Here is a 103,993-nt window from a genome sequence, read left to right as displayed (position 1 = left end):
ATAATTAAATAAGATACAATGCAAATTTAATTAACTACATTAAAATCAAGGTAAGATACATTTCATTACATTAAATAAATATGTGTGCATTTTATAATTTGTGTCCGATTTTATGCATAAAAACATTGAAGTACACATGAAATGACAGAAATGAGTAGTAACTGGTATCAGACTGAATATTCATAATGTGATTTTATTTATTTATTTTTTGTAACAGTTGACCAAACAAATCTTCATCCTGTGATGAGGTAATTCTACATATAACACCAATTTCAAGAAATAAAAAAAAATGGATGACATTAATATTTTGTACTTTTAATAAACTGTCACAGATGTGATGCATGTAAAGTACAGTAGTATATATAGTATATATATAGTATATAGTCATAGTATCTGGCATCAAATACCCATCTGGGTCTTTCAATCCAGAAATGGTTTGAAATCAGCTTTATCTGTTGCAGTTGGTGATTCTACACTTACATTTCAAACAGGTTGAGGTCTGAAGAGTCCACTTTTGGTTTGAGAAATAATGCTGACAAACGGCCTCAGTAGTGAAGAGTTGTACAAGCCGTTATCTCCAGTGTTACTGGATAGTTTGGATTTGCTGGTGAGCTGACTGGTTCTTTATTAACTCAACCATCTAAATAAACTGTTAAAAAGCTCTTAGTGGTTTAGGATCATCACCTTAAAAGATAGGATTGTTTGTTGTTGCTTTAATAAGGATTATTCAGGCCTAAAACTCCCTCTTTAAACTTCACACCTACACTGTTAACAAAAGATGGTTCTCTAGCTCTCTAATAGATTTATACCTCAATCATTCTCGTTGATCCACATCTAATGATCTCAGTGTGACCTTGGGGAGTAATCGATCAGATCTGAACCGAGACAATACTTTAAGTCAAGGGTAAATGGATTCTCTGAAATTAATCACCTATACAAATGAATCACATGTTTGAAAAGAACAAAGGTAGACACATGGCATTTACCAGTAGTATTTATTCCATAACCATAGTGTGACATTTCTCTGACAGGAAGCAGCTTCCATGATTAAAGACATTTTCAACATTCTGTGTGTTGAATCGATATTAAATGTCAGGGAAATTAAGTTACACAGACGGATTATTGGACATGTGCATGACCATTTTATACAATTAATTATTTATTTACTAAAATTAAACCTGCTGACTTATTACAGATAATGGCTTTTTATTTGAAAACGCAAGACTATGATACAGCTACAATGTCAGTCCAACCAATCACAGGAGCAAACTCAGGGCGTTTTTTTCCCCTCACACAGATGGGACGGTGCCACTGCTCAGATCAAAAAGGGTTCAGGTTCAGGTAACATAAAGAACATACTGAATCATGTAAGAGCTGGGATGATTTCTGACTTTTCCTCTAAAATCTCTCATCAGTCCGAATTAAGCCCTGAACAAGCGGAGAGGAGAGAGTGATCTAGTGGTTGTTTCTAAATGAGCCGGGACACAGCGACATGAAACAAACTCAGAGTTTGAAGTGCAAACCACTTTTTTTTTTTTTGCTTCATCTGAGCTCTTGTACGAGGCAAAATCTATCAAAAGTACATCATCCCTTTTCTCTCCTCTGTAGACAAGCATGCAATAATGAATGAATTCCTCAAATCAACTGCCCTGGCTGTGATGTCCTCTTTCAGTTAACTGCATGAGAGAATCTTCTCATATATATATATATATTTATATATATTTATATTCAAGTAGGTTTAACTTCCACAGAGATGCATTTTACTGGAGTAAGTCAGAAAAAAAACCTACTTGCAATAAAAATGAGTGGCTCATTTACTGCTGGCTGACTGTCAGTGGTCGTCTGTCAACATGGCGGGAGTGAGAAACTCAGGAGTTTTGTTTGATTTCTAATGTTTTCTGACCCAAAGGGAGAAGAAAAGAGGAGATGAAATGAGGGGGGATGAAAGAGGATGATTTCAAACTCTCCTGAAATTTGAGGCACCTGAGTTAAAGCTCAGGACTCCTCAACCGTCTCCTGCTCTCCATCTTTCATCCCTGTCATATCTACTTTAATCCCTCTTTCACGTTTCCAACCTCATCGCCACCTCCTCTTTCCACCTCCCGCACTGACTACTTTTTTCCTTCTCTCAATTCTCTCCCAGTTTGAGTCGTGCGAACTCGTTAGCCATCTGTAGCGCGTCCTGCAGGCACTGAGTGTTCCTGCCCGTGGCCTGGGCTGACATGTCCTTGCCGCCTCCTTTTCCGTCCAGCAGGGGGCACAGCTTCTGAACCCACTCGCTGGCCTTCAGTCCGCGTTTAGCCACATCCTGGAGAGGAGGAGGAGGAGGAGGAGGAGGAGTGGGTTAAGCTTAGATCTGTTGCAGACACTGAGGACGCTGGATTTATGAATGATCTGGTTACGTTACCTGCGGGACTTGACACAGGCAGGTGATCTTTCCAGCGTCGGGGTCTACGGTGAAGAGCATCGCAGCGGTCTGAGGAGAGTTGGACTTCAGCAGCTTCAGTGACTCGTTCAGAGCCTGGGAGAGACGGAGGGAGAGGAGATGATGATGAAAGAAGAGAAGAGAGAGAGAGAGGATGAGTAGAAACAAGGAGGGAAGAAAGAAAGAAAGAAAGAAAGAAAGAAAATCCTCCTAATCAGCACTATTGATGTCTCAAGGTCAGAACTAAACGGGCCACAGAGCTGAGTTGGTCCCGTGGCAATAACACAACGAGATAAGCTGTGAGACTGCCGGAGAAAATGAGCAATACTGCAGTGATAAACTGAATTTTAAAATACTGTTTGCACTTTTCATTTAGATTTCTGCAGGATGCTGATCAAGTCTCAGGGTTTGGATTATAGATTGACTCCTGTATATCTATGCTGGGTCTTCTTTTATAAGGGTATGGATTTCTTTTGGGCTAACAGTTCATCAATATATTCAATACATTTAAGGTGGGAGATTGAAGTGTCTCTCACCTTTGCTGAGGCTCCCGTCTCCATCTCCATTACTAACAGCGGTTGGTTCCGGTTGCTTTCAATCACCTCCTTGGTCTTCTCCAGGACTCTCTTTTGGATGTCAGCTTTATAGTTGCGGTCCAGGTCGTCCATGGTCTTCTTCAGACCCTTCAGGGTTTCCCTCATCTCATCCTTCTGCCACTGGGAGATCACTGCTGTGCCTATCGACTGCATAGAAGACAGATATGTTGATAACACAGCACAGAGTTTAGAGGTTTGTCTCGCACAGAAACACACACACACACACCTACCTCCGTCATGTCAGCGATCTCTTTCTGTACATCCTTGTTCGGGGCCGTCTGCTGCTTCACCTTGTCTCCCAGGGAGGACAGAGACTGGTGCAGTGCGTCGGCTTTCCTCTGGGCCTGATGAACGCAAGACACACAGAAGCATGAGTGAGACAAGTGTAGAGAAAAGAGAAAAACAGGAGGAGGAGATGTGAAGGAATGAAAAAGGAGCAGAGTGGTGGATGGCAGAAGGCAAAAAAGATGAAGAAGAGGATCAAACTGCAACTGTAGTTTAAAAATAGTAAAGATTAATTTGTCCTCGGGCCTGAAGAGAGAGGGGGGAAAAATGCTAAATGCTCCTTTCCAGCTCTGAGTTCATCACAAGTCAAAAACAAGCTTCATTAAACTTTCATCAGCGGGGAACTTTTTCTCTCCAGGGACTCAAATAAGACATGCAGTCCTCTAGTCTGAGACTCATTTTAATTAGTCCGCTTCTTCTGTTATGAGTGGCAAGAAAAATAATTGTGACCATCAACAACCAACCAAGTAATCATTTAATTTTGGGGCCGAGACAAATGAGTGTGGGTGGATGTGAGTATATGAGAATAAGCTGGAAGAGAGTGCTTCAGTGTGTGTGTGTTGGTGGGTGTGTGTGTGTGTCCTGACCTTCTGGGCCTCTGTTCCTGTCACAGCAACAATGCGGCGGATGCCCTTAGCGATGGCCTCCTCTGAGACGATGACAAACGGAGCGGCGTGACCGGAGTTCCGCAGATGGCTGCGGATAAGAGAAAGCGACAGCAGCGTTACACGACTGCGGGAGGCAGACGAGGAGGAGAAGGAGGAACAGGAGCGGAGCAGAGAAAACATTACAAAACGGCAGCAGCGGGGAACAAGGGGTTCTTTGAAGTGGCTGCAGATTAAACAACATCAAAAGACAACATCAGAATGCACAACAGTTTACTAAAGTGGAATATTTTTAAAAACCTGAAGCGGTACGAGCTTCATGCAAATGGATCTCCTAGTGGTTGAATCAAAACCAGCTCTGAGCATGCAGGGTTGTTTTCAGGCACACACACACACACACACATCAAATATAACTTGGGAATCGTTTTGAGTGCCAACAGTAATCAAATGAAATGAAATGAAAGCCTCGCTATCATTGCAGTAAGAGCGGGGACGTCTTGGTATTCAGGTGAATTTTACTGCCAGGAGCAGACACTGTAAAAGTCAGCGGAGCAAGTCTAATCGCTGGATTGAGCTCTACAAAAATGTTCCAGGCCCTCTTCTGCACAGCGGCTCACCGTAAAAGAACCGCAAATCCAATTAATCGTTTCCACTTTACACAGCACCACTGGGCAGGTCTGCCGCTGCCGGCTTCATGCAGATGCAGACTTTTCTTCAGAGACGACTCTTAATACTCGGAGTTCACGCGTTATGTTTCTCACTTGATCCCGGCGGGAAAAACATACACAGTAATTAACGGCAACACTCCGGATGGAACGGTGAAACTGGCCGTTAAAGTGCTAACAGGTTCTCCAGCCTGACAAACAGTATCTACTTATAAAATCATCTCCTCCATTCTGGGAAAACAAATAAATAAATGTCTGTCATTCATATTTTTATTGAAATTAATATAATAAATGATTTTTTAATTAAGCAGGAGTTGATTTCTCCATTATGAGTACGCCCTCATTTATTAATGTGGTATAACTAACTGAATTAACAAGATATCGGTTAATCTTTCTTTTCCATCTATCTCACTAGCTAACTATCACTTGATATAGTTAGCTCTCTCCTTTAGCTTTTTTATGGAAACATTTTTTTATGCTAAAAAAACCCTTCAGTCTTCACTCAGTTTTGAGCCAATATGTAGTTAGTGCATTTAGTCTTGTAGCTGTGCAGCAGAAACCACTTGGACAGAATGACATAATTTCCCCTTTAATGATATCATGTTCTATATGTTCCGCATGTGTAGCAGCCACACTGCAAAGAATGTAGCGCAAGTCAATTTAAACCTTTTCCAATAACAAGCCCAGTCACACATATCAAGTCCTCTACTTATTTTATACAATTATTATTTTAATAGCCAATATTCTCTTGTTTATCACTTAGCTTGACAGCCTCATGATGACGGTTGGTGGAGTAATAGTCAGTATAGCAGGGTGATGAAGCTCAGCTCACTGTCAGCATTATTAGAAAGCCTCAACTTCAAATATCACAGAGATCTGAGACACAAAGCTACATTTTCATGCGGCGCAATTACATATAAAAAGTCAATGCAAATAGACATGAATTCATATCCGGGTGATGCAAATGATGTGATATGAATATGGTGTAAGTTGTGCAGAGTGTTGTGTGTGCAGGACCGGAGGGACAGAACGGTTGGTCTGAGCGTCAGAGAGCTGGGAGCAGAGTCAGCGTGACATCCAGAGTCACACTGGATTCTGCTCTGATCCAGAGCCCTTTATCAGAAGGGGGGGAGGAGAGCTCAGCATTTATTTTTTAAAACTTTTGGGATTTAAAAAGTGGATTTATCTTCACTCTGGCTTCTCTACCTGTCTGTAGCAGCAAGCCACAGAGGTGCCAACCTCCACTGTTGGGTGTTATAGTGGAATTAGTCTCTTTTTGTCCATGTTGACTGCTGACTGGAGGAGAATTGTACAGAGAGGAGAGGAGAAGGGAAAAAGTAGAAAGACTGGAGGAAAGTAACAGAGTCCCTGGTGAGTTTCAGTCAGAGGCTCAACTGAACATAAACACACACACACACACACACACACACACACACACACACACACACACACACACACAGTCGGTGCCTGCTGCTGCTCACTAGCTTACGGCTAATGTACAGTAATGTATTCTGGCTGTTTGAGGCAAATAAACACAAATGATCCCACGGTCGAGTAACACAAGGTGAAAATATGCTCGGTGTTTGGTGTGAACAGACCATTAGCTTTGTTGTCAGCATTTTATTTTTCAGCACAAACATAATGAAGTAAAGTGAACTAAGGTTGTGACTATATGTGCACTGTGACACGCTGGTTCCTAGCTCCTTTCAAAAAGTAAAACACAAATACTCACGTTCCACCGCAAAACTCGATGGAGGTGAGAGAACCGGCGGCGCTGTTGGGGTCGTCCAGCAGGTCCTGAACAGGGATACCGATAGACACCACTCGGACAGGGTCGGGGTAGGTCTCGTCGAACACGGCACGCAGACCCTGAATGGCCTTGGCTTCTGCGAGGGGGGCTTCCATAGCGTACACTGGCTGGAGAGAGCAAAGTACAAGAGGGAAAGTGTTATCAACTGCTGGTTTATATGGAGTTGATATTCATATTAAAAAAAAAAAATCACACGTTATGGCAAAGAAAAGCTCATTCCATATGAAACATGGAAGATTTGTACAAACTCTTCTCTCTCTCTTTAGCAGGAGACACTAAACATTTACTTTTAGAGTTAACAGTTGAGCTACAATCTGCAGCTACATCAGAATCATTCAGAGTAAGTATCCAAACACAACTATTTCTGCAACGTCAGACATCTATTCCCCCCCCTCACCTTGGCGTCTCTTATCATGGCACAAGCGATCTCCTCAGTGCGCCGGACCTCCCCCGTGCTCAGGGCGCCTTTAGCGGTGAAGTCAAAGCGCAGACGGTCGGGAGCAACCAGGGAGCCCCTCTGGTCCGCCTCTCCCAGAACCCCCCGCAGGGCGAAGTTGAGGATGTGCGTTGCCGTGTGGTTGCTCATGATGGGCCTACGACGAGCCTGAGGAGAGGAGCACGGGCGCTTTGAATTATCCAATGTCATCTTTTTCACCCATGTTCCTGAGGCTGGATATATTCTTTACTTTGATTTCAAACCCTGTGTATGTTCTCACCTCATCTACATGCAAGGTGACACGGTCTCCGACCTTCAGCGTCCCGTAGACAGTCCCCACGTGGAGGACGTAACCTCCTCTCACCTGAGTGTTCTTCACCGTGAACTCCATCCGCTGTAAAGAAAGAAAGGGAGAAAGACAAAGAGAGAGATACATTGTGGTTAGACATGTTTTTGTTCTGCTGGAAAAAAAAAAAAAAAAGGAAACAGACGAAAAACTTTCAATCCCATGAGTTTCGTTAGAAAGTTGGTTGGTGCTTTGTGTGTGTATTTTTTTGTTTGAGCATTTGGAGAATAAATATATGCTTCTAAAACTCAGGCTTTCAAGTGTTTGAAGTGTTTTAAGAACAGATACGGAGGAGAACATATAGACTCATTAGGTCAGACAGGTTTTCTTTGCATCTCTGCATCAAAAATATACATATCAAAGACAACGGAGAGTACTGACTTTGAATGGATCTTTTGAGGCAGATGGTCTGAAAATCACTTGTGTTTTTATGATTTTTCTGGTCCTCGCTCATGAGACAGAGACGAGAACAGTTTATTATCTTTCATCTGTTCTCCTGTCAGAATGGTGATATTTCATTTGGCAGCCTTTGTGGCCTAGCAGAAGTCTTTTTGCTTGCAGGCATGTTTTCTAGCAGACAGACCCACCTGTCCTATTTAGACAAAATGTTGAAGAGTGACTGAGATTCAGCTTTTAAGATACATCTCTCCAAGTAGAGAGGTGATTTCATTTTAGCTTTTTCTTTTTAAAACTGTAGCTCTGACCTGATGATATTAAGGGGTTTTTACCTGAATGCTGCACGTGAACCTCAGACCAAGATGTTTTTACAAAAACACTCTGAAACTACATAAGCGGAGCTCATTTGGTGTATTTTTGGCGCACTTACATCCTCTGCGCTGTCATCCTCTCGAAGGATGTAACCCTCGTCGAACGTCTGTCCTCCCTGCTCAGCGTAGAAAGACGTCTGGTCCAGCAGCATGCCGCACTCCTGACCCGTAGTCACTTCGTCGCAGAAGGCGCGGTCGCGGCGCAGAGCCAGCACCGTGGCTGAGGCCTGCTGAAACTCTGGACGCACAAAACAGGATGAGAGAGAGAGTCAGCGCGTGGATGTCCTGAAAATACAGCCCCGTCCCCACTGAACCGTGTTTGTATTTAGAGAGTTTGTACCGTAGCTGCCGTTGTCGTCTGAGCTGTATTTGTATTTGGGGGAGTCATCTGTGGCGGGTATCTGCTTGTTTCTCAGCTCCTCGATGGCGTAGATGTCTAACATGATGTGGTCCTCGTCTCCTGCACCCTTACCCTGGGACTTTAACTACATGCACAAACACACACACAAAGGTGTTATCATGTTATAGCACAAACTATTACTTATAACCAAAGAACATCATGGTTTTGTTGACCTATTTTATAAATTGGGTAATTAAAGCCTTCATATCTCTGTCATTGTAAGTCTAAACCTGTCTGTATCTAATAAACAACACTAGAAATGAGCTGCTTCCTCCAGACTGAATGACTGGTCTGCAGCTAAAATGTGCATTTTTTTTCCCCTCCTTTCATCGGTTTTGTTTCCTGAAATGCAAACAAGGCGACGATACTGCAGCCAACATGCACTTTTAATAAAACTGTGTGTATTTTCACAGAAGCTTGATCTCTCTCACTCGTGTAATGACACTTGTGAGAACACATGTACTGTTGAGTTTGTTTGTTTTTTTGTTTCATCCCATCTTTCTTGTTGAATTCCAAACAGTATAAACCTCATAAAAGATTTACTGCAAGGCTACTGAGTTGGATTTCCTTAGATTGTACAGGTGCATCTAATAAACTGGTAACTGAGTACATAAAGAGGCACAGTGTGTCTGCTGTTCCCCGCCATTTAGGAACTCACCCATCAGGCAGGGAGCAGAACTGCAGTGCCAGTATGTACACGTATATTAAGCTCACTGAGACAAGGTGGACTGAAGTTTGAAAGCAGTCTGAAGTTGCAATATACCAGAAAAGAAATCAATTTTTTTTGCAAAATCAAACAAGAAGGGATTAGTAAAAGCCTTAAAAGTAAATTAGGCTTTATTTAAACAGCAGGTGCATGGCTGCTGATTCTGTCTTGCGGTGCAATAATGAAGAACGCTGACACAAGGCAGAATAGTGCAACCACAAGAGAGAACACAAACACTGTTCGCTGAGGTTTCCCCAAACAGAACAGTGAAGGCCAAGTCCATGTTCTCAATTCACGCTCTGTGCCCTCCACCCTTCCTTCCATCTCCTTACCTGTGCTGCCTTCTTCTCCTCTTCGAAGGCGGCCATGTCCACCCCCATGCCTTTCTCCTCTGCGATGAGGGAGGTCAAGTCCAAAGGGAAGCCGTATGTGTCGTATAACAGCCATGCTGTGTCACCTGGACGTACAGAGAGGAGAAAAAAAAAAAAGCTACTTGATATACAGGAGAGACGTCTGTCTACAGCAAGATGCTCAAGTTTCCAGTTTGAGAAACCAAGATGATTTTAACTGTGGGTCAGTTACTGTGGTGACTTAACTCTGAAGCTGCTCGCTGGCAGCTTTTCATCAAGAAAGCCTTAAATTCTCTCTGTCTCCTCCCTGCTGCTGAGCCGGAGGGAACTAGCAGACACACCGTTTCATTTCATTGATTCACTTGATATCAAAGCTCATAAATGTGCAGAAATTTTGCCGAGAGAGGAAGATTAGTTAGTTACCCGAGAACTATGTTTGCAAATGTTACCCTCACATTCAAATATTACACAGAACAGATTCATCCTCAGCTCAGAAGAAAAACATTTTTTTTTTCTTTCTTATGTTTTTAGTGAATGGAGGTTTTTTTTATAACGCTGACGGCTGTCAGATTGTGCCGTGCTGAAATATTTTATTGCACATTACATCAGTAATCTCTGTTGAGACAAAAAGAGACTCCAGGCCCGTCAGACGTTGATCGATGAATAAGCTCATATTTCTCATAACATACAGGAGATGATGTTAATATTTCTCACTGAGCAGGATTGTTGTACAGCTGAAAACATGATGAAAAATGGACTAAATGTAATTTAAAAAGGCTGCATATAATCAGTTTTAACCATATTTCAGTGACTATACTCCCATCTCAGGGTTAGTCAGCTCTGGGTTCAGAGTTTGTTAAAGTGGAACAGCTCCCAGGTCTGTGCTGTTTTTGTTTTTCCAACAATGCAAATGCACTTTGCAAGGACACTGTTAGCCTCTCATTTTACTTGAGTGCACAAGTGATGCTGTATCCCCCCCCCTTGGGATAAAGAATAAGTAATTAAAAAGTCTGAGGTAGACAGTTATCTGTCAAAGGAATCCAATACACTGATGACCCTGGAGGAAGGCTCACAAGGAGAGCTGGATGTGCATCAATTTACACATGATTTTACACGTTTACGCCGTGAACGATTGCTTATTAGGATATTAGCTTTTCTAATTGCAGTCTTAGTGGAGTACTTTTAAATATTGAATGAGAAAGATCTGACACATCATGCGTGAAGGTCAGACAGAATGATGAATGAGACCAATTCATAATGCCAACAAACACATTCTGACTGGATTAGAAGAGGAAACAAAAAAAACAGCAATGAAAGAGGGAGGGAGTGATAAAGAAAACAGAAGAAAGAGAGAAAAGTAACAGAGGTGGTAAGAATGATGAAAGAGAGAGAGAGAAACAATAAAACAGGATGACTGATGTTCTGAAACTGTTCAGGAAGATAAAGAGTAATATCAGCAGATATTTGAAGCAGTTTTTAACCCTTCAAGAGTAGAGGTCATGTAATGCGTACACATACTAGTAGTAATGCAATACTAATGCAGTAATTATTCAGCGTCTCACCTGGGATGGTCTTGCAGTCTCCCAGACTCATGATCTTCCTATCGAGGATACGGCGTCCCCTGCTGAGGGTTTTGAGGAACTGCATCTCCTCCTCGTTAATAATGTCCTTCACCATGTCAGGGTCTTTCTTCAACTCTGGGAATGCATTACCCTGAAGAATGATAGTGACAGATGATGGGATCAAAGAGAGAGAGAAGAGGCAGAAAGATGAGATGAACAGGTGAAAGGTAGCAAAAGAAAGAGATGCAGCAGTCACTATTTAAAGGATTCGTCCTGAACTGGATGTGACAAATTACTTTTGCGTTAAATAGTGATAGAAAGCTATGATATTCATTTTTTTAACACTGAATTAAAGAAAACAAGGCAGGTGAAGAAAAAAAAATCTCACCAGGGATTCGACCACCACGTCCACCAGAGAGGCAAAGAAACCTTTCTGAGCTCCCAGCTTCTCATGGGAATAACGTACAGCACGACGCAGGATCCTCCTCAACACGTAGCTAAACATGATGGAAAACCATATAACCATAAGAACAACAGAAATAAGAAGAGCAGCCACATCGCATCATTTGTCTGTAGTGAAACTCTGTGTAACATAAGTACGTTTGTGGGAATTTCTCACCCTCTTCCTGTGTTGTCGGGCCGACCGCCGTCTGATAGAGCGATGGTGATGGTGCGGGCGTGGTCGGCCAGCACACGGTAGGCCATGTCGATACCGTCAGCATCCTCAGCGCCTACTTTACCGGTGTAAGGCCGAGCACCAGTACCCTGAAACAAACACAAGTTACGTCTTCAGTGTGTATCAGGTAACCATGTTTCTTTAATCACCTCAGGAGGGGATCAGAGGCATGCTGTCGTCACATTAAAGTCGTCACTATTATGCTAACTGAGATCTCCATTTCTGTTTTGATTATAAAGCAGGTCTAGGTGCTTTATAAATACTGTGACAGTATCAAACAACTCAGTCCACATATTCAGAAACAGTGCCGTTAAACAAGCTGTTTGGACTTCTGTAAGGTTGTGATGTCACAACTATACGTTCAGCACTTCCTCTACCATTGCCTTGGAGGGCCTCCTACAGGACCCCCCCACCCCTCCTGAAACTAACAAAATATCTTTATTTACCTCATTTATGTGCACTCATTTCATCTCAGCTCAGTGTGAGAGTCTCTACAGCGTTTTGCTGTCATTTACAGTCTCGCTAGTTTCTCTTCTCTCCTCTGATCTGTGTTTCACTGAGGGCGGGGCTCTTTCACACACACACACACACACACACACAGTCGCAGGGGAAAGACTGCGCAGTTGTTGGATGTCAGGAAGCAAATTAGTCATTGCACAGCCTTCCAGAGGTTTGATAACATTATCCTCAGCGGTGGCCATCACAATTTACTGGTGAGTTTTACCCAGAGCCCTGAGGGGTGCACTATGAAGCAAGTTCAACATACGCAGGCTTTCTTTGTGTGAGCTGGCTCGACAAACCCTAAACTCGCCATCAGAGACAAGTGGTATCACGACGGTGGATATGAACTTTCTTTGTTAACTCAGGCTTTCTGCTTCAGGCTATGTGTGTGTCCCCATAAAAGGGGCGTTTGGTGCGTCATTTGACTCTTTTCCGCACAAAATGGACCGATCGCGTGTCGCCTCCTTCAGTCAGGAGGAACAGATCATTATAACGGAGAGCTATGAGGAATATAAATACATTATCACAGCAAAAAGCAACACTGTCCCTGCAAATAAGAGAGGAATGCTGGCAGAAAATTGCTTATGTAAATTTGTTAATTAAAAAACGAATTCATAAATGTATTAAGATCATAAAATATATGCATTATATATGCATTGAGTGGAAATATCATATTTTACCACTCAATGCAATCTCTGTGCCTCCCACATCCAAAGCTCTTAAACTTTAAACATGATGCAGCAGATTGAAACATTATACTCAAGAAGTGCATTCAGGTCTGACTCTGTCCCATAATGAAGGATAAGTGGAAATCACTTTAGATTCTGGCCACATCAAAGTGAAACTAATATTATAGATTGAATATTATCTGTGATAAATACCGATAGATTCATCTTTTTTTGTTCAAAGTCTTTTTTCATTAGTTTTTTGGTTTTTTTTACAATTTGAAATACAGTTTGATATATTGTAACAAAATCCCATCCCACAAGTAACCCTAAGCTCTTGCACCATTACAAATTTACAATATGACATATCAAATCAATGGCAAGTATGGTAAAAGACTAATCAGTGTTCTAATAGCTGCAGTAGCAGCAGTGTTAAACGGACTTTGCAGGAAATCAGGTGGTTAGTGAAAGGACGGCGCTTTTTATTGCTGATTTAAGCCGAAACTCGGAACATAACCTGCTCCGGACCAGGTTAAGTTCACAGTATAAGTTACCATGGTGATATAGCCAGGTTAAAAGAGAACCCTGGCTTTAGGCTCAACATACTTCACTAATCCACTAATCTCGCTTTGTAGTACACCCCTCAGGTCTTACCTACAGCAGCTACAGTGGGCTAACACCAGTTACCTGTGGTTGGCCTGGGTGTGCGCCACTCAGAAAATAGTCAGCCAATCAGAGGAGAACAGCCCATTTCAGGCAGAGTGACACAGAGGGGCTGCACCCGTGGCTTGTACAGCTGTAACTAAGTGCTTTGTAACCATAAAAACATGCAAATGTTTGTAAATAGACCATGAAAATGAAAATACTGGGAAAAACTGTGAAAAGGGCATAATATGACCTCTTTAAAGTCAACTATGAATACAGCATTTTTCAATATACTAGATTTTAATTTCAGTTCTTCAATCACAATGCTAACTTCCAGTAATGAGGAAACACTGCATTGCTTTAAACAAGTATACAGATGTGTAACATTATTAGACCTGCAAAGTTCTGCATTGTGGGTCTTTCTGTACCTTCTGAATGGCTTCAAAGTATGGGACGAAGAGGTCGGTGTCATAGTTGGACATCTTGTTCTGTAGTACAGACACCAAGCGCTCCAGACCCATCCCTGTGTCAATGCTCTTCTTAGGCAGCGGCTTCAGCTCCGTCTCTGACTCTCTAAGGAGGGTGGAAAAGGAAAATAATAGTAAAAAACAATGATTCCACTTGTAGATAAGAGAAATGATTCCTCCTTTTCATCCTGCTACATTTGTGTCCTGGATCCTCTGTCATGTAAATCCACAAATTAAAGGAACCTTTTAAGAAACCAGATGAAGACTACGGCTACATACATTAACACATCTACATTTTAAGACAGCGTTTTGTGTGCATACAATTTGGGTCCACATTTGAGTTTCAAGTCGTTTTAGTAGAGACCTCTGCCCCACAGTAAAACACCTAAACAGCATTAAACCGGCTAAATCTCTTTGTCCTCTTTTCAGTCTGTGAACAACAAATCTACATCACAGCAAACATCTGGTTAGGAGCGGGACAGCCTGACAAAATCAGTATAAAACAAGGTTAATGACAACGTTGTCTTCTTAACTTTCTTCCCACACAGCCCCGACCCTCACTGAACAGCTTACAGCATTGTTTCACAAACGCTCAGTTTACCACATACACACTGAAACACCAAACCGGCATTTTAAGATGTACACACTCTGGAGGCTGTTTTGAAAAAGCAGAGGGCTGAAATGACCTTGTTTACACCTGGCATTAACATGCATCTCAGGTGATCTGATTACAAGTCAACAGCTCTAAATACAGGTGTAAACGCACCAATGAGAGACACAATGAGGATGGATTGAGATCCGATCACTCAGACCACATTCGGAGGTGGTCTGGGCCGCATAAAGAACAAATTTGGTCTTTGCAAAGAGAAATGATGTCCATGTTTATTTGCATATAGAGCGGGGAAGTGAGATCCCATCACAAGTGGTCAGGATGCATGTGGAGAAGCATGTAAATGCCAGGTGTGAACAGATGTACTTAAAGCTGTCCACTAGTGATCGGATCACCCGAGACACACGTTAATGCCAGGTGTAAACAGGGCCAAAAAGATGCTTTTACAAATCTAACTGGCTCAGTGTGGACTCCAGGTTTACTTAACCCTAATGATCACATTTCTTCAGCAGAAATCTACTTGTATTTACCTCAAGTCTTTCCAATTTAAATATTGTTATTGTTAAGATGGATTTTTATTAAATCTGGTCACTTGTAAACAACATGTTTACGAGTCAATTTCTTTTGAGTCCACAATCAATGGAAAGAACTGTAAAGAGCTGTATAGACAGAGTGTGTACATTTGATTCAGTATAAAACAGATGACGATATAGATGTGTCCATATTCAAACCTGATCCAGTGAATGCATTTTAATTTATGGTCAGGTTATGTTTAGTGTGTTGCTGTCACAAAGCTTGTGATTTGTGTATCTGTTGTGAGTTTATTTTGTCGACTTAACTGTCAGAAATAAAAATATCTAAAGAATAATCAAGAAAAAAAAAACAAATTATCTGCAGGGACACTTACATCAACACTTAATGTTTAGTCACAACCACAGCAGCAGTACAATCAGAGAATCCAGAGTAAAAGTTGTTGTTAGGGAGCTCTCTCACCTGACCAATTTGGTTGAGTTTAAATGAACTCTGGTTCAGATTGTTTGGGCTGGTGTGGAAGCTGTGACCTGTTCCACAAAACACGTTTAACAAACTGAAACTGACCCTGAACTCTGAGATGACAAACTGTCAGTTCAATCAACTCTGAGTATGTTCACTCTGAGTGAAGTGTAAAGTCATCATCAGTGGAGCTCTGATACGACAATTCCCCGTGACAACAGCTAAATACAAGGCAGAGCCTCCGTTTTAACCCAGGAGCTAGAAATAATAAGCTCTAAAAGCAAGTCATTCCCCATAGACCTCCATGTTAAAATGTCCAACTTTACAGCAGAAATAAACATGTTTACAGCCTGGTACAAACAACGGTTTTGGTCTTTAAAGCTAATTTCCCCTTTCATGACAACTGTACAGGGGGTGAATTTTTTTATAACTCACTTGTTTAAATTTTATTAAGCCGTAAAGTTCTGCATAACGAGGGACATGGCTGCTTTGAGTGACAGGTCCACCAGCCGCTAGGTGGCTTGTTTCAGCCATTCGGCCCACCTCTTGGTCCATTTTTGATTGGCTGGGAGTTAGGCAGCGTCACGCACTGCCAAGATGGTGACAGCCGGAGTGGCTCACTTTGAGCTTCAAAACCGCTCTTCAGAAACCAACGGGTGACGTCACGGTAACTACGTCCATATTTTTATACAGTCTATGCTTGGTATTAAAGTAAATTAACCAAATTATTTGTGACCTTTGTTCTGCAGGGAACGAGAGATGACAAAGCACCAATCAGGATCAGTGCAGTCAGGAAGTTGAATCTTTTAAAATACTGTAATCAGTTTTGGTGTGTTTGAGCCTGTTACCTGTTGAACTGGATGAACACCAGGTTCCAGATCTCCAGGACGTTGGGGTCGTCCATGTTCACCAGGTGAGCGGCGTCTCTCCCTCCGATACGGTCGTAGTGGATCTCACTGCAGGGACCGCAGGGACCGGTGTCTCCCATCTCCCAGAAGTTATCCTTCATACTGCCTGGCAGGATGCGAGCCTCCTCCATCCTGAGAGAAAAAAAGTGAGATTATCTAATTGAATAAATTCTTCAGTTAATTAGGTTAAAATGAAGTTCTGTGAAAATTAGGACATACGTGCAAAGTGGAAATAAAAGTGTGAAAGCGTCCTTGAACAAAACATGATATTTTTGTTCTGTGCTTCAATAATTAATTTTAGTACATGACCTTCATATTTACCCTCTGATATCTTGTATTTATATTTTGTAGACTTTCACGCTCTTAGTTGCAGCTGCTTTAGCAATTCCCATGAAGAATGATCACACAACATTATACAATTACTTTAAAACACAGACAGATAACAGTAGATGTTTTTCAGCATTCATAAAGATGCAATGAAAGATTAATAAAATTTAAAAATTGTATTAAAAAAAAGCATTAAAAAAATAATTCAAAGTAGCAGTTATTATCAAAAGTTGCAGAAAGATGCCTGACAGCAAATGCCTTCATCTGACGTGTTCACCAATACATGTCATTCCCAGACTCACCCTAGGTCCAGCCAGATTTGTTTGCACTCCAGGTCGGGCTCCAGGCCTGCGTCAGCATGACCTCCGAAGTAAGTGACATACAGGCGGTCAATGGGGATGCCAAACTCCTGGGTCAGCAGCTCCAAGGCCATCTTACAGGCCAGGTGCTGCAGAATGAGCAGACGGAAGAATGAGATGAGACAAAGAGGACAACAAGACAGAAGTTTAGACAGTGGGAAACACACACAGAGTAGAAAATATTATAGTGTGTGAACACTTTCCAGAATTAATACTTTCCTAGGAAAAAGGAACTTGACATGACTACAAATGTGCAGATTTCAGGGCCAGTATTTTCAGGCTCCTACTGCTTGTTGTGTATCCAGGATTATTTTGAGCTGAATTGTGACCCCAGAAATCATATTTTGAATTCACCATCACATGTAAAAGTCTTCATCAAGTTGGCAGAAAAAAACTTTTTGCTACATTAAACCAGGTTTTAACTCACAAAACCACTCATTGTCATGTTTTCTGCATCAATCATATCATTCGGTATAAAGCTGAATCACCCTTAATATCTAAATGCAGCACTCCAGAAGATAAAGCTGTAAGTAGAGCATACCTGCCAGGTGGGTATCAGTTGATATTAACTTACTGCTATATACTGTATTCTATATATTGGTTTCTGTGTATATGTTGGCTGATAATGAGCAAGAAATGGTGCAGAGATGCCAAACTAGTTTTGAGGTAATTTAGAAAACATCCGCATTGGTCGGATTATAATTATAAGATGACAAAAAAATGGACACATCTGAAAGGGATGACAATTTAATACCTTAAAGTAGTCCCCGAACGACCAGGACCCCAGCATCTCGAAGAAGGTGTGGTGGTAGACATCTTTCCCCACATCGTCCAGGTCGTTGTGTTTACCTCCTGCACGGATACATTTTTGGGTGTTGGCAGCACGACGCAGCCTGGCCATGGGGTGGGACGGATCGATGGTGTTGAGGAAGATGGGCTTGAACTAGGAGGGAGAGGTACAAAAAGCACATTTGTGTGCTGAGAGTTTGCAACAAGAGCCTTATCATTTCAGCACTGAGTCAAAACGGTATACATCAGTGTGTATGTATGAAAGAGCCAGCCTGAGGGAGAGAGACACAGATCGTTGGAGAAAGACGTGGAGAAGTGTGGATAGCTACCTGGTTCATGCCAGCGTTGGCGAAAAGCAGCGTGGGGTCATCCAGGGGGATGGTGGATGACGAGTGGACGTACTGGTGCTCATAGCGACGGAAGAAGTCGATGAACTTCTCGCGAATTTGAGCTGCACTCAAAGTGGAGTCCATTCTGATTCAGCTCTCTGAAAAAATATGCAAAAATAATATATTGTAACCATCGATCATGTTTAAATAAGCAGCTCTCAAGCTGACATTTTTAATTTAGCAGCATGTCCAATTAAATTGTTCTGGGTCCCTGATTTTGTTCCACAGGGACAACATGTCACTGTTATAAGGCAACACAGAAACAAATAATATGCTCTGATTCAATTTTTGTGTTTGTGTTGAAATGTTTAAACTCCCTTTACTAAAAGCAACAATTGTGCCTGTTCTGTGTTTAAGTTCCTGAAGTGTTTATGACTGCACCTGCTCAAAGCCAGTTCTTCCCGCTCAGTTAAAAAAACGGAGAAAAGAAAATTGGCCTGCAGGCAGAAGACACCTCAAGACGGGTTCCCACTGCACTTCAGCCCAAATTTGCGTCTGATACTTCTGTCCAGACAGGACTGAGCTAGTGCTGACTGGGCAGTTAGGGTGTGTCTGCAGAAAAGAGACTAGAGAGGTTTAGCACTTGATTGTCATGTCCATATACAGCTGTTATTTTTGTTTTGATCAGACTGTATGTAGACAAATCTGGCTGGATGATGAGTCCAGTGTGACACTGCTAACAACTAATTGGAGTTGAGCTACACTCTCAACAATTACATGAACTGAGACCAGTGTTTGGTGTGAGTTAGCTATAGCTCCATTGATCAAATCAGAGTTCTGTATTTTCATACGCTGCAACATACTGGACTGTGGTGAATATTTTTATAACAATCTGGTGAGGAAGAAAGGCTTGTTTTAATGCAAGGCAGCTCACACTGTTACAGACTGTTTATGGCTATTTAATGAATTGTGTAAACGTTTGTCAGGCTCTTTGATCAATGCTTTGGTGATCAGTTTGACAGGTGTGCAGAGTCTCTATTCATGATATTGGGTGGCTGATCAATCATGCTGATTAGATCCAGTATTGACATGGTTTCTTGTGAGTAAGATTTCCCTGGTTACACTCTAGTGTATCAGTACCTCTCTTAACTTGCGCAGTTGGCAAACAGCAGGAATTTCATACAGTACCTGCTAACATTACTTTTTTTTTTTTTTACACATTACTTGTATGATGAGGCTTCTGTCCTTTTAACTAACCATCTGTTGATGGTTTGGGACAGAGCTAACTGCATGTGTTATCACTGGTACTAGCTGCTGTTTCTCACTGGAATTCTACGGGTCATGTTAGCTTGCCAGAGTCGACAGATGCCTATACAAAAAAAAGTTTTAGAAATGCAACTGCATACGCATCCTCAGTTGTTTGTAAATGTAAAACTTCTTATTAATGCTAAATAGGGGGCGTTTAAAGTAAAGTGCTACCGATTTATCACAATATACTGTACTCACAGCTGCAATTTGCATTTATTTACATTATTCATTTCTGTCGATTATTTTTCCAATTAATCATTCACTCTATAAAACCGTGTCACAAAACAGTGAAAGACAACAGAAACGTTTTCCCACAACTTGTTAGGACATGCACCTTTGTAAGGTGGACATGCACCTTTGTTACGTTTATGTCTTAACAAGCTGTCTTGGCAGAGATCTTCTACTGTGTTATTTCCCTCCAACAAATTGGCCTTTGGCTCTTCACATAAACCAACAGCAGCTCAGGAATCCTGTGAGGCAGGAAAAACCTCTGCTGCAGGGCATTAATATCAAACTGACAACAGTTTTCATTTCACCACTGAATTACTCAGTTTATGATATATTTGGCTTTTGGGTTCTTTGTGCTCATCTTTTTTTTAATTCCAAAATGCATCTGAACAACAGCCTTAAGGCTTGAATGGATTGAAGGCAGCCATCCCTGCCACAGAGGATATAGTTTGGTCCAGTGGGGCTTCAGTAGTGTTTAACACTTACAGCTGCTATGAAGTACCTGCAATTCAGGGATCTAGTCAATGGACAGAAACAGAACTGACAACAATTGTGATAATCAATTAATAATATTAAGTCATTTATCATTTAAAATGCCAAACACAGCTGGTTCTGGTTTCCCTAATGTGAGGATTTTCTGCTTTCCTGCTCATAATATTGTAAATTTAACACCTTTGTCATTTTAAGGCATTTCCTTGAGCTTCAGGACAACTGTGACGCACATTTTAAATTATTGTCTGATATTTTAAAACCCAATAACTAATCAATTAATTAAAAAGATGGCAAAGATAATTGTTAGTTGCAGCTCTAATCTTTTTAATTAGTAACAGATTGTTTTGTGTAACAACAAATGGAAATCACACACTTGAGTTTCTTGAGTTAAATCCCAACATCTAATGACAGAGTCTCTGCACAATTAAACTAGATTATTTAAACCTAATTTGATGACAATTCAAGTTAAACTGAACTCTTGTCCTTAGCTAATTTCAATTCAAGTTTTAGATAGAGACAACCAAATCTTTGCTCACAAGTTAACAAGAACAAGACCACTGTAACTCCAATAACCCTCAATTATAAAAAATAAAATATAGATTAAACTGTAAAAGTAGTGAAGTGACAAACTTTTAAGAGTCACTTGAGATTAATAAAGCCACAATGAAAGTCTTTAAATACTGGTGCAGGCCTTTCAATTCAATTATTTCATATTGAAATATTTTTGCCTTACAAAAAAGCATCGTAACTACAGTATCACAAAGGCTGGTGTGCGGTCTATAATTAAAAGGCAGCAGAGTTTGAATTCCCATCAGAGGACTCGTTCATAAACTAGCTGGCAAAGGAAACCACACAGCTTTTGCCTTCAGCTCTCTGGGGCCAGCAAGCAGACGGTAAACAGCCACCATCCCCATCCTGACTACCAAACCCAGTTGGCAACCATAGATAAGTAGAGACAGTGGGTGATGGGATAGAAATTTCAGTCTTTGAGAAGAATGGACAGTTTGAACAAGTAGTGTGTATTGTGAGGCAGATGAAAGCTCACTAAGAACATCCATGGGAGAAGAAAATGGATCCACTAACTGACAATATGGATTTTGGTACATTATTTGTATGATTACTACACTGTTAAAGAGCTCAGGTGGATGGTGAATGTCCACACAGTTAGGTAGTAGAGCAGCCCTGTGCTTTGTCTGCTTGCAAACATATCAAAACTTAGCTTTGTCACTGGATTTCTACCACTGGGAGGATGAGGTTGCTGCAGGTCCAACAGAGAGTTAAATTTCATTTCTTACTATGACTAAACATCTGTTTTCCCATGCCACCTTTGCACCTCCGCTGGAAACAAGCTCACAGGAATAAGTGCCATAAAATAGTGCCAGTCATGTCAGACAAAAATCCCTCCTCTGGAATGGGTTGTACAGACCGGTATACTGCATTATGAGGTTGTCAGCTGATTGTAAACGGCTACGTTGGGTTGAGGCACTAGCTTGACAAGCTAAATGTTAGCTAAACAGGCTAACCTCAATATGTCCAGCCTGAGAGAGAGAGAGCGATTTCAGCACACAACTCTAACAGAAAAGCTACTTAGCTGAATGGTATTTCATTTCAACATCAGCTGGGAAAATGATAATACTTACAGAAATCGCTATTCTCGTAGAATGAATCAGTTACTGCTCCCAAACACACCGCCGCGAGCCCACGCTACTGCTCAGCCAGAAAGAAAGCTCAGAGTCAGTGGCACTCCCACTGCGGCTTCCCATTGGGTCAGCCGCACCGGTACGTCGGCGAGTCTCAAATTCTATTGGACAACTCCACAATCAATCTTAGCCGAGCCCGCCACATCAGTGCTACACGCGTCCGTGGCTCGGCTGATGCAATGTGAAGACAGTGGTGTCAAATCTGTACATATACAATCTATATGGTGTTAATACACATTTCTGCTTCACGTTTAAAAATCCTAAACAACATACTCTACACTAGTGGGTTGTTGTTTGTTTCAATTTTACCTTTATAGCCACATTTTGGTTTCAGATTGTAGTTATTATTTCTATCATAAACATAATTTTAAAATGTCTGTTAAAGATGTTATGATATATTTTGACTATTAAGACCTTAAAAATGATTTTACTGTTAATTATATATATTTATTTTAGTCCAAAATACAAAATGTGCAATACATTTCACTTACTATTTTATATCTGAACAAGCTACATAACGACCACTTGTATGTAAAGTAACGTCATTTTTCTTTACCATTTAATATATATCTCAGCACCACTCTAGCTGCACTCTTCACTTCTTTGAACCATTTTTATCCTGTTTACAGTCAACAGAAACTGTCTCACCAGTCATTCCTTGTGTATATTTCTGAAAATTGTTGTGTTGTTATTCAGTGTAAGTACATTCAGAGCCACTAAACTAGAGTCAAATTTCTTGTATGTGTGAACATACTTGGCCAATAAAGATGATTCTGATTCTGATGATTGTATAATGAGTAAAGTTTTGTTTGAGTTTTAATTCACAAATTTTATTTTTCAAAAAAAATATTACCAATATTTTCTCTTTTCTTTCACGATTTCACTGTTTTTGAACTCTCTAAAATCTCTATGAAACAAAAAAAGTATATGTAGAATTAATTATTATAATTACATTTCTGGAAGCATATAGAAATGCCTTTATTTTATTTCAATGTATTTTTTCGTCCTTGTCCTGTTTTGTATTTCCTGTCACAAGACTTGATTATAATTTCAATTATCAATAGACTTTGTTAAGTTTGGACAGTCATGAAATGGAGTGTGTTATGATGAATAGATAAAATATATGTTTTAAGTCTTCAAAAAAGATATTTCTGCTCTGCTTTATAAAGAAAGGTTTTTGTGCAGATATGCGTCAGTAAAGTCATTTTTGTCGACACTAATTGGTGTTGTTGTTGTTATTTGTTTCGCTGTTTAGGCTCTGTTATAGTCATCATGACATGTATCACCAATTCGGTAATAATTTTGTGACACTAATATTAAAATGTCATTGCACACAGCAGAGGTTTCTAAGCCTTTACTTCCCTGCACCGGAACCATTTATCTGTCAGCTGTGTTTCTGTGGGGACGGATTTCACGCTGGACTGATTCACACGCCGTTTTCTACTGCTCAGTCAGTTAATTTCGTCTCTCTTCACCATGCCGACTGACACCAAGCGAGTACGCGGCCCGGAGGTGTCTCAAAGCCCGCATCTGTTTGCGTGCAAGCCGGCAGCCGTCCTGCCCTCGCACGGTCCCAGAGCGGACGGTCGGCCGCGGGATCAGGTGGACGTCCGGCCTGTTTTCGTCCGGTGCGGGCTTGTTAGCCAGGCCAAAGGGTCCGCGTACATGGAGGCTGGAAACACCAAGCTGATGAGCTGCGTCTACGGTCCCAGAGAAACTGAGCGGAAAGATGAGACCGATATGAAATGTGGAAGGTACCCTGCTTGCAGATTTATTCATTTATATGGTATTTACTGATGTAAAACTCGACTTGGATTCATAAGCAATACAAACGGAGTCTCACTGTGTCTGTGTAGCTGATAGATATGACGGGTTCAGTATTCAATGGAAGTTACATGAGCTTGCTTTAAAGGCAGAACTGTTTTCCAACATTGTCCAAAGAGTTTAAAAGACAGACTTAAACATTTAATATAAAACAAATTACATCAGTGCACCTAAGTAAAAACAAAAATGGATTGATGGAAGTAAAAACCTCGAATAAACCCTGACCCTACCAAAGTTCCTCTTATTTTTGTCAACTTAACATTTAATGGAAGGCCAAAAAGAACTTTTACAAGAGAAGAAGAACATTATACAAGAGGCACATTACAGGAACTGGTGTTAGCAATATGGAGTATGTACCATTGTTATCTGGGAACACACATATTTATTAGCATATCCAGTTATGATAAACATTCATTTCCTGTGATTAGGTCAAGAGGTGTTGTAACATTAGTATGCTGTGAGGGGTGCTGTAACTGAATGAAACATCTATCAACATCTTTTTTCTTTTAAAAAGTAACCATTACCTGTAACTATTTTTCTATGTAATTTAATATCATTTTGAATCATGTAAGTTTAAAACTAATTTGAGCTTGGTTGGCCATGAAGCATCGATGTTTGTCACTTGTTTGAAGTGGATGTTTGTGTGTCTGTAGTAGCGATTATAGGAACAGTTTAAGAAGTCTGTCTTTCTCTGTGTATCCAGGTTGACTACTGATATGCGTTTCGCTCCATTCTCCTGCCCAGAGAGGGGCTCCTGGATTCAGGGCAGTCTGGACAAGGACCTCTCCCTGATGCTGCATGAGAGTCTGCAGCCAGCTGTGTGCCTCCACAAATACCCCCGCTCTCAGATCGAGGTCAACGTGATGGTTCTTGAAAACAGTGGTTCGGTCCTGGCACATGCCGTCACATGCGCCTCTCTCGCTCTCGCAGATGCAGGGATTGAAATGTACGATCTGGTGCTGGGCTGTGCCATTCGGCAGGACGGCGCTTCTTATGTGGTCGACCCTACTTATGCGGAAGAAAACAGCTGCAGCTCTGTTAGCGGTGAGAACCAAGGCGGTCTGACGGTTGCATTCCTGCCCAGCCTGAACCAGATTTCTGGGCTGCAGTCAGATGGAGAAATGACTGAAGAGACTCTTACAGCTGGGGTTCGGACCTGCATCGAGGGATGCTATAAAATATACCCGGTCGTCCAACAAGCTCTGGCCAAGGCTGTACGCAGGGCTGCTCCCCCACCATCAGAGAGCTGAGAGACTCATTAACCAATAACTGCCAAGCTCATAGCTTTTCTAGTTTCTACTCTCCAGTCTTTACTTTGACAACATCATCTATTTTTCTATGTTTGGTATAATGATCTTTAAATGAAAATTGATAAGACTCATTTAACTGTTAACTGTGTTTTTCTTTTTCAACATTTAGTAATGTGCTTATACGGTATAGTCTGCATTTGGGACTTGAAGCTTCAAACTTCAAGGTTGCGTTCAGACGTAGCTGTCGTTGATTTGAATGCAGGTATTCCGGCAGCACAGGGGGCTCCAGCAGAAAAACACGGGTCACGCGGCCAAAAAGTTGAAGCAGACTCAACTTTTTATGCAACATGCTGCAATCCGGCAAGGACGCTGCATCGGCCAATCAAACGCATGCAAGTTCACGCTCTACTAGAATGGTGCGTTAATGAACTAGAATCTAAACTAGTTTAGATTTTGTTCCTGCTGTCATGTGTACCAAGTGTCTTGAAAAAGATTGGTCATGTGGGCTAATACCTGAATGTGTTGTTATGATGCAGCTCACTGATTTGCAAAATAACTCAATAAAGACCATTTATAAACATCCTAGAAGGATTTGGCCAACCAAAGATCTCTATCACAGAGGGGCTGTTGCTCTGTCATTAGCTTCGCTGTAGGTTATTGTTCCACATGAGTTTAAACAATGTGTCGTCTGGAACAAAATTACATGGCCTCTGAGACTGTTGTTGTGTCCTTAAACTCTGTTTAGCCTAAATTCATTTGCTGTGTCCTGTAGAAATAACCTTAATGCCACTAGAGGTCATCCTATCCAAGGTTTTAGTTAAACCTGCAACACACTTGGCTTAACAGAGTTTGAGAAAACCTGTACTTCTCCATCTTCTTAACATATTTGGTGTTATACAGGCTTCTCCAAGCACTATGAAACAAAAATACCTTAAAATCTAACTGAAATACCCTAAACTGGGGGCTTCAGGGTTCCCCAAGGATTGTTTTAAGTCTGGCTGGGGACCTTTGTTGCATCATTGTGTCATCCCCTCTCTCGCCCTTACTTTCCTGTCAGCTCTCTACTGTAATTAAAAAGAAAATCTGTTTGACCAAAAAAGGAAAAAAAGTTATTTTTTCAAATGTTTCAAATGCAAGTTATCCTCCATTAAAGTTGTCAGGTTTGGTAGAAGTTCCAATATTTGCTGGTCAATCAGACCTTATGCAACTGATAGCACATCTACTTTCATGTGTTTTGACATATCTTTCAAGACCCTATTTTAACCGTGCAAGTGCAACAATAAACACAAGGCTGGTTACCCTGTTGTCTAGACAGCAAGTGTGTCAGCTGCGTTCTTCACACACACGTCACACGCAACAGACAGGCCCGATCGCAATGCACCCCCTAAACCCTGAACCCTCATGGACTGAACTGACATCACCTGGTAAGTTCTTGAGTGCGACAGACTTCAAGGGCTCGAAATGGTTTAAATAAGTATGGGACAGCACTCTGTGACATATCACGTTCTCTTGATGACACCAAAATATATTACATATGACTGTGGGTTTGGGACTTTTTTTCAATACTTTACTGTCATATCAACATGATTAATTGGAATTTGTCTTAGTGAGCTCACTTAAACAAAAATAGAAAAACACAAAAATAGTAAAACCACTTACTCGTAAAGCTCATAATACATTAAACAAAGTATAAAACATATCCAACCCATAAAATCCTTGTTAATGTAATGTTTCTTTGTAAATGTAGGCATACCAGCCAGGCTGAACATCTCAAGCCAGTTTATTTACCAGTCTTTCTTTTTTTTGTTAATGCTTCTGGGCTTCTGTGGTGGAGACAGATGTCCCCAATAAACGGTCCTGCTAGTAACTGTGCAAAAGTAACATTCACATCAATAAGAGACGGTTCTCAGGGAAGTTGGGAAGAAGGATGATGGGTAAAGTAGTTTGGTCCTCTGTGTGTGATGATTGAAGGCCGCTAGGTGTTGAGACAGTATTATTTCTAGACCAGGTGCAATTGATACATTTTAGAGAAGTTTGAGACACCATTGTTTCTAGGATGAATAATACTTGGATTATTACCAAAGTGTCAAGGTCACTGATGAACTCAGCAATGCTGAAAGAATAGTTTTGAATATGGTTACAAACGAGGTCGAGTTTAGAAAATAAGCTCCACATTAGGAGGTTATGAGAGGTATATAATATAATGTTTTATGATTTTGCATTAGGTTCTTTGTCCCAGATCAAAGCCTCGGTTTGCTCTGTATTTCATTTGATGCACAGTAAACCTATTCACATTGAACTCTGTTAGTTTCCAGTGTATTCTTTTGAGTCTTTTTCATAACGAATGGTAAATTAATTCCTAAATTGTGGGTGACCTGAAGATCTCTGGCCCATCTGAAGATTTCCCACAACACTTCCCCTGGTAACCCTGTATTTAACGCTGATTTAAGGTCACAACCCTATGAACTATAGGTAATTCCCTAAGGCAAAGTCTGCAGAAATGCAGAGTTACAGAAAGTGTGCGAAAAAGGCTCGAAATGTCTGCCGATGAGCCCTCATGCACTTCCTAATGCTGTAATCCATTGCAAGCTGGAAATTGATAGTTCTGAGTCGGTATACTCGACGTCGAGTCTAAACACGTCCCCAGTTCTGGAGTCTTTCCAACCAATTAGCTTACAAGATCTGACTGCATTGATTAGGAAAATGACGTTATCCTCTAGCCCCATGGATGTTATGCCATCTTCTCTGTTTCTAAAAAAAAAAATCCAGCCTGCGCAATTTAGGGGTAATATTTGATCAGTCCTCGTCGTTTGACACCAATGTAAAGCAGCTTACCAGGTCTATTTCCACTTGAGAAATATTAGTAAACTGAGATCTATAGTCTCATCAGTTGAACTAGAAATGATTATACATGCTTTCATTTCTTCTCACATTGACTACTGCAACGCACTATTTACCTCACTTAGTATTTCTGCTGTCGATCGTCTGCAGACAATCCAAAATGCTGCTGCAAGACTACTGACCAGGTCAAATAGACGGTCTCACATTACACCCATATTGAAAACTCTTCATTGGCTTCTTGTTGCTTTTAGGATTCAGTTCAAAATTCTCACTCTCACTTACAAAGCTCTGCACGGTCAGACTCCTGCCTATATATCTACTACACCCATATACATCTGCTCGCTCTCTTAGGTCAAACATGCAAAATTTGCTCTCTGTTCCACGCACCTGTTTTAAGACTTGTGGTGATCGAGTTTTTGAGGTTGTGGCACCTAAGCTGTGGAATGCTCTGCCTGCACCCTTAAGGTCTGCTAATTCCATGTTTTATTGTGTATTTTTCTGTTCACTTTTTCAATGTTTCTTTTTTTTAACTATGTATTTTTTATTACAGACTATTTTTTTCTCTGTATTTCTTTGTGCCATCATGCTCATGCAAAGCACTTTGTAACGATTGTTTGTGAAAAGTGCTATATAAATAAAAAAAATTTTTTACAGGGCCATCAGGTGGGCACCCTCCCAGTAACTGGTGTTTTGGTGAGTTGGGCCCAAGACACAGAGAAGGTTCAACAGCGTGTTGCAGTGTCCCAAAGCTGCCCTCTTCTTTAGTCAAAGATATTTTAAGTAAACAGTTGGTTCATACACCGATAATAGTAAGTTATTGCTAACTTTATGTGTTAACTAATCTTTGATACTTAAGGAAAATAAGAGTCAGACTCCCTGGATTCCTAAGTTTGTAAGAGCTGTCCCTCGGCCTGCAGAACTGGCCTTTGTAACCCTCCAAGTGTGGATTGACCAGTGATGATCAACAGACTCAGAAAGACTTCCCAAGAAACCATTTTTTTAGTTGAAACTAAAAGCATGAACTGACCCTGGAGGCCACTTGAACCAGAGAAAAACAACTCCCACTTTAGATGGAAAAAAAACAAACTCAAACCACCAAAGCCATAAAACTAACCCACATTCCTGAGGACTTTATGAAGCCTCCCTGCAAATCTGAGGCCATCCTGAAATTCATGTGCATTAAATGTCTAATCATTATGCAACTTATATCATGTTATTTGTCATGTAAATACAAGAAGAATGACATAACTTTCATAGGGGTATGACTATCTACTAAAGAGAAACAGGACTTAGATTTTACTAACCTTTTATATTACATTTAATCATACTGCCCCCTATTGACAAAAGTTACATTCCCTTATGTGAAGAGTTAATGAATGTTTGATAACCATGTATTTGTATTTTAAAATTACCCAAGTGTTTAACTTCTGATCTATTAACCTCATAGACAATCATATTTTAATAGTTAAATTAGACAAGTAGTTGTGTTGAAGTTTCTGAAGTAATAGGAATTCGAAGTTTTCTTTTATTGTTAAACAGTAGTCACATTGAATGCTTTTATATTATGAAGTAAGGGTTATGTTGAGCTTATATTTAAATATGTTTCTTAAAGCAATCTAATCACATAAGTGTTAACTTTATTTCCTTTCACTATAGTGTAAAACTTTATTTCAGTAGATGGTTTGAGATGGGTAAATAGTTTGAGAAAGTTGAACCAATGAAGGTTGTATGCTTAGACAAGAAGAAGAAGAAAAAGAAGAAGAAGAAGAAGAAGAAGAAGAAGAAGAAGAAGAAGAAGAAGAAGAAGAAGAGTCACGCACTTCGAGCCACTCTTGCTGAATAATTTTCTTTATTATTAATGACAAGAACTTACGATTGTGAGACTGATTCATTGATTAAATTGAACAAGGGTTAGTGCTCCCTCCTGGCATGAATAAATCCTAACCAAAAAGGAGGTGGTGCCCCCAATAATGAGGTAATTCATGAATAAAGTATTAATACTCCTACAGTTTAACAATTATAAAACCATCCACCTTATAAAGTATCCACCTTACACTCAATCAGTACATAATAAAAATAAAAAAGAAACAGAAGAGAATAAACTGAGAAGAAAATAATGGGGAAAATCCCCCCTTGTCACTTTACCCCAAATATATCCTCTGTATATTTTCATTCATTTACATTCCTTCATATTTATGTGCTACTGTGAAGTGTTAAAAAGATGGAAAAATAGAGGTTGTCTTCTAATTTTGATCTGCAAGGTTGAACCACCCTACTTACCTGCACCCACACACTCAACACAAACCTCTGTAGCAGGTTATATTCATCTACAATATCACCAGTGCACATGCTAACTAACTTCAGCCGGCTAACACCTCATCAAACTAGCCAGTATTTTGCTATTACCAGCTTCATGCTGCTCAACCAGCCAAGCACCAGCCAGATAACCACCCTCAACTTCCTCATCCTAGCAAGCAACAAATAATACACACTTGTCTTTATTATTATAGTGCCCCTCTCCTTATTTTACTGTTGCTGTGGCAACACACAGATTCAGGCTAAAAGTATAATTAAATGACTGTGACATCACTAGTATGATGCATTAGGGGGCACTCTAGAATTCTTGTGTGTTATATTTGCCATTATGCACAGCAATTATTAGTTAAGCTAACAGTAAAACACTTAATTCAGCTTTGAGAAATGGGAAGCTTAATTTCACAATTCTCTACCAGGCACATAATTCTGTCTGGCAACTTGTCTGACTACCAAATCCAAAGGTTGATTGGAGAGGGGACCTTTGGGAAAGTTGCCTATTGCACTACAGTAGGCACAAAAGAAAATGTTGCAGTCAAGATCCTGAAGAAAACCCCAACTAATCTCCAGAATGGTACACGAGAGGTGCAAATACTGAGAAAGACCAACAATCTGGATCCAGACGAGTACAATTTAGTTCGTTTTATTGAATTTTTTGTTCATCAGGACAAAGTTTGTCTGGCATTTGAGAAGCTTGATCAGACCCTATGTGACTTGATAAAGGATAATGGAAAACTTAATGTAAAGGAAATCCGGCCAATAGTACAACAGATGCTTGTGGCACTAGATGCACTCAACAAGATTGGCATAATTCACACGGATATAAAGCCTGACAATATTATGCTCGTGGATCACAGGGAGCGTCCTTTTAAAGTCAAACTAATAGATTTTGGTGTGGCTATTCTGGCCTCTGAAAACCATCAAGGCAAGACAATGCAACCTTTGATATACAGATCTCCAGAGGTCATACTGGGGCTTCCAATCACTGCCGCCATAGATATGTGGTCTCTTGGGTGCGTCCTAGCCTATCTGTATATCGGCAGGGACCTGTATGGTAGGGCAGTGTGCGAATACGACATGTTAAGATTAACTGTACATTTGCAAGGTCAGCCGAGAAAGGAGCTGCTGAATGATGGGACCAAAACCCAGAATTTTTTCTTTGCTTCTGAAGCAAAATGGAGGCTGAAGACACCAGCAGAGTCTGATTTTGAAGGAGGACGTGATGTGGCAAAGGGTTTATGCATGCGATCTCTAGATGACCTGTATCACCCAAAGCCAAAACAAGGATGTGAGCATGAAGACACACAGACATTTCTGAGTCTGTTAAAACAGATGCTGCATCCAGATTGGGATAGAAGAATTACTCCCAGTGAAGCTTTGCAACATTCATTTATTACAGAGGGACACCTGCATGTAGAATCAACTTCTGGCCCAATTAGTGAAGTTGCCACAGCTTCCAGAGTTCTTACTATAAGTAGGCCTACACATGCAGATCCACCAGATGGGCATGAAGAAGGATCCTACAACTTGAGAAGAAACTAAAAAAAGAAAATCTGCAATTTTGCCAGAGATGACACGCATGAAAAACTGATTCCCTGTGACAAGATTAAAAATAGTTGGACTTTTCTCTGGTTTCCTGCTCTTTAGACATATGGACCTCACAGTTAATGAAACAGCTACCCAGTTTTAGTGAGGTTTGTGCATAATGAAAACTGTCCAAGTGCAAAAGTCAGTTTGCCTGGTTTTAGTTAGCAGATGTGTGCGCACACAGCTGTCTGAAATCACAAATCAACTTTCTATTGAAATTTCCGTCAAAAACGACAACTGGCCTGTTAATGACATTCAGGCAGCTCTATAGCGAGTTATAGTAGCCTATAATGTAGTTTTATCAATGTCTGAATCCTTACTAATAATCTTGTTCACGTGTCACTGAATGTATCCGGGATTTTGCAGACACATTAGGCCTACTGACGATCACACAGCAGCACAAACCATAAGTGCGCCTCCAAATGAAGGGACACTGTGCGCATTTATGCACACGGCACAGCATCAGTAACTTCAGATTTAACAGTAATTCATGTCTTCTCTAACCATCCAACAGGTCAGCTGTCACACACAGACTTCGAGTTTATACAGTGAAATAAAAATGTATTGTTTAAAATATAGCAGCTGTTTTCAGGATGAATCGTGAACTCCATTACAGCCATTGGGGGATTTTTATTTTAAGTTAAAAGTCCAAACACTGTTTCCTCTGAGTTTCATCTGTCTTGTCAAGTTACAGTTCAAGCGACACAAGATTTATGCTCTACCAAAAGTTTTTTTTCGGTTTTACAGAAGAATAGACTTTAAGGAAGAGAACTAACTGGTTGGCTTGACATATGTACGCCTAGTTTTAAAGTACATATTGATGGCAATTTTCACCTGTGCCCGATCACTGTGTGTCATGACCATAACGCCAATGAAATCTAATCCTCACTTTTCATAAATATGTTTTGGATACAAAAATTCCACTATTCTTCAATATGTGGTGCACAGAAAACTTTTTGAATGTTATTGCACTAACGTATATGATTTTTTTTTTTATCATACTCTACAAAAAGTGACATCAGATGAAATACATGATAGTTATTTTCATTCAAACTACTTAAGTTTCCTTTGAAATCAGGTCAAATTATCAGACAATATTAAATGAGGTGAAAATGAATTTAGCAGCTTGTGGTCTAATAGAAGATTAGTTGTGGCAGTACTATGCTGATATTTACACTGAAACCTATGTAAGGAGAAAAAGATCATGTCTGTGTGAGGTCTTTGCATATACATCTTTCAAACTGTGCTGATGGAAGCATGTTTAGGTAGAAGCACTTCCTGTTCTGGAGGTTCATTCCTCATTCACACGAAAATGGTGATGTGACGTGAATGCTCATTAGGAATTCACAATAGTCAGTGTTGGGTCATATGGGACATGTAAAAAACGTTTAGTTGGCAGAGCCTCGCCCCATTTGCGACATCAACACTGTGCATTACTACATGACTCAATTACATAGCATTTATTGTGCAAACCATAGAGGGAACAGGTTGCTATTTTAACTGTTATCCAGCAGCACAAATGGAACAACACACATCTTGTTTCCCAACACAAGAATCTACACAAGAGACGTTTCAGTGATTTTCAGTTCTGTCTCAAGCAGCTAGGTCAAGGTCAAGGTCAAGGTCAAGGTCAAGGAACCAATGACTTAGAGTTTGTATACAAAAATTACATCTGACTCAATAACTGTTCCAAAAACATTTAACCAATAGCCAAGAAAATATGTATTTTTCAAAATTTAAAAATCTTGGAAATGTATCTACTTTTGTTTTATATATCAACCCAAAAACTTGCTTTCATGGCTTAGGACAAGCAAATGTTTCCTCCCATTTTTATGAGTACTATATGGAGTGCTTCTTAAGCATCTAAACGATAAATAAAAGTTATAAATTATTTTAATTTCTTTTCAACCATAACCATTTTATATTCCCTATGGGCTGGCATCCTAACAAGTTGACCCACTACTATTTTTGTTGCCAATCAATTCCTAAAGCAGAGACCAAATGGTTACTGTGTGTGGTTGAAAAATACTCATCAAACACTGAGACGTTGTTGGACTGTTGGCTGAACATCCCCAAGATATTACCTGCTAATTGGTACATAAGCAGGCAGAGCTTATCTGGGTTGTGGTTCAAAGTCTGTGTGTCAGGTTGGCTACTGGCTGTTTGCCAGTGTTGCCGTCAGACTGTCTGACAAACTAAGAACAAACACTCCATATTCTGTGTGTGTGTGGGGAGGGGGGGGGTGCAATTTAATTCAACTCAGCAGGATTCTCATCATTCACCTTGTACCTGCTGGGCTGGAGTCCCACCTAGAGTAACAATTGTTTTAACACAGGGTCAATATAAGTTTGTCCAACCTGCTTTTGTCTGAATGTGTTAGAAATTGATCTTAGACAGGCCTCCACAACAGTGTATGACATCAAAAAATGTATGTTAGAAACAAAGGGGCACTTTCTCTTGTGTCATATAGTTTACATCTCTGTGCCTGTTTTGTGTGTGTCTGTGTTTGTGTTTGTGTCCGTGTCCGTGTCTGTGTCTGTGTCTGTGTCTGTGTCTGTGTCTGTGTCTGTGTCTGTGTCTGTGTTAGGGGATGATGCAGAAAGAGGGTGAAAGACCAATGAATTGCATTGCACTTTTAGTCCCTCCCCATCAGTGTGTCAGTCTGTTGACACTTTGGTGCGATCGGAAGGCTAAGACCTTGTTTTCCCGAAATATAACCATCCCGGCATTCCACAGTTAGACATCACACTCATACAAACATTGTTTTCCAGTAAGGCTAATTCACATATTTGCTCTGCAGAATGTTTGTCTCTCTGCTTGATGTCACTGTCCAATCAGTCATAGTTTGTAACAGGAAATGTTTCTACTGATATTGCGAGCACAAATGCATAAAGAAGGGCTGGCAAACATAAAAAATAATGTAAAAGACATGCAGTTCATCAATCTTATATTTCTAAGTCAATTTATTTTTCATGGGGCGTACCACACAGAGTGTTAGAATAACAGTTCTCTGAGAAAATTATTCAAGTAACCTCAGCCAGGTATCTCAGGGTGGACTTGGAGAATCTAAGTTTTTGACTCAAAGTCTGAGGTCATGGATATTGAAAGATGTGGGAGGAACACACCGCACTAAGGACATTTTAGTTTCGCTTTTGCATAGCAGTAGGAGGTGCTGAGTCATGGCAAACTGTCAAAATTCACAGCAATGGGTAGTTGTGACCTCTCCAGTGGAAAAAAAATCACCCCCAGGTGGTTCACTGCATATGTGTGGTCATTGGAAATGAAGTGATACAGACCACTTTAAGTGCTTACCCATACAGATATTGCACCAGTCAAATAACAAGTACCAACACTGTCAGTTAGGACCAAAAATTTGCGTTGCTTGGAGAATATTGTGTAGGGGGCGCTGTCATGGCAAAATTTTTTTAAAAAAACCTTTCTTCTGTTTAGTAATCACCATTTTGACCAAATAAGCGCACAAGTCAAAATAATGAAAATGATATATTTGATTTCTCTTATTTGAGGAGGGACTTAAAAAGATAAAAACAATGACAGTCATATAAAGTTGTTATACCAAATGTGTCAAGACACAATTGCACATCTGCACAACCAGTGGAACAACATTTTGGATGTTAGATATTTACTTTATTGAGCTCTGATCTGGTCTTAACCAACACCTGAGGGGTACCTGCGTCTGCGCGACTGCTAAATCCTGTTAGCCAGTAACCGGCTAGTCACTAAATTTGTCTGTATGCTGTTGACATGTTTTGTCTGGAGGAAGGGAATTACTAACATTTATACCCGTCGCTCTGATATAATGACTGTTACTGTTAAAGAACTGATAATACCAAAATGAAAAACCATTGTGCAATGCACTGGTAAGGACCTTGACCAAGGCTAGTTTAAATACTGGTATTTCAGAGAGAACAGGGAGGTGAAGTAAGGTCCAGTGAATGCAGAAATGATGATCATGTGCATATGCCTGGGTCATATAAAACAAGACATGACTATGTCTCAGTTATTCACTGTAGTGCTGTTTTACTGTAAAATATAAGCAAAAACATCTATCTCAAGGATTTAAAAAATATAACCATTAACGGCCAACTGAATTACAGTCATTGAACTAATAGCTATTTAGTCATAAATAGCTAAACGTTTAATCTAGTATTTTATCTTGATATGTGGTTCAGCCTTTGAGACATGATGACTGCAACCATACTTTTGGTCCTAAACAGAGACTTTGACTCTTTGACCGAAAGATCACCTTTCTGCCTGACACATAGATCATCTTCCTCTTACAGCTGTGCGTACATGCAACAATGTGCAACATCCCTTAAAAAGGTCAGTCTACAGTCATGCTAGTTGAGAACACAGCAGCGCTTTCAGCTAAAGGCTATCATCTGTATGTAACATGTACTGTAAACCATCTTATTTTAGCATTTTAGCATGCTTACATTTAGGTAACCCAGTAACAAAGATTGAAGACAAACTGAAATTTTGAAGAAATGCTGTTTCCTAGTGGAGAAATGAACAATTCACCTAAGTCATTGGGATTCAGCATCTGGGAAATGTCTGTACAAACTGTAAAGCTAATTCATCCGATACTTGTTGAGATATTTCAGTCTGGACCAAAGTGGTGGACAGACAGACTGACCATCCCTATAGCAGCACAGCTTTATTTTGCAGCTTCACCTGCAGCTTCATTTTATTATGAGGTTGAGGGTTTCCATATTCATCTCTGTGGAGACTTGTTTAGATGCTGTAGTCGGTGCCTTGTTCAGGATTTAGAAGTAAATATGTGTATTTGTTCAGAAGTATTGTATTTTGTAGTAACTGTATTTTCATGACCATTAGCAAGTATTTGACAATACATGTTTTCCCTTGTGTCTTAGGTCACACTATATTGCAGTTGTAATAAGAGATGTACAGTCTGGAATAAAGATATGTTATGTGTGGCGGAGCAGGTTAACGCAATTGCAGACACAGAGACAAACAGGGTAGGAACAAGGTATTTATTTAAAAAGGTGAATAAAAGGGAATGCAGGCCTGGGGAAGCTTGGACTGGTAGCTGGGAACCTGGGGCTAAGGCTATTTGGGGTAAGGAGAGCAGGTCCGGAGTGGTATTCGTAAAGGAAAAGCAGAGTAGAACAAGGGCCCAGGGCAGACGAGGCAAGCGTCAAGAGACAGAGCAGATGGTACTGCAGGGATGAGACAAGGGACGGGAGCCAGGATGGATGAAGCTGGCTTGGAAGCTTGTCGACGGGTCGACAGGATGACTGGTCGGTAGGAAGAGAGATGAGCAGGAAAACTGGTTAGTTCAGCGAACAAAACAACAAGAGAGGTTAAGCTTTGGATGCACAATTCAAAGTGACCTGAGACTTGATCTACCACAATGGCTGCAACAATGATCTGGTGATGAGAAGATGAAGAACAGGGGTTAATATACCGCTGAGTAGATAAGTTGATGGATTGCAGGCGTATAGGCTGGACAACAATCAGGGAGCTGGGAGAGTGCCAGGGGGAGCACAGCTGTGACCGTGACAAGATAGAAGACCTCAACTCAAAGAAAATGGGTTTTAATTTTGTTTTGAGTGGAGGCCCAGACAAATGTTCATCAGGTTCTGTTCTTCATATCTGACAGAGTGAAACCTTATAAGGTAATTCCCAAGAAATTCATTCAGTTAGTCAGTGTCTTGTGGTCTAATTTTGCCAATGTAGGCTGACTACTGACTGATGAGCCTGTAAATCTGCAATGCAAGTGAAATTTGTGACTATTTTGGTTTACAATTATCAGGAAGAGAGAGTGATGCCACAAAATGATTCATTTGACCTCACTACTTCCACAGAGTGAAAGTTAAGCATCACTGATGTAGAATGCTACGGGAAATTTGCTAGTTGCTTAAGTCACTCTGGTGTAATGCCTGCAGTCCAGTGTTGCAAATTTACTTTAGTAAGAGTCTGATAAGAGAGGACGTGACTGGATGTTACTCTTCTGGCTGGAGCAGTGCTTAGGTTGAACTCCATCATAGGGGTCAACGTGCACATTTCCAAACATATACACAGACGTGCATGCACGAGCACCGGCAACATCCGCCCTTCAACATATACAGCAACAAAGACCCCAGTGTCTAAGAGAGGATGAGAAAGAGACTATAAACTATCACTCACACACTGCAAACACACACACATACACCCACAGAGGACTGCAGGTTTTTGGTAAGTGATGTCAGAGGTCATAAGGGAGGTGAGGTGAGTAAGTGAGTGAGTGTTTTGGGGTGAGTGTGTTCCAGAGAGGTGGGAGGGTCAGTCTTGAGCTGTATAAATACAAGACTGTGATGGACACTGGGCATGAAACGAAGAGTGCGAAGACACTTGAGGACAGTCGGAACAACATTTTATCAAACGAGGAAAAAGATCTGCAATGGCCAACGACAAGAGTAAGTGATTTTTTGTAACTTTCTTTCTACTTTATCTATCTATCTATCTATCTATCTATCTATCTATCTATCTATCTATCTATCTATCTATCTATCGTAACTTGCCTACTTATGGTCTACACATGCTTTGTGTGAAAATGTGCTGATGTATGACTTGCCACTTTTGTGTGACCTGACACATCCTAATTCCTCCGACAAATACAGGGACAAGTTTTGAGTGAGGGGCTAGGTTGACCAAACGGAGATACTTTTTAAAACCAGAGTTTAAACCTGGATACAGTTATGCTACAGTACACTGAGTAAGCTAAATTTATGGGACAAACACATTTGGTTTCATAAATTTATCACATTAGTTACAATTAGTTTAAAGGAACAGTTAATAATTTTGGGAAATATACTTAGATATCACTCTCATGTTTGTACAATATGAAGCAATGTCTCAAAGAAGGTTAGTTTAGCTTAGCATAAAGATTGGAAACAGGGATAACAGCTACTCTGTGACAGAGCTGTTGAAAATACGAACAGAACACATAGGTGTCCTTTTAAAAGTCTTATATGTGGTTGCAGCCCACCCATAGAAACCAAATGCCGGGCCAGTTACTTTCCTGACTCTGTTCAAGGGTAACAAAATCTGCCTACTAACCCCTCTTCAGCTCATTAATCAACAGGAAATCCACAATGTCAGTTTTTGTACAGATTAAATGAGACGAGGCTAACCATCTTCTGGCTGTGGCTTCATATTTACAGCACAAAGTGGTATTGATCTTCTCATCTGACTCTCAGCAAGAAAGTTAATGAGTGCATTTCCCAAAATTAAAGAACACATGTAATGAAGACAACTTGATCATCAAATTCAGCCTGACTTGTGGCCACAATGCAACTCTCTGTAAATTAGTGCGTAAGGTCTCAAGTGAAACTCTTCCATCACTGCAAATATTTTATTTAGCAACAAGACAACAAGACAGTCAACCACACGTAGACTTTATCGCAGACTGATGGCTGAACTTTGTCTCCGTTTGTCCTGTTAGGTTTGATTATTGCTGTGGATCTGAGAAGTCATGAAAACAACTTGGCACACCGCACTAAGGACATCGATCGGGAACGCTTGATCGTCCGCAGGGGTCAACCCTTCTCCATAACCCTGCAGTTGACTGACTCTCTGCCCGCTGATCACCACCTGGAACTGGTCCTGCACCTTGGTGAGTACAGCCACATCTGCATGTGGAGGGTGGGGTCAATAATTGATGAAAAAGAGCCTGATGTGTTCTGATGCAACTTTGCAAAGGCAGCCTCTTGTTCTTGATAGGTGTACAGACTGAAATTGACATTTTAAAACTCTTAAATTACAATCTGTTATAACTCATGTACAAGCCAGTGTATGTATGTACCTTTGATTTGTAAATTGATCAATTAGAAGTCATGTACAAAGCTTTTGACAGTTGAATCCAATATAAAAAATTCTCCATTTATAATTCATTGACCATACAATTATAAACTATTCAATTTGTATATACAGCATATCCATTTAATGAATTATTAAAATCTTTTCTCATATTTCCTCAGGTAAGAAAGACGAGATTGTGATCAAGGTTCAGAAGGAGCGTGGGACCGGAGACAAGTGGTGGTTTAACCAGCAGGGAGCACAGGATGAAATGCTGCTGACTCTGCACAGTCCAGCGGACGCTATCATCGGCCAGTACCAACTGTCTGTGTTGATGATGTCACCTGACGGACGCATTTTGGAGAAAAACGACAAAATTAAGTTCCACCTGCTCTTTAATCCCTGGTGCAAAGGTAAAAGATAAAACAGCACATACTCTCTCTGCTACTTCTTGCTTTCTATAAGAGCTCAGACTAAATGCATTCATTCACTGCAGCTTTTAAACTTTATCATGCAGCTCCTGACATTTCTAATTTGTACTCAGTCTCAGAACAAACCAGATATGTTTTCTCCCTGATTTATTGACTAAACTCCATTAAGAGCGAGAGCTGCAGAGGTTTCTACCCTTGTCACCTCAACCTTTTGGTGATCCCATGACAAAGATATGAATCATGTGACAGTTCACTGTCACCACATATCAACTCAACTGAGCATTTATTGGAGATTGAAGTGTTGTCACTCTGAGACAGCATTTTCCACCAGCGTCATCAAAACGCCAAATGATGGAATTTCTCACAGAGTGACAGTGTCATGTTTTTGTAATTGACACCCTCAAACCTTCAAAGAATTTATATTAGCTGATTCATAATTGATGTTGTTGCTCCTGCCTGTTGGCCGCTTCTATTTCCTGCAAATGTGACAGCTGATCTGTAGATTTAATAGTAAACATATAGGACACAAAACATCTGCAATAGTTTTGATCTGTGCTTGTTCGTATTTGGCATACTGTTCTGTGTGTTTTACTTGTGTGTGTGTGTGTGTGTGTGTTTGCGTGTTTGTGTGTCATTGTGTGTGTACCAGATGATGTGGTGTACCTCCCTGATGAGAGTCTGCTCCAGGAGTATGTTATGAATGAAAGTGGACTCATTTTCATGGGGTCCTGGGATGACATCAAAAGCATTCCCTGGAATTATGGACAGGTAAGTGACATACACATATCTGTGTTTGTGTGTGTGTGTGTTGTGTGACGGGTTGAGCCTGTGTCTGTCAGGTCAGTAGGTGACCTGTGTGAACTGTCATAGTAGTGTGACAGTGGACAATCGAGGGCTTCAGCTGGGTCGGGTAATCAGTTTGTTGGACAGAGAAAACTTGTGGACGGGAGGTGTCAGAATGTAACCAAACCACACAAACATGGGCTTGTCCCTTCACAGCTTCTCGAGAGGGCAGAGAGGAAGATGAACAGGCAGGCAGTGTCTGCCAGACAGGCAAACAGATAGACAAACAGGATTTGTTATAAGACACACATTTATACACACAGACCGACCAATGGGAAAGAAATGTAGCTTGAAATGTGTATCTAAAAAAGGTTGAGAAGCCTATCCTGCTCCATAAACAGTCTTTTCTTTGTTCCTCTCTCTTTTTTCTGTTTTCTCCCTGCTACTCTCTCTCTCAGTTTGAGGACCATGTGATGGACATCTGTTTTGAAGTCCTGGACAACTCCAAGGATGCCCTGAAAAACCCAGAGATGGACATGGAGCACAGATTCGACCCTGTCTATGTCACCAGGATTATCACTGCGATGGTGAGGATCTCTTCTACTGACAGTTTAACAACAGTAGAAGGAAAAAAACACATTGACAAGAGGAACCAAGCTAGTTCTCTGTCTAAACTATCTAATGATACAGAAAATCCTCAAAAGAAATCCAGAAATAGTGGAGATATCATATCATATCATGGTGCATACCTGACTGTCTTATTGTTAAGTAATCTCCATAAAACATGTTGTGTTGTTAGAGGGATTTATTTAAAGTTCTCATATTTAAACTTTGGTTCATGCAGTGATTCACAGATGTTGTCTCCACCTCTCCAGGTGAACGACAACGATGACAGGGGTGTGTTGAGGGGTCGCTGGGTGGAGCCATACTCTGATGGAGTTGCACCTTATAGATGGACTGGCAGCGTACAAATCCTCCAAAAGTGGAGCGAAGCCGGGACCGAGGCTGTCAGATATGGCCAGTGCTGGGTGTTTGCTGCTGTCGCCTGTACAGGTGAGGCTTTCACAGATTTTACTGCTGTATGATTCTTGACAAAAAAACCTCATCAGGGGATCTTGAAACATGCATCAGCAAACAAGTTTATTTCATAGAATGTCAAACTATTGCTTTAAACATCTTTCATAAACAAAAAGTAACACAAATGCAAAAAAGACAGACACTGTGTGAGACTAAAGCCAAACTGAGGAGCTAAATTTAAAAAATGGAGAAGGAGGGAATTGTCACAGTCTGATGTGCGTTATCTTTACAGTGCTGCGCTGTCTGGGAATCCCAACACGCCTCATCACCAACTTCAGCTCTGCCCATGACGTTGATGGAAACCTCATAATTGACTTCCTGCTGGATGAAAAACTGGAGAGGTTTAACAGCGGAGGACGCAGCGACAGTAGCTGGTAGGACAAAACACACACACACACACACACACACACACAGATTTCGAAGAAAACAATTTAGTAGTTACATTATACAAATAAAATGATAAAATGTGTTATCTCTTCTCTCGTCTCCTCTCTTCATGATTTTAGGAACTTCCACTGTTGGGTCGAGTCCTGGTTCAGGAGAGATGATCTGCCTGAAGGAAATGATGGCTGGCAGGTTTTGGATCCCACCCCTCAAGAGCGGAGTGATGGTATATTTATAGTTTTTAACATTATCTCTGTTGTTCACCGCTCTTTCCTCCATTTATCTATCTATCCATGTTATGCAAGACATTTCTCACCTTCTCCACCTTTGCAATTAAAATATTTGCCCCCTCTAAACTGTTCTCAGGACTGTCACTGTCAGCTTTCTGTGGTCTCATATTATAATGAAATGTTGGATTCAAAGCTAGTTTGTGCGACTTCTTAACCTGATGATCAGACTGAATTTCCACTGTTTTTTTCCGTCATTATGCCAATTATCTAATGATGCAGAAAATCCCTGACAAAATGAATTTCCTCTCCTCAGGTGAGTATTGTTGTGGTCCGTGTCCAGTGAAAGCCATCAAGGAGGGAAATCTGGCAGTAAAGTATGATGCTCCGTTTGTATTCGCTGAGGTGAACGCTGACATCATCTACTGGATTGTCCAGAAAGATGGCCAACGACAGAAGGTGACCGATTTATGTTTTGACTGATTTACATATTTGCTCAAGTAAAAAAGAGTCTAGAACTTTTAAAAAGACTTAATGACCACAGTGAAGACAACGATTGTCATTATTGTTACAGATCAGAGTGGACCAGAATACCGTGGGGCAGAACATCAGCACCAAAAGTGTTTACGGTGACCACAGAGAAGATGTCACTCTACACTACAAATATCCTGAAGGTTAGTTGGAAAATACAAGTCAGAGCAGCCATATTTATAAACCCTTACTGATTATAATCACATTCCTTTAGTTCAGCATGTAACATTCACAAAGCTATGTAGCCTCCTACTGTTTAATCTTTTGCCTATGTTTCCTTTCTCATTGTAAGATTCTTGTGATTGTTTATTTTTACCATGAAACTTTATTGATAATACATATAACTAACAGATACTTCAACATTCTTCTGAACTTGTGAACCTTTATTCATCTGTTAAAAGTGGTGGTTAGGATTAGTTGTCATGGACCAATGTCCTTTCCTCAGGCTCCGAGAAAGAGAGAGAAGTGTATGAGAAGGCGGGACGGCCAGTCACCGAGCCGTCCAATGTGACTGCAAAACCAGGACAACTACAGCTGACAATCAAGCATGCTAAGCCTGTATTTGGGACAGACTTTGATGTGATTGTTGAGGTAAGGAGTGCTCAGACTGTAGCTGAATGAATGGATGAAATGATAAAATGATGAACTTGAGGCTGCTGTTGTCAGGGTGTATCTCAGACATCTTGTATTTCATTTCCATCCCATCCTAATTCGATTCTGTCTGCAGGTGAAAAACGACGGAGAAAAAGATGCTCATGCTCAGCTGACCATGCTGGCCATGGCTGTAACTTACAACTCTCTCCACCGGGGGGAGTGCCAGAGACAAACAACCAGTGTCACTGTGCCAGCTCACAAAGGTTCGTAGCTCAAATGAATCCGCGTAAACACCTCTGGTGCTGTAAAACAACACAGCTGCTGTTTCTTACCTGCACACATTTACCTGTTCTTACTGTTTGCAGAAGCACATGTGTTTTATGATCCTCTTTAATGTGCGTGTGCATGTGTGTTCAGCCCACAGGGAAGTGTTGCGTCTGCACTATGATGACTATGTCAGATGTGTCTCTGAGCACCATCTGATCAGGGTGAAAGCCTTCTTGGAGGCACCAGGGGAGAATGAACCCATCATGACCATGGCCAACATCCCACTGAGCATGCCTGAAGTACTCATCCAGGTGGGTATACATTGAGCGACACTGAGCGCGCCCAGAGGTCATGGTTGGACAGATGTGATCTTATTTGGGTTGTCTAAAGAAAGACAGAGAAACTATGAACTTTTTGCACGTGCAGTTCATCTCTGGGGTTTTATGGTTTGAGATCAGACACTGTGATTTGTACCCTTGTATACTCCCAGCATAGAGAACTATTTCCTGTCTTTCTCTAGATGACTGGGAAGGCTGTTGTAAAGGAGCAAGCGAGAGCCTACATCTCCTTCACCAACCCTCTACCAGTCCCACTGAAGGATGGTGTGTTCACTGTGGAGGGGGCTGGCCTACTGTCTGCCACTGAGATCCGCGTTAAGTAAGTACTGAGGCAATCACCTTCACCATGAGCCATGTGCAGTTGATTGACAGGCAATGTACAAACTCTTAAACTCTACACGTCACTGCACATACAGTATAACACACAAAATAGGATTACAGTTGTGTTAGCATGTAGGGTGAACTAAAAAAAAGTGTGAAACCTGTGTTTAAAGCCAAAATACAGTGGCTCAGAAGGGGTATTTCCAATTCAAAAACTAGCTTTTGTCACCAAACGGACCGTGTAGGTCTTGGGCAACCAGTTGATCAGTTGGTCTTATGGTTCAACACCTTGATCCAGGGTGAAATTAATCATTAATAACTTGTGGATTGATTGTTATTAAAGTTGGTACAGTCATTCATGGTCAACCGATGATGACTCCTTATCCTCAAACAGGTCAAAACGTCCACTCATTCAATGCTTCTGTTAAGGACGGGACCTCAAAAATGAAATATAACAAATGCAAGCATTCATTGTTCATTTTCTCAATAACTTTAGCTCCATTTATCTCCTTCAGAGGTTCACTACGTAGTTAGTCCTTCCTCCTTATCACCTCCGCTGTCCAAATTCATATAAATATATATATCTTTTCTCTCTCAGTGGTGATATTGCTCCAGGCCAGAAGATATCTGTCAAGCTCTCCTTCTCACCCATGAGGACCGGAGTAAGGAAGCTCCTGGTGGACTTTGACTCTGACAGGCTGAAGGACGTGAAGGGAGTTGCCACTGTGGTTGTCCACAAGAGACGCAGCCCAATAATTGCTGGATTTTAGTGAAAGCTTTTGAGCTCACTGAAATTGACCCATCTTACATTGTGAAATAATGTGACATTTCTTGGATGTGAATGTAAAAGAAAAAATAAGTATCATAATACATGGTAAATGCAGATTAACTTATTTAAATGATACATGATGACCATGTCCATATCCACAAAGAAATACTGGACACAGTGGTAATTTCATTTCCTTAAAGCCACTATGTGTCAGATTTGAAAACTGCTGTCTTTGATATCACACCTGGTAAAAGATGCCCCCTTTGGAAATACACACAAACAATGTGTATTCCTCCTCAGTGGCATCTTACTTAACTGTACTTCTTTGTCCCATCCTGTGTCCTGGTCCAAATCACTACTGATTATTAAATGACTAGAATGAAAACCATCAGTCATGAGGTGCAAGGTTAAAACTTTTTGCTATCAGCTTTGTTATGTGTACATTGTTCAAAAGTATCTTATCACATCAAATCTGTTTTTGTATGTTTTGTTACTTGATTACCTTTTTGCACTGTCTCCACTCCCTTTTTAGTGAATATATGTTTGGAACATACATCATTTCATCTAATCATAACATTTATGCATTTGTATGTTTATGTAATGTAATGTAATGTATTATTTATGTGTGCCAAACTGTGAAAAATATAGAGAGTATGCTTTCAATAAAGAATTTTTTACTTGATTTGGTCTGATATATCAGAATGTTGATTTTGCAATAATGAAAAATGATTTTTGTTCCAGCTTTGTTCCTGAATTCTTTCTCTAGCAGTGATATGGCTGGCATAACTGGAAAGTCAGATGTCTGAATGCTGAAATCAATTTAATTTTTTTTTTTTTTTTTTTTTTTGAGGAAAAACATTCAAATTAAGCATCATGTGTTGGAGGGACCTTTGAGGGAAAAAAAGACAAAATAATACAACACATACAAATATACATACATGTACCATTACCTGACACTAATAAGTGAGATATATTGGAGCTTTCAGTTTTCCACTCGTAATTACTACTTATATGATGATTTGAACTGTATATGTAAGTTGTAAAACTGGTGATGACTAGAGTGACACAAACACTATATTACCCCACATTGTTCAGAGTCTCTGAGTCTGTTTCAACTCTGACAAATACTAACTACTGCAATCCTGTTACACTGTATGTACTCCGCTTTATACATTTGTATAGTAGCCTATGTACTGTATGTATTTGCTTGTGCCTTTGTCACAGCAGACATTTTGACTTGTCATAGTAGGAAAAGCACGGGTGTGTGACAAATAACATTAACCGTGGCTCTTCACACTCTCGAGTCACCAAGAGAGAAAACGTGAGAAAGGAACAAAGACAAGACTGTTTGTGGAGCAGGAGACGCTTCTCAACCTTTTTTACAAGCACATTTCAAGCTACGTTTCTTTCCCATTGCTCAGTCTGTGTGTATATATGTGTGTGTGTCTTACATCAAATCCTGTCTGTCTACCTGTTAGCCTGTCTGGCACACACTGCCTGCCTGTTCTGTTTCCTCTCCGCCCTCTAGGCAGACTGCAAAGGGACAAGCCCATGTTTGTGTGGTTTGGTTACATTCTGACACCTCCTGATCCAGCCGAAGCACCCTGAGTGTCCGCTGTCATACTGCTGTGACAATTCACAGCATACATTTTGAAACAACTAATACTAATTATTAGACAGACTGTTCTGTGTGAGAAATGTCATCACTTGGTGTTTTGATGATGCTGGTGGAAAGCGCTGTCTTGGACGACACTCCAGCTTCTCAGAAACATTCAGTTGAATTTAAATGTGGCGATGGCATCTGTTGTATAGTTTACATCTTGGTCATGGGTGCACCAGATGAGAAATGCTTCATTACAGAGTGAAGATGTTGTTCTTTTGAAGGGTTTCAGTGAATGAAAATCATGCTGGAACAACAATGTGTTTCATATGTATTTTGTGATAGTTACCAGTGTGCTGGTAAAATAAGTCTGATTGTGACATTGAGTGCAAATTAAAAATGTCAAGAGCTGCATGGTAAAGTTTAAAAGCCGCAGTAACCTATGTGAATGCAGTTAGTCTTAGTGACCTCTTATAGCACAATGTATACACTTTGCTTTATCTTTTACCTTTACACCTCAAGAAATAGATTTTGCCACTATGAATGCATTGCATGGTGGGAAAATGTCTCAAGCCATAGATTAGGTTTGTGTTAGCATTAGCATATGTGTTTCTAATCAGTCAGATTGTATTCTGGACAGTTCTGTTTTTCTAAGGGTCTATGGGTCATTCTGAGTTATGTGTGCAGATTTTCATGAGTATTGGAAATTGCTTTCAAAAATCAATAATCAATTTCATCAAGAACCAATTTCCAACAGTGCGAGTGCATTGTACAAATACCTAAAAATAACAGCAGAGGGAGCCAGAGCGCCATGTTTGAAAGTTGAGCCGTGGTCGCTGATGATCTATTACTCTATTAACGTCATAAATAATGTGTGTGTGGTTAATAATCATCTATTCTGCTGCTCTAAACTCATAAATATTAAAAACAAACTATCAAAAACCAAAAATATATCTATACTATCCATGGAAAGCAGAGTTTGTCGTTTACGGAAGCACGTCAGGATGGCCGAGCGGTCTAAGGCGCTGCGTTCAGGTCGCAGTCTCCCCTGGAGGCGTGGGTTCGAATCCCACTTCTGACAGACAGCTTTTGGACTGACACTGAGTACAATGCTAACCTCTCGTCACAAATCATAATGTGCGACTAGATGTATATGGAATAGATGGGGTAGCATACATACTGTACAGTATTAAAAATGCAGTTGATGTCATAATTAGGTCCCTGTCATGGGTTTGTGTCATACTCACACACTTAAAGTCCCCCTCCACTCAAAAATGTGTTTTGTTTCTTCACTTGAATCTCTGAGCTTCACTGTGCAGAATGATGGACGTGCTGAGTTTGTTTCCACATTCATCTGCTGAGGGAGGAAAGTTTCTCTGTGCTCACCTGAAATCTCAGTTTAACATGTGAACCTACAAGCATGATTTGTGACATCACAACTAGTTTAGAAGCCAATGGTGATCCAATATGCAACTTACAGAAATGTGATGTGGAAATTTGAAGCCTCTAAAGCACATACACCAAGAATGGACTTTTTTAATTAACTTTTTTCAAGTAGAATACATCTTGTGTCCAGCAGTTGGTTTTTCAATGAGTTGTTGATGTCACTTTAAGATTTTTTACTAGGTTCGACTTAGTAAAATCAGACACAAATTATTATTCTAACCAGAATATTTTTATGTTTTAAAACATGTCTAGGGGGAACTTTAACTTTTAGAAACCCAATTAAAGAAATATTTCAAATTGATAATTATGAAATTCATCACAAATTTCAAATGAATGAGTAAAGTAAGGGAAAATCATTTGTACATTTGTTAATTAATGCGCATTTAAGGAGTTTTCATTTTTGCTTTTTAAAATTGATAGACAAATTAATTAGGGACCATACCAGGTGTTTAGTACAGGGGGATATAAAGCATTCATTCATGGTATTTTAAAAGGTATAAAAATCATTATTTACACATTTGATTTTGTTGTATTTTGTGTGGTTATAGTATAGATTTGTGCTTCTGTGTTGTTAGAGAATGGTAAATGATTCACTAAATCAACATGAAGCATTATGTAAAAGGAAAATATATTATATATACATTTGTATTTATATATATATGTTGTCAGTGAAAATCATTGTTTTGTCTTATCATAAAGTTTGTCTTTTAAAGGCACAGAAAAGAACACATGCCACACACAGCTGAAACATATTCACAGACAATTTAATTTTGATTGAAATTATTTCACATCATAGTTGTTATTTTTCCTGTTGAAGAACTTTTGTATTTTTATTACAACAGCCACAGAGCAGCAGCAGCAGCAATAATAATAACCCAGCAGGAGAAGCAGATCAATGCGGAGAAAGACTGAAAAAGAGAGAGAAACATGATAGGCGCCCTTTTTCCAGCTGCCAAAAAGATTTTACTACAAAGGAATCATGAGTTGTTGGTTTTTTTTTTTTTCAGTCTGTCAGATTTGCCACATCTGACCCTGCTCCTTCCATAACAACTGTTAAGACCCGAGCACAGCTGTACACAACTTGGACATGGTAGAAACTCTTTACAGTTTGTGAGGAGTAAAAAACATCTGAGAGATAATAGACAAGAGGGAGGAATCAGGATGGGAACCAAAAGCAAAGCACAGTGAGCTCCACAGGATACGGAGACATGACACAACAGAAGAGGCGTTTCTATTCAACCATCACGTTCTACAGTAATACAAAAAACCTTCCATTATAACCTCAACATGCTGGCCCCCTGGCTCACAGTTATAGCCAAAAACTGTGGGATGAGTTCAGTGATGTGATTTCCCCAAGCCTGCCCACTTTTTTTTGGTTAAAGGAATAGTTTAACATTTTGGGAAATGTGCTTGTTTGCTTTCTTGCCAAGAGTTAGACGAGAAGATTGATACCACTCATGTCCGTTAAATATGAAGCTAGAGCCAGCAGTAGGTTAGCTTAGCTTAGCATGAAAACTGGAAGACGGAGGAAACAGCTAGCTGGGCTCTATAAAAAAAAAAAATCGGCCTACCCGCACCTCTAAAGCTAATGAAGCTAAGCTAATAAACATGTGATATCTTGTTTGTTTAAAAATCCAGTGTAAAAATGACACCTTGTGGTTTTACAGGGGTTATGTACCAGATTTTTCTTGGCTAGGTGGTTTGACTCCCTAGAGTCTCATCATCATTGGCAACCAGTGGAGACCTTTTACACTTTGGTTTTTGTATACTTTAAAAACAAATGAGATATAACGTGTTGATTAGTGACCTTTTGCTGATTTTTACATCCTTTGGACAGAGCTAGGATAGCTGTTTACCTGTCCAGTCTTGCTAAGCTAAGCTAACCGATGACTGGCTGTAGCCTTATGTTTAGTGTACAGATGTGAGAGTGGTATCAATCTTCATATCTAACTGTCAGCAAGAAAGCAAAAAAGACAAAATGTCAAACTATTGCTTTTTAACAATCAGACTTAAAGAACATCAGGGTAAAACAAAACTGCAGTAAGTTTAAACTGATGTGTGGAACCAACACCTTTATTTCAAAATGATAATAGTCAGTCTGTGTGGTCCACCTCTGATATGATCGTGTGGCAGGATTACAATACAGTTCTTGGGGAAACAAGAAATATTTTCTTTTTTGATATGAAAGTGGTCAAACTTGTGTTTATGAAATCTCAGCCAAGGGCAGCTTCAGTCTAAAAGTAACAGTATTGGCTTTTCTTTTTTTCAGTCTAACCCTAACTGCCTTGACCAACAGGATCTGTCAGGGCTCATGGGTAGATCCTGGCAACAACCAATCAGAAAAAAGTTAGACCGGATCTCTCCATTTCAGTCCTTAACCTCAGTGAGATAGTGATCACACCCTTTATATTTCAAACCTTTTATAAAACAAACTTATAAAATAAAAATACCAGATGATGCAGCAACATGTATACATGCAAAAAAAAACAAAAACAACTAAACAAGAACACAGGAAACAAATGTTTGATTAAAGTGATCAAATCAATAAAGTTGGAAACTTAAAAGATATTACTCATTGAAAACATTTCTTAGATTACAGTGCACTTTGTGTGAAAAAACAAACAAACAACCACACACATCGTTAAGATGAAGGCAACATCAGCCTGCCAATGGAGGAAGGCCGAGAGAAATACAGAAAAAGGGATGAAGAAGAAGAAAAAGGAGGAAGGGTGGAAAAAAATGGTTCAAAGAAAAGAGGGGAGGAGACGACTATATACACTTGTATATACATCATACAGGATATGAAAGAGAGCACGAGGTCTTAAAGCCAGACCCAAAGATGGCCGTACACAAACTGAGTCTACAGGCCAAACAGAAAACTGTCATGGCACCCAATAAATACGAAACAAAACATCTGGGGGCGGACGGCATCCTGTTCTCTGCTGCAGCTTGTGTCTCAATTCAACAAACATCCGGAGCATTCTGGAGGTGGACACATATAAATAAAAATGGATGGATGCAGTCAGAGCGAGGCTGACTGGAACAAGGGTGGAAATCTGACTTGTGTGTATGTGTGTGTGTGTGTGTGTGTATGTGTGTGTGTGTGTTTGTGTGTGTGTTTGTGTGTGTTTGTGTGTGTTTGGGTTGGGGGAGGAGTACTGACACAAGACAAGACAGAGAGGGAAACTGACAGACTTGCAGTGTGTCAGGGCAGTTACCACATATGAAATGTTGCCACAATAAACAGGCAACACTTTGAGGGAATGTAGACGGGCAAATATGGCCAAAAGGTGCCTTTTTCCAAACTTCTGTCCCTTATAGCCCATTGTGATAGAATATGTACAGTAATTTTGTCCCATCCCTGGATGAGAATTAGCCTGAAACTGCCACCCATGTATTATGGCGTAATATAAATACAGCAGAACAGTTGAAAACAGGTGGTGTGACAGGTAGAAAGATAACAAGAGGCAACTCATCCACAGCTCCACTAGAGGCGCTGAGACCCTCCACTCTGACCCCAGCGGGGAAGGCCAGAGACTTGAGGCCAAAACAGTGTCAGTCTCTCCACAGGTGGGTCGCCACAAGTTCCACTTCATCAGCTTTGATTAGAAACCAAGCTCATGTCGGCCTGATGAAGTTAAGTGCACAAAATAAAACCTACATTTGATGAAAATGTTTGGCAAGTGTCCTTTCTTCTTTTCAAACCATCTCCAACAGAGCCAAGGAAAAAAAAAAGATAGCAGAGGATATGAAAATATACAAACTCTCAGCTGGTGATAGGTCTGGTTTACAGGTCCACTTAAGAACGTCCACTTTACTTTTACAGGTCTACGCTACCACCATTGAATGGTGCAGAGAGATCCATGTATCCGTCTTCGTTGGCTTCTTGTGTTAGGGGTCGCAAAAGAGAAAAAAAAAAAAAATAGACAGGGCTTGTGTACTTCATTACTGCTAGGACAAAATCCAGGAGAGACAGAGTAAAGGAGGCTTTAGAGACAACTTATAAATATCAGGCAGTCCCAGACCACCCAGCTACTGCTACACAACTGTCCTATTAAATAGTAATGGGAGATCATCAGTATGTACACTGAAAATAAATGAAAAAGGAAATGTTGCCATCGCCATTTAACTTTCCTGCAGATCTCCTGAAATGTTTCTGAAATGTCATCACTGGGGGTCATCTTCATATACGTATGTTTTAGATAGAAACACACAATATATGAAAGCACAGATGTCTGGAAAAATATGTTCATTCAAGTTGATAAAAACCTTTTTTTTTGTTGTTGTTTTTTTTTTTTCCTTTTTGTGTGTGAACGTGTCTTATATGAGGAATAGGCACAGTCTTGCAACTCTTCTTTTCTCACGGAGGTAGCACCTCGTTTTTCCCAATGAAAGACTTGAAAAGGCCGGAATCAGAAACATGAAAACTGAAGCTAGAGAGCGTGAAGGTGAGGACTGAAGTGAGGAGCGGTTCGACACAGAGCTACATTGTGGATCCGATCTGAGAAGAGCTGGAATGTGAGCTGCTGTATCCAGTCTTCATCGCACGAGGGCATATGAGAGAGAGAGAGAGAGAGAAAAAAAAAGAGACGAAGGCTCTGAGGGGAGGGACTCCGTTCAGATGTTCCTCATGACACGCACACACAGGTGGAGGGGGGGGGGAGTGGGGGGCAACAGCTGGCTGTATATGCCTGTATATGAAAACTGAGAAACCATATATGAAAGAAAAGGCAAAGGATAAAGACAGAGAGAGAGAAAAAGGGTCCCTTTTGTCACAACATGGCGGGTCCTTGCATGTCCTCTGATCATGTTGGTAAAAACAAGGTCCTTTTACAAGTAAGGGGCGCGACAAGGTCCATAAAGATTTCTCATTTAGAAAAAAAGTGATAGTTCCTTCCTGGCGACTACAGGGGTTGATGATGACATCTGAAGCTGATGAAGGCTCCTCCTTTAACCATGATCTGGTTACTTGAGGTCATCCTCGCGCTGCGATGTCAGAGTTCCAGGTCTAATGATGGCGACGATGGAGATGACATCACCACACAATTGTCATGTATGTATCTGAGTCTGTGTGCAGTGTGTGCATATGTTTATGTGTGTGTCTGGTTATGTATGAGAGCGTGTGTGTGAGCGTGGTCGATCACCAGGCCTCTGTGTACCGGACATCGACGTCTTTCAGGTTGGGCAATTTGGCCTGTAGAGAGACACACAAATAGAAACTGCATCAACACCTTAAAACATACATTTACTATCAGCTTGTAGGCTAACTGTAGGACAGCTCACATTGTTGTAACTTTTTCTTTAATTAGCTGTGTAAGAGTTTGGATAATATACTTGTTGTCCTTCTCACCAGAATCAATTTTGTCTCTTTGCATCCAGCAGAAATAGGTAGATAGATAGAGATAGGCTGATTTATTTAGCTTAGCACAAAGACTGGGGACAGACTAGCTTAGCACAAAGACTGGGGGCAGACTGGGAAACTGCTAGCTTAGTCTGCTAGCAGTTCCATCTAACCCGCACTGAAAATAACCCGCCACCAACTCCCAAACTGTCTTCTTTATATGTTGTATCTTATTAGCTACCAAGTTAGACACCAATTCATCCAAGAGGATTTTTGATATACTATTATTTTCATTTTTGAATCATTTCCATCAAGTTTCCAAGAAAGAAAATCTCAATTTAAAGCAGCATTAATTGATTTTTGGAGGCAGCAGAGCAAGCTGTAAAAGTAATATTGACATAAAGTATTAGCACTTCTAAAGTGTATGGCTGACATGTTCCAGTTCCCTATTTGTGCAGCCAGCAGACATGGAGCAACATTAGCATTGATTCAGAGTTGTTCAGCTGCCTGCTGCTGCTGCTGCTGGAAACGAGGTTGGTGAGAGCTCTGAGACCGAACCCGACAGTAAAATTGCTGGGCATAAAACCAAAACAACGAGCTGAAAACAAGCTAGAACTTTCCGTATGGCTGAGAAGAAGTGCCGATTTGGGTGATAATTCTCTGTAAGGTTGTCATGAAGAGGGATCCCTTTCAAGCACTGTTAATACAAAATACTGATTGGTGCAGCTTCAAGTAATTATTCATTCATAATTAATTTTGCTTGGCTCAGATGTCTGCATGTTCGGTCGGCTTGCTGTGCACTGACTACAGGCTTTCTGGGTTACATTAGCAACTAATTGGAAGTGTAACAATTGAACACTATATTGTCCCCATCATTAGAACCAAATTACACAGGTCTTCCCAGGACCTTCTTGAAAATCATTAGGAAGTGATTAAAATAAAACACGTAAACCTGTAAAATACCTTGGATGACTATTATTTTAAATAGTTTTTGAAAAAAGAAAATGTAATTGGCTAACTACTTCTTTCTACTACATCCACTATTTAATGCTCATGAATACATCTGACAACATAGAGCAGATCAGCTATATAGTGTAATCAGCTTTACTGGCATTTAAAATAAGCAATCACAGAAAGAACTGAGGGCAACAGCAGGAAGGCCAAAGCACAAGAGAAAATGATGTCTTTTCAAATCTATCCCCATTAATGTAGATGTCACACGGCCCAATTAACATGCCTTTACCTTTCATTCTCCTCTACTTTCTTACTGCCACCTTAACACATGTTTCATTTTCAGGGGGGATCAATTAAGAATTTCACTTGTGCTAAATATTAGCTTTTTGTAGCCAGTGGGTATGAGTTTTACCTTGAGGTCCTCATATGTGTCAGCTGTAAGCTTGGTGCTGTTCATGTTCAGACTGCACAGACTCTTCATAGCTGAAACAGGCAGACAGTTACAATTAGCTACAATATACATTAACAAACAACTGACTTCCACTCCACACATTTGACATGTTCATTCTGAGCTTGTCCTTATATTCTGGCTTTTTTTTGTTACTATAGCACATTTTACTATCATGAACTGTATGTGTTTGTGTGTGTGTGTGTGTGTGTGTGTGTGTGTGTGAGTTTTCTTACAGCTGAGAGCCAGCAGACCAGCATCAGTGACGGGAGTCTCACACAGGTTCAAAACCTGAAGACAGGCCAGATGCTCAGATAACAACCTCAACCCTGCATCCCCAAACTGAAGGACAGAAGAGGAGAACACACATTAGACATTAGAGATAGTATACATCTACTGGATCATTATGTGCAGGTGTGTGTTTCTGAGGTTGTGTTTGTGCTGTGTCTCTATGTGTGTGTGTATACCTGTGTGGACCAGAGGTTGAGCTGTTTGAGTGAAGGCAGCTTGATGAGCTGCTCGGCACAGGCACTGGTGACATTGGTGAAGGCCAAGCTCAGGTTCTCCAAGTTCCCAAAAGAGCCTGAACTCAACAGGCGAGCCAGGTCTGCATCCTAAAACATGCCAAGGGAACATGTATTTTTTTTTAATGCACAGTCTTATAATGGATGTTGAGGATAGAAAAGCTTAAAACTCTTCACAGTGAAGGCGTCAGTGTAAACTCACCGTGGACTTGGAGGGCAGAGTCAGGCGGGTGGGGCCTCCTTTCCGTTGCTGAGGAGAAGACAGACAGAAAAAAAGATGGCGTCTGAGCTCAAGGCCTTGCAGGAACATTTTCAGACAGTAGATGGTGTATATGAGCAACCACAAGCATGCTATATTCATGTCACAATGAGGAAATAGGAGACGTGAACTCTTCAAAAAAAAAAAAAAAAAAGACAGAAAACTTTTTGTTTTCATGGACATTTCCAAATGGTTTCCTGTCAATCCGTGTCTTATTTTCTTATATGACATTAATGATGTAGCATGTATGCCAGAGGATATTTGAACTGCACAGGCATGAATTCATCATTTATTTAACCACTCATTACAAACTCGTTAAAGAAATGAGGTCATAAATTATCATTTGTGAGACAGATTTATTACTGCAATTAATGTTATTACTGTAACTGCTTAAAAATACATCCAATAATATGATTACTACCACATTTAGTTTGACCTGTATTTTTTTGTCCCACACACAGATGGACAAAGACACAGTTTTTAATAATGATTTGTGTTTAAAGTCACATTCCCTGATTTTGTAACAGCATCAACTAGTGCCCCATAAATACCAAAATATCCTCCCAGATGAATTTGGGGCAGCTATTGAGTCACTTACATACTGTACTGGACATACTGGTACAATAAATACAATACATCCTGTACATATTTACAGTATGTAAACAGCTGCTGAACATTTAGATTTATTCATGTACTATGCATTAAGTATATGAGTTATCCTTGTTTATGTATGACTGTGCACGGAGTATACGATCAGCGTCTGCCTCCTACAACAGCCTCCACATATAAATGAACAGCTCACTGCTGCAGACAGAGTCAAGTGGCTGTGAGTCAGTGTGTGAAGCATGTAGACTGAGCTGAGAGCAACAGTTACAGTCACCGGTCTGATCTGTGCTGGTCCAGGACTTCACGTGCTACAGTTTTCATACTCAGACATTGTGAGTTTACTGAGAACTGTGTGACTTAGAAGAATGATCCAGTCAGTGATGGCTCTTCTGGATGAGACAAGAGTGGACTACGATGGGTTCAAGCCACCAGACAGTCTGTAAGTGTGCTAATGAGGCCTTTGTGTCACAGTAATATGACGAACATTTGCAGAATCAGATGGACTAACAGCAGTGCATGAAACCAAGGTAGGCTAGGTAAGGCGTCAGCAAGAATGTGAGTAGAAAGAAAAGCACTCTTATCTTGACCTTGTATGATGACAACTATGCTTTCTGTTTGTGTTTCCTGCTGTTTCAACAAGCTCTGTGCAATAGCTGTTCACACATTCTCCTAAATGAACCTCATGTCTTGACAGCTGCTGTCAGCTGTGTGTTGTGGATTGACAACTAGGTATCATAACACATGCGTCACCGAGGACACAAGAATTGTACGTAATGAGAAACTGGTGACTTTACTTTCATAAAGCAGCCTGAGCCCAGCAGACATTTTTACCGAGATGGGACAGGATGTTCTCAGCTCAGAAATGTACAAGATCTACATGGCGCCAACGAGTTCAGCACAGTGTTAACTTCAGGCCTCAGTGTACCTTATAAAGCACCAAATGTGTGTGTGTGTGTGTGTGTGTGTGTGTGTGTGTGTATTTGTGTGTGTTTGCAGTGACTCACCAGCTCTTTGAGCTCTCTCTGTCGATCACAGAGCTGTTCGTACATGCGGAGGCCCACCTGGGTGCTCTCCAGGGTGGAGATGATCTGCAGCTGGGTGTCCTTGTTCTCGATGATGTTGTACTCCAGCATCAGACACAGAATCTGGACACACACACACACGCACATGCACATTTTAAACATTTTTTATACTTCACTGATTTTATTAGTGGGAGTTCAGTTTACTCATTACAAGGAGTGCTGCTCAGCCTGTGAGAACAGCTGTATAATGTCTTTTGTGGATCTTTTGTGGAGCCGGAGGAGCTTCATCAAGCCTGAGAAAATAACCCTGATGTATTTCAGCTTGGGCATAAAGACTAGAAATTTTTAACAAAACATTTATGTAAAAACTGGGGTTGAAGTTTGAAAGATGTGAACATTTACCATTAAAGCTTGACCCATACATGTGACTAAAAGCCAGGATACTGTGGGCTCAATTTTGTTGAAATTTTGAGGGTGAAGGTTCCCCAACTTAATTAAAGTGCAATACTGAATCATTGGAGTGACCATTTAATTTAGTCAATTTAAGCTTTAATTTAATTTCACGTAGAGTTTGGAGGCTAATCATGGTCAGGTATACTTACACATATATGATATGGAAATTGGAAACTTCCGGTACACATTCACTGAGAATGGACTTTTAAGTGAAGGAAGAGACATCTTTTGTCCAACAGTTAAACTTTTGAAACGAACAATATTTGCTTCTTTTGTATGTTTTTTGGGGAAAAACATATTGGACACATATTATTCCAAGCAGAGTATTTTTATATACATTTCTCAACATGTTTGGGGGGGATTTTTAAACTTTAAACACTACTGCTATTGCTAAAACTATTATTATTATACACTTCTACAAATTCATTATAATAAACTTTTACACACAAATGGTTTCACATAAAATAGTAAATAAACCAAACTACCACATGTTAAAGTACCAAGCTACTATGATTTTTTGGGGGGAATAAAGAGAATAATAATTTATGGAAAACAAACACGCAAACATGGACATACCTCCACCATGGTCTGGTTTCCACGTAGAGCCAGCAGCATGCAGGGACCCAGCTTGTTTTCAGCCAGTGAGAGAAGGAACTTCTTGGTCTTATAGCAGGAGCCCATCAAGATATGAACCTTGAGAAGAAGAGGAGGGGAGGGTCAGGTGAGAGTACTACTACATGTAGTAGCATGGAGTACACATGAAAAAAGCTGTATAGAGCGTTTAATGTATGTGTGTTTGTGTGTGTGTGTGTGTGTGTACACTCACCATACTGGCAAACAGCTCTCCATCGTCATCACAGGCCACTCCTCCTGGACTGTAGAGCTGGAACCAGCCGTCTTTACCTGAACGCACACTGAGTAGGCAGGAATGGACCTGGAAAACACACACACATGATTTTCTTGTCTGATCTCAAGAAAATTCTCCCAAAAACACATGTATTTCTTTAAGCTGTGGAGCTGCTCCTACAGTGGTTAACATGCACAAACACACACTCACCTCCTGCCTTGGGTCCTCCGCAAACCTCTGAATAACATATTTCAGTTCCCTATTTAGACAGAGAAACATTGAGACATAAATGTCAAGTTGTTTTTAAACTGGAATGTAACTCAACATGTGAAGAACAGCTCATGACGTCTGAGATACTTACTTTGTGAATTTGGCATGTGCAAGGGCCCTGGAGAGAGGGGAGACAAAGAGAGATGTGATATATTACAATCTAAAACACTCTGAAAAATACGTTAAAACTAACATATGAACTTTTAGAGATTGCTTGTTACATGAGATGACATTTTAATGATCCCTGTGGGGAATCATTACAGTTTGTTTTATCAGCAGCAGTTAGCTGTGAGACAGAAATGGGAAGTTACAATCCAAACTGATCAAAAATGACAAAATGATTAGGAAATCTGTATAGAAATCAGATTTAATTACATTTTTTCTTTCAATTATGTGGTTTTAAAGTCATGATAATATCACTTCTATGCAATTTGTTCCAACACTTATTTGACACTTTATGAGGCTAACATGGAGTGAAGTATTTAAGACGGCATGTTTTTTATGATTATGGAAGTTAGACATGCGTAGTTGATCATTTTATACATGTTCCCCTGTGGCTAAAAGCTGCCATATTTGGTACCTCCGGATCCCCACAAGAATATAAAATTGAATAAAATGAGTTTGAATAAAGTTCAGCTTCATAAAAATGTTTGTATTGATGATCACAAGTTAAAGAAGTAGTTTGACAGTTTGGGAAATGCGCTTGTTCACGTTCTTGACGAGCGTTAGATGAGAATTTATTTGTGTAAGGTAAATATGAAGCACAGCCAGCTAATGATTTAGCTTAGCTTAGCATAATGAGTGGAACCAGGGGGAAACAGCTAGCCTGCTTACGTCCAAAAGTAACAGAATCTGCTTACCAGCGCCTCTGAAGCTAAAAAAACAACTAATTAACATGTTGAATCTTGTATAATCTGTACAAAAACTTGTTTAAAAACTGTATGTGAGGTATACAGGAGGTCATGGCTAGGCACAGTGACTTCCTGAAGTCTTGTCAGTAGTACGATTGCCAGGAGACTTTTTACACATTGGCTGTTGTACAGATTAAACAAACGAGATGTTGTGTGATGATGTGTTAATTAGGAGCTTTGGAGGTGCTGTCTTTGTGCTAAGCTAACCTACCACTCTCCTGGCATTAGCTTCATTTTAAAAGGACAGACATGAGAGCAGTATCCATCTTCTCATCATGTCCAAAGGTAACAAATCTGACTTATTAAAATGCTTCATGTTGTTTGTTGAATCTTTACAAAAACAAAAGTATAAAAACCACTATTCACCGTTTTACAGGGCTTATAAAATGGTCTTGACTGGGACCAATAACTTCCTGGATTCCGTGCTATTTGCTTGCTACCAGCCAAGACACACTTCAGTTTTTGTACGAATGAAACAAACGAGATATAACATGATAATTAGTGAGCTTTAGAGGTGCTGGTGGTGGATTTTGTTACTCTTAGACAGAGCCAGACTAGCCATTTCTCCTTGTTTCTGGACTTTATGCTAAGCTAAACTAACCAACCTCTGGTTCCAGCTATAGAACAATCTCCTCATAAAACTCTTGGTAAGAAATAGAATAAGCATGTGTCCTTGAACACTGTTGTTACAAAAGGGTCCAGGCATGAAGACACGAGGAGAGAACTGTTTACCTTCCTGTTGTATTCAGTGCACTTTACAGATACAGATACAGTACATATGTACAGAATGTGTGTGTAATATACGAGGCAGTTGTCTTCTGTATTTGTGTGCAAGTAGCACAGCTGTGCATGTCACTGTGTGTGTGTGTTCGTATGTGCATTGATATGACTCATTACATCCACAGCTGCAGCGTGCTGGGGAGTATTGTTGCCTTTCCTAATGACGCCTGAACTTATCGACAAGGCAACAGTGGCGCAGGTGAGCAACAGGTGAGTCCCAGTGTTACAGAAACAACAAGTCGTTCACCAGTCATCACTAATGAAGCTCTGGATCAGCCGGCCAATTACAAATATGGCTTGTGGCTGCTTAGAGCCAATTACAGCGGGCTCTCTGGGGAGAGAAGATACGACCCCCGGGAGGCGTGGTGAGGTACCTCACCCACGTCAGCAGCTGGGCCCCTGCAGGCCCCTGCTAAAAACATGTATATGTCCCCAGAGACAGTGAGACTGAAGGAAAATGAGGAAGGAACACAGTTGCAAAGGGTGGCAGGCAGAACTGGGCTGATACTGATGGTTACAGTATATCATTATGGTTATGGCTGTACTGGTGTTTTTGGACTGGAACCAAAAGTGCTGTATTCAGCATTTCTCTCTGAATTTTGTCCTGGAAAAGCCTCTGAAACTGCATTTAGACTGTTATGAGACACTCAAACATTCCCCTGAAACACAGCATACTACTACAACTATTAGGACTACTTCTACAAATTCAACCACTACTATCACAACCTCTGCTAAGAGCAGAGTCAGAGAGATACTGCACATTCCCCCTAACAAATGTCAGAAATCCTCAAATTCTCTTTCTTTTTCTTGTATCTGAACTTCCCATTCATTTAATTCATACTCTATGAAACCATTGCAGGTTCACAGGACAATTAAAAGGCCAGCAGAGGCCTCTACACTGGAGTTCCTGACCAAGGGTGCAGGTTTGGCTTCAGAAGTGAGGGAGAAGGCACAGTTAAGTAAGAGGCTCTTTAAAAAGAAAGAAGAAGAGTGACTTCTATTTCTTTTGAAAGTAACTAAGCACTGTACTGTACTACATTTGTCTGACAGCTGTAGTTGATAGATATTCTGCAGATTAGGATTTTGCATAAAAACACATGATTAACATATGATTAATACTGTGCAATAGTATATGAAGTAGTTACAATTGGCTACAACATTAAAATTCTGTTTATGCATTAAGGCATCAGTAATCTTTGACTGCTAAATTCTTTTTTAGGAGAATATTAACTGCAAAAAGTGGTGTAACACAAGTACTCAATTACTTAAGTACTTCAGTGCAATTTTGAAGTACTTGTACTTCACTTATGTATCTCCATTTCATTTTCTAGTACTTTAAACTTCCACTTCACTTCATTTCAGACTGAAATATCGACCTTTTTTTTTACTCCACTATATTTATTTGACTTGTAGTTACTTTGCAGATTAAGATTTTACCAAAAAAACATGTGATTAGTTTATAAAATATGATGCCTTTTTTAGAATGCTGCTCGCATGTGTACGCATCAATAACAATATGTAATAATATGATATTACATATAATAATAAAATAATAATAACTCTGATACAACTTAGTAAGCAAGATTTTCAATTGTAGTAGAGTATGATTAAATGGTGGTATTACCAATGTAAATATCACCCATCCCCAGATGAAATTAAGCCCTTGTTTCAGACTTGTAATGTTGGGTGAATTAAAGCTTCTTTTGGTGCTGCATTCACTGTAAAAAACTCATGTATAAAACTGAATAGTTGCCTACAAGTGTGAGGTCTATATGTGTGAATACTCACTCTTTAGGGAAGGGGATGGGCTGCAGCAGGCTGGCCAGAGCAGGTCTCCAGTCATCGTAGTCCGACCTGACAGACACAGATAGTCATTAGAAGAAAAGGTAAAGAAAACAGGTAAAAAAGACTCATTGTGACAATGTAAAGAGGAAGGTGTAACCTAGAGAAGTGCTGCTGGAGAACAAAAAGACAGAGGAGTAGTTGAAACACGAGCTGCGCTGAGATGACGCAGACCTACAGCGTTGATTTAACAGGAGCTACAGGAGCATCACATTACTGCGAGTTAAGTAACACCGGCTTTGTCACAAATGCTACAAACGCACACTATCGCTTTTTTAGGCCATCCTGTTTGGTTACCACACCTACAACCCAATAGAAAGACATGCACACGTAACTGCTGCTCCATTTTCACACTGTGTAATCAGCACTGGGGCTCATACATTCATTCATTCAGGGCTCTTTAACCCACTTACACTCCATCATTTCTTACACACACTCGCATAATGTCACCTTCACAAACTAGGACAATTCCTGGGTTGTTGCCATGTCATTTCTTTCATGTGAAATCAAATTAGTTTATGTAAGTTTAAATCAGCCATTTATGTAAGTTCAGATCAGCCATATTAAGACACAGACGTGTGTTAAAAGTTTAGACTCCACATACATCCATTCACATTATGCAATTAAAGGGAGACTGTGTGTGTCTATACGTGTGAATGACTACAGAATATATTTGTTAAAAGACTGTCACTGACTGTGTGGACAGTTGAAATCATAAGAAGGAAGTAGATTTGACAAAGCTAAAGTTGATATGCAAAAATGACTTCTTCTTCGAGTTCTCTTTTGTGAGCAAAAGAGCCCAAAGGACAGAATATACCATCTAGAACATACTGTATGGCTGAGAATTATCTTGTGTGTCAGAACATTTACATTTACTTTAACAAGTTCAACTCTGTAATTTCAGATTTCAAAGAACTTAATGACCTCTCAAAATTAAAAATACTCCCAGGAGAAGGAGACAAGGCATATCTTGTTGCCCATTATGTATGAACATGCCACAACCAGAGGGATAGTGAATGACCTAGACACACACACACACACACACACACACACACACACACACACACACACACACACATATCAGATCATGGTCACTTTTGTGGACATTAGATAAACTTACATTCATTTCCTAGAAATTTACCCTAACCTTCACCATAACCGCTACTTGCCAAACAATAACATTAACCACTGACCAATAAATCAGCTTTTTCGCAATTGAGGACATGGCTTTTGTCCCCAATAGGACAAGCTGTCCCCATTTCACTGGTCATAAGTCTGAAATGTGTCCCCAAAAGCAGTCTATGACAGACGACAGACTACACACACACACACACACACACACACACACACACACACACACAAATACATGCATGGGATACACTGTATATATATATCATTAATACAGTAAATATCAGTCTTAATGTTGTGTTAATGCTCATATTATTGTATTGTATTGTATTGTACAGTATGTATGTATTTTATTATGTATATTATGTAGTGATTTCATTGTGAGATGTGAATGCTGGGAGTAGAAAGCAAATCACAATGATTGAGCTCTTATGGGGAGATCAGCCTAAGTTGTTTTTCTGCCATAAACTACAACGGTCACCGAGGTAATGCGTGGAAAATACTCAATATTCCAATATTCCAGGAAAAAAACCTCAGTTACAGCTTAGAATGCATAATTAACTATTTGCGTCTATTGATCTGGTCAGAGCCTGCACTTTAATAAGGTGGTGTATACAGCGTGCCTGTTTTAAGAGAGCTCACACTGTGTATTTATAGCTGTTTATTTAATATTTCCAGACAGATTTAGTCAGACTGTGTACTGTGTGATCAATGGTTTGGTGACCGGTGTGATGTGCGTTTAGTTTCAGTGTGACTTGGTGATAGCTGATAGAGGTACTGTAGCAGACTGATGGCTTGAATGGAAAATGCGTCACGTTACATGAACAGATGTGTTGACTGCAGTCAGCTAGCTGTCATTCACACAATCCCCTGCAGCTGACTATTAATGCTAAAATTCTGTTTTGATATATATAGCGTAGCACTCATCTAATGAGTTGTAATGTATATAAGTAAGTTGCGTAATTTCTAAATACTGAAAATGTTCATAGGGTATATATATATATAGGCTATCATGACATTGTGGGAATGTGCTTTCCTTGAGCTATACACATTCTTAATCGTTTGTAAATGGGAAACCTATCTATAATGATAAAACCTTCCTTTCTATAGTGTGTAATTGTGATCATTATAAATGATAAATAAAAGTATTAATATCATAAATCAAGTGGGCTGCACAGTTGTGCCAAAGAAACACTGTTGCAGGAAAGATCAATAGAATTTAGAGGTACAGTCTAATATTTTGGCTGTCTTACCCAAGGTGAGATTAAAGGATCAATATCAATTTCAGGTCTGTGCGTATAGTACAGATCTAGGTCCAGAATGTGTTTAGCCTAGCTTAGCATAAAGATAGGAAGCAGTAGGAAAGTGCTAGCCATAAAAAGATGAAAATGATATTGATCTTGTTATCTGACTCTAGGAAAACAAGTGGATCCATAATGTTGGACTGATCCATTAAAAACCCAGTAGCAGTGATAACTTTATGTGTAAACTCACAGCATCTTGAGGATGAGAGCGAAGCAGCCCAGCACGCGGTCGGCCTGCGCTGGCAGCTGGATGGACAGAGTGTTGACGGCCGGGCTGACCAGCAGACAGTCGATGAGGTTGGGTTCGCTGTCGCCCCCAGATGGCCCGGCCTTCCGCTTGGCGTTGGCCGAGTTGTTGTTGCGCTCCAGCTCTACCAGGATCTCGCTGGAGTTGACGACGGAGGGGGGAGGAGAGAGGGGCAGGGAGGGCGTTGGGGAGGAGATGGGGATGGACGGGGCGGGGTTTGATGGGGCCGGGGGAGGCGGCTGAGGAGGACTGGGGTTGGCGGAGAGGGGGAGCAAGGTGGTGGGAGGCGGCGTGGGAGGCTCGGGGCGCAGCAGGCGGAGTGGCATCGGGGGTTTGCGGTCGTTCTGCTGCTGGCAGCCGTTTCTGATCTCCTTCAGGCTGGGGGAGTTGTCCCGACTACAGGGAAATAAAGGGAAAAGTGGACCACATATGAAACCCTGAAGCAATGCAGAGACATTAAGTAATAAGCATAGCAGTCAATGAAATGTTGACGTTAAGGAAAGTAATATGCACACCTATAGACATACAGGTAACAAAGTGTGGTGAAAGAAGGGAAAAAAGAGAGGGATGATGCAGTCAGAGCCAGGAGAGATGGGTACCAGAGTGATGGTTCCTATGTGTGTCCTGGAGTTTTGGAAAAAATTAGCTAAGAAGTGTTCCTCTCTGGGGTGAAGGAAGCTAAGGAGATGACACTAATGAGTTCAGATAGCGTATGTCATACATCCACAGCCAACACCGAGCCCCTATGGAACTCACTAGAAAGACCACTTAAATATAAATCACAGTAATGAAGTCAATTAGAGAGCACACATGCTGCGATGTTATTTTGGTACTGTAAAAACTCTTTGTTTCTCAGAAACTACCACGACATAAAAGAGTTACTAAAAGGAATTCTACTGTTTCACTGTGATCCACTCAGAGTTGCAGCTGTTTTTCATTCCAGTGTACTGAAAATATTTATTTATTTTCTATACTTGAAGGTATGATTGATGGAGACCATTTAGCCCATAAACAATGAACTATATTTAGTAATCAAGCCAAGATTAAGGGTAAAGATTATATGTGTCAAAATTTGGAAATACACTCTGAGCACTAAGGTATGTTTAGTCACCTGTAATGCTGTGTACAGTCCCAATTAAACACATACTGTATGAGCTCTTTTTTTTGAAAATGAATGATGAGGAATGCCAAGAAAAACCGATGACAACATCAGGCCTCATGTGCAGCTTCAGGGTATCCTTCTTAATAAACATCATCATGTTTTGTATTGAATGAATTTTACATGAGTTTTACATAATTGCTCATGTATTATTATTGCACTGTAGAGGTATTGTTTTCTTTTTTAATAAAAGCCCATGTTGGGACATTGCAAATTTGTTTAGGCTATAAATGGCGTAATATGGTCTGATGACAGTACAGTAACTCATCTGCTTTCCCGGTAATATCTGCAAATTACTGTTTGAACTGTTTCTTTCATATTAGTCTTACAAGATGATGGAAATCACCAATCGTGTGTTTGTCTAATCAATGCAACATGGACAGCGGTAAACATAAGAACGACCCTTCTGCCACAGCAGCTGAATAAACAGGTGATTCATATTGTGCAAGATGATTAACCTTTAAAAACAATGACTGCTGTGACAAATCCCAGCAAACGTCTTCATTTATAGGATCATCTACATTCTTAACGTTTGTTCTGGGAGACAATTTAGTAACTGAAGACACAATTAAATGTGCGCCTCTGGCTCTTCATTATTAGCAATTTAAAAGCCGTTACTTACAAATCAGCTGGCTGTTTATTATTATGTACACCTAGGAAAAATGAATGCAGCTTATTACAACAGCCCTTCATGAACATGTAAAGGACGGACTCATCATTTTTCAAGTCTGTCTTAAAACAACAGTCAGATTCCCAAATGAACATTGAAACAGGTTTTTCTTGCCATAATCATTCCTCCTGTTCATACTGACCACTAGAAGATCTCTTCATAATGCACTTACAATGTAAGTGATGGGGTCTTTTTGTTACTATACTTCCACCACAGCTCAACAGGGAAACACTGTCTGAGGAAACACAAAGAGGGAACTTGATGCTAAAAAGAAGTAAATGTCGCAGATATCCACTTGATATGACTAACTCAGACTGCTGAAACCTCATATAAGCTTCACATCAACTTTTAAATGTGGACAGTGGACACACTGTGGATTTCGGTCTCCATCACTTACATTGAAAGCACATTTGAAGGATCTTTTAACAGCCAGTATGAACAGGAGGAATGATTACAGCGAGGAAAACCTCTTTCACTGTTCATATGGACTGTTGTTTCACACTTTAAAAAAAAGTGAACGTGTCCTTTAAACCTTCATGAAGGTAGGACTTATTACAGGGCTGTTGCATTAGATGCGTTCATTTTTAGGTAGCATAAAGATTAAGGGATTATGGCTCAAAGTAAATACACAAATTGTCCACAGACAGATATTTTACAGCTAAACTGATGAGCAATATGATACAACATTTTAACTTAATATGTTTGCCTAAAATATAATAACCACATTAGTCAAATTGGAAGTACATTAAATTCACATCTCAAAAAAGAGCAAGGTGTTAGGTGATCATATCAATACTGTCAATAAAGTAAAAAGGAGTGAGCTTTGTCGAGTGTAAATACAACACAAAAACAGCTTTTCCTCATATTTCACTCAGATTTTGTCAGGAATGTGAACACCGTGTCATCAAGTGCTGGAGATCGCATTCAGGTAGCCATTTTGTACACAAGCAGTACGGCAGTATGAAGCCTCAGGGGAGCTGTAGCTTGTCTAGCTTTCCATGATGCTGACCTTCAAGCTCCACAGATCTGAGCTGCTCAAACTGCAGCGGTCAGATAAACAAGATGTCTGGACATGAGTGGAAAGGTAAGTGGATAAGCTGTGGCAGACGCAAAAACACTGACAAGATCAGATGTGAAGGTTGTGAGGCAAGCCAAGAGTTTACAAACTCCATCCTGTTCGGAAAAAATATGAAACATGGCCTGTTGTGTGTGTGTGTGTGTGTGTGTGTGTGTGTGTGTGTGTGTGTGTGACTGACCTGTTGATGAACTCCTCATAACAGGAGTAAATAGCAGCAAGACACACTGCCACCAGGTTTGGCAGGACACGTGGGTGAGGGCACTGCCCCGTTGGCCCGTGCATGCTGCAACACATACAGGTCGATACTTGTTTACACGTGAGTAACACTAACAAGCCACACCTTAATCAAAGAGGGCTTTAACTATTTCACAAGAGCCGGTGACACGTGCTACTGTGCATGACAGTTTCTCACCTGTGGACGAACTTCTTGACGACTTCCATCCCAGCGTTCAGCTCGTTGAGAGCCAGGATGTACTCCTGAGTGAAGAGACGCAGTCGAGGGCACTTTCCAAAATCCTGCCAAACACACACAAAAACAAAAACAAGCACCCAGTTAAAAACATAAACCAAAGTCCATTAGAGACAAAACAGACCTTGAGGATTACATCCGGAACCATAAAGGTTTTCCAATTGCTACTTGGTTTAGTTAGTGGTTAGAGGTAGTGTATATATAATTACAGCTGATAGAGCCTTCCTTTGGAAAGTACCTTTCTAAAACAGACTGTGGGAGCGCTACGTTATACATCAGGCTTTCATCCAGCTGGTATGTCCACTGTGTATGGTTTAGTTATTCTGTTTATGTCTGTTTATTGCAGTGTATGAAACAGCACAGAGAACGTGTTGAGTGAAACTTTTCAGCTGGCAAAAATGATCCTTGGCATGTCTATTCTTTCAGAGTACCAAGCCAAAAAAGTGACTACTAGGCACTGTTAAATTGAGATGGAGAAAGTTATTTATTTTTTTCTTTTTTTTTTTTCTTTTTACATGATTTCTGCGGACATTTTATGCTTTTTATGATATGGTTTAAATGAGAGAGGTGACTGGAAATGAGAGAGAAGAGGAAAAGCATACAACTAAGTTCCCTGGCCAGATGTGAACTAGGGACGTTGCACTTCATGCTTGGTGCCTTAACCCCAGGACTACCTGGGCACCAGGGAAAAGGCACTTCTGATTTCATTATTGATTTTCAGTTGACATTATGCTGAGACATTTAACCAAATTATAACCAAATTAACTAGGAGAGGAGGGTTGTTTTGGGGCCAACAGCTCAGTTTTGCCCAACACTCGCTCAGATTCTACCAGACTGGATGCATTTCTTCTTCTACTAGATTGAGGGAATGTAGCATTCGCACGTAAGATACCAAAATCACGAAAACTGCGTGCAATAAACTGGCATCAACAGAGGAAGTGGGCAGTGAGGAAGCACTTCTAAACAGAAATCTTATTCCTCAGTCTCATCCCTCCAGCTGAACAGATCCTATCTCACCATGTTATGTTTGAGGATTCTTTGGACCACAGGAGTGAACACTTCAATCACGACCATCGACCGCGGCCGCTCCCGACAGTGCTGCAACACACACACACGAATGACCGTCAGTGAGACATTTTTTTTTTTTTTTTTTTTTAATACTACTTATTTTACTACTTATTTTTCTGAAACGGTAACAGCTGCAGCACTTCATCTCACCTTACAGAAGAACTCGCACAGGTCAGGTGGTGGGTGGTTGTTTTCCAGAAGAGGAGCAATGGCCTGAACAAGCACACACACACACACACACACACACAGACACACACACAGACAGATAAATACAACTATTTTCCATATCCTATCTCTTATTTACCCTGGCTGAGAGCCAACAGTATAGATCTGAGCTGTCAGGTGCAGGAGCCTTGTAAAAACAGCCACAGGTGAGCTACACAAACATCACAAGCTGCCTCAGCATCAAGCTCTCCTGTCAGTGCCCAGATACCACCATACGGGCACAAACACACGCATGAAACACCAACTAATGCACAGACAGAAGCTTTTCTTTAGCAGAACAACCAAAATAAATGACTGACTCTCGGTTGTTACTCATTAACTTGAGCCTGATATCAAATTTCACTTTATAGTGACAGTGAATACTCACCACAATAATGTTCTCATGATCCTGAGTGCTGAGATTAGAGTTCTGTGAGAAGTAGAAGAGAGAAAAACAGAAGAGTTTAGGGAAGGACTAAATGGATTGTGTTTTTGTGTCTACAGTGTGTACCGTCATCAAATGTCCTCACAAAAACAAGACAAAAAAGGATTATTTTACAGTTTGTATCAGAGTGATCAGGTGTAGTCGAGAGGGAGGTTCCTTTTTTTTTTTTTTATATACTACGTGGCTTTGTGTCACTACACAGACCGCAGTGCCACGCCAAGAGTATCCAAACAGCTTCCCTGGAAGACTCTGCCCCCGAGGTAATGACACAAGCAAAAGAGCAAACACGAGGACAAATCCCGACACGAAAATTAGAGTCAGAAAGATTAGTCAGAAAATGCTGTGCAACTACATGAAAGCACGTTTTGTGGTTTTAAACTACAACAACACAGTAATATCTGACCCACTATGTTTTGGCTGGGTACAGCAACTTCCTGAAGACTCCGTTCATTGTCAGTGAGACACATTTTTAAATTTGTGATTATTCACAAATATAGTGCTAGTGTTAGTTACCAGTGAGCTTTAAAGATGCTGGCAGGCAGAGATTGACTAGCTGTTTCTCCCTTTTTGAGTTTTTATGCTAATTAAACTAATCTGCTGCATCAGATATGAGCACGGTATCGATCTTCTCATTTTTAACTTTCAGCAAGGAAACAAGTACTTCTCAAAATGTCAAAATATTCCGTTCATGATTTTGGTGAGTCCCGACCTTTCCTCTAACACCACACTTTACATTTCCAGACTGACTGCTGCTGCTGCTGCTGCTAAAGAATAACAGAGCACTCAGGGTGTTGGTTGCTCCATTCAATCCTTATGTATCATGGGATATAATAGCCATTGCAGCCTTTAGGGCCTTATTGTTATACTGTCTGTGCTGTGTTTTTTGTCGGTCGGTTGACATGGCTCTGAATTATCAGGATCATAGGACACACTGTGTGCAGTATGTGGCACTGGAGATGACATATTGGAAATTGTGTATACATTTGATGAAGTATGCGTCATTCAGTCTTCACTTCCTGTTGCCCCTAGGCAATACTACATAATAGGCTTGCCACGGTAGTTGGTGTTACTGGTGTTACTCCGATTATATTACTTGCCCACCACTCATACGGTCATTTTACTTTGTTTATAGAAATAAAACCCAAAGGACGACACGCTGGCAGCAGCCTGAAGCCTGCCACTGTGGCATCCCTACTACATAAGTGAAATATTAATGCAGCAATACATTTACCAGTGGGCAACTGATATGGATATACATTTTCATGAATATTGGACATTGCTTATAGGAGATAACTCTCGCTTCCTTTGTCCACCATGTGTAGAACACACCATGTAAATTTGGTGTAAATTGGATGATGTTTGCCACATAAGTGTTGTCATTTCCTGTTGTCATTATGTCTATGACTCAATATTGACATGTAGATGTGTTCAGGCCTGGACTCTAATCAAGCAAGAGAAATCTGGAGCAGACTGGACACTCACATTTAACGCCCAAAAGCTTTTTGGGCAAAATTGATCGGCACGCCACGCCAAGGGCACTCCATGAAAACTCAAAAGCTCTGCAATTCAGCATCGCAGACATCTGTAGATGTCACCGACTAAATCTGAAGTTGCTCTGGTTAATTCTCTGAGAGGAGTTTATTAAAGTACAACGCCTGTAAATGGCTTCACTTTGCAAAAAAAATACAAATTTGATTCAAAATGGCTGACTTCCTGTTGGGCTTAGGGTATGGCTCCAAGAGGCCTTTTTTAAGTATGGAGATGTTACCAAATTTCATACATACACGTCAAATTTAAAGTTTGGGCTTTGACTTTGATATTTTTTACTCAATTTGTTCATTTATTTCATAATGTCTTTTCTATTTTCTAATTTTTGAAGACTTTGGGGCTCCGTCTATCACTTATGTGAAATACTCTAAACTCAATTAGGATAATGTTGAGATAAGTAATACTGTAGATGCACAAGTGTGTATGGGTGTGTGTGTTGCTACCTCAGCCAGCAGGGTGGAGATGATGTGCAGTGGAGCCTGGTGGATGGACTCGTCCTGCAGTGGTGAAGTCAGAGCCATGTCCACCAGTGCTCTGATCTCCTTCAGCACCACGTCCCAGCGGCTCGGGTTGTTCAAGACCTTACGGTACTTGTAGATCTTTTTCTGTAGGAGACACAATGCAATGGCACAAGATGAAAACACACACAGGAAATGTTTGTGAAGAATCACAGCTTTGTAAAGTCTATCTATCATGACAGCTTCATATATATGTGATATGGGCAGTGCTTTCAACATGACACCTGTTGATTATTGCTGGAGGAACAGTGTTGGAGTGTGGAGGAAATAAGGAAGAAACCATAGGATGCAAGTGTGAGCTCCACCGCTCTGAACTACTTCAGGCATACTTCCTTGTATAGCTGTATTTAGCTCAATGAGCACAGCCTGGCTCTGGTACTGACAGGTTTAGAGGTCTGATCCTCATAAAGGTCTAAAGAGCTATAAAATGGTGCGTCAGACGGAGAAGATCTCTAATAAAACAAAAAACTATTTTGGTATTTCAACATGATCATTCTGCAATAAACATCAATGCGTGGTAATCTCTATAAAGTCGAAAGGATAAGGAACAATAATACTGAAATACAGTACAAAAACAAGAAGGGATGGGGGGGGGGGGGTAAAAGCATGACGATTTAACTGAGCTGATGAAACAATTCAATTAATAGTTAAAGACAAACAGTAACCTTACCTTCCACTGCAGGGAGTGAAACCACTGGTCCCTTAAGTAGCTGTTAGCAGCCTGCAGCGAAACCCAACACACACACACACACACACACACACACACACACACACACACAGAGACACACAAACAATTTGTTAAATGTGATCTCAGATAACAGAAAGCAGACCAACAAAGAAGGATTTCATGACATTTGCTTGTGGTAACTCAGTCAACTACATCCTGAAAGAGACAGAAAGATTTTTGCATCTGTGCAAAAGGATAAACGTTCAATTTTTGTGACAATATGAGTCAAGATTAAAAATTATCACCAGCAGCCTCATAAATGCAGCCCCCACTCTCTAGCCATGTCCGGTTTCTCACAAACACATTTTTAATTTCACTTTTAAACAGCTTCACGAGTATCTGCTGGGAAGGTTTGACATTAGTCATAAGTGAGAAGAAAAGTGCAGTTATCAGAAGCAAAGCACAAAATGTGTTGTTGAACAGCTTGACACAGGAAAAACAAATTCAACGTGCATGGCTGGACGTCCTCAAGAGAAATTCTAAAGATTAAAGCTGCACTGATGTACATTTTTATATTAACAATGGGTCATTTGACCATGTGTAATGTGGAAGTGGGCGCTCGTAGTGATGAATAGTCACCAAGTCTGCAGTTTCCCGCATCTTTATGGGGTGTTCTTGAGTCTTTCAGCTGTTTGTTTTGGTTTTACAGCTAACAACTTCAGTTGTGTTCACTCTCGCCACTTTTATCAAGCAGCTGCAGGCAGCATTTTCTCTGAAAAAAGCTATGATAAATCAACTCTGCACTTCCTGTCCAGCACCAAATGGCACACAAAGTTAGCACCTAGCTGGTGAACATAGTGAAGTATTTAGCAGCTACGAAGAAAGATATTTTCTCAGGTGTTGGTGGAGACCAAAACAGAAATAAAACGCAATGTTGCTCCCTGTCTGAAGAAGTAAGTCTTTGCTAACATGTTAGCTATAACAACTTTATGAAATGATAATATGTCAGTGTTGTGTTTACAGCTTGTTCAGCTAATGCAGCGAGGAAACAAAACAGTAAGTGTAACTTTTAAAATTAAGTAATAAAGTTTACTCTGAATGCCTCTTGTAGCGCTGTATTAATTTTATACAATTACAGTAAGAAACATCCAACACCTCCTCCATTCATTCCCAGCAAAGCCTAACACATCCATATTACATGAGAGATACCTGGATGTTATGATTTTATTGGCCATTTAATTGGCACATAAAGCTATTACCTGTGCAGAGCAATCAGCAGTAAATGCACATCTGACAGTTATGTAATTGTTCTCTTATAACTTCAAACACTAATATACATCATATTATCAGGTAACCATTGACTGACAGGTTCTTCACTCTTAGGCTCAGACACAGGATCAAAAGTATTTATATCAGATCCCTTCTGGTGGCATGCTTTGCACCAACACTGACAGACTGTTTTTTATTGTGTAGTATAGTGTAAATTTCATTGGAAGCTGGCGAAAACAAATCATTATCATTACGCAATCAGTTGTCCAATCATTAATGTTAATATCATATTTGAACTTGGGACACACAAGAAGAGATTTAGACAGGGGATTAGAGGCAAGATGGAAAAAATGTTTGAAAATATTAATTGATGTTTTTTAAAAATTCACACACAGGCTTCTTTGACACCACAGTTGTAGTATATTGTAAAATAAAATGATAACAACTACAGATGGAATGAACGCTGTCTTCAAAAGAGAAATAATGCTACCATTCTTTCCCTTCTGCTTCCTGCGTGTTTGCACTTTTTACTACCTGCCCTAATGTTTGTGAACAGTAAAAGAATTGATCGCCAGCAAAACAAAGTGTAATGACTTTAAGGTCAGACCAGTTTAGGTGCTGTGTATTTAGAGGATGAAATGGAGCATGTTAGACTTAGAAGGAACAGTGTGTTCAGAACAGTATGTACTGTTTTCAACCAGATAGCAGATACGAGATTTATTTCTATGTGCTACTGTGAAGGAATTTTAACTGTTTTGGGATAAATTTCTTAAAAGAGTCTCCTCATTCTAGTCTGCTCTAAATGTTGCTACAACTCCTGCAAACAACTCAGCAAATTGGATAATCCATATTAAATCTGAATTCCAACATTTGAGGGAAGGACCTGCACAATGATTAACTAACTGAAAATCTACAAAGTCATAAATAGCCAAGAAGAACTGACGTCAATAACCCACCATTTAAACATTAGTAATAAAGCTACTGCTGACTCTGGAGTTGATTCATAAACTGCTACGCTATGAAAACATGTTGCATTTGTTATTACTTGATTAAATGCAAAATGACGTGGAGTTTTACTGAGTACTAAAAACCCACATAATGGTAAGAGACATTTTGAATTGTTACAAGTGATGCAGCAATTCACATGGGAATCCATGATGATGACCCAGCCTACATTCATCAACCTTCATACCCACAGGAAACATACAGTGAGCCAAATGGAACAGAAACCATATTTCCTCAGTGATTTAATCATATTTAATCAGTGACTGTTGTTGTTTTTTTTATGCCACCTCCTTGTACACTGTTGGAATAGCAGCAGTACAGTATGTTGTCAGATTGGGGTTTCGGTTTCCAATTTTTGGGGTGTTCAGGGTGACCTGCTATCTTGATCTCTAAACCTCAACCATCCTCAGTTTTCCATGATATTTAAATAATTTTCTAAATTTCCATGTGCTTTCTGTAGCTGGAAAACACCAGGTTTTCCAATTTTCCACGTCTATTGCAGGAATCTTGACTGATCTTGGCTTGTGGATAGGAACCAGTGGAGCATTTCCTCAAAGCACAAACTGAATCTGCCTGGCAGTGGCCCAAATAGCTGGCAGCAGGCATAAGCAAACACAACTGAGGAGGTGGGTATACACTGTTGACCCCCAACACCCATAATGGGTTGAACTGTGTATCAGAGGTAATTAGGCTAATGGGTAACAGTACCAAATGTGCTGGCTGAATGGCTCTGGTTAATGTGGAGATGAATTTTTCCCAGGAATTCAGAGCAGTCTCTCAGAGTTCAGCAGGTACATGGTGGAAGGTAACTGCTCTGAGTCGCAAACATTACAGCCGTGAAGCTATACAGACTAATCCAAATATTTTTTGATAATGTATTATTATCGTGCAAGATGAGTATCCACCAAATTAACCAGACATCTATTTGTGGAATGATATATTCCAACAGGGAGCAATCAGGACAAAAGTTCCCACAACAATGACAGATTTAAAATCTCAATCTAATCACGTATCACAGGCATTGGCCAAATAGTTACAGTATCTAGTCAGTTATCAGGCAGTACTCCACTTTGTCCCCAGGCATTTTATCTGTTTATACAAGTGTGTTTAGAAGTTTTCGTGGTACATGATACAATGTCTGCCAAAGCTTAGAGTTTAGTGAACTGATGCCCCTGAATTAATGCCAGATTACACTGGCTGATTCAGGCAGGAATCATGTGTTGATGTCCTTTGTACTGCTGCTGGCCCACTGCTGAGCCACAAAACAGTGTGATGAGAAACATATGCCATCAAATAGTAACTTAAACATTCATTAAGTGATATATTTGTCTTTAAAGAGGTACTGCACACTAAAACGTGTTTTTGGAGCTGTAAATTTAATTATATGACTGTACTGTGATGAAACACATCGATGCTGGTGCTAATATTGACATTGACACCAAATTTATAAAAATTGGCAGCTATAATATGTAACTATTCCACATTAAAATGTCTAAAAACAATTAGACCTATGTTATACGTTTTGTTGAGTTATGTACTTACATTATCCCAAATGTTTCCAACAGTTTTAAACCCAGAGAAATCTATTCTTTTAATCAAGGTAACAGTCCATTTCATTTGGTCACCTGTCAATGGCGTCATACCTCTCTACAAAAGAGTATACGCACATAAGACGCATGCTTCAGCATTGTGATTGGCTGCCACAACGGTATCTACCAAAGACTATATGCATACAAGATAATACGTCAGCATTGTGGTTGCCTGCCAGAAACTGTCATAAATTGACTTTATTCAGTTTTAAGCCACATGTTTACAATAAATGCTTTAGATTTTGGTTGTTTTTAACTGGATGAAGGATTTTAGTCATTGAACGTCTGGATCTTAAGTTATCAGAGAAACAAGCTGAGCAAACGTTAGCAGCAGCTCAGCTAGCAGCCCCTCCCAGACATCCTGTGCCCACTGAACAGTGCCAGAGAAACACTGGATTTTCTTACATGAAACTGCTCTATTCAGTGTTTTTACTGGTTTTAATCCCCGTGTACATTTGTTTTGGAGAGGAGGTGACCTCTGTGGACAATTCGGCTCCCGAAACAAACTGAGCAAACATTAACAGCAGCAAGGCTAGCAGCCCCTCCTGGACGTCCTGTGCCCGCTGAACAGCGTAGGAGAAATCAGCTGGTAAAATCTTAGTTTTAAAACGTTAAATCGCAGTGTAACACTGGAGCTCTGCCAAAACTGTCTGAAACTGCAGTTACACTTTAACAATGAATGACTCTGTGTAATGTGAAAGGATCACTCATAGTGCCAAGTTGGTGTTGGAGGTGGTGAAGTTGGTGGAGACAAAAGCAGAGTTACGAGGAGTTTGAATGTTGGACTTATATTAATCAAGGGGACATAAACACAACTCAACTGGGATTGTATGTTGCTCTGTGCCTGCCAGATCTGTACATAGGCAATATTCTTTGCTGGCTTTATAAGCCAGTGTACTTCAGAGCACAAAGGACGATGGAAAAGTGTACATCATGCTGAAGACACAGATGTGCTTAATTAATTCTAGTTTGCTGTGTTTTTTCTCATTTTTTTGTAATGACAAGACAGCATTTACGTAAATAAAGGCTTCTAAAAATGTTCTTAATGTCTGAGTCATGGAATTGTACTGTTCTTTTTGTTGGAATGTCTAAATTGTAAATACATAATCAGTAGGGATGGATATCACTTGAAAAATTCCAATATGTGTGCCAATAAAAACGGAGTTTAGTTTGGATATCAAAACTGATGTATTCCTATTCTGGGTAAATGGTAAACCTTTTTTAAATCAACATATTTTTCTTAGCTATTAAGGAGCTTATGATTAAAATCAGGAAATATCTGATTCAAACAATACAAAGAAATTTTGGTACTTGATAGTTTTTGAATAACCAGTGCTACAAGCATAATTCTACTGATAGTCCAAAAGTAATATGTTACCCTGTTAATAAATCAAACTGCATTACATTCATCCCATTAATGTTGGACCACATTGATTTAACCGATTGGAAAAATGACTTTTCAAAAACTTGTCAAAACCTTGTTTGTAGCAATTACCTGTGGAAACATCTGTCTTAGCTACCTAGCTGGATCACAAAAATATTAAGGTAGTTTACAGTTTTGTTTTATTTGTTTCAAGCATGCTAGTCCAACCTGTATGAACAGCTGTCTGGATGTGTCCTATGATATTTTGAACAGTAAAATGATCTGCTTGTTAGGTATGTAGCCACTGGTTCATTTTTAAGCTGGCTGCAGACATGTGCATTACCTGCAGCAGGACAGTGCCACCAGGGAAGCTGAGCTGGACACAGTACTTTGGAGCATTGTCCCATGAAAGGAGCTGCAGGTCCTCTATGGAGCTGTAAGACAATGACGTCTCCATGTAACCAGTGGGCTGGAGAGGAGAGAGAAAGCAAGAGGATATTAGTCTGTCACTGTCTAACATTTACAGTACATACTGTATATTTAAACAGAGCTGGAGGAGAAAATGGCATTTATTTTTACTGGCAGTCAGCTGGAAAGACAAAAAGAAACATATCCTGAGCTAACCTGCCCTGGGTAAACACACAGTCAAACAAAACCTCCAAATACAGCAGGACGGCAAACGCTGTTATACAGTAGAAAGAGTTGTCTTTATCAGATGTGGTGACATTTGATATAGTTTCAAGTGAATAGTTATTGAATGCTGAAACAAAGTGGAAAATCAATTTAGCAAAAGCCATTAATCACACAAATACACAAACATCACCTAGGAAGACATTGTTCATGTAGCTTTGAGCAAACACACACGCTCACACACACACACACACACACAGAGAAAGCTCAGTTCGGTGTGATGGAAGAGCTCAGATCCCAGCCTCACCATTGTGAGAGCTGGAAGCAGATGCAACTGAGTAACAGGCCACAACCTGTTTGCTAGTCTCAAAATGATTACAGAAACGCTGACAAATTACCACAAGTTTCCGGACTCAGGAACAGAAGAGTCTTTAGAGAGAAGAAGGAGGGGGGGGGGGGGGGGGGGGGGCTGGGTGGGGGGGGTAGGGGGGGAAGGGAGAGAAAAAAAAAGAATCTAAACAGATAAAAATAACGAGGCCAAATGAAAGCCACAAGGAAACTGAGCCTGAGCTTGTATATCTACTAACCCCGGGGAGAAGTTTCAAGAGAAATGTTTAATGCCACAGTGTTGCTATAATAAGACATGTGTCTGTCAGAAATGCAGAAATTGCAGTAAATGAATCACCAGTTGATTTCCCAGACATTAGCGTCACTGCATGACTTAGTACCAATTATTGTTGATGGGAGACTAACTGTATATCCACACAAATGGGCCCTGCAGACGTCATCTGGAGTGGCTTTAGCTGCACCCTAATTAGGCAGCAATGTTTTCTGGCATTTATCAGCATTTTTTTTTTTTTTTACTTTTTATTTTTGCTGAGGCTAATGTTTTCTCTCTGTTAGAGTTTTTATTGAAAAGAAAAGAAATTCTCTCGGCAGCTGAGTGGATATAGGAAGTATCAAATGGATGTGGCCATCAAATTCTGACAGGCCACAGTAACATAATAAACATGATAATAATCAAAGTAGAACAAAGAGTTGAATTCTTTGTATTAAAATAAAGTATTTCAGGCAATCTTTGAATCTGTCTGTCATTCTTGTGTTCCATTCTATGTTATCAACAGATAAACATAAGATTTTCCAGTGTGATTCATAATTCTCAGTAGAGTGTGACACCATGTTTAGACAACAACAACAGATAAAGACGACAGCAAAGATAAAAAAAAGTTTAGTCAATATCCTATCAGTAATCTCCAAGACAGCTCATTTAAAAACAGCCAAAGTACATGATGGAAAAAAGTATTTCAAATATAAAACAAAGTGTTGTTGCTGACGTCATGTGTGTAATGAAACGCTTGATTCAGAGTGAAACTGGAAAGGAATATCAAAGAGGAACCTCAGCAGACTGCGTTAACTTTTTGATTGTCACAGTTTTTAAATGTAATATACATCTTCAATATTAAAAAGAGTGTCCTGTCTTTACTATTAAATCAGTTATTATATCTCTTTGCTGTTTAAAGGCATAGTTTGACATGTTAGGAAATACGCTTATTTGTTTTCTTGCTGAGGGTTAGGGGGGGAAGACCGTTAGCTTAGACGTTAGCTTAGCTTAGCATAAAAACTGGAAGCAGGGGGAAACAGCTAGCTGGTTTTGCTCTGTTTTTTTTGCTCTGTGAGCTCTAAAAAAAGATATATAAAGATTGAAAGTTGTGATTGTGATGTGTTGTGCTGTAACAGTTTCTTGGTTACAAGCGGCCAGGCGCAGACAGTTTATAGATATATGTGATGACATAATGTAAATTTGGCAGCGTCAGAGAGTGAAGGTTATATATAGGAGATGATCTGGTTAATTGGGGTGTTGTTGACCAGAGAACTAGCTTATGTTTGTGTGTGTACGTGCATGGAGCAGGGCGGTACATGCTATATCAGAAGGAGAGGAAAAGTCTTCCATTGTTAAAAATATTTTATCGATTTTGCAGTAGACTTTGTCATTAAAGGCCTCAGTATGTTTCAAACTAAATGCTTGTCAGATCGCTAACAGTATTTGAACCCCTTTTCAGGATAGCCAATCAGAGGGGCTGTGTTCAAAATGTTTTGTAACTTGCTGAAACAGACGATCCGACAATCTCATAACTACCTCTGTCACTTTTCATTCACGGCCCAACACCATGAATGCCTTCAAGGAAAGATTGTCCGAAAGTGTGCACTGTTATCCCCCTTTGTATTTCTTTCTATACTCAACATAATGAATTGCACAAAGAAAAACTCTTCAAGAGAGATCTGGGAGGCAGTGTGATACAGCCAGGAGGAGGCTATGATGGTTTTTTGCCACGCCTTCGAGTGTGGTCATTCACAACAGGTTGGATGACACATCATATAAACACAAAGCCTATCATCTGTAGCTGTTTATTTTACCAAAACATCTGTATGTGAAATGGGAGGAGAGCCAGGTGAAAATAAAATTGGTTTAAAGTGTCTATGACAAAATATATGAAAGATGTTGAAAAAAAAAACCAGAATATCTGAAGAACGCTTCCATTAATGGCACGCACCTTTGAGAAGGTTCATGTAATGTCAAGTATTGGATCATGAGGTAAAAATAACACCTGTGTAACATCAGTCAAGCTGAAACAGTTTAGTAAATGAATACAACACATCCATATGTTGCAAATGCAAATCTATATCATCCATCACATCAGAGGTAGACATCCAAACAATGACTTCCATTATAATATGAATGAACTGAGATTGTCTAGCTATAGTCAGTGTCTGAGAAAAACAGGCCTCTACAGGCTGCTCTGGTATCACTCCACTGCCTCCCTGCTTCTTCTTCTTCTGCTGCTGCTGCTTTCAGACAGATAAACAGTCTGTCTCTGGCCTCCTCCAGCACACACATATATACACAGAGCCCCGGCTCCACTCAACACAAACACATCTCAGTAGTTACATGGAAGCAGCAGCGAACGCCTGCTTTCGCCCTGGCGTCCCTCTGCAGCGGAGTCGAGCAGACAGGTGGTTCTCTTTATTTGCATCCATCTCGCTCTCTATAGAGCAAACAGGCAGCTCTCTCTCTCTCTCTCTCTCTCTCTCTCTCTCTGCTGCTCCTCCCGCCCTGCTGAAGAACAAACATGCTATTCTTTTATTTACACCTCCCTCTTCTGCTGATAGAGCAAGCTGGCTGTTTTGTCTAACCCCCTCCATATACACACACACACACACACACACACACACACACACGCACGCGTACACGCACACACACACACACACACACACACACACACACAAAATCCCTGTTGTGAAACTGCACGCATACAGGATTTTCATTACAGACGACGTCCATGGCAAATATTGGTTCTGGGCGAGATGTCTCATTTCCTTGGAAGAGTAAACGTCTGTCTGTCTGTCCTTCTGTCTGCCAAATAGTGTTTCTGCTCAAACTGAACACACCACACAACACACACACACACACACACACACACACACACACCACGTGTCCACAGAAATAAGACGAAATGCAAAAATAAAGAGCAGAATATGAAATGGTGTGGTGAAGGAGGAGATAAACGGCGTTGTGTTTTTCAATAGGCAGAGCCAGAGCAGAATGAAGACAAACAGAAGGGGCTTCAATTTTCTGATAACCAGCCGGGGTTACCATAGATACTCCATCCTGCACAAGAGCATGCAGTGATTGCCTGCCTCCCTCTACCTTCCTCTCTTTCTTTCTTTCTCTTTCTTTCTTTCTGTTTTCCTGCTCCCAGTCCTCTCTTTTTTTTCCATTCTGTCTCTTTCTGTTCTGCTTTTCATGGCGGAGGAGGGTTGGAGGAGGCTACAGCTCCTCTTGTCTCCTCTCCTCAGTGCTGTGTTGCCATAGAAACAAGGGGATGGAGATGTATGTTATGTTTTGTTTTTTTTTTTCTTTTTTTGTTTCCAGGGAGAAGCAGATAGAGAGTGTTGATCTTAAGATAAACCAAAGAAAGAAAGAACACATGACCTATGCACTGTATTTTTTAAAAAAATGAACATTTACAAATATTAATCATGTAAGGATACACCAGCTAACATCTTTAGTTGCTGCTGGGTGAAAATCTTGACACCAACTTTTACACATCTGAGACTAGTTTCACGGTTTTGTCTAAGTGTCAGAAGATACAAACAATAATAATATATTATAAAGAATAATTACATTGTATATAATAATATACAATAATACAAATAATCCTTAATCCGAACTGAGGACCATTTACTAAAAATTGTGTTGTAACACTGTACTTTGAGTCAACCTATTTAGCATTTATAAGCGGTATATAAACTTCAATAAATGTTTATAATACACTATAATGTAGTTATAAGAAGATATAAGGACATTTTGAAATGCTTATTAATGTTCAGTATACTTCTCCTATGAAGATATATGTTGTATTATTATTAGCTCCTTATTATTGTTGACAATAAGAAAAACATATAATAATAATAATAATAATAATAATAATAATAATAATAATAATAATAATAATAATAATAATAATAATAATAATAAAGTCTCTTATCTCTGGTGTGACATTGGAAAACCAGAAGTCTCTGCACGTGTAAAAACGGAGTCACTGATCAACAACCCTATCAGCTCTCTGATAACGTTATGTTCATGGAGCGCTGCAGGGCAGGGAAAAAAAAAAACAAACTTTCTAATTGTGCCTCTGATGATTCAAAGCAGGAAACACATCAACAGGCCAGAGAGAGAGAGAGAGAGAGAGAGAGAGAGAGAGAGAGAGAGAGAGAGAGAGAGAGAGCGGAAAGACAAAGAAAATAAGAGAAAGAGAGTGAAGCGGAAGTGAGTGAAACAGCTGACTGAGTCAGTCTGAGCTGCGGTGGAGACACCTATCAGGTGTTTAGCTTATGCCGCCTGGGTTAGTGCAGTGAAAAGGTCAAGCAGTCGTTTTACAGGTCAGCGCACTGCAGACACACCTGGAACAATAGACACAGCAGTATTAGCAATAAACACGACTTTATTTTACTGAGAAAAGTTCCAAGAATTCAAAAAGGTCCTTTCTCCCTCATATCCTTCTTCTTTTCCTTCTCCCTCTTTCCTTGTCCTTTACTTTCTCTTTACTCTTCTTTCACTCAACTATTTATATTCTCCTCCTTTCTTTCACCTTTACTTTTAACTCCTTGTTGCCATTCTTGCCTGTTACCTTCTCCCTTCCCTCTCTCCCTCCCTCGTTCACACCTTCCTTTATTCATCTCACACTCCACTTCTCCTTCTTTCCTCCCCTCTTCCTTCATCCTCCACCCTTCTTATTTTACTCCTTCTCTCACTTCCTTCTTTTTCTCCTCTTTTTCCTTTTTTCATTCCATCTCACCTTTCATGTCTTCTCCTTTTTTTTAACTCATCTGTTTCATCTTGTACGTCTCTCATTCCTCCCTTTTTTTCATTCCTCTTTCCTTCCTTTAATCATCTTATTTTACTCCACCACTTCTTTGTTCCTCTCACCTCCTTTTTCTCCTCTTTTCCTTCTTCTCTTCCTTCCTTGTTCCCCTCATCCTGTTTTACCTCTATTCTCTTTTTCTTCCCTTCATTCCCTACCACCTTTCATGTTTCCTTTCTCTTTACTCCAACGCTTCTTTGCTGTTTATTATAACAACAATAACATTACTGAAAACTCCAGCTGTGATATGTGCACGACAAGCCGTGCAGCGAACAAAGTGTGTAGAAAACAAGAGGTCACATATTTAACCATCTACCAAGACACTGCGGACATTGAATGAAGCTTTGTTCACATGAAACCTCTGTGGTCTCCTGCAGACACTGTGTTCACTTGCATCACACACACAGAGAAAGAAACCACAATGCTCCTGTTGAAGACAGACAGTAAGTGGATAAGAGGGCATTCGAGTGCACATTTCTTCCTGTTCCTGTCATCAAGCAAACATTATCATTTCACATCCTGTGTTCCCCCCCCGGTTTCATATTTACCAATAATCACACAACAGTGACTCCAAAACAAAAGGACATTCAAGCGGTGACCCAGATTTTTGAAGGGTGACCAAGGTGATATGATAGCTGCGTTTGTTAAAAAAGGACCCTCGCCGTGACCGACAGATTGATCAAACACTATCATAAACATGTCATACGCTGTGTTTAAGGACTTAGTCACACCGCGGAACTCGTGCAAAGCTGCTGGACTCTGGCGTGACGTCGCCCAGGCATTAAAGAGTCACTTCCCTGAATGATAAGCCGCTGTACTTCTCCATTTGCTAAGGAACAACCACAGTGCTGCTCGTAAACTTGGAGGACGCAAAAACACACTGCTGACCTGTAGAACACTGTCAACAAGTCATGCAGGCGTTCACCGAGGGGAGGATAGAGAGCACTTCTGTTGGGGAAACTGTTTGGTGACGGAGCTCTGTGGTTTGACACGGTTGCTTTCTGTAAAAACACAGTTCTGAGAAACTTTTCAAAACCAAAAATGTAAGTTAATTCTAATTAACACGGCATGACTGCTGGAGGGACAAGATGGTGGATATGAGAGAGTAATTTAAAACATCTGACAGGACAAGAGAAACTATGTAGCAAAAGAGAACAATGAGAAACTAGTTCAGTCATTGGTTAGTTGACAGTTTCACCAATTGTTCAGCAACTTTTTAAATAAAAATGAGCTGGTTTCAGCTTCTCAAATGTGGGGATTTGCTTCTTACTTCCATGATCAGATGCTAGAGGGTCCCTGGGCAAAACGTGAAGCCATTGGTTTTGTTTGAATACAATTTATTTGGCAAAATGTACCATGTAAATTTTGACATGGGGCTTCTGTGCAAGACAAGCAGACAAGACAGATAAATATACAACTTGAAGGTACACTATGGAATTTTAGATCACTAGTAGTGTCATGGAACATGCCAAGAATGTAGGAATGTGCCATCAACTAGCAAAAATGGGTTTGAAACAATGAAGGTTTCAAATTCTTCCAAAACTTGGCTCAACAAATGTTTTATGAGGAAGGAAATGCATTTGACACCCTAAAGGATCACACACCATGCATTTCGGAGAGTAATGTAAACACAAATGTAGGGTTGGGTATCCAATTTTATCGATTCTGATTCTGCTTATTGATTCTAGTTCTTATTGATACCCAGTTTCGAATAAGTAAAGTCTTTTTAACTGAACATTCAACACTTTTGATTTGAATTCTTTCTGTCTCATCTTTCCCTCAATAACATAGCGTGCTGTCACCGCAAAGGCCAATTCATGCACGTGGACCGCGGACATGCACTTGGTTCCGTTCATACTTTTTTCGGAGGTCTACCGACACAGAAACGCTTCACATGTGCACTCTGGTAAACAGGGTTGCAGCGTGATAACTTTCCAGACTTATAAAATCCAGTCTGTGATTATTACAAACGGCTGTGCTGTGTTTTTCTGATCAGCTTTTAAATGCAATAATCTGTTAATCCAACTTGCTGGATCGTATTTCATTGTTTCACCGGCACTTTAAACAACACGCCCGCACCAACACAGCCCCTGAATGCAGCTGAAGAGTTCCTGTATGTAGCTTAATGCCAACATTAATAGAGTACATGCATACCCCGTGTGTCGTGGCTAGGTATCCCTGGCTCAACTGGAGGTGCTAACGAGGTGCTAGCGCTGGCTGATGACACACTCGGGCTTACACAAGACATTAAACACTGAACATTCTTTTAGATTGATGCTGTGCTGCCATAAAAGTTTGGTCAAATTTAATGTGCAACCCGACTAACAGCTAATTAGCTTCCCACATGCAGAAAAACATTAAAAAAAAAATCCTTATTTATCTTAAACTGGCCCGTTATGCAGCCCCTCAGTTCAGCCTCTGTCTCTAACAGGCAGTCATAGCTCCTGTCTCTTTAAGGCCCCCTTCACGATGAGTTCACTCTGTTCTGATTGGTCAGTTGCAGGGGGAGGAATAGCACAAGCAGAAATAGTTGCAGTCACGATGATGTTTAATGAAGAGCTGCAGACGACCAGCACACCTCCAACATGTAAACAACTTATTTTACTTTGCTGCACTGCGTAATGGAAAAATACTCACAGTGTGCCAGCTCGAGTCATGGCTCGGCCTGACTACCCCCAAAACAATGGAAAAATGCAATAATGTTAGTGGAGTAGAGTAGGGAACTCGCACCCTGTGTGTGTGTGGAGCAGATAATAATATAAAGAAATGTGTCACAAGTCGACATCAGCTCGGGCTGAAAGTAGGAAAAAAAACATTGAAGTGGGTGTGCACAGGTATCACTTCTTCATATGTTTACCTCATTATTTGACACTTTGGCCACATTTAATATGAACATCTGACATTGTAACATTTTATATTATATATATATATATGACTGAAAATAAGGAAAAGCATAATAGGATAATAGGTCCCCTTTAATAAAATGAGGCTGCACTTTAGAGCGTTTACTGCGGTCCATCTTTCACTCACTACTTGTGACATTAGTCATGCATGCTAGTATGTAAACAAACATCGATGCATGACGTAGACAGGTCCTGGGAAATAGCCACGTCCTTGCAGATATGTAGTGCATTGAGGAACTGATAAGCAGAATCGAAATTAAAATTTCTTAATGATTCCGTTGGAATCAGTTCTCATTTGGAACTGAGTCTTGACGCCCAGCCCTACACTCCAATGGGTGCCTTTAAAACCATATTATTTCAGCTGATAGTGATCTTTAATGGTGCACATTACCAAATAATCTTCCAATTCATCCAATTACTACACACTATATCAATATATGGGGCCTCTTGGGTCCTTGACTGTCTAGGGCTCTAGCCGCCCATCTTACTAGGTTGCTACTCCAGCCTTGCTCATATCATATTACACAGAATACATGTGTGGCTTAGACTACTGCTCATTCAAAATAAGCAATGTGTAGACATGACTTTGGGCTCTGGCAACTTCTGATGGGCATTTGTCATATTTTGGAAGACCCAATTGTTATTTGTTGATTCAAATCCATTTTTATTTAAAGGAGCAGTGTGTAGGATTTAGTGGCATCTAGCGGTGAGGCAGACGTGAAGGCTTGGTAAGTGAAGTATTACAGGCATTGTTGATTAAAAAGCAGTGTGGACAAAGGAGTGAGTACTCGGTAACTATGCAGAATGACATCAGCGCGTACTAAAGATACAACAACCGTGACAACTCGCCCCAACAACAAAACAGCAACAGCTACCGCAATAAAAAACAGCCCAAAGATGGCAACAGTGAAAAACAAGAGACAACTGCAACAACTAAAAACAACAGCAATAATGCAGTGACTGCTACAACAACAACTGCAACAATAAACAAAAACCACATCAACGACAAGACAGCATAAAGAAATATAAATCCAGTGACGACAAAACCGCCAACACAATAACAACGGGTACAGCAGCAGCAGCAGCAGCAGCAGCAACATCAGCTCCTGGCAGCTCAGTCCACCACTTAGACAGCGAAGGGGAGTGTAACAGCTGGAAAATTGAAAGTAGCTCCACACTTAGATCTAAATATAACGTTAACCCAAACAAAACTATAAATCAGTTTGTGAAGAACCTTGCATGTGCGGATCGGATTATCAGGGAAGGTTACAATGGAAAATAAGCCTATAAATTGTGCTTCTGTGGGCTGCGGCTATTCCCTATAGTAGTAGGTCAACATTCAGTGTTGTGACTCATGGCAGACGTGTACAAATACACAGCTACATCAGAAAATGAATCAGTCAAGTGAATCCAACTATATGTTGTTCTACTATTATTCTATATTAAAAAAAAATGTTTCCACAAACCAGGACGGGGAGCTAACCACGTACTGCAGAGCTCTAAAACTACATATCCTGAGGTATTCCACATTCTAAAACCCCACAGACTGAATGTGCACCTGTGCTGAGAAAAAATACATATCCAAGGAGAGCTCACATTACCTTGTGGAGGAAAAAAAAAAACTTTAAAAAACTAATAACTAACATCAAATCAAGATGTTATGGTGCTAAGACACTGAGAATGGCCTCAAAGACTGTTTTGCATCAGCTAGCTTGCACATATTTCATTCATGCAGACTGACAATGGTTGTTTTGCATTTGAACCATTCAGCATCAGTCCATAGATTCTCTCATATTTGCATTCAGTCTCTGTCTTTTAAAAGAAAAAAAAAACCAAATAAAACGAATATTTTAGTTGTACGAGACACAACTTAATGTCATCTTAGCATGAAGCATGTCTCACAGAAAAAGAATTACTTAAAAGTCTGACTTGGCCCGTCTGACATTTAGAGGGAGGCTGCTCAAAGTTATCCCACAGTTCCACTTCTCATTGTGGTCTGGCAAGGCCACAGATGAATGAGCTCAAGACGTCATTTCAAGTAGGCTGGACAATACATTTGACAGTTCTCTTTTTCAATCAGACATCAATATTAATGCTTTCCAACCCCTTGATTGCTCAAAAATATCACCTGCTGAGCTGGCACTGATCTTTGTTTCGAATTTTACAACTTTAAAAAAAAACATGTCAGCTTTCCAGAAGCTGCAAATGTAAGTCATTTTCTGAACACATTTGAAGCCATAAATATAGGCAATGCAGATAGTGTAACTTTTTAAACAGTGTTGGAGTGTTTAGGCCTTTACATTTCCTCATTTTCCTTATTTTTTAAACCACATCTTAAAAAACAATTTGCTGTTTGCTGTTGATGCAAACTTTGTGTTTACCTGTTGACTTGATGGGTTCAGAAAGATGTATAGTACATAGTACAATAACACAATCATGTCACACTTACCACTGTTGCTTTTATTCACTAACTAATGGCAGTTGGCTCTTCTTAACCATTGTTTTGATCTGTGCTAAGGTACTAAGAATAAAACTCAAAGCCTTCAAACAGTTCAAAAGGGCGTGACCCCTCCCTTTCCTGACAGGCCTTTAATTTGACACATATAAAGGAAGTATGAAGTTTCATAACAGTACCTTAACAATGAACAAAAGAAAGGCAAAGTAGAAATATAAAACCGTTTTATATTGTTGTTAAAGTTGTCGGCTTTAAAGAAATAAAGTGTCACATCATCATCGAAACACCTCCCGTAGCTTGCTGATTGGTTTTATACGTACAGTTGAACCTCTGAGCTATGAAGAGGATCAGCTGAGGTCACTGTTGATGACTAATATCGAAGCCTCCGCCAAAGGTAATGACAAACCGCTTTAAATGGCAGCCAATTAGAGAACACCAGTGTTGACTTAATGTGCTAGTTTGAATGTGTCACATATGATGACCTTTAGTTTCTCATAATCTAGTTCTAGTTCCCACACGACACCACGGGCTGAAGATCTTTTAACCTCTTGCTTCCTGTTGATAATGTAATCTATATAATCAGCAAAAAGCTAAAAACATGCCCTTTGACCTCTGTCTGAATACATATCTCATTATCTTTGTCTCTTTCTGTATGTATACATCTTTGTTCTCATCTTTGAACTTCCTTATTGTTCTGATGACTGTGCTCCAAAACATCAGTAAAATGCTTGTAATCATTTATTTTTCTGGACTTTATAGGCAATGACTTCTTGCATTCCACTTTATCTGATGTTGGCTCTTATGCTGAAAGGTCCACTACAGCTACTGCTGGGGATAGAGAAACTAAACTTTCAATACAACTGCAATGTATTGTTCTACTTTTGTAAGCGTATTCTGTGGTTTGATTAGCTTTATTTCTTATTCTAACTTCCTTCTTTCTACTTCTGTATTTATTTGAGGCCCATAACGTGCGTAAGCTATTACATGAGCAAGGGTAAAGAAATATATAGATTCAGTTCCATGGCAGAGCTAATTCATGATATAAATATCAACTTATCGGTTTATTAAGTAAAGATATAAATTAAACCAATTGCACTTATTCACTATTAGGAGCTATATGAAAAGATTGACACCACTCTCATGTCTGTCCATTAAATATGAAGCCACAGCTAGGAGACAGCTAGCTTAGCTTAGTATAAAGACTGGGAACAGGAGGAAACAGCTAGCTTGGCTCTGTCCAAAGGTAACAAAATCTTTCTACTAGAACCTCTAAAGCTCGCTAAATGACACGATGTATCTTGTTTATTTAATCCGCACAAAAAAGTGTAAAAACCATTGACTGTATATAAATATGGACGACGCATCTGCACTTCCTACCGCTATGTAAAAGCGAAATATCATCCTTGTGTGACGTCATTTAGATCATTTCTGTGCAGTTGAGTCGGGCGGCGGGATGACGGCCAGCAGAACAAGCCCCCTCAACAAATTTAAATTTCAAAGCACCACCTGACGGAGGTTTGAGAGCGGCTGTCACAGCTGTCAATCACGACGTCAGACCCCATTTTTATATTGTCAAATAACTAATTAAAAACATACTTCTCTGAAGAATGAGCACATGAACATATGTCAGTGTGATAAGAACTACCTTAAAATGACAGAAACCATCTTTTGGAAAGGTGATTTGACGTGTACTTTGATTTTTTAGTTTGGCTTATGTCCCACCCAGTAACATGGAGGGGGCGGGACTTATGACCTATACTGCAGCCAGCCACCAGGGGGCGATCGAGATGTTTTGGCTTCACTTTTGGGGAGCTATCAAAAAGTCCATATTTATATATAGTAAATGGTAAAAATGAAACATTGTGGTTTTACAGTTAGTTACTCTGTGTGCTGGACTATTTTTTGGCTGGGAGTGGTGACTTGTTTCTTTCAGCGAACAAACTGATAACTCCCTTTAAAACCACAACATGTTGTTTCTACACAACTGTTGATATAACGTGCTGATTAGTGAGCTTTAGAGTTGATAGTAGGCTAATTTTGTAACCTTTGGACAGAGCCAGGCTCCTTTTAGTCTTTATGCTAAGCTAAGCTAACTGTCTACTGGCTTTAGCCTCATATCTAAAAAGTCTTAAAAGTCAGTATGTGTTATCTCGCTGCCATATAGTGATGTAACTGTACATAAATCACTAAATCATGCAAACTAGTAGACACGGTGTGACATCAGTGAAACCTTAAATGCAAAGAAGACAATGTTATGTTATGATGTTATGGTGATGGTAAAGTGATGTTTCAAAGCGCCCAGCTTTACAAGAAGCATGTGTGTGACTTCCTGCTGCCCTGGCTGAACATGGCTTTTTTCAGCATGGTTAAAAACAACCCACAGTTTCCCTGAAAGACATGACTAAAAACAGTCACAAATAGAGAATGACCGCTGCAGGGCTGCAGTCTCCCTTCTCTGTCCATCCTCCCATACTCTCTTGTTTGGTTTCTCTGTTTTCTTTCACATTAACCATCACTCACAGACATACATGACAAGGTAGAAGGAGGGGAACGAATCCAATTCCAATCTATTCTAAATATCATAAATCAATATGTCATTCCTGACTATAACTCAAATCTTTGCCTAATGGCTGCATTGTTCAAACAAAACTGGGAGGGTCCAGTATTTGAATTTGAACATGTACTGCAGCCTGTCCTGGAGGCCTGCCCAGAGCCTTTCAGAGCCATGTGAGTGTTTATATGTGTGTGTGTGTGTGTGTGTGTGTGTGTGTGTGTGTGTGTGTGTGTGTGTGTATGAGCTCACAGGTTGTAGCAACTGCCTGTCGTTTCCCTTCCCTTTTTTTTTTTTGAATTAAAACAATACCACCAAAAACATTTAGCAGCAGCATCTTGTCCTGCTTCTGTTTTAAGGAGCAGCTTGACGTACTGCGTGATCAGCTGATATGGATGTATAGTTTATTCACGACCTCCTTTGGTTCTGCTTCAAAAAAGACACACACTCTCTTCATTGTTCTGGAAGATATTTTTCCCCACATGTCTTCATCCACACACACTGCAGACTCCTGAGAATAAACTCTATTTTAATTTTAAAGGACAATCCAACCTACATTTTAGCATTTAGTCTCGCAGGTCAGGAGTGCAGGAAGTGTGCAGATACAATAATGGTTTTCTGTTACCATCTGAATGTAAAAATGTTGGCTTGTTTTCAGTTTGTACATACAGATTATAAAGTACTTTTTCGCCTTGAGAGGAGTTTCTTTATACAGCCTGTAACCAATCAAATTGTTCTGTTTAGGCCTACTTTAGAGATGGTTCAGATTAGGATTAGGGCCATGCTTGGGGTTGAGGCCTCCTTAAGAATAAGGTTGTATGACGCATTATCCAACCACATCAAGAGGCCGCGTTGTATATACTTTATATACTTTTTTCAAAATAGAAGTGAGGGAGTTATGACAGCTGGTTTGTAAGGCCATGCATACGGATTCAAAAGTAGCAGGCTGTTGTTTGCACTGAGCACTGAAAGTGAGACTATGTAACTCCTGACAAAAGAAACAACACATTCTTCCTAAAACTCAGAATTAATAAAACGCACCCTTGCTCAATTCAGTACACTCAAGAGGTTTTACTGCTACAGCCAGGCGTGGTCTGGTATGACCAGTGACTAATGTTAGCAAAAGCTCCTTTTTTTACGTAGTGGAGTGGACTGAAAACAACTTTTCCCCCATGGGAATCAATACAAGCGCTATTGGTTATCGCTCCCACGCATCTTTAAGTTGAAACTTTTCTCAACTCCCCCACATTTTCCGGCCGGGCACCTTTTAAGTTTTGTTGAGAGGCACCAGCATGTGTATTGATGTTCAATTTACAATGACTTGTATCCTGAGAGCCCATAGGTGTGAACAAGGTATAACAGTTACAGTTCAATCAAAGGCTAACTGTAAAAATTGGGGAGGGACAAAAAGTGGGCTTTAAAAAAAAGGCGGACCAGACATGTTCACCCTAATAACTGATGAGAACTACATCCTTTTTTTCCATCAATATGTTTCACTACTTTATTGTGCACAGACAATGGATGAGAATGAGTGAGATAGGCAACACAACATTGTGGTGTTTACATGGGGAAATACTAAACTTGTGATGATGTATAGGGTTTCGGTGCTGAAAAACAACAGGGTAGAAAATCAGTAGAAACAGTTGACTTCTGTGATGTCTTCTGATACTTTACATAAGTGCTAAACTGGTGAAAAATGCATCTAAGAAGCATTGCTGTTTTTATTTATTTCCCTTTCTTCTACACACTAAAGCCCAAAGCCTTGGCTAAAAAAAAAAAAATCACATGAATTTAATTAATATGAAACTGATTTGTCTGTGTTGTCATTTCACCAAATATGGATCACTCCTCCAAAAAATGTTGCTCTCTTGTTGTGTGGACAGGAAAAGCGGATCTTTTTTAAAAACACTGACGTCTGGTCTTAATGTGATCCATTTTTGAGAGAACCCTGACTTGGCACTTACTCTGTAAATGACACACTGGGCTTCGAATACAGCGGAAAACCACTTGGTGTTGACAGTGTAAAGATGTTGTCTTAAATAGCCTCTGCGTGCCTAATAAAAGAAATGCAAGTGCACATTGTTTTGCCATAAACTCAGAAAACAACTCGAACTGCTAGTGTGGATGGATATCTACAAACACTGTAGACAGGAAAGGAAAAGTCAACTCTTCCTTATCAGCCACTGGGAGCTCAAACACACGTGCACTTCTAAGTCATGTTCATGACTTTTTAAAACCAAAACTAAGAATTTACTTACAGCACTTTGCAAGGTATGTAAGCTTATAAGGTGTGTGTCATTCATTGTGATCATTTTTAATATTTCTAAATAAAAGGGTAGGTGTGGCAAACGTGTATGACGCATTTGATTATTATTAAGTGTGACGCCGGGAATAAAACCAACCCTGATTAGAAAAGTCCCATTATTAAAATAGATCGATGGTGCAGTTAGACACAGGGCCTGCCCCGGTTCCTTACATAACCATTAGACACTTCAGGCTCCATACATGACCAGAAGACAGTCAAACCACCCTGATTGATTTCTAAAAGCCTCCCGTCTCCCGTCTTGCTGCCTATAATGAGCCCCTCATGCTCGCAGCGCAACCAGATTCCTTTCATCTCAGGCCTTTTGTGAGCAAGTCGCAACACAGGAAGTGCTTGCTTGCACTAGCGCCCTTCTTACGCAAATGTGATGTAGGTTAGGTTTCTGACTACAGTTGAGGCAGGCAGGTCTGTCAAAGGAAAGAAAAGTGAGTCACTCTCGACTCCCTCATGTTGCCCATTGAAATCTCTCCCTCACACACACACACACACACACACACACACAATCCTTTCCTGTACATATAGAAAAACACACTAATTCTACGAGAATTAAGCTGTGTCCATTAATATGTTCATTTCTCCCTAAATGAGGTAAAAAGAAAGAAATTTACAACTAAATTCAATATAGATACAAATTCATTTTTTACACTATTTTCAAAATAAAACAAAATTATTTTGCAGGAGTTAGTTTTGGAAGAGTTAACTTTTAGATTTTTTAAAAAGGCCTATTTGCTTTTTTGGCAACAACATGCTGCTTTAACCTAAACATGGGATTCATGTGATTTCTGTTAACTGAAACTAATGAAACCCTCTTGGCAGCCACGCTCAGTTTCACAAAGCTCTTTTCTCTCAATCATCTCAATTATTTGCTGTGCGTGGGGATGTTGTTGGAGACACAGAGTCATCGCTCTTTGCCTCTTCATTGGAAGGAGTCTCTCTGTAAGAGAGCAGAGCAAATGGATCAGCATTGTTCTTCTGCCCACATAACGGCTCTGTGCGACACTGAGCACAACAACGCCACTCAGGAAATGCACATTCATGCTTCACCCTGAATAAAAACCCCTCTTCCTCATATTTCAGCCTTTACAGAGCGAAGAATATGCAACATGGTTGATAAGCCAACTTGCAGACACATGATTGCTGTATACAGGGTGTCACCGCTCACACACAAACACACTAGTCAAGGGAATTTCTGGATAAACCAGCCACATGACTAGATTCAAAACAAAAGAATTAGCATTAGCGTCATTATTTGTACCACTGGCTTGTATTCTGGTTCAGCTTCATGCCACAAATACAAAGCACACGATGGACAGGATAGCTGAAGGACAGCTAAATTACAACATTTTGAGCAACATTCATATTTCATTCTATGTTAACAAAATGTGCAATGGTTAAGACATTCAGCTGATGGCTTAAAAGCATTGAGGTGCATTGTTACCTTACAGATCAGCAACACTTCCATTAGCCTCTGAGGGATTTTACAGGGTAATTTATGAGATGTCAGCCAGTCCCCGGCAGTCAGTGACTGTTAGCATTTGGCTCTTTGAAACAAGAACAATAAAGCAGCTACTATAAGCATGAGAGATCCTTGAAAGGCAACTGCTTGAAAAAGGACTATATAGCACAAATCAACAAAAGTTCGATTTACTAAATTATTACTTATTTGTCTTTATTTAAACTCGAAAATCATTGAGGGCAAAGCCCTCATTTACAATGACGTCGAGCAAGAAGGAATCAATAAAACAAACAAATAAATACAATTAATAAATAGAGTAACAACAAAATCAATTAAAACAGGTACAAACAGAAGTTAAAAGGTTTGAGACTGTGGATTTAAAATGACCAAGAGTTACCAATGAATTCATTTTTGAAGTGCTTTGTAGTGTGTTTCAGGTTGTTGGTGCAAAGAAGCCAAAAGCAGTTCTTCCAAGCTCATAAATCATAAGCCTTTGATGGTAGACTTCTCATATGCACAGTAGTTTGAAAAAAAATATCTTAACCTATGGTCAATTTAGTAGGTTTTTCCAAGGCTTTCAATCGCATTATTCACCTGAAAAGCTAATAAGTGGTCCTTGAGAGAATTGTTTTATTTATTTCCAATGAACTTTCATGCTAAATTCTAATATATAGGAAACCACAACTTCTCTTCTCAAATGACAAGGCTAGAACATAGATATTAGATGATTCTGTAAAATCCCGTATTATGTAAAATTATTTTTTCTTATATCCAATGTCAACATTTTAAAAATTCTAGTTCTACAAAATATCTGTGCATGGCAATTATAGAAATGTGGTTATGGCAAATAAAATCTGATTAAGGTATGCTTGAGGTTTAGGCAACTAAAACACTAATTGCAGGTCTGTAACAGGATGCAATCTCCGGTCTCCTGTAGGAAAGTCAAACATGCTACAAATCTGGATTTCCACAACCTTAATTCTGCCTATTAAGGCCACATTACTTCCTGCATTGGCACTAAATGTTGGACGTAACACAAGAGATTTGGAATCATCCAATATGGATGTATTTCTTAAGGATACTGAACTTTAAATTGATAAATATATTAAACATGATGCATCATTTTCATATAAGTAAATGTTCATTCTTGCCATTTAAGGTTTATTTGGAGTAAATAGATGAGGTAGTTAGCATGAAAAATAAGCTTCAACAAAAGAAAATTCCAGGAAAAATACACCCTACATTGTCTGACTGACAAGAGATCCCTGGGAAGTGGCAACACAAGAACACCACAGCAATGAGTGTTTTAAGGCCAAAAATGCAAAACACTTTCCATGAATTCTGGCTTTAGATATGGAGAAATAAGCTTTGCCTAATCCCTGCTTCCATAGAGATGGTTCCTGGCTGTCTCTGAGGGCTGCTGTTGACTGGCCAAAGTTCGAAGGCTGCCCCTGTTTCCCACTGCAGCCACAATCAATATGAGATCACGGATACTTAGTGGAGCTCACAGCGCACTACTTAAAACCACATCTAGGAAATGTAATCAGAGCAATACTTTTGTATTGTGACCCAAACAGAAAGTAGTTACCTCATTGGACTTGAATTGGAACTGTGAGTTCTTACAAATACTCCAATAAACTGACACATACACTTCTGTCTGGCCTGTCACAATGATGTATGTTGAAGTATTAGCATGAATTCTGCTATCAATCATGAAAGGCACCAACACTCATCATCTTACTTGAACTACATCAAACTTGTAAAACAAACAAGACTGTCATTTTTGACAAAATAAAGCATATTTCTCAACCACATTTGTAGGAAACATTGGGATAGAGCAGCCTTGTCAACCTCTTATTTGATGTTTTCAGTTCAGAAAATTGGATTTTAAAAGGAACTGGTGAAAGCTAAATAACATCAAGCCACAGCCATTTCTGGCATCTCACAATGTGAGCAAGCAAACAAGAATGCACATAATCACCTCCAATAATTTATTTTTACCAGTTACTATCAGCTCATTTTGGCAGCAAAAAGGGCAAGTCATGTTTCACTTGTCAAAAAATCTGTCTGTAAATCTTCATCTCTATTGCAAGTTTCCAGACTTGCTCCAAGTGAGAGACGCTATTGCTAACGTAATTGATAACCAAACTACACAAATAAAGGTATATACTGTATGTATATGTGTAAATGTAAGCTAGGCTACTTATTCATTCCCAAAGGAAAAGATGAAGAAAATGTGCAAAAGGTCCTTATCTTACCCTGACATTTGACAGTACATATCAGGATAATTTGTTGCACCTTCTTGCTTCAACCAGGCCTTCATATTGGATGTTAAGAGGTGTTGCACACTCATTCAACACCATGCTAAAATGTTAGCATACTTTATTAGCTTAAAATACTGACCCATTGGCCATAAAGCTATTAAGCAGGTTGCGTTATGTAGCAGTGTGCTTTAATGAAATGGTCAGGTAACATACAATTAATTAGAAGGCGTTGTGTTGCCAAAAAGTAAAGCAATAAAACTAAGCTTACATATGTGTGTGTTAACAAACAGGAACTACAGGCACGGAATCAGCCATCAAGCGGTTTTATGACAGGCCAGTGTATGCTAACAAGCTAACGTGGAGCTCCTGGGTCAATGAATTACTGAGGATGAATGTATGAATTAGCAGCCTCTCCTGTCCTGGAAGAATCTACCATAAACTAGTTAAGTTCCTTTAAAGAATACACTGTGGATTCATGTAGCAGTGTGTTATTTGGTCACCAGGGGAAAACTGCCATGACATAATGCTTCATGACCAATTATTAACTACCCAAGCATGTTTCATAGATTAATTGATTTATGATAAATATCTTTTCAGTGCATCATTGACTTATCATCGAGTTACACCCACAGCAACAGGCTAATGTATAAAGTCGATCAACAGTACACGTAACCATTGTTAGGGTGAAAAATTAAAAGAGAAGTCACCAGTCAGTGATCAGCATGAGAGACCAATATAAACACAAGTCTATTATATTTTCAGAACAGCAGAAATGAATTCCATAAAAGGCTGTTATTCTGTTTCTTGTGATGTGTACAATTCACTCAGCTGCAAACATTGAGCTTTACGTTGACCACAGGTAAACTGAGCTCTGGTGGGTTCACCCTCAGCTACATCCATAAGTCTGTTCTGCAATCATAACAGTCTCTGAGACATTGCACACTGCAGTGGGCAATTCAGCACACTCCTCTAGCGTGGGTGTGATAGGCAGACATCCAAAAAGCCTCTAACAAAGTGTGTTGATAAAACATTGGGCCTGGCTTTGTGGAAAATGTCAGAGGGGTTGATAAAAAACAGAAGGGGAAATAAAGGCTTTTATTATTTCGGCATTATTCTGCTGAATTACAAACAATTACAATTGATTACCACAGGCATGACTCCTATTGTTACAAGGTGTCTATGATTTCTCCAGACTGGAGAAATATCAAGAAGATATAATTTCCTTGAAATACATGAACATTTTGTTATTGTGCTTATTTGGATCACCAAGTAGAAGTCGTAGTCTCTCCTCCTTTTTTCGTTATCACTCCACCATGGGTTAAAGTATCCATACACAGTCATATTCATGATGACAGATAGGCCTGTTGGTATTGGACTGATGTGCTGAGTAGGCCCAGCAGCTGATCAACAGTACCTATAGGCCATATCAACAACAGAGGGAGATATCCTCCATTTATTCACACCACCAATGCTACACCGACCTGTAAGATGATTGGAATAACAATCATAGCAATATTACTGAAGATAGCACCTTATCAGTGTATTTCCTATTCCTCTCCACCCGGCACTCCTTCCATCTGACTTGCATGAACCAACACATAAACATCAGTTTGTTATGGTGGTGAAAGGTTGCAGTATAGGAGCTCTCAGCTGGTTTCATGTCACACACAAAACAGGCCCCTTAGACCCCCCACTGCTGGGTTTTATTCCCAGAGACTAGAGAAGATCTTTGTTTTTAATAATTTAGAATCAGATTTTAAACCTGCTCAAAGCCTCCAGGAGCCACGTAGAGACCCCGAAGAAACACACACACACACACACACACTTCATGGACCTGCGCTTCAAGGGCCCCTTGTGTTGCGTCCCCCGCACCCCAGTGTGAGAACCAGGAGGCTGCGAGTCACAGGTAGAGTGAAGGTGTGTTGCACAGGGAAGTGATGGAAGGGTGGAGGATGTGTGGGTGGAAGGGAGCGGGCCACAGCAACAGTGTTGCCGATATTATCAGCGGAGAGGGCCGTGAAAGCAGTGACACGCTGCTGTCTTGTAAACTGCGTCAACAACAGACTGTGCGTAATCTCGGTGCGCGTCTGCTGCGTCCAGACAAGAAAAGACAAACACCAAAGCTGCCTGTGGAATGTGAGACGCAGCATATTATATGGTCACACTCACACACACACTCACACACACACATACACACATACACAAACTGGAGGCGAGAAAGCTACTCACGGTGGCCGAGGTCAGGCTGCTGTCTGTGAGCGTGAGGTGGTGCGGCTCCCATCTCCGCAGGAACTTGGAGGTGAGGATCTTGCTGAGGAAGGTGCGGGGGTGTTTGACCACACACACCTGGATGTCCCCCTCGTGGAGCAGCTTGTAGCGCATCCCGCTGCTGCTGCAGTGGTGCAGGGACCTCTTACACGGCCCTGCGCCCAGCTTGGTGTTATTATTCCCCTCCGACATCTCCCCCAGCAGAGGCTTGTTCTCCTCGCACTGATAAAACTGGTTGTTGTGCAGCTCGTTGCCCCCGCCGCCGCCGCTGCTGCTGTTGAAATCCATAGTTCAGTAATCCAACAGTTTATTGTTTCCAAATGTTACTCTCGCGGAGGGGAGGGTGAACGCGTCGCAAGGATACAAGAATCCTACATGTATATTAAAAAATTGAAATGTCTGAGGTCGCTCTGATCGAGCAGGAGGGGGGTACCTACCTACCTACCGCTATAACACGACCTCAATGACTGTAGACACGGCCAAAACAGCCACAGAAATACCACCAAACAGTGTCTTATGGCAGGATATCCAGACAAGGGAAGGTTTTTATGATACAGTGCAAATAATCCACCATTTTCCTCCCCGCACAATGCCCCATGAATTGTCTCCACGGTGCGCGTCTCGCCTCCCCCCCACCACCAACGAGCTATTCAATATGTTAGGGCCATGGCCTTATCCATTCCGTCCGCCCCGGTGCCAAACAGAATAATCCACAGCGAGGAACGCATGAGAAGAAAAGGAAAAAGGGCGAAATATCCAATGGCGGTGGCTCTAGTCTCCTCGGTGGGGTTTTGTGGTCATTACAGGCTCACTGGCTCGGTTTCCTTTTATTCAGTCTTTTCCCCCTATCTTGGTGTAAAGGAGCCAGCACTCTCCGGCAGAGCTGTGCCGATTGGTCCCCGCTCGTTCATGTGATACCGGACTGACGTCAATGGGGAGGCGAGCGGATGAGCCGTGTGTCTTTTGCGCTTGACTGTCTGCCGAGGGCGCACGCTCACCCACCTCTTCTCCTCACCCCTCCACCTCACCTCCTCCCCTGCGCGCAGAAAAATGGAGGAGGGGCGCAGCGACTTCAAGCGATCCACCACACCGCCCCCCTCCCTCCCCTCCCTTCCCCACCCACCGCCCCCACTCCACTGGAAATGATGCGGCTTGTGAGCATCCACATCATTTTCCAGGGAAGAAGCTCGGAGAGGAAGATTATTCACATGGCGCTGTTGCATAAACATAAGTTTATAAAGAGGGAGGAACGGAAGACCTGATGTCACTCACAAGGAGGTTCACTAATGTGATATAAATATTCATGGCATATAATTTGTGGTGTACGTTGTGCATTATAGTATCAAATGAGGCAAGATGTTTAAAAAATATTGCATTTATTGGAGGAAAAATATGAATCGCTGATTATTATATTTTTCTTAACAATTATCACTAATCAGAAACTGGTCTATTTAAATATTTTTCTTCAAATTATTAACTTATTATTACTAAGAATTATCATTTAGCCATAGCTTCCTCTGCTTTTTATTTTGCAGTGCAACAATGAAGACTTTACTGTTCCACCAAAACTTATAAACTGTGTGTCCACCAGGGCCGTAGCAAGAAAATACTGAGGTCAAGTGTCCCCGCTACCCAGCCCTCACCAAAGTTTGACCAAAAGCCAATTTCTCATATTTTATTTATTCAATTAAGTGTTCCACTTTCTGCTACTTTATCTCCCAAAATGAAAGTGTAAATGGCAATCCAAAGCCTTGTCCACACAAAAATTCTAAAAGCTGTATTTAGTTATTATTTTGTTGGCCTAACATTTACACACAATGACTGTAAAAATCCTGAAATCAGCTTATAAAATAAACACCATGTGTGAGCCCTCAGTGTCCTCAATGGTAGTGCCTAAGACCCTGGTGTCCATGAAAAAAATCTCCTGTTTTTAACATTTAGTTATGTGATTTAAAGAGAGTTCTCTTGATCTTGCAAGATGTTCCAACAATTACAGGCCAGACTTCCATGAAAATCATTGCAGATATTCATGGTCCCCCAGAGCATGACTACTAATGTTTTTAGAATTTTAGAACAAAATTGAACTGACAGATTGAAATTGAATAAGTATATTCCTGCTCCTCTGAAGATGTGCCCTGATGAGCTCCATTTTGGACACTTCATGAGCTTCCCTCCAGCGCCACCATCAGGCCAAAATTTAATTTGTACACAGAATCAATTAAAAAGATTCTGTGAATTTACCCAGCCTCAGAGGATGAATCTTTTCAATTTTATCCCATCCATGAGTGTTCCTCTTATACCACCATGAGGTCAACTGAAATTGTTATTTAATAGCTGGAATGCAGTGGATATCAAAAGCACCCAGAGGATGAACCATTATCCTTTCAATTTTTATCTAATGCCCTTATCAGGCCAAAAGAAGCCAAAAAAGATATTTCTTAATATAACAGGCTAGAACATCATCAATACATTGCGTAGTTTGTTCTCTCCAACACATTCCTATTGTGGTATGTAATGAATGTTACAGCGTCAAGGATCCATCAGCTGGCTTCAGACTGTCTGTCTTACTAGTCTTGATGATAAATTCCGCCAGATCAAGTTTGGACTCAGGTAGGGGATGAGTTCCTGAAAGGGGAATGGCACACCTTGCCACACCCTAGCAGAGATTTATTGTTTTAGTCATGGATACTTAAGAAGGACGGATGTTTAACAATACAAGGCCCTGAGGTCACGTCTTCTACTTAAAAACTATATCTGCTCTGCTACCCAATTCCAACTAACACTCACTCACTCATGAATAAGCTGTGACTCATACTTTTTCTCAGCATTTTTTAAGAAAAAAAAAGCATTTTTTAAAAACATAATGCCAAGCTCCACTACAGGCAGTAGGGGGTGATGAAACGTATTATGTATAGTCTCCTGTGATGTGAAAGTGTCAACTCTGGCTTTTCTGCAGTATTACTATAATACCAGGGTATCAACAGGAAATACTGCGAATGTATTTTTATCTAGCCCCTTATCTTCAGCATGAAGAACATTTTACACAGGCACTGAAGAGTATGAAATCACTATTAAAAAGCTACTTTTCAGGCAAACAATGATATTATTTAATTCGAGACTTTTTACATATTACACATTCAAGTTATCTATAATGAGTTGCACACTGCTTTGTTAAGATATTATATAAGATATCAGGACAGAGGATCAACATAACATCTAAAAAGTTCAAATTGCTGTCAGTCAGTATTGTCTCCAGATGCTTCACAAGACGGAGGCAGCTCAGACGTTTATTGATGAAACATACAAGAGAATTATTTTGTAATCTAAAGGAAATATGTGATGTATTTAGGGTCTGTATGAGAGGTGAAACTCTATTATACA

The 103,993-nt window shown here is 40.1% G+C and overlaps 5 protein-coding genes and 1 non-coding gene across 6 annotated transcripts; 4 read left to right on the top strand and 2 right to left on the bottom strand.

Annotated features, from left to right (window-relative positions):
* Nucleotides 1–978: 978 nt before the first annotated feature.
* Nucleotides 979–21,996, bottom strand: aars1 (alanyl-tRNA synthetase 1). Its single transcript, XM_044356631.1, has 20 exons — nt 21,891–21,996; nt 18,223–18,380; nt 17,859–18,047; nt 17,048–17,193; nt 16,359–16,550; nt 13,869–14,013; nt 11,573–11,718; nt 11,342–11,450; nt 10,954–11,104; nt 9,374–9,498; nt 8,276–8,420; nt 7,995–8,173; nt 7,103–7,216; nt 6,784–6,990; nt 6,309–6,493; nt 3,894–4,002; nt 3,252–3,365; nt 2,962–3,168; nt 2,408–2,521; nt 979–2,308 (listed from the first exon to the last, which is right to left on the bottom strand). The coding sequence occupies exons 2-20, from the start codon at nt 18,364–18,366 to the stop codon at nt 2,129–2,131; spliced, it is 2,901 nt and encodes a 966-aa protein (XP_044212566.1). The 5' UTR covers nt 18,367–18,380; nt 21,891–21,996; the 3' UTR covers nt 979–2,128.
* A 1,346-nt stretch (nt 21,997–23,342) lies between these two features.
* On the top strand, nt 23,343–25,155 carry exosc6 (exosome component 6). Its single transcript, XM_044357750.1, has 2 exons — nt 23,343–23,704; nt 24,478–25,155. Exons 1-2 carry the CDS (start codon nt 23,427–23,429, stop codon nt 25,022–25,024), a joined length of 825 nt encoding a protein of 274 aa, XP_044213685.1. The 5' UTR covers nt 23,343–23,426; the 3' UTR covers nt 25,025–25,155.
* A 5,385-nt stretch (nt 25,156–30,540) lies between these two features.
* LOC122986157 (homeodomain-interacting protein kinase 3-like) lies at nt 30,541–32,148 on the top strand. The gene has a single exon (XM_044357278.1). The coding sequence runs from the start codon at nt 30,566–30,568 to the stop codon at nt 31,718–31,720; it is 1,155 nt and encodes a 384-aa protein (XP_044213213.1). The 5' UTR covers nt 30,541–30,565; the 3' UTR covers nt 31,721–32,148.
* A 4,926-nt stretch (nt 32,149–37,074) lies between these two features.
* Nucleotides 37,075–45,967, top strand: tgm2l (transglutaminase 2, like). Its single transcript, XM_044355417.1, has 15 exons — nt 37,075–38,202; nt 39,231–39,401; nt 39,766–39,996; nt 40,664–40,782; nt 41,256–41,384; nt 41,673–41,850; nt 42,107–42,248; nt 42,381–42,484; nt 42,802–42,944; nt 43,060–43,159; nt 43,462–43,607; nt 43,744–43,873; nt 44,028–44,188; nt 44,398–44,534; nt 45,135–45,967. The coding sequence occupies exons 1-15, from the start codon at nt 38,187–38,189 to the stop codon at nt 45,304–45,306; spliced, it is 2,079 nt and encodes a 692-aa protein (XP_044211352.1). The 5' UTR covers nt 37,075–38,186; the 3' UTR covers nt 45,307–45,967.
* Nucleotides 45,968–47,903: 1,936 nt separating this feature from the next.
* On the top strand, nt 47,904–47,986 carry trnal-cag. The gene has a single exon. It is a non-coding gene; the product is annotated as a tRNA-Leu (tRNA).
* A 1,108-nt stretch (nt 47,987–49,094) lies between these two features.
* LOC122985684 (c-Maf inducing protein) lies at nt 49,095–101,600 on the bottom strand. Its single transcript, XM_044356528.1, has 21 exons — nt 100,574–101,600; nt 78,683–78,808; nt 73,117–73,167; nt 72,372–72,533; nt 70,324–70,365; nt 69,882–69,944; nt 69,681–69,761; nt 68,607–68,710; nt 68,373–68,477; nt 65,231–65,683; nt 62,555–62,620; nt 59,167–59,193; nt 59,016–59,064; nt 58,785–58,892; nt 58,535–58,651; nt 57,488–57,628; nt 55,821–55,868; nt 55,562–55,708; nt 55,331–55,436; nt 55,059–55,129; nt 49,095–53,545 (listed from the first exon to the last, which is right to left on the bottom strand). The coding sequence occupies exons 1-21, from the start codon at nt 100,898–100,900 to the stop codon at nt 53,492–53,494; spliced, it is 2,448 nt and encodes an 815-aa protein (XP_044212463.1). The 5' UTR covers nt 100,901–101,600; the 3' UTR covers nt 49,095–53,491.
* Nucleotides 101,601–103,993: the final 2,393 nt, after the last annotated feature.

This window comes from Thunnus albacares, chromosome 7 (assembly GCF_914725855.1).
Source record: "Thunnus albacares chromosome 7, fThuAlb1.1, whole genome shotgun sequence".
In the NCBI taxonomy this organism is placed as follows: Eukaryota; Metazoa; Chordata; class Actinopteri; order Scombriformes; family Scombridae; genus Thunnus; species Thunnus albacares.
The sequence above is the reverse complement of the archived record's forward strand: the minus strand, read 5'-3'. Positions and strand labels throughout refer to the sequence as shown.

What these genes read in the sequence shown, in the direction of transcription:
- aars1 (XM_044356631.1), bottom strand. Translation starts at nt 18,366, where the DNA reads ATGGACTCCACTTTGAGTGCAGCTCAAATTCGCGAGAAGTTCATCGAC. An exon ending in AGACTGCAAGACCATCCCAG is followed by an intron (nt 9,499 to 10,953) that starts GTGAGACGCTGA and finishes CTGTACGTCCAG; the next exon opens with GTGACACAGCATGGCTGTTA. An exon ending in GCCTGTGTCAAGTCCCGCAG is followed by an intron (nt 2,309 to 2,407) that starts GTAACGTAACCA and finishes CCTCCTCTCCAG; the next exon opens with GATGTGGCTAAACGCGGACT.
- exosc6 (XM_044357750.1), top strand. Translation starts at nt 23,427, where the DNA reads ATGCCGACTGACACCAAGCGAGTACGCGGCCCGGAGGTGTCTCAAAGC. An exon ending in ACCGATATGAAATGTGGAAG is followed by an intron (nt 23,705 to 24,477) that starts GTACCCTGCTTG and finishes CTGTGTATCCAG; the next exon opens with GTTGACTACTGATATGCGTT.
- LOC122986157 (XM_044357278.1), top strand. Translation starts at nt 30,566, where the DNA reads ATGGGAAGCTTAATTTCACAATTCTCTACCAGGCACATAATTCTGTCT.
- tgm2l (XM_044355417.1), top strand. An exon ending in GGACGCAGCGACAGTAGCTG is followed by an intron (nt 42,249 to 42,380) that starts GTAGGACAAAAC and finishes TCATGATTTTAG; the next exon opens with GAACTTCCACTGTTGGGTCG. An exon ending in ACACTACAAATATCCTGAAG is followed by an intron (nt 43,160 to 43,461) that starts GTTAGTTGGAAA and finishes TCCTTTCCTCAG; the next exon opens with GCTCCGAGAAAGAGAGAGAA.
- LOC122985684 (XM_044356528.1), bottom strand. Translation starts at nt 100,900, where the DNA reads ATGGATTTCAACAGCAGCAGCGGCGGCGGCGGGGGCAACGAGCTGCAC. An exon ending in TATGAGGAGTTCATCAACAG is followed by an intron (nt 65,684 to 68,372) that starts GTCAGTCACACA and finishes ATTTCCCTGTAG; the next exon opens with TCGGGACAACTCCCCCAGCC. An exon ending in CCCATCCCCTTCCCTAAAGA is followed by an intron (nt 59,194 to 62,554) that starts GTGAGTATTCAC and finishes CCCTCTCTCCAG; the next exon opens with GGCCCTTGCACATGCCAAAT.